The sequence below is a fragment of the Lissotriton helveticus genome, chromosome 5_1 (assembly GCF_964261635.1).
Source record: "Lissotriton helveticus chromosome 5_1, aLisHel1.1, whole genome shotgun sequence".
Lineage (NCBI taxonomy): Eukaryota > Metazoa > Chordata > Amphibia > Caudata > Salamandridae > Lissotriton > Lissotriton helveticus.
The window spans coordinates 147,914,624-148,058,802 of record NC_136065.1 but is presented as its reverse complement, the minus strand read 5'-3'; the positions used below and the strand labels follow the sequence as shown (position 1 = coordinate 148,058,802).

Sequence of the window (144,179 nt, the reverse complement as noted above, 5' to 3'; positions counted from 1 at the left end):
TGCAAAAGGTCCGAAACCTCCTTGTGAATCATTTGTTTTTCGACTTTGGTCTGACGAGAAATTGTTAGGGCCGAAGTAATTCTAGCTGCACAAAAAGAGCAACAAGCTGGGCCACAATGGAGGCATAGGCAACAAGTAAATATGACCCCAAAGGCTCGAGCAAGAATCATAAATATTTTCCAACCTAAAGTAGCTAAAAGACCCCAAAACCATCCCCTGAGGGACCAAGTACCATTGTCGACATGTGCTTCACTAGGTAACCGGTGTAATTTCTAAATTGCAAGATGTATAGTTGGGGCCGAATCAGGAATGAAAACACAGCAAGAGCTGCCGATCACGCGGCAGGCTCCTCCCCTATCTGCGAGGATGACGTCAAGAACCATTCGGTTCTGAAGCGAAACAAGCCTCGTAGCCTGAAGCTCAACAGTAATATTGGCCAGAATCCCAGTGTGGTCTGAACCACGTTTTCCACTATTCTTGACAGGCGTCGTATATTACGGCTATTCAAAATTGGTCCCCAAAAAGGGGTAAGACCCTTGGCAAAATCTTCTAATTGTTGCAAGGAGGTATCAGTCTGATCAGTACTATCAGTATCAAAACTCCTGATACTCCGATTAGATTCTATCTCTCTTTTAACTAGTTGATGTGTCTGATGATAGTCCGATGGGGCAATATAAACTGGGGGGTAAAGGATTGAAAGGTAACACCGCCCTGCCCATCCCCGGGGAAGCCATGTGTATGCGTTTTCACCGCACACAAAATATACATTTGGGGGAGTAATTAATGGAGGGGTGCTGTACGTCTGCAAGGTGTAAGTGTAATTGCATCTACTGCTTCCTACCTTAATGTGACCTTGTCCCTGTATGCAAAAGGGGGAAGTACCATTTATAATGGGAATAGGCAAAGTTTTGTCATTAGTAACATTTCGTTCTTTAAAGTGCTGAAAATACATGGTGGAGTTGAAAAGTTCAAAATCCTGCATTTCCTCCTGCAACCAGGTAGCATTTTCGTATTCAGTATAAACATTCATACAAGCATTTGGGTCCAAGGATCCTTCTCCTCCATTTCCTTTGGCATCAAATCCTTGATGCTGCTCTATATACTTCAGTATGGCCTCATAATCCCTATCGGTATATATCTTGGGTTCAGCTACATAATGAGAATACATTAATGACAATAATTGAAACCAGGCTTCACAGCTCGCTAAATGGGACAAGGGTAAAGAAATGAATAATTCATGCTGATGCATTACTGACGGGAGTAGCCCACAAACCCAACAATTCGTTTTGTTGGTTGTACTATGGGTCTGATGTAACATTTTAATAAAAACATTTTTCGAATAAGTTTCTCTATGTCTAGCCATATGTGGAGGTAAGGAATAAAAGAGGTGTTCCTCCGGAGCGGGGGTAGTTCCTAACAGTTTCTGTACAGGGTGTTGAAATTCTAAATATGCAAATACACACATCAAAATTACTGTGATTATAACAATAAAAGCAACGAATGCCACCTTCACTCTGGTGGGCCATCCGGAAAATAATTGCATGTTATCAATATTTCGTCGAGGGGCAAGTGGTCATTCATCCTCCATGGCATATTGGGCAAAAGGAAACGTACTCTCTATAAGTCCAAAGTCTAACTCGGTTCCTCTCTAAAAGTCCAAATCTAATCTTTGTATCCACAAAGCACACACACCACCAGAGGGTTTCTTCTCTCTGTGTCCGTTAGAGTCTCACAGGTAGACTCCTATCGTTCATCAAACAGAACAAACTTTATATTCCAGGAGTACGACCGCAGCCCTCAACTCAGTCTTTCTTTCTGAACAGAGCTATTTATCACAATGTTCCAAGCTCTCAACGAGTTCAGTCCAGTGTCTCGCTCAGTACCCCAGTAAAACTAACCGATGTTCCTTAGCTCAAGTCTCTGTCTAGCTCCTACCAGTGGAAGCTGGGGTACCGGGCTGTTTTCGGGGCCGCAGGTCATATTTACAACGGCCAGGTTGTTCCTGGTCAGAAAACAATTCCACTGCAAGGGCATCTGATGCATCCGAAGCCTGTGGTGCCCTAGGAAGAACAGCTTATGTTGATTAAACTGTCGCACTTTCAACTGCGGGCAACACCTCACTCGGTTGCCCTATTTCTTGGGCGTCGGAAAAGGGAACAAAACTTTGATTCAGCTCTCCCTCTTGGCTCGGAACTCCTTCTTGGTTCTGCAGGTCAAAGGGCAGAGGCAGTGTCAGCCGCTTCAGATGGGTGACGTGGATCCAGTGCTTCCTTCCATGCACTTTCACCGCCGTCCTTGTCACCAAGAGGATCTGGTAGGGATCGGTCCACCTCGGCTCCAAACTCGATTTCCGCTGGAAATTCTTCACCAACACCTTCTGGCCAGGTTGCAACCGATGTCCAGGACCCTCCGGTAGTGGCTGCAGTGTGTCCGATACCTGTTCATGAATAGAACGCAAATCTTTACTTAACGCGTACAGGTAGTCTGTCATTAAAGGGTAATCAATATCCCTGAAGGATCGGGGTCTAGGGACTCCCCACACATTAGCGGGGCGGCCAAAGATCACTTCCTAGGGTGACAATCCAGTTCTAGTGTGAGGGGTTGTTCTTAGGGACAGCAATGCCAATGGAAGCGCGTCGGGCCATTTTAGTCCAGTACTTTCACAAATTTCTGCCATCTTTAATTTCAAAGTGCCATTATACTTTTCAACCAAACCAGCTGACTGGGGATGTCTGGCGGCATGGAACTTTTGTTTTATCTGCAGTCCTTCACAAACACTCTGTACTAACTGGGCATTAAAATGGGGCCCATTGTCGGACCAGATGACCCGGGGCAAACAATAGCGGGGCAAATACTCCTTAACCAGGGCTTTGGCAGTTGCAACTGCAGTAGCTTCTTTAGTAGGGTAGGCTTCAACCCATTTACTGAACGCGCATACCACTACCAGTACATACTTTAGATTGTTTACTCTCTCCATCTGAATGTAATCAATTTGTATTACCTCAAAAGGCAAAGTCGGTGGGGCAAAATTTCCACTCAACACAGATTCTCTACCTCCAGGATTATGACGTAAACACACAGGGCAATATTTCACTATGTGTGCTGCAGTTTTGGGAATGTTTGGGTTGTTCCATACTGGGTCTAACACTGCACAAATACCTTTTGCACCTATATGGGCCGGACCATGAGCCATGGTCACTACAGCATACACCAATGCATTAGGTAGTAACCATCGCTGCTTCTCGGATAAATCTATCCAACAATCATTCTTATCTAGATTCCCTACTTCCTGTTCCCATCTCTGCACTTCATCTATTGTTGCTTCCTTCTGCAATTCTCTCACACTTTCAATGGTGTTGTCGAACAGGGTTGTTTCTGTTACCCACCGGGCCGATGTGCTAGGGAACGTGGGGCTCATTCTAGTCTGGGCTGTCTCCTTCGCTACTGAATCAGCAAAGGCATTTCCCTTTCCAGTGGAGTCAATGACTTTCTTGTGGGCGCTACACTTAATGATAGCCACATTCTCTGGTAATGTCAAAGCAAATAACAATCGGTCAATTAAAGGGCCATGTTGAATTTTCTGGCCATGTGTGGTAAAGAAACCCCTCTCCCGCCACAGCCTCCCAAAGCTATGGGCCTCGCCAAAGGCGTACTGGCTGTCCGTGAAAATGTTCACCCTCAGCCCTTCACTCAATTCGCATGCTCTTAACAAGGCTATTAGTTCAGCTGCCTGGGCTGAGTGATGAGAAATCCTTGCGGTCTCCACCACCGTCTTTAATGTGGTAACAGCATATGCAGCTGTTGCAGTGCCATCTGGTAACTTAAAACACGAGCCAACTACATACAACTCCCCTTGGGGTTCAGATAAAGGGGTGTCAGTGAGATCTACACGTCCCTTCGTTTCCTCTTCTGTTATAAATATACAATCATGGACATCGTCCTTTTCATCATTCGAAGGGAGGGGTAGTAATGTGGCTGGATTCAAAGTGGCACATGTCTTAATTGTAAAATGGGGTGCAAACAAAGTTAGCTCATACCCTGTCAATCGAGCACTCGTAAGGTGCTCGGTCTTAGTTCTATTCAAAAGGATATCCACAGCATGCGGTACCATGACTGTGAGATCTGTATTCAGTATTATTCCTTCCGATTGCCGGATGGCCACCGCTACTGCAGCAGTGGCCCTCAGGCAACTCGGGGGGGCTCGTGCGACAATATCCAGGACTGATTAAAAGAATGAGCAGGGTCTTTGCTTTCCGCCAAAACCCTGTGTTAACACTGAAAGTGAGCAACCGTCCACCTCATGCACATAAAGTGAAAAAGGCTTCCGGTAATCTGGCGTACCCAAGACAGGTGCAGAACAAAGAGCAGATTTTAAAGAATCAAAGGCTTCTTGACATTCATCGGTCCAGGTTAGGGGTTCATGCACATCTTTGGTTGTCAGATACAACAAGGGTTTAGAGAGGAGTGAATAGTTAGGAATCCACTGGCGACAGTAAGAGGTTATGCCAAGAAAAGCACGAACATCACGTTGAGTACGAGGTACAGACATGTTAGTTATCACAGATATTCGTTCTGGAGTCAATCGTCTCCCCGCTTTCGACAGTAAGTGGCCAAGGTAGGTCACTTCCTGTCGACAATATTGGAATTTAGAAAGGGACACTTTAATACCCTTGTTAGCCAAATGTTTCAACAATTTAACCGTGGCCTCCTTACAGCCTTCCTCAGTATCGGAGGCCACCAAGATGTCATCCACATACTGGATGATCGTATTCCCCACAGGCAAAATGTATTCATCGAGAACTGCTTTCAAAGCTTGGCTATAAATGCTGGGACTCTCTGTATAGCCTTGTGGTGCACGCGTAAATCTAAAGCTTCGGCCAGCTAATGAGAATCCGAAGATATGTCTGCTATCAGGATGAATAGGGATACTAAAGAAAGCAGTTTTGAGATCGATTATTGAGAAATACTGAGCCGTTGGGTGAATCATTGTCAGAATTGCAGTGATATCGGGTACCACTGGGTACTGTGGGACCACAATTTTGTTGACCTCTCGGAGGTCAATCACAAAACGATATGTATTTTTATAATCTGGGGCACCATCAATTGGGATTTTCTTTAAAATCGGTAAGATCGGACCGTTACAAACATTAGCAGCTGTCTCCTCTACCACTCCTCTCTGAATGAGGTCACGGATAATGTGCAACAAGGCCTGTTCACCTTCTGGTGAAATTTTATACTGAGGAATGCGGGGCAGCTGCGCATTAGGTTTCAAGGTTATTGACACGGGGGCTATTTGTAGCAGACCTACATCGGTGTCTCCAGTGGCCCACAGTGTCCGAGGAATCGTAGAAAATTCGGGGGGAAGGATTTCATTTTTAGAAAAATACTGGACTGCATTCGAGGGTGGTTTCTGCATTGTTAAATAGACACCATCAGGGGAACAAAATATTCGTGCATTTAACTTTTTCAAAAAGTCCAAACCCAAAAGATTTTCTCCACAATTTGAAGTTAAAAGAAACGGTGAATGTATGGAGATGGGACCTATGGTGAGAAGCAGAGGTTTAGAAACAGGGCTAACCACAGGTATCCCAGAGAATCCCACTGATACGTTATTTTGGCCAGACAGAGCAGTTCCTGGGACCAGTGTATGGGCAACTGAACTATTCATTGCCCTGTGGTTCTGTGAATTCTGAACCCGTGGGTTTCATTTTGTGTATGGCAGCCATTTTGTGGTTGCCCTCACATAGGCCATGATTGTGGCTGAAACCAGTCTTTTAAGGACATGTAGACCTTAGCTCGAGTTCATGCTGACTCCTGTTTGACCTGAGTGAACTGACCCTGTTGCCTGAAGCTGACCTTGTTAAACCAGTTCCTGCCCTTTAGCTGATCAAGATTGAGGATCAAAGCACCAGACATTGTAGAGTTTGGTATGCACACACACACCCCTTATCTGTTTTCTGTTCCTTCTTTTATGATCTGTTTATGATATGGGTTGTGGTCCTTTTATTATGGGTTTATCCGGCTTGTGTAAGAAGGAATGTTAGGCATTTTGCATGCTTGCAAAAGCTAGGACTGCCCCTTACTTGTATGCTGAAGTTTGTAACCCTAGCATATAAAAGGCCTCTGTTCTCTGTATTCCTCAGACTACCTCATTCAGTTGCTACGGCTTCTGTGTGACGTGGCCTCACTTATTAAATTTAATAAAGATGTCTTTTCATATTTTCAGCTTCTGTGCCAAGTTCTTTTTATTAGTAAGTATTCCCTGAGAATGAAGATTACAGTTCTTCAAATGGCACGGCCAATGTGGGCTTCATCAAAGAAGTGACTTTCTGTGGGAGTGATCTGGTCAGAGGACTGAAATCTACTGAGGAGGACAGAACAGGATTCTACTAAGGATGTACTCTGTGCACAGGGATTCTGGAGATTCTTTGATTCTGCAGCCCAGTATATTTCTGATCTTCCTGATTTTGATCCTCCACATGATGTCACTCCTGACTGAGAACCTTTTTGGCGTGAGTATTCTAAAAAAGACCATTAGGTCATGTAGAACTTGACAGTTAGAATTTGGATAACCTTTTGATTAGTAAGAATAAGAAGTACAAGTGGGTCGCTCCCACGACTTTGTTTGGTTTCTTGGTTTTGATTTGGTTGTTGCAATTACCAAAGCCGAGTAGGTTTGGTTTCTTGGTTTTTGATTTGGTTATTGCAAATTACCAAAGCCGAGGGGCTTGTATATTTGCGAGTGTATTGGTAGAGATAACCCCTTGAAGTTTGAAGCTAGATTAGTGAGCTAAAAGATGCCTAATCTTAGCAAATTTGGGACTGTAGCTTTGGAACTTTGGAATTTGTGTTTGCCAACTTTGGATTTGTATAGGTTTGGATATGCAAATTGCAATTTGTGTAGGCAGGTAATGAGGAGATATTTCTCCATTTGGTTTAGTTGAACGGTGCACGTACGAAAAGTACCTTAAGCACCACTTTGATTATAATACTTGCGTATTCCGCAGTATTTTTGGTATGCCTGTTTGTAAGCTCACATGGAAAAATTTGTTGCTTTTTTGGAAGGTACCATAGTGTGATGTGAAGTAAATTAGCCGGCCTCCCTAAAGGGAATATCTAAATAGGTTTAGATTTACAAACATATTTCTTCTTTGGTGATTTTGTATCCCCAGGGAATTAAAATATGGCATAATACATATAAGGATCCTTTGTTCTGCGCAGTTTTATGAATGAAGATATGCAGAACGATTTTATTTGGTGTTCTGCTAGCCAAAGCTAGTGAATTGAGTGTATTTTCGCTTCTTGGACATACATCAGTCTGTTGGGCTGTTTTTGCAGTCTTTTTGAAACACAATTGAGAAGCATTTCTTGTAAATATGACTTACAACTAGTATTTGCAAATGGTTTGGTTTAAGAACAGTCGGTGGGCTGTCCTTGGTTTCTGTCCTGAGTATTGATTTGTGGGTTAAATGTGTGTTTAAATGTCTATGTGGGTTTCCCATTAGTGCAACTTCTGTAAGTACATAGCGATGGCGCTATTCACGAGATGCATGGCTAAAGCGTGCTGTATTGTGTGTCCTGAGTGTTTTGACCCCTTTCTGTTTATGTCTGAAATGAGCTCAATGTCTGTTCGTGGTTTTTCTTGATGTTTTCAGTCTATTAAGCAACATTTTGTAAGCATATTCTTGGGTCTGTTGCTAAATAAAATTGCCCTTTTTAGAAAGAAAAAAATGGCGCAAACATTTTGTCATGTTTCAAGTTAGGCGTCTGTGCTTGGGTTTATAAATGAATGCGTCTAAAAATGATAGGCAAAGGATGCAGCTTGCTCTTATATGTGGAATCATCAAAAATAATTGGGTTTATTAAAAAAATGTATTAATTATGAAAAATAATTATTAAAAATAAGTGCTACAAAATTTGTTTTTTACTATTCATGAAGCTTAATGCTCATACTATGACATCCTAGCATTAAAATTTAATTTAAGTTGTGCTATACCGCATAATGAGAACATTAGCATATGGAATTTCACTTAGCGCAGGCGTACAAAACTCATTTTTCTAAAGATTTACATGGGATATGTCTGATTAAAAATCGCTGTAATTTGTAAAGAACATTCTAAGGATGATTAATATGTATCACAAGTATAGGATATTTATTTTTAAGTGCCCCAAACATCAAAGTCGAATTTGGGTAAAATAGACCATTTAAAACAGCATTCTTGCCATTTATGATAGCTTTAAAGTGCTTTAGGCTTCAGTAAATGCATACATTTAGGTGTAATACAAATTTGCAGACTGTCCCCATTTGGGGTTTGCTTTTAAATGGCCCAGTGAGTTTCATTTAATGTTGCTGGAATGAGTACCATTGCATGGGGTAATAGCAAACATCTGTTCTAAAGATGGTATGTTATGTTATTATGTTTTGCGAATTAGTCACAGTAACTGTTTTAATAATCTAAGTATAGAAATAAATTGTAGCCCCTAACAGGAGTAATATATATATCATGTGTATAGGGTTGGTTATTGCAGGTTAGAAAGAGTTGGGAAGGTTTTTTGTCTTTTTTCAGCCTTAAGAGTGAGGAAGAGATAGAGGGCTGAGGAGCCCGCAAGGCAGATTTTGACCTTAAGGTCAGTAAGGTGGGAGTTAGGAGTAAGTGTAAACAGATGGAGAAATGATTGCTTGGAAAAGCAGGGCCTCAAAGGGTGTTGGCGCACGGGACACGCAGAGTGTCAGTGAAAGAATTTTACTTTTGGAAAGTTAAAAGGGATTCATGTTGCAAGCTGACTGACAAGATGGTAACAGTTAAGTAATGGAATTTTTTTGAGTCTGTTAATGTGTATTATGTTTTGTCTTCTGATTAAAAGTTATAATTGATGTCTGTTTGTCATGAGAAATGTCTCTCTTTTGTGTGTTGTGCATTTTTTTCTTTTTGCTTCTGCTCACAGATCATTCATGGATTGTTCTGGGTGATTTTAAGGCTGACAAGACACGTGAGTTTGGTTGGTTGAAAAGAGATGTGTTTTTGCGTAATTTCTTTGAAATGTTTGTGCATTTTACATATTCTTGCATTTTATCCTTTTATGAATTGTTCCTGCTGTTCCTGTGTGTCAGAAGTGACACACAGTGAAGTTGCATTTGACAGCCAAATCTCCACTACCTGGTGATTTGCTGTCAAAAGGAGGGTGAGGATTTTAAACCTGACAAATTAAGCAGGCCCGAATATTGTTAGTACATGACCTGGTGTTGTGCGTCACCGCTCATTTATATATGCTATTGTTTTGTCTATGCTTTTTGTGCTTGATATACAGCGAGTATATCTGATGGCTTGACATGTCCATTTTGTGCGGTTTTTTGCATGTTTTTGTTTTATGTTGTTGCTTTTGATACTATTACAAGTTTACCTGTGTTGTGAAAGGATATACATGACGATGTGTATCCTGCACAACAGTTGGGTAGATTTGCTCTGACACTAAATTTCACAGAAAGACAGACAACACTTCATCAGTGTATGTCAAATTTGGCTTTAATGGTATTTGAAGGAAAATAAAAAAGAGATATACAGAATCAAAGTGTGTCACATGCTGTTAGTCACGTACTGCCCCTCCCCTTAAGGAACAGGCAGCCCTAAAATTAGGTATCCTGAATTGGACGTAAGGATAAATTATAGATCTGTGACTTTTGTGCATGGTGATCTAATTTTTATATTACATTAGTCAGTTTTGTTCTGCTTCCTAAGTAGTGTATGGCCTTGTACCATAAAGGAAACCAGGTTTCATTTTTCCCTGAAGAAGGAACTGGAACATTAGCTGAGATTACCGTATGTGGTGTAGTGGCCAGTGGTAGAGTTTAAATTTGTGTATTATTTTGACCTTTTGTGTATCACCCATACTCTTGGTATTGTGTCACATGCCTGACTATCACCCAAGCGCATGGTGCTTAGTTATTGGGATTTTAGCTGTGTCCTAGTTCCATTTCCCTTTTCCATATTCTTTTCACCAGTTAGCCCATTTCTTTATTGTTGGTGAATTATTCAGGTTCACATTTTCAGATTGCAGTAATGTACCATGGACCCACATCTTATGTATAATTCCCTTTTGTATAACCAGACTGTTTTCCCTGATAATCTGTATTATGCGATTTTTCTTTTGAGATGTTCTAGATAAGGAATTTAGGAACACCTATATGTAATCATTGAGATAAAATGTGTTTACCCCATTAGATGATGCCACTATGTGTGAGGACATCCATTTAGATAAAATTCTCATATAGTTATCTACCCTTAGATGGTAGAGGATATGCTCTCACACAGAAACCCAATTGAAGAGCCTAGAGGCACTGTTTTGCCTACTGCCTTTGTTTTTGTATTGCCTTTAAGAATGACAGTGTATTTCAACGCAGAATTGTCCCATAGCGTATGGCCACTCCTTTGAAGATTGCAGGCCACCTGTTTTCAGTCCCCTTGTTATACAATGAACTGTTTAAAGCATCGCACTTGCTCCATCAGACGGCATTGGACATCACAGAACCAGAATTTCAGTGCAAAAGAGCACCTGTCATGTACTGGTAACCTCTGACAGTGTGCAGTCCCTTGAGTCCCTTGGCCTGAGTTTTGGCCACACCCCCTCCCTTTTCTTTGCTCCAACGGAAAGGCAGTTCACCAGAGGATCCAAGAATGGCAAAAGGCACTCCATTCTGGTGCCCATGAAAGAGCAGCCTGAGCGTCCTCTGACACTGAATGATGAGTGTTGGAGTCTGAGAATGGTCCCGGGTCTGCACGAGATGATTTGTGCTCATGATCAATGAAGATCATGCTATCTGTAGTGTCTGCCGCAGAGGAGAGATACTGGTGCACTGCCTTGAGACATTCGAATGAGCTATGAGTGTTTGCCAGGTGGGCACTCCAACAGATACTGAGAAGCACCATTTACATGAAAGGCCTGAATGAAGAAGCCCATGCGGAAGAAAACAACAAATGAAGATTTGATGGACAATAGAAGCCTGCCAGAGAGGCTTTTGAACGGACTCTGGGCATAGTTGGTTTCACAAGTGGTTTCCGTGCGATTGCATATAATGGGTGTTAGGAGACTAATTTTTGCTGTTTTGCTGGCATTGTTTTAAAGTAGTATTCTGTTTAGTAAAAGCAGAATAAAGTCCATTCTCTGTGGAAGAGTATTCCCTTTTCACCTCTCGCCACTGTTTCACCTGAACACATAATAAGTTACTGAAATGCATAGGAGCCAAAGAGCCATAAAAATGTTACTAGATAATTTTAGGATTTGCTTTCTGCTTAGGGTTGTGGAAAACAATAAATGTTGTTTGTAATAGTGGTCCTAACTTTCTCCTGTTGTCTATATGTTCTTAAAAACGTGTTTTCCAGTGTTTTTAAGCATGATGTTGTCTCTGATGGGTGGGATTGTTTTCACTACCCAATTGACTTCTGCACCCACCTCCCAACCTATGTCTTTTCCTACTACTACTTCTTTGCATTCTTTTCATATCTTACCTGAACACGAGCAGATTAGAAGGTCGGAATTTGTGAATAATTCCTTTGTACAGCGTCTACATCAACACCAGTTAGTAATGAACACCACTAATTGTTGGGTGTGTGGTCTTATGCCGCATACTACAGATAGAGGTATTCCCTATTTTGGTTCTGCCATTTAGTTACAATGGGTCTGTATGGGCATATCAGACGATGTTTATTTATGCCAACGAAGTCTATCCCTTGTGTTCCATGAAAGATAACTCAAGTAATAGTGCCTTAGTGAAGGAGTGAAGGGAATAACGGATAATATTGACATCGATTCAGACACAGACTGAGTGATTGCCTATGTAAGGGCAAAAGGAGGGTCTGAGGTTCTGTGAATTTTGAACCCGTGGGTTCCATTTTGTGTATGGCAGCCATTTTGTGGTTGCCCTCACATAGGCCATGATTGTGGCTGAAACCAGTCTTTTAAGGACATGTAGACCTTAGCTCGAGTTCATGCTGACTCCTGTTTGACCTGAGTGAACTGAACCTGTTGCCTGAAGCTGACCTTGTTAAACCAGTTCCTGCCCTTTAGCTGATCAAGATTGAGGATCAAAGCACAGGACATTGTAGAGTTTGGTATGCACACACACACCCCTTATCTGTTTTCTGTTCCTTCTTTTATGGTCTGTTTATGATATGGGTTGTGGTCCTTTTATTATGGGTTTGTCCGGCTTGTGTAAGAAGGAATGTTAGGCATTTTGCATGCTTGCAAAAGCTAGGGCTGCCCTTTACTTGTATGCTGAAGTTTGTAACCCTAGCATATAAAAGGCCTCTGTTCTCTGTATTCCTCAGACTACCTCATTCAGTTGCTACGGCTTCTGTGTGACGTGGCCTCACTTATTAAATTTAATAAAGATGTCTTTTCATATTTTCAGCTTCTGTGCCAAGTTCTTTTTATTAGTAAGTATTCCCTGAGAATGAAGATTACAGTTCTTCAGCCCCAGTATCCACTAGAAATTTTCCCGACGTTCCCAACAGTTCCCCTTTTACATAAGGTCCCTCTTGGTCAACTGGTACTGTAAAGTGGCCCCCGCTCTGTCCTTGGCTGTCTCATGCATAGTCTTGTCCGTCATACCCATCATCCCCATAATTCTCGTTGTAGTACTGTCTGGTTTGAGGATTGTTAAAGTAATTCTTTCGGGAGTCCTCATGCTGCATCTCATCTCGTCTCATGCTATTTCGGTCTATATTTCCTCGACCCCTTCCTCGTCGTCTATCAGGACCGTTCCTTACCTGCAACATAGGGCAATCTACCTTCCAATATCCTTCCTGTTTGCAATAGGAACATTGATTTATACCAATGTTCGGTGGACCTCCTCTACCTCTTCCCATCATTGCACCCCTTTGGAAAGAGCCACGCCCTCCCCGTCCTGTATTATGTCCTCTGAAACTTGCTGCAACAGAACTCTAGTCTTTAAGTCCTTTGTCTTCTTTTCTGTTTTTTCCTTACTTTCATTCTCTCGATGTTCATAATATTGAGCCATACTAAGAATAACCGACGGAGCAGCCGTAGACCACGTGCTCTCGGCTGCTTGGAGACGGGACATAACTTCAGGGAGCAAATTTGTAACAAATCTATTCACAAACAACCGTACCCCACCTTCCGTGGATAGGTCCTGTCCACTGAAATCTATGAAAATGTTCTCAAATCTGGTAAAGAAATCTGACACGCTCTCATCCTTCTTCTGCTAACAGGCTGTTAACTTGTCCCAATCAACTTTTCTAAGAGGGAGGAGAGTCTACATATAAGTGATAATTTTGTCTGGTACTGCTAGTACTTCGTCTCTAGGTTGCTCTCCAGGCTTTCGTTCCTTGTCCCAATTTTTTAGTTGATCCCATGTTCCTCCCAACTCGGGGACATGATCCGTGTCATGTATTTGTCTCCATATATCTACCGGAATCAGTAGGCCAAAGAACAGTTCAATATCGGGTATCGTCATGATAGCAGAATTGGCAGCCTCTGCTAACTCCTTATAGTAAGCAGTGGGATTTTTACGAGGGTCGGGGAGCTGAGCTTTTAAAGTGAGGAACTCGCTTCGTTTCCAAGGGGTGTAAACCCATTGTTCCCGAAGCCTAGCGTCCACGCGAGCCCTAGTTACCACATTATTGGCATCCTTTAATTCAGGAAGTTCTGGATAAAAGAGGGGGTGCACCTCTCTCATGGGGTGCTGTGCTCCCCAATCGGTGCATTTTCGATGCATCCGTTCATGATAATGTACAAGAGTAGCTACATTCTGAAATACTTCATCAGCTTGTAGTTGAAATTTAAAAGCTCGGTCTCTTATATCGCACAGTATTCGAGGAGGCAATCCTTCTTCAAAACACTGCTCCCATAATGCTATTAATCTGATCGCTATATTTTCTAAAGCCAGTTGCTGTGCAACTGGTTCAAAATCTTTCATAGTGCTCCAAATGTCCTCCAATGTATAAATGGCGTTCCACATCCACTGGGATGCTTGAATCACTATGGCCTTTCATTCTTCCGTGCCCAATAATGACCTAGTATAGACTCGTTGATCATTCAAGTCAGGTCTAGGGCGCTTGGGCGTAGTATCTAGACAAGCCGTAAATCGGGGATCTATGGCAGTCTGAATCAGAGGGGAAAGAAATACTGGATGCAAAGGGGAGGGAACAGCCGTGTCTGGCTGTAGGGATATCAAGGGTGAGGTAGTTGGTCGTAGAGTGGGAGGGGGAAGCAACGCACTCCGCACTGATCCGTCAACAGGGGCCGTGGCGACCGTTCCCATCGGTACACCAGTGGCCGATGCTGCTCCAAGTCGGTCTGCTCGTATCAGGGGCACAGCTGGGTATAATCCCTGCGGGGCATAAGGAGGGGGTGGTCGGGCTTCTAATAAGTCCTCTATTTCATCTCCCGTATCGGGTCGGGCCACATAACTTTTGTCCGTCTCTAAACGGAACTGCCTATCCATTTGTACAATATTTTCTTCGACCTTCCCCTTATCATAGGCTATAGCTTTCTGGGTGACTGTCTGTCCTGATTTAAGCTTTCCCAATTTCTCTTCTCTTATCCGTCGTCGTTTTGCCTCCTTCAACCATAAGTTCAAGAATCAAACATTGACTGGCGGCTTTTCTTCATAAATAATTTGTTTTGGATATAATTAATCTTTTTCTCATCAAAGGACCCAGTGAGAGGCCATTGCAAATCGGAATTGTCTTTCGTATACTTATGCCAAATTGTATTAAACAAAATCGGTGTAAGACCGTGTTTTACATACTTGTCAAAGCTGGGGCTGCCCTCGGGAGGGGCAGGCTGTCTTTCTTCCAGCCGTCCATGTTGCCTAGAGCAGCACCCAAAACACATTTTACTAACGCAGGGCATTTTTTATAATAATCACACAATTTTATTCAAATATGTTGAAACCATTCACATTTGGACTCGTCCTTCTCACCACTCACACTCTCATTCTTTCCTATTTTCTCACCATAAAGTGCTGTAAAGCCTTTGTAAGGCAATAGCTTCTGCTGTACTCGTACTATGCAAGAGACATGTCTTCAAAACGAATGGAGCCCGTCGACTCCTGTTCGGGAAATCTATTCCAAAGAATACCGGACTAACAAAATTCAACCACAAAAGGAAACAGTCATCAGACTGTTCTGAGATCACCTGATAGGTGAACCACAAACCCTCTTACAGGCTATCCCATGGTCCTGTTCTGGTTGGGCCGGGCGTCTGGGCACACGGCTCCAGAACCCTAGCTTACCCAGTTGCTCCCAGGGCTTTCCTGATGAGGATTCGGCCGAGCGAGTACCTCCTTACACCGCTAAGGCACCAGGTGTTGTCTCAACTTTTCACCAAATAAGTCCGTGGGGCATCTACCCGTGCAGCCACTTTGCCACAACGTCAAACCCCCAGATTTCCTCGTGGTCCGGCTTCCCCGGTCACCAACAAAAAGCAGTTAACCGCTCCCAAAGAGACACTTCCTCCAAGTGCTCCTCTTCCAATACAATCAAAATTCCCTCACCTGGTGCACTCAGGTCGATTGCGAATTCTCCACTGCCGACTCCTAAACAGACCGACACAGTCTGTTTTCTCTCTCGGGTTAAGCCCGTAGGACTCCGGCGTAGGGTCTTCAGCAGCTGGGAGGGATACTGGGCTCGGAGTGGAATTTCTTGTTTTTCGTACCACAAGCGAGTGTTTCAAATCAGGATCTACTTTCTGTCCACCCACTTGGCCAGAACTCCTCCCTGTCCCTTCTACTCCTATTTACAGGAGGGGACGACCCTATCGCGGAGTCCCGGCGGAGTCGCCAACTGAAGGAACCAAAATGTCACACTAATGGACTATACTCACCAATAGCCCATATACCTTACTTACAATAATAAATCAGTCGGCAATGGAGAAGGTTCAATCGTTTATTCTGCAAAGTACAAACCCTGACAGGGGAGCCTCAGTCTACACATCCCTCAGAGGTGCGCAGAGGAGACTGACTACATGCAAGAGATACAAAGCATATATACGTTTCACACATAGCACGATGACACCTTACTAGGAAAGATACAGCTTGTCAGTGAGCCAGCAGGAAGACCCATATAAGGCACAATTGATTGCTAGTAGCTAGGCCCAAGCAATTCCGGGGGCAGGTCAGGAAGGTGCCTCCCTTTCTATCTGTAGCTCGAGGAGTGCAAGAACGGGATCCGCTAGAATATGCGCATCCCACAAGAGGGGCAGGTGTGACCTTGGGCTTCCCTGAGCTACAAACTAGCAAGTCTAACAGACAACTAAGCCTCCATTGTGGTTTCGTACAGACAGCCTAATCACGTGATTTCAGGGAAACGATGCATGGAACAGAGAAACGAAACGTAAGGGGCCTAGTCACACCAATAGGTTAAAGCGGACAGAAAGTGAATCATTCATTACTATAATAATAATGTGAATAATGCAATGCTAATGTGTGGTTATAAGGTTATATTGTATATATTAGGCCAATAACATGTATTTATCGAATTTATATCCCATCACTACCCCACCACATAAATCGGATGAGCCCAGCGGAAATGGCGGCTCGAGGGGGGGGGTGTACGGAGGTTCCAGAACCCTTCCCCCGGTCAGCAAGATGCGGGTGCTGATCTGCGGGCCTAACGGCGGGGCTCAGCAGACCTGCGACCGCCTGCAGGCCTCAAAGACGCCGGCGGCACCCCACCCAATAACGGGTGATGCATTGTTTCTCTAGGGACCTCAGCTACCCCTCTGCGACCCGCACCAAAGCAGGCCGCCCGTCTGCCCAGCGTCACTCTCTATAGGGGGGGAGTGGGCAGGGAGCGGTTTCTACATGGGGAGGGGGGGAGAGCCACCACGCTTACCCTAGCTGGGGCCCTCCCCGCCACCCCCTTCGCTGGTATCACCGGACCCCTGCCCCCTCATCGGCCCGCAGCTAAGCAGGCCGCCAAGCCCGGTTTGACCTCCCGAGTGGAGGGAGTAGGCAGGGGGGGGGGAAGGGGCGGGGCGGCCCGGGTAATCCCCACTCACCGCGAGGTTGAGGATGGGGGCCTGAAAATGTGTGTCCCCAACAGTCCGAGGCCACCACGACGCATCCGGTGCAGCAAAGAGGCAGGGAAAATGGCGAGGGGGACTTAAGTACCCCTCTCCCTGCCTGCTGCACCGGACGTGACATCACAGCCAGCCCCCTCCCACACTCCCTTCGGGACTCCTCCTGCCCGAGGGAGGAGTGGGTGACCAAGAGGGGGGTGGGGGGGAAGCCCTCTGTTACTAGAGGGCTGCCCTCCTGAGTGGCCACCGGGTGGCCTTGGGCAGCCGTATAGTAACATCATGGCAACAGACCCCCCCACCCCACAACACAAGCATGCATCCCGCAAATAACACACTAGACACCAGTGTTAGTTTGGGAAAAGCTGCTGCAGGTTTATTTACATACAACGTTATGTAATCATAGTGGGTTAACTTACGGACGATCCAATGGCAGGCCGCATTCTCGCCACCTGCCCGCCTGATGAGCCAGACAGCACCGTAGCGAACCACCTATTTGCTGCCCCTTATGGTAATGATTATACTCGCGCCCCTTGGGGGGCGGAGCGTAGCTAGGCAAGCCCCCGGTTGCACAGGCCCACAACCGCCCGAAGGACTACTGGGCACCGACACAGGTTCCAGGAACCTCCTCTGGGGCCCCTGGTATTTGGCTCTGGCACCCCTATGCCATTAGGAAAATGTTGAAAACCCACCTCTTCCCCACCTCTGGTTAGATCTCGCCAACTCTGCTCCCCCCTCATCTATTCTGTCTATCAGCGCCAGGAAGCTTCGGTGTCAGCGCGCTTTACAAAACGCACTTAACATAACATGTGCCCGCTGAGGTACAGTGCTGCACCTCTCTGCTTCGTGATCGTCCTGTAACTCCACCACAGCCCAGGCAGCGGTAACCGTCGCTGCCCGGGCCCCCCACTACCTAGCTTCCTGTCTTTACCTGCAACCTTTCAACTCCACCGGGTGGCCTCGGGCAGCCGTAATGTCTGAGGGTGCAGCCTACGCAGATACAACTACTAAGTGCCTGTAATTGACCAATTGGTTGGAAAATGGTAATGGGAGAGAGTTACTCATGTGCCTATTTGAGAATCGGCTAATGTTGAGAAGGAGGAGCAGGGGTTTGCCGCAGAGCATGTGTTGCCCCAGTTGGCCTGCGGTTCTCACGTGAGCCAAATGTCCATGTGTGAATAGAACAAAAACGTATTATTACAAGAAGGTATGGGGTGTGTCGGGATGGGGAAGGGAAACAAAGTATAATAAATAATCAAAAGTATCTGAAGATAGAACTTTACGCTAGGAGGAATGGATTGTTCTGATGTTTCGGAAGAGCGCAGAGTTAAAAAATTTACAAGTGGACATTCAGCGCCTCATCGTCATTCATCCCTTGTGGGATTTTGGAGTTGAGGAGAATAATGTATCTCGATTCCAATCTCCTTAATGCCAGTTGCCTATTGCCTCCCCTCGGGTTTTTAGGGACATTGTCTATGACAAAGTAAGAGAGGTCCTGGGTATTCCCTGCATGGCAAGTGTTAATGTGGCGTGCCACAGGGTATGTTTGGTCATCGTTCGTGAACGCCCTCAGGTGCTGCAGGATGCGGACGTTGACCGGATAGATAGTGCTGCCTACATAGATTTTAGTGCATGTGCATTGTAGGACATATACAGCGAAATCTGTCTTGCAGTTATAGCTGCCATGTCTGATGTCTGTCTGAAGGGCATAGTTACGGATTTCATGTTTGTGCTGTGTCTACAGGCTTTACACCTACTGCACTTAGTGAAACCTTTGGGTCATTGTAGCCAGTTTTGGGTTTTCACTATAGTTGGCGCATTGCGCACCAACTCCTGGCGCATAGATTTGGCCCTTCTGAAACTGATTGACGGAACTTTGGGGCACGTGGGGTCCAGTGCTGGATCACTGCAGATGGTGTTCCAGTGTCTGTAGAGTATCTTCCTCAGTGTCGTGTGGTAAGCATTAAACCCCGTGATTAGTCTTGGTGTACCTGCTACATCTTTCTTTTTCTGTTTTTTGTTGTTAAACAGTAGGTCTTCTCTCGTGACTTGCTCGCTTCTGGCTTTAGCTTTGGCTAGAGTTTCTCGTTTGTATCCCCTCCTCTCTAGTCTGTTGAAGAGCTCATTTGTTGATTTTTGTAGGCCTTCCCCTGTGCTTCAGTTTCGTCTCATTCTTAGGCATTCAGCATAGGGGATACTTTCTTTGACGCTATTGTGTTGGAAACTATTTGCCTGCGGTATTGCATTTCCTGCTGTGGTCTTTCTGTATGTTCTGGTCTGTAAATAGTTATTTTCTATATACATTTCTATGTCAAAAAACTGTATGCAGGTTTTGCTAGTGTGACTGGTGAATGACAAATTTAAATTGTTGTTATTGAGTTATTGGGCAAACAATTCTGCCCTCTCTATTGTCCCATGCCAGAGAATGAATATGTCATCAATATAACAGGTCATGAGTACTTGCTCCTCCCACCTGCCCATATGCAAATTAGCGTAGCTGGGGACGGCTCAAGTACCAATTGCTGTGCCCTGTAGCTGTTAGTAGTACAATTTATCAAAGATAAAAACATTGTTCTCAAGGCAACACTCAGCCATTTGTAGTAACATTAGAGAGTGTCCATGTTGGTGCAATGGTCTCTTATTAACGTAATGTTTTAAGGCATTGAGACCATTCTTGGGCCTTATACTCTTATATAACGTAATAACATCAAGTGTCATTAATACACAATCATCATGCCACTGCACATCATATAGCTTAGTCAAAAAGTCACCTGTGGCCTTTATGTGTGATGGAAGTTCACATGCTAGTGGGTGTAAGAAAAAGTCAATAAAGCGAGAGGTATTTTCAAATAGACCTCCAATAGCTGCAAAGATTGGCCTCTCTGGTGGATTTGTGGAATTCTTGTGGATTTTTGGGATTAAGTACAATTGAGGGGTCACAGGGTTGTTTTTTTCAGATATTCAAACTCAGATTTGGTGATTAGACTGGCGCTTCTCCGTTCTTAGAGTGCTTTGTGGTATTTCTCTTTTATGTCCACGATGTATGTTGGGGCTATGTGGCTGTAACATTCTCTGTCGCTAAGTTGTTGCATTGCCTCCAAATTGTATTTCTCCAGAGGCCAGAGGACCACATTGCCCCCCTTGTCCGACCATCTGACAACAATATCTAGGCGCTCTTTGATTTTACTCATTATATTGTTATACATTGTCCTTTGGAATTGTGTGTCTTATTGAATTCCTTATTACTGGTGATATATATGTATATAAATGCCGCTTTATTCGCCTGGTAACGCTGCTGTACCAAATAACTGACGAACGCACACCCAGATTAGGTGCAATTTCTGGTTTATTTAGTGAACGCCCTGCACCACCGCCATGACGCGTTTCGGGCAACCCAATGCCCTTGATCACATGCCACGCATGTGAAGTGCTTCCCAATATTTAAAGTGACTGCATGTACATGGTTTCTTACATCACAAGGCATAGACATACAAGAAATCTGCAATCAGTTTGCTAAGAAACAACTTTGCAATCCTTTAAATAATGCTAATAAAAACAGCAATAAATAAATGTTATCAGCCACTTTATAGCATTAAAAACAGCACTTATTATAAAAACATTTAAAACAATTATTATATGTCTCAAACAAAAAAAACAAATTTATGATATCAAATAAAGCTTTTTCTAAAATTTAAGGAAGAGCCTTGATCCAAGCAGTCTCGGCGCATTATTTGATTTGAATAAATTCATAACCACCATACAATAAGCAATCATTGTGCAATTGTAAATGTTACGCTGATATCAAAGAAGATATGTATATATATATTTTTCGCAAACCAAATATATGAATTTCATATCAGGTCTGACCATATCAGTGTGCAAAATAGCAAAAGGGAGATGTAAACAAAATTGTCTCAAAATAATTCTGCCTAAATGGGCATTGATTGCAAACATTTCCATGGGTAAATTTGCCTAAAGTGCATGTGCAAAACAGTGCTAATATTCCCTTATAGTAGTCACAACCATGACTTACTAAAGTGCAAATGTGCAAAACGTGGAAAGCTATAAAAACAATAATCATGAAGGCAGCAGCTAAATGTATCCCAGATCTTAATTAAAATCTAATTTAAAAGGAATTTAAATTAATCACAGACATGTATAAAAATCCTCACTCGAATTCAAACCATGGGGTATCTTGCTATCCAATTCTAAAATGTACCGTGTCCCAGGTTTTCGGAGCATAGCTTCCCGGTTGCTGCCTCGCTTCTGGGGAAAGATTGTGTCTATGACAAGGTATTTCAAATTGTCTAACTTACTCTCATGAAACTCCTTAAAGTGCCGGGCAACCGAGTGAGTAACATCAACATTTGTTATTGCTCTCAAGTGCTGGAGTACTCGTTTATGCACCTGCAATTTTGTACTCCCTACACATTGCAGGTTGCACGAGCACTCCAGCACATAAACTGCGTATTTAGTTTTACAATTGAGACTTTTGCTAATCGGTACTGCATTAAGTTTGAAAGGTGTGGTATAGCTCATTCTATTTGCCCCATACTTACATGCTTTACATGTATTACAGCATGTGAAGCCATTTCTGGGACTCAACCATGTTTTGGCAACTATTACCTCAGGACTACTTTTTACTAAAGAATTGCTCATCGACTGAGCTTTCCTGAAGGTTATACAAGGCGATCTAGTGGTTTGTTTGCTCAAAACCGAGTCACTCCTTACCAATGCCCAGTTTTTATTAATGATCTTACGTATGCTTTGTGTTGTAGGCTGTAAGTTAGAATCAATCTTGTGGCTGGTTCATTATGTTTGTTTGGTGGTTTGTTGCATATTATAAGTGCTTGGGTTTGATCAAGGTTTGCAGTTTTATTCATAGCAATCTCTAACTTTTTTCTGGAAGCCCCTGGCCAGGAACCTATCTTTGCTCTGCAATTGTGCTATCCTGCATTCACTCCGTAACCAAGGAAGGGACAGTGGGCTTTTGTACAGGTCCAGCATAAAGGCCCAAGTACAATAGTTTCAACAAGAAGAATATGCTGTTCCTAAAATGTTAGAGACAAGAACACCGGGATTATCGAACCGACCTGACCACTGGGGTTCAAGGTTGGGAGTCCAATATATTGGAATATAATGCCCTCACACACCCTGTCGGGTGGCATGCTCCTTCATTGGGCTGCTCCTCGTCCTGTCGGCGGTGCAATACCCGACGGGCTCCACATAGTAGGGGCTCTTTAGCGGAGGTCTTTTTTCCAACAGCCGTTTGGTGAAGTGCGGGTGGGGGGCCTTGTGTCTGTAGATGTATGAAGATGTAGAAAGTGAATGTAAAATAGGGCTGGGAGTTCCTACGAAAGCAATTGCAATCAAGAGGTCTCCTGTCCTAAGTAAAAGCAGAACTATAAGGCGCAAGTCTGAGGTAATGTCTCAGGTTGTGGCGCTCTTATGAGTGGTTGGTCAACAAGTTTCTCGCCACAAATGAACAATCTTCAGGCGATTCCTCAGGACCAGAGGGTGAAAAAACTATCTACAAGTGAAGTTGGAAACAGGTGATGTGGCTGCACACTCACATCAACCATAGGAACAATTAGTCACACACCTGATAAAACCGGAACTACCTGTTGATAAAGAATACAATTATATCACTTAGGTCAGGGTAGTACAGTTGCAATGGGGTTCATTTTCTCTGTGAGTAGCTGTCTCTCAGCAGTTGTGTTGTGAGCATCAGGAAGTTACAAACCATTAAAACCAGGGTGCCACATAGTGGAAACATCAGGTGAGCAAACATATTTATTCCACCTACTGTGGCACACATGAAGGTAGCTGTGAGAAGGAACTTACTCAGTGTAGTTTACTAACAAGGCTTCACAGTACCCAGTAAGTCTAAACACACGAGGGGTTCCTCATGTACTAGGGAACAAAAGAGGGAGAAGACGTACAGCATATGGATACATTGTTGAAGCATATACAATGTCTCTCACATTTTAGGAACAGCATATTCTTCTTGTTGAAACAAATCCTGCATTCACTTTCACTGCTCCATACTCTACGAATGCGGAGCATCTCCCCATAGGGAATGCTGTTAATCAAATGGGCAGGATGATGACTCGAAGCATGTAAAATCGTATTGCCCGAAGTTACTTTCCTATGCAATCTGGTTTTCACCTTGTGTTCAACGATATATACTTCCACATCTAAAAAACACATGGTCTTTCTGCTCATTTGTGCTGTAAAATTAAGATTTAAATTATTACAATTGATACACTCCACAAATTTCTGAGCACTTTCGTCCGTTCCCCTCCAGATTTTTAAACTTACTGTTTATATATGTGTATATATATATATATATATATATATATATGATATATATATATATATGTATATATATATACACACACACACACACATATATATATGTATACATATATATATAGCTTTTACACACACAAAGCCATAGAAATTGAGAAGTTATAGTTACCTGAGCTGACTATAACTTATGCCCCCGCAATACTCTGCTTATGACCTAAGATAGAAGAGAATGGAGAGAGCAGGGCGAAGAAGAAGAAGACTTACCACCTCTAAAAAATTCCTCTGACTATGGAACTATTTCTCTATCGAGAAAGGCATACGGTAACAAGGACATAATCATCAAGTATACTTAATAGCCATGTAACTCTCCAGATAAAATCAAGCACAGTGACCCAAAAGGTGTGCACACATGCTCAGGTGACTAGTGGCACACATGAAGAAGTACGCACGTTTGTTACTGACAACCAAACAAACTTTATGATGCTCTCCTCTAGGACACTGCACCTAGTGGTGTCACATCCCCACCGGACACTGTTGAGGCCTGGCTAATAGAGCTTGATGGTGAGTCTGATTGTCCTCAAATGTAGCTATTGCGATTTATATACAATAGAAAAAAAAGATTTAATGAGTACTTCTTCATGTGGGCCACTAGTCACCTGATCACGTGTACACACCTTTTGGGTCACTGTGCTTGATTTCATCTGGAGAGAGTCACATGGCTATTAAGTATACTTGATGATTATGTTCTTGTTAACGTATGCCTTTATCTAATATTTTTCTTTTAGATCCTTGATACTGCTTAGGTACTATAGCTTTGCACGTGGTAGGTAGGTTGGTACACAACTACCACAGGGTGTAGATAGTTTACACATGGTCCTGATGAATTGCCGTCTGATCTGTAGGACGATGAAGGCAAGAAACATGTTGACCCCATTAGAGTAGAGCGCTAGGATCTTAAAATATTACATTCAGATAAGTCGCCACTCTTTTTTCTTTTTAACCAGGTGGGAGCTATCGTATTAAAATTAGTTTTGGACTACCCAACTTGTTTTAGGTCATATATCCTTTCACTACACCAAATCCACACTTTTCAGGCCCCTCACTCGCACCACACCAAATGGCAGGAACAAAAGATCTCCGCTAAAGAGCCCCTTATTGGGTGCCTGTTGGGTATTGCAGCGCCGACGAGGAGCAGACCCAATGATGAAGCATGAAACCTAGCTGGCTGGGTGTGTGATGGCCCTAGTTCCGAAGGGAGTATTCTCCTCCCCTTCATTATAGAGGACTATGGTATCCTATGTGTAGCTCTCTCCAACACTATCATCCTTCGATCCACTCATGAACTGCATACCACTTCTTGTTTGAAGTTCAACTACTTGCCAGGGCCAAACCTTCCCTTTTATTACATGAAAGACACACCTAAGGTAGGCCCTAGGTAGCCGCATGGGCAGGGTAGCATGTATTTAAATAGTTGGACATGTGTTTGTAGGTTTCACATATCCTGGTAGCGAAAAACTGCTAAATTCTTTTTTCAATACAGCAAGGCTTATCTCTCCCATAGGTTAGCTTTGGAGCTGCGTTGTAACATCTTCCAAATGTATCTTCACATTGGGAGCAGATAGTAAAGTGGAGTTTGGTATCTCTGGACTGAAAATTCCACTGTGGGTATTTTCTTACTTAACCATTCAGAGCCTCTTCATGTTCCTAGAATGCACGTCTTTGTTGGATGACAGTTGGACTTTGTGAATTCACTCTGGACAGTCACACACAAAGAGAGTTAAGGTATGCCCTACATATCACTTGTACAATAAAAAAGGCTGTGCCTGTCCCCACACAAAGAGCTGCATACCCCCTTGTAGTGTGTCTGGAGTCAGGACCAGGAGGCAGGGCCTTGTGAACTACAAGAGCTTTCTTTGAAGTCTCCCTACTTCAAAGGCAAAATGGGTATAAGTTCTGGACCTCTGACACCATATACTCAGAACACTTCTGAACTGAGGACAATCTTGCAGGATAAAGAGCTGTTTTGCTGCCAGGAGCGACTGCCACTTTGCTGCTTGACCTACTGCCTACTGCTTCAGTCCTGGGAGCGAGAGGACTGTACTTTGTTCTCCACATCCTGCTTTCTAAAGTTTGACTCAGGTCTCAAATTGGGCTGGCCTCCTGTTGAAAGTATCAGGGCCTTGAAACCTCGCCTGCAGCACCTCAGCTCCTGTGCTGAGAGCCATACTCTGCCAAGTGGTGCCAAATCTAGTTCCTGTGCCCTTAAAGGGGAGCTTGGTGCTACAAAGAAAAAAACCAATGCCTTGATGCTGAGCTCTACTTCGGAACTGGCCCTCTCTGTAAGCTTTGATGCCGAGCTGATGCCTGTACAAAAGCCGTGGTCCCTGCTTGATGCAATAAACATAACTTAGAACGCAGGCTCCGGCGATGATGCAACGCCTTTGAATAACTGCCACTGCAGGAGTCCCAAGCACCACACCACCAAAGTCTGTGATGCATCCCTCCGACTTCGATGCCACACGTACGATGTCGACGCCACGGGATCGAAGCGCAATGTTTTAATGCTGCTCAGCAGTAAGGAGCTGAGGTATTACACCTGCAACCGCAGCATCAACTCAACTGTGTGTCACAATGTCCTTGGGCATCAGTGACTCAACGACTTTGCACTGCTTCCAAGAACCTACACCTCACTTGCTTCAGTGACGCCTCACCTCCTTTATGCAATGCACTGTTCCCGAACACCAATGTTCCAAGGACCTGCACAGCAGTAAGGAACATACACCACATCTGCCTCCGCAACACCTCTCCTTTCCTGCATTCCACATTGTCTTTGATTTCCAACACCTACAAGGTACTGTATCGGAGTCTGTGTGACTCATTAGCCGGCCCTCGCTCTACTGAGGTCGAACTAAACTTAAGGATTTGTCCCAGTCAAGCTCTACCTGATAGCCCCAGTTGCAGCTTTTTTAAGAGCTATAACTTTATTTAATATTGAAAAATGTATATCTTGACTTGTGTATATTGGATTTTGTTGTATTTGTTGTATTTGCCTTGTTTTACTCAGATAAATATTGGTTATCTTTCTAAACTGGTGTGGAGTAGTTTGTGGTGTGTTACTGGGTGTATGTGTGTGTGTGTACAAATACGTTACACATTGTCTCTGAGGATAGGTCTGACTGCTCTTGCCAAGCTAACACAAGGAGATGATGATCGAAGCGCTGAAACTTTTCAGACACTCACCTCCAGTCTCAGATCTGGGTTGAATCCATCATCATTCTTTAGCTCACTTTGCCACCTCAGATAAGACCCAACTATATGCAAATCAGTCTTGACCCTGTGCCTCATGGGAACAATCCAGCCTGAACTGCCAAGCCAGGTCTTCCCTTAACCGGAAACAAGCATCCTGGGACCGGTTTCTGGGTGACACCCTTCACCAGCCAGGCTAGCTTGAATCCAGGGGCAAAGTAAGCAAGGGACTCACGTCCGGGTGTACCCTGCCAACTAAGGGCGAACAAAGCAAACATAAGTAGATGATGGACGGAGTGCTGAATTTTTTCAGACACTCGCCCCCAGTCACAGATCTGGGTTCAATCCATCATCGTTCTTTAGCACACTTCGCCACCCCAGTTCACACACAGCTATATGCAAATCAGTCTTGACCGGTTTTGGCAGTTGGCAGGGTATGCCCAGACGTGGGTCCCTGGCTCACTTTGCCACTGGCCTTAAACTCCCCTTTCATTACATATAATTCTCCCTAAGGTAGTCCTTAGGTAGTCCACAGTGCAGGGTGCTGTGTAATTTAAAGTTATGATATGTACTTTTAGGTTTTATATGTCCTGGTAATGAAAAACTCAATTATGTTTTCACTACTGTGATGCCTACCACTCTTATAGGTTAACATTGGGGATGTTTTATTACATTGAATAAGGTTTCTTTTGGGTACGTGGAAGTTGATTCTGTCATTGAGGTATTTGGGTCCGTTGCTGGGGGGGCATTTGTAGGTGTGAGTGAGGATTTTGAAGGTGACTCTTTTCTCCACAGGGAGTCAGTGGTGTTTTCGTAGGTGTTGGCTGATGTGTTAGTGCCGGGGGATGCCGAGGACGAGTCTGGCGGCGGTGTTCTGTATAGTCTGGAGTTTACAGAGTAGGGGCTTGTTGATGCCGGCGTATAGTGCGTTTCCATAGTCAAGTCTGCTGGTGATGAGTGCATGGATGACTGTCTTCCTTGACTCAGGGGGGATCCATTTGAAGGTCTTGCATAGGGTGTTGAAGCAACTGGATGTGACGGCGTTGACCTGTCAGCTCATGGTGAGTGATGAGTTGAGTACAGTGCTGTGGTTCTTGGCAGGCTTCTGAGGGCGGTCGGCCACCAGGTGTTGTCCCAAGCTGAATGGGTGGTTCCAAGGGTAAGGACTTCTGTTTTCTTGGCGTTGAGTTTAAGGCAGCTGTTGGTCATCCAGACTGCGATGTCTTGCATTCCTTTCTGGAAGTTGAGCTTGGTGGTGGTGGAGTTGACGTAGGATACGATGTTGAGGTTGTGTTTTCATACGATGGCTGCGAGGGGGGCCATGGAGATGTTGAAGAGGGTCTGGCTCAGTGATGACCCCTGTGGGACTCCGCAGGTGATTTCCTTGGGGTCGGAGAGGAAGGGTGGTAGTCTGATTATCTGGCTTCTTCCGGTGAGGAACGACCGGATCCAGTCCAGGGCTTTGTGTAGTCTGGCCACTAGTGTGCGTGAGAGACGATTTTGAAAGCCGCTGACAGTTCGAGTAGGATGAGGGCTGTGGAGTGGCTTTGGTCAAGGAGGGTTCGGACGTTGTCTGTGGCGGCGAGTAGGGCGGTCTCGGTGCTGTGGTTGCTTCGGAATCCATTTGGGACGGGTCGAGGATGGCGTTCTCTTCGGTGAACCGTGTCGGTTCCCTCTTTACCATTTTCTCTGCAACATTGCCGGTGAAGGGGAGGAGCAAGATGGGCCGGTAGTTCTTGAGGTCGGTGGGGTCAGCTTTGGGCTTCTTGAGCAAGAACTTCTGCTTGCTTCCAGTTGTCTGGGAAGGTGCCTGTTTTGAAGGTGATGTTGATGGTGCATTGCAGTTCAGGTGCGATGGAGGCTGTGGTTCTGTGGTAGATGTGAGGAGGGCAGGGGTGGTGGGGGTTGGTGGGGGTCCCCGAGAGGATGCCTTTCATGGTCGAGGCAGTATCTTTGGTCGTGATCGGTGTCCAGTTGAAGATGGTGGTTTGGCTGGTGCCCTTAGGGGTCCGGGGGCCGGCTGTCGGCTGTGGCGTCTGGAGGATGGTCGGCAAAGTTGTCATAGAGGGTTGTGATCTTGAGGTGGAAGTAGGTTCCAAGATCGTCACCGTGATTTTAGGACAGGGTGATGTTTGTGGCTTTGCTGCATGGGTTGATGAATTCCTGGATGACACTTAAGAGTTCCCTGGAATTGGTGGAGGTGGCGAGGATTTTGTTGTAGATGAAGTTCCTCTTGGTGGTTCTGATTTGGTTGTGGTAGTCTGTCATGGCGTCTTTGCAGGTGGAGTAGATTTCAGTTGGTGTTTCTCCAGTTCTTCTCCAGGCGTCTACATGTGTGCCTGGCTTCTTGGAGAGCTGTGGTGTACCAGGCGGCTTCCCTGGGGCACTGTTTCTAGGGGTTGCGTAGCGGGCGAGCTCATCTGTGCAGTTGGAGATCCACATGTGGAGTTCTCTGGGTGCGATGTTTGCATCGGGTGTCCATGTTGGGTTGTCTCGTGTGAGGGTGGAGTTAAGTTGCTCGTCTGAGACCTTGCTCCAGTTCCTCTGTGGTGTGCGTGGGGCTGGTTTGGGTGCCTTGGGTTTGTTGACTGTGAAGTGTACGCAGTGGTGGTCGGTCCATGGTGGTTGCATTGTGTGGCTGAAGTGGATGCTGTTTCCTGCCACGAAGATGGGGTCGAGGGTGTGTCCTGCTCTGTGGGTCGTGTGTTGACGTGTTGTTTAAGTGCAATGCTGACGAGGTTGCCTCGAAGGGTGTTGGTGTTGGGGTCACTAGGGTTGTAGAGGTGGAAGTTCAGGTCTCTAATGAGTATGTAGTTTGTTGATGCCATGGCGTGGGGTGCGATGAAGTCAGTGATGGTAGTGGCGAAGGGTGTCCGGGGGGTCTGTAGACGAGGGTTCCTCGGAGTGTGGTCTGGATCTGGAAGTGAAGGTGTTCGGCAGAGGGGAGGGTTTCGCTGGAGGTGGTGAGGCGGAGGGTGCTCTTGTGGGTGATGGAAAGGCCCCCTCCCGGGAGATTGGGGTGGTCCTTCCTCTGGATATTGTATCCGTCCGGGAGTGCAATGTTGATGTCGGGGGTGGAGGAGGTGTTGGTCCACGTCTCTGTGAGGAAGGCGATGTTGGGCGAGAGGGAGTCGAGTAGGTTCCAGATTTCCATGGCGTGCTTGTGTACGGAGCGTACGTTGAGGAAGATGCATCTTCGGGTGTCACCGGTGCTGGCGTCCGCGGTGTTGGTAGCCGGGGTTGTGGTGAGGGTCTGGTGACAGTGGAGGCAGGAGAAGTGGCCATTGGTCTTGTTTGGCGAGGCATGTTGGCAGTCTCTGAGTCTTCCGGTGTTGAGTACGAGGAAAGTGGTGGTGTCGTAGCGATGGATGGTCAGAGATCCAGGTTTCCTGGTGCTGGCCGCGGTCAGGTCACGGACAGGCGCAGACGGGATGCCAGCGGCCTCCATTAAGTAGGGGAGGAGGGAGGGATGTGCAGCTGGGGGGCGGGGTCAACAGGGGCAGAGGCGGCGGCGGGAAACGGCAGGAAAAAAGAGCAAGGAAGCAAGAACAGAGGGGCACAATTACAATGAAAAATTATTGAGAACAATGACACAATAAGGAAAAAAGAAAACGAATAACAGTAAATGGCACATGCTACAATGTTAACACGGATAATAGAAATAAGGACACAAGATCATACAAGAGGCACAATAGCGAGTATTAAACACTGCGATGGGCACGAGGCACAGCAACCCTACCTGGAGGAGATTGGGGATCTGCGGCAGAGCAAAGCACAGCGGAGCTGTTGGGGAGAGAGTAGGCCTCAGACTGAGGGTCAGAGGTCTTGCTCTCCTTGCCTGGGTGAGAAGGATTGGACCTGCCTCACTTGAACCTAGAGTTGCTGTAAGGGCTTGTCTGCTTGCCTCCTGTTGGAAGTTTCATGGACATCAAAGACTTCACCCCACTCACCAACAGCACCTGGACTCTGCCATCTGAGAGAATCTTGCCCTGCCAAGTGGTGCCAATCCAGTCCTGGGCCCTTGAAAATGGGTATAAAGTGCTGCAACTACCAAAATACCTGCATCAATGAAATCACAGCAGTCGGAACCACTGTATCACCCTGCACGCAGACCCATTGGCACCACCGCAAGGACTGAGGACATCACATTGCTGTCTGCACAGCTCTTCACCTCCAGTTCTCTACAGATCCCCGAAAGTCTGCGACTCGACTATGACATATCCCCAATTTGCGCAGCTCAACAACAATACATCACATATAAATCCTTTACTTTGGCGCCAACACCTCATCTCCTGCTTCACGCATCTCACCTTCATCAACAGCGCTAATAAGGTACTTTGCAGTGGGACAAGGTCGGTCCCTGTATTCGACGCACACTCCGTCGCGGTCCACCTGAACTTTTGGATTTGACCCAGTCAAATGCGACTAGATTGCTCCGGCTGGCGCTTTAAGCTTTTAAGCACTATATTTCAAGATTTTCTTAAAAAATTCATAACTCCGGTTCTACTTCTTGAGTTTTGTTGCTTTGGTCTTGTTTTGTTCATAAAAATATACTCTATTTTTCTAACTTGGTGTGGAGTCTCTTTGTGGTGATTTCACTGTGTTACCATTTGAAATGTTGCACAAATACTTACCCATTTCCACTTAAATTAAGCCTGACTGCTCTGCGCCAAGCTACCAGAGACTGAGAACAGGTTAATTTAGGGTGTGTATTTGACTTACCTTGATTAGGGTTGTAGTTCCTGTTTAGACAGGGTGCATACCTCTGCCAACCATAAATCTAATTTCTAACATAAGGCTTTCCTAAATGTTAGGGAGTGCAATTTTGGAATTAGATATACACGGTTGGTGGTGGGCAATAGGCAAAAGGCGCTGTACGGTCTATCACAAGTGTATATTTGTTATAGCAAGTAATCTGGCACGGTGCATAAGGTAGGGAAAATACACCAAATCCCCAAGTTCGTGATCAGCAGGCCACTTGACTGTATATACAAATCCTCTCCACATGTTTGGAAATTAATACATAAAGTTGCATAGATATATCACACTGATGCTTGTCTTGCATTTTTGATTGTCTTTAATTCAAAATCTCAAGCCTTCTTAGCCAACACGTGTTTAGTCGCTGTTACAAGGGAATACGCCGCAACTTCTTCAGGGTTGTGGTGGGTTTCAAGTAGTCTCTTGTTCCTGGTGATACTTACAACCTGGAAAGGGGTTCCTTATATTATTGATCCTGGAGATATCGTCTAAGTAGTCTGGTAACTACAAGTCTATTTCATGTATCCAAGAATAATGGAGTTAGAATCACTGCCCAGTCCGGCAGTGATGTTGATCCGGAGCAATCTCCAGGACGTCTGTTGCGCCACGTCCTGGAGATCGCTCCGGATCAACATCACTGTTGGATACATTGAACAGACTAGTAGTTACCATACTATTTAGACGATATATCCAGGATCAATAATATAAGGAACCCCTTTCTGGGTTGGAAGTATCTATGCAACTGTATGTATTTATTTCCAAACGTGTGCAGAGGATTTGTATATACACTTTTGGAATTAGCATGACAATTCTGAATTGTGACACCCAGGGCCACTGTATACTTGGGTGCCCTGCTAAGGCACTAGATTAATTGAGCACCTAAATTACCTTAAGACAATCAAATATTATGGCTCATATTCTTTGTTAGGATGTCCTCCTTCAGCAGCACTGTTGGCTATTTATTTATATGGTATTAATTGTGAGGACCAAGTGTGTCCTAATTTGCTTTGCAGGTGTCCTACCCAGATGCTAGTCAATTTTGCATATCTACCAACCTCAAGCGAACCTGAGAGAACAGGCGAGGCAGACTTCAGACTTTCATTACATGGTTGGGTGACAGTCCCTATTCCAAAATCCCCAGTGGAAGACCTTTGTATACACTGAGAAGAATATGGATCTTGTATCTCTTCCAAATCAACAATTGTGGCCGTTTTCGCTCTTGACACCAACCAAAGTCAAGTGCGCTACCTATGGAGCAAAACCCTTTAAATTGGAGATCTTGGTAAAAAACTTACTGCAACATGAGGCTGGATGGAATTAGACTGCATGAAATTAATTGACTAATAACTGAATTCCTACACTATCATGGTCCAAAGCACTTTTGGAATCGGAGTGCTCTATACAGAATTATTTACTGTTGTCAATGTAGTCTGGTCTTATTGTGTTTGGTTGTGTTTCTTATTATATCATACTGGAAAGTGGCAGGCAAAGTTTAGGAGGCTAATGCATTGTTTAGTGATGGATTCCAATGGATTGGGGCCAGCTAAGTCCTGTTGTGAATCTGTGTGGACCCCTATGCATATGGGATGCCGAACAACGTTGCCATTTCTTTAGTTCTACTGGAGTGTTTAGAACGTCAAACAAGCTGTATCTAGTTTCACATTCCCAACAACATGGACTATTAACTTACCTAATGATTATCAAAATTTCTTAAACAGCACTAACCACAAACAATCTACAACCCGTATTTACAGACTGTGGAAAAGTATAGGGAAAAGCAAAAAAAAAGTTTTTATAACTTGAAACAAATTACTAAAAAAATGCTTATGTTAAATATTTGTTTATGTTATATTTATTTTAAATGTAGAACAAAATATAAAAAAGCTACAGCATGCTTAGCTTAATTTTTAATTAAATGTTCGAATAGTTTAATTATATTAAATGAAAAATATTTTTTGAACTTGAAATTAAAAAATATAGTCCAACCTGAAACAAATATGCAATAATTATTATTAAAAGCAATGTACAGAATTAATTAAAAGTAATATAATAACAATTAATGTTACATAATTTATTAATTCAACAGTGTTTTAAAAATATTTTATAATTTAATGATAAATGCTTTTTTAAATATTCTTATTGCATTCATTTTTTAAACTATTTTACGTTTACATTTACTTTAATTTAACAGTATTTCCAGTGAGGTTTTATTTTAACTCCCTACCGCTATTATTTTCTATGTAAGGATGTTGTAGTACCAGTGTTTGGCCATGTGTGGTGCTGGACTTACCATAGCTCTGAGCTGGAGTAATGTACTACTGTTTAGGTCCCTTTTTGGCTGCAGTAACTTCAGAAGTGCAGTTTGTGCATAACAATGAGCTTACTCTTTTTTGGGTGGGTGTATGTCACTCTCTAAAGACAAATTTAAGCCTTCCTAAACCCCTCTTTACTCCTCCTTAAAAAACTTCTGTTAGACTTAGGCCTTTCTGCAGGGTCATCCCCAAAGTTTTGCCTTTCACCCTCCTTTTTTCTTACTTTGTTTTTGCTGGCTTAGGGACTCTATACAGTTTATCACTGCTGACCAGAAACTGCTGCGGAATTCCTGCAGAGTAACATAAAAACTCAGGTAGATTCTGTGGAGTTCCACAAGTGGACAGAATTCGGCACGCCGCTCTGCGCACGCTGAGTTTTAGTACTGGGAGCTTTCTCCACGCTGTAAAATCAGTGCAAATGGCACCACACAGCGTTGCTTCTTTCTGCCGCTTAAGTAGATTTTCTACTCGAGCTGCTGCTTTTTTACTTAGAATAGTCGCCACCTGCCACGATTGCCCGTGTTGAGAAATCTCACCGGGAGGCGTCCTAGCATCCAAAAATCATGCTGGGGACGCAAATTCTCATCGGCACTTGAGCCAAACGCGAGAAGAAATTGCACCGCGCAGTGGTTGGCGGAGTTTTGTCAGGACTCCGCATCCCAAGCGGAATACGGAGTGGGCAAATCTCCACCGGGGGTGTGTCATTTTTCACCCACCCCTAGTTATGAGTCCCTACCCCCGACCTCCCCACCATCTCTGTAACACTACCTCCCTGAAACGCTTACGGACATAGGGGTGCACTTAGCTCAGTTTGCAGCATCTTAGACAGACGGACTCCAGGACACCAGTGGTAAATGGCCCCAACCACCCAGATTAAAGCCCAATAGCTCCTGCTTGCCCTGGGCACCCTGAAGAGGCAATGACAATGTTGAACAACATCCTGACTAATCCAATGTGGTTTTCATGTTTGGAGCAATCGTTTAATCGTCAAGAGCAGTACTTTCCTTGGCCTTGCGCGACAGCGGGCGAGGATACTTGAGAACAGCTAATGATTGGTCTAGTGCCCAAGGAAAGATGGTGCAAATGAACCAGAAGGGGATGCATAGTGTTGCAAAGAATATATCCATCAATGCTCTACACGCAAAGCTGTTATTTCACTGTAGAGTCTTGCACTGGCTCTGAAGGGAGGGGGGTTCGTCTCGCGCCTACACTGATGCACTGGGGAGGCCCACGCCTCAGAACTACAGGGCGTAGTGTGCACTTTCAGCTAGTCCCAGAAGCAAGCGCCAGGTGACGTCACTGACGACTCGTGTTCCTTGGCAAGTTCTTTACATCCCAGTGCAGGGAGAGCATCGCAGGACAGGATGGGCGGTTTTAAAAGCGACGCCACTCACAATACCAGAGGCCTGTAAGCATGCAAGATATTTAAAACTGCATAACATGTAAAAATGTGTGTGGTGTGTTCCAATCCTACGCGTGAGAATTAAAAGAACGTATTACCGCGACATAATGGGTCCGATGGGACCCTGTGAACTTTTCTTTCTTCTTCCCATGGTCGGCACATTTACCACTAATACACTGTGTCATGTTATCAACTGTTATTTGCAGTGCTTGCAAACTAAAAAGAAGGGCTATGTGAAAATTCAAGTTTATTATTATGGGTTTGTTGTTTACTGCAAGGATACAGTAGATCCACTGTGTGTTTTTTCAGTACAGCACATTGACACTTGTGCTGCTAGAAATGTGCTACCTAAATACATTAAAATCTGCAGGTCACGACTTTGCCTACTGGCAAGGCCAATACACCCTTCCATCCTTCTGAGGTTGGTAAGTTACGTAACATTAGTTTGATCAGCAGTATCCCTTGTGATGTACAGCACTTGGAATTTGTAAAGTCTAGCATGAAGCACTATTAGAAGTATGCTATTTAATATAAGCGAAACATACAGTAATGTCACGTTTCTTCAAATATTGCATGCCTAAACTGTTGATTCTCGGTTTTTAAAGAAACAGTAAAATGGTGCTGCCCAATAACTGCCAATTTTCACCTATGCGACCCCATTAGTTTCACTCCTACTACTAATTCGACTGTCATTAGCTAGGCGTAAAGGTTTATGCAAACTACGACTAACAAGGTAAATAACAATTATTTACATTTTAATTTAAAAGCAAAACCAAATTCTAAGGCTCTGGAATTCTTAATTAGTTCATCTTAAATATGCAAAATGTAGTGCTTGCTCTCAATTTAACTTCCATGTAAAATTATGGTGACGTGACCGGTTCCTCTGTTTAGTCCTATTTCTTTAATTTCTTTATTGTATTTGTATAGATTACAGCAGGATTACAAGTAATCCCCCTAAAAATGGGAAACAGTGAACCCACGCAGATTTCCCATGGATTTGTTCTCCTTTTTGGGGCTTTTTCACATATATAGTTTGGCAGATGTAACCTGCGGAAATTTACTCAGGGAAAGAAAAATGGCAGTGCCAATTACAATGATACCTACCTACAAACAGTATTTTTGAAAATAATTACAAAACAACGTTCAACATTTCCTACTATTCAGTTAAAAGTTGCAAGAATAAAGTGAGAACCAGTCGGATTCTGATTCTGGCAGCTATTCTTAAGCCGGAACCAGGATCCTGGCTGGCCCTAGTAAATGTTCCCGACTGTGTGGAGACTTCAGGAATCAGGACACGTTGTTCGAGGTCTCGCTCAATTGGTTCTCCTTCCAATTCAGCACAGCGCCAACCCGGCAGTAAATACCCCTCTTTGCGGACAATCACTGATTCTTTTGTGTATCAGTTGGGTGTCATATTGTTTCATTCACTGTAGAATTGTTTTCCTTTAACCTGCTTCTTCCCCGTGCATTCCAGCTATCGATCTAGAATGTAGGTTGGCTGGCAGGACAGTTGCTGGGGAAAGAAGTCCTGTGTAGGCTGCGTCCTATTTTGCTCCTGTGTTCTTTTCTAATAAACCACTTAAATTAATTTACCTGCGTGGTTTGGACTTTACAATTTGGCGACGAGGATGGGATTGGTGGCCAGGTGTTGACTTATGTGCTGAGAGGATTGTGCGGGAGTGTGTTGTTTGTTCCAATTCTGATAAAGTACTTAACACTTTGAGACCTGATATGTGTGAACCCATTATTCCTGATGGTCCATGGCATACTGTTGCTATTGACATTATGGGTCCTATAGGTGACAATAGCAACAGTATGCCATGGAACTTTAGGAATAATGGGTTCACACATATCAGGTCTCAAAGTGTTAAGTACTTTATCAGAATTGGAACAAACAACACACTCCCGCACAATCCTGCGTCCTACCTTGCTCCTGTGTTCTTTTCTAATAAACCAGTTAAATTCATTTACCTGCGTGGTTTGGGCTTTACATTGGGTTTCCTACTGGAGTTGGGATTTAGATCCTGCACAGCTGAAACATTTCTCCAGATTCAACAAAATACAAAGGTACGCTTAGGTGTGACTTCACAAGTTCCCAAGAGACAAAATGAGATGTTTGTTGTAACGTGCAACATAGATCCTGGATGTGACCTTAAATGTCTATTTGTGGTAAATTTGACCCCAAAAAAATGAATAACACTGCTCTATTATTTCGTGTTGCCAGTGTCTTTGGATGTAAAGGTAATAAAAATAATACATATGTAATTGAAATACTCGTGCCCCCTTGTTTGCCACCCCGTGTCCCAAAATTGCGAGTTCCCGTGGTAGATATCATTGTCTCATTGACTCATTGTCAGTGAAATTGCTCTCCCACCCTCGCAGCTCCACCATTAAGTGAGGTGCCCCTGCCCCTGCACTCTTGAGTGTTGGTGATCGAGGCCCTCCTCCACCCACAGGTTTCCCTGCGCCTCATCCCTGGTGGTCCAGTGGACCTCTGTCTCCTTTCTCTCACTCTGCTCCTTCACTCGGTTTTCTACTCTTTCTATCTTTCACCTTTCTGCACCTTTCTGCATCTCTGCTCTTTTGTGCCTTATTTCTGCCTATTTTCCCTTTCTCTCCCTCTGCTCCTTCACTCGTTTTCTCTCGTTTTTCTACCCTTTCTATCTTTCACCTTTCTGCACCTCTGCTCTTTTGTGCCTTATTTCTGCCCATTTTCCCTTTCTCTCCCTCTGCTCCTTCACTCGTTTTTCTACCCTTTCTATCTTTCACCTTTCTGCTCTTTTCTGCATCTCTGCTCTTTTGTGCCTTATTTCTGCTTATTTTCCCTTTTTCTTTATCCCTTCTTTCCTCCCTTTACCTTTCCCCGCCGCTGCTGCCCCCGCGGCCCCTCCCCCCCAGCGCGACCGGCCCAATCCAGCTCCCCTCCCCGCTCCCGCCTCCCAGCTGTCCAGCCCTCCCCAACCCCTACTTAATGGTGGCCACTGTGCGGCCGCGCAGCGGGCGCGGGCTGCAGGCGCGCCGCTGGTGCACCGAAGGTGCGTCAAAGGCAAGCACGTCTGCGCCCGTCTGCGACCCGTCCGCGACCAGCACCAGGAACCCTGGACCTCCGCCCCGCCAACGCTATGACCCAGCAGCACTCCACGCACTCAACCCAGGCTGCAACAACAACTGCAAGCTAGCATCACCAGCCGACACCCATGGACCCTTCAGCTGTCACCGCTGCCGGCACACCTGCAGCACCGCCAAGAATACGGATGCAGCACAACCCGCCCACAAGAACACAACCGAACCGAAGACCCTGCAATGCATCCTCCTCAACATCCGATCCCTCCACAAACACGCCACAGAAATCTGGGACCTACTTGACAGCACCACCCCGGATGTAGCATTCTTCACCGAAACCTGGACCAACACCACCTCGGGACCGGACATCGCCATCGCCATCCCCCAAGGATACAAGATCTCCAGGAAGGACCACCCCACCCACCCAGGAGGAGGAATCCCCATCGTCCACAAATCCAGCCTCCGCCTGAGCACACTCCCTGACGAGCCCACAGAACTGATGGAACACCTTCACTTCAAGATACTGGCCAGCCCCACCGCCGCCCTCCGAGGAACCCTCATCTACCGACCCCCTGGACCCAGCGGACCCTTCGCCAACTCCATCACGGACATTATCTCCCCGCAGGCCATCGCATCCACCAACTACACCCTGCTGGGAGACCTCAACTTCCACCTCGACAATCAACTGGACCCCAACACCACATGCCTCCTGGACAACCTCCACAACATTGGACTCCGCCAGATCGTGACCGAGCCCACGCACTCAGCAGGACACACCCTCGACCCCCTCTTCACTACAGGAAACTCCATCACCTTCAGCCACACCACCAAACTCCCATGGACCGACCATTGTTGCGTCCACTTCACCTTCAGAACACCCACCATCCACAGACACCAGCACCTGCTTCCACAAAGAAACTGGACCAAAATCACCGACGACCAGCTCACCTCCTCACTCAACAACTCCACCCCAACCATCGCAGAAAACGACGACCCCAACACCGCAGCCCGAACCCTGCATAGATGGATCTCGGACAGCACCAACACCATAGCCCCCCTCAAGAAAAACAACAATACCCGTGCCAAGAAAGCCAGATGGTTTACCACCGAACTTCGAGAATCCAGGCGCACATGCCGCCGCCTCGAAAAGGCCTGGAGAAACACCAAATCCACAGAAGCCCACAACTTCAGAGCCGCCACCAACGCCCACCATCAACTCATCAGAGAAACGAGGAAAAAAGTGATTGAAGACAGAATCTCCACCCACGTACACAACAGTAAGGAACTCTTCAGCATCATCAAGGAGTTCGCCCAACCCACCAGCGAGTCTACCGACATCCCTCCCTCACAAGACCTCTGCGACAAACTCAGCACCTTTTTCCACCACAAAATCAAGAGCATCTACGACAACTTCGACGAAGACAACCAACACACTGAACCCTCACCAACCACCCCCGACACCCGGAAACCACCTATTGATGACTGGACAGCCCTCACCACCGAAGACACACTGAAGACAATGAAGTCAATCCACTCAGGGGCCCCCACGGACCCCTGCCCCCACCACATCTTCAACAGAGCCGCCGACACCATCGCACCCATGCTCTGCCACACCATCAACCGCTCCCTGGCGACTGCCTCGTTCCCTGACGACTGGAAACACGCCGAGGTGAACCCCATCCTAGAGAAACCCTCAGCGGACCCCACCGACCTCAAAAACTACAGACCCATCTCCCTGCTCCCGTTCCCAGCGAAAGTCATCGAGAAAGCCATCAACAGCCAACTCGCCACATTCATTGAAGAACACAACATCCTCGACTCCTCCCAATCCGGCTACAGAAAAATACACAGTACGGAAACCGCCCTCCTCGCCGCAACAGACGACATCCGCACCCTACTGGACAAAGGAGAAACAGTAGCCCTCATCCTCCTCGACCTATCAGCGGCGTTCGACACAGTCTCCCACCGCACCCTAATACGCAGACTCTATGACGCAGGAATCCAGGACAAGGCCCTCGACTGGATCTGCTCCTTCCTCTCCGGCAGGACGCAGCGGGTCAGACTCCCCCCTTTCCTCTCGGACCCCACACCTACCACCTGCGGAGTCCCCCAGGGCTCCTCCCTCAGCCCGACGCTCTTCAACGTCTACATGGCTCCACTTGCCCCCATCGTCAGAACCTACGGACTCAACATCGTGTCATACGCAGACGACACCCAGCTCATCCTCTCCTTATCCAACGAGCCCAACACCGCCAGACGCAACTTTCAAGAAGGCATGGAAGCCGTCGCCAAATGGATGAAAAACAGCTGCCTACAACTAAACACCAACAAAACAGAAGTACTCATCATGGGCCCAAACCCCGACGCCTGGAGCGACACCTGGTGGCCCACCGCCCTCGGAAACCCGCCAACCCCCACAGACCATGCACGCAACCTGGGAATCATCCTGGACTCCGAGCTCAAAATGGACCGCCAGATCAACTCTGTCTCATCTTCCTGCTTCCACACCCTCCGCCTCCTTCGTAAGACCTTCAAATGGATCCCCCTCGAACACCGAAAGATAGTCACTCACGCCCTGGTCACCAGCAGACTCGACTACGGCAACGCACTCTACGCCGGAATAAACAAAAACCTAATCCGCAAGCTACAGAACATCCAGAACGCCGCCGCAAGACTGGTCCTCAACCTGCCAAAACACTGCCACATCTCCCAGCACCTGCGCACACTCCACTGGCTCCCCGTCGAGGCGAGAATCACCTTTAAGATGCTCACCCACGCACACAAGGCCCTCCACGGCACCGGACCAGCATACCTGAACAGGCGACTCAAATTCCACGCACCCCAAAGGACCCTACGATCAGCCCAGCTCTCCTACGCCGTGGTCCCCCGCACCAGAAAGACCAGATCGGGAGGCCGCTCCTTCTCCTTCCTCGCTGCCAAAGCATGGAACACCCTTCCGCTCCACCTCAGACAGACAACATCGCTCCCCATCTTCGCAAGAAACCTCAAAACCTGGCTCTTCGACAGACCCCCTCCTTGAGACCCTTACGGGTGAGTAGTCGCGCTTTAACAAACCCCTGATTGATTGATATTTGCCATAATTTCCACTAATGACTAAAATATTTAACACCACAAGTAATTCATTCTAGTTTGAGTGTCTAACGTGCCCTTCTTGAACTAAGTAGCATTTCCAAACTTGAGCTGTCTGTCGAAATATAACTATATATCTCATTTAAAACAAATCGTGGTCTTAGAAGCCCCACGATGTCGATGATGCAAGCTTGTTTTGTGGCTGCTCCGGTCACCGCGCTGTGGAGTCTAATGGCTGGACCTCAGCACGTGACTGTGAAAAACAAAGATTAAGAACGCTCCGCGGTGAAGTTTACCTAGGCGGAAGTGACATTGTTGCAGGATGTGGTTGCTTAGTAACCGTTGCCTGGCTTCCGCGGGCCCAACACACAGGGCTCCTGCTAGCTGCACATGGGCACTCCCTGACCCTCTTAAAGGCGGTTTAACTTTGGGCACGTTCCTGTCTCTCCATACCGGGCACAATGTGTGACGCCGAGGAGCGGGACAAGTGCAGCAGCCCGGGGCCCGAGGCAGACCTGCTGAAAACAAGCGACTGCTACCGCGTCAGCGAGGACCTGCCGGAAAGGTTCAACTACCCCAGCAGCTTCAAGGGTTACAGGTGAGGACAGGGCGAGTCGGCGTCCAGGATCTGCTGGGCCACAGCGGGGTTTTCACTAAATGTACATTATGTCTTGACTTTCAGAGAGGGTCGCCTGAGCTGAGGAGGAAGGCACGTTTTCTTGTGGTCCGATGCATAATTAGTTAGCAGTCTGTAGAACAAAACGATTAGTTAACAAGGATGATATTGCGTACACAATGTGCATTTAATTTGCTTTAGCGCCAGTGCTAAGTCATTCTACGACCTTCTGTTCATGGGAAAAAAATAGTTTTCTTTTCGAGGTTGTGGAATGTCTTGTATTTTTGGGGTTTCAAAATCTGCTCGCCCTTGTTGAGGACAATGTAGGGGAAAGAGATGGGACAATTCCCACGGAGAATATTTGTATGAAGTAGTGACATGTTTGCGTTGTTAACACACGCTGTGATCTTGTGCCATCACAGGGCCTCATTTATTGGAAATTAAGGTTTATAATGCGAGGTGATTGCTACAGGGTGGCTCAGTGATTTGGGTATTTTCTTCTGGCATCTCGTCTGACCTGATCACTATGAGTTTGAATCCGGGCGGAACCAACTCCGCTTTTCATCCTTCTTAGGGTGATACGTTGGATAACTGAGACACTTGTAATCTGAAGAGTATCGAAATGGCAACACATGCCATATTTACACTATATAAAAATGTGTTATTATGTAGAATTTCTCCTACGTGTTGTATTTTCCACATTTCAGTGACACTTCGTCCTAACTGGCAGAGCACCAATCCAAACTGCAGCTCTTTATGTGCCAAGTCTTGTTGCTATCAAAAGTGTTCCAGTTCTTAAAGTGCTTGCCTCATGAGTTCATTGGCAGTTTCGACACTTTAAGGGTAAAACTGGCTAGGTTGCAGGATGGTCAGGGATTGCTCCAGGAAGGGCGGATGTTAAACACAGTGCTTTAAATGGAAATATAGTCGTGCAGGTACTCACTCCGTAGAGTACCTGTTTGCTCCTGAGAAGTGCCAGCACTCTCCTATTGAATGTAATGCCAGGTGCTCTCCCATCCACATTATCGAAGTGCAGGTACTCGGTACCGGACAGTACCTGCCCATTTAAAGCGCCGTTTATGCATATTTATTTGTTACAGCACATTCACCACACAATCCTGCCGAGCTCTCACGTTTCCGATCTCTATGCATGAGTAGCTCTTCCCTTGTAGGATTGTTTCTTAGATTTTTTTAGTGAGATAAACATGACTACAAGCCCCAGAATGCAAAGCAAAAACATCTGGACGAGCCCCTGTCAAGAGGAATCAAGGGCGCGGTACCCCATGAAAGAACTGAAATACTAATTTTCATTAAGAGTATACCATGGGTTAAAACTTCTCTCGTAATGTGGACTTTACTGTCTACGAATTGTATAAATTGAGTGGTATCGAGTACTGTCTTCAGTTGAAGTTCAAAGTCTGTTAGTCTTAACTATGTGGTCCAGGTTACCTGACAGTGACATTCAGTCTCTTTCTGTCTGAACGTGAATGCCAAGTTCTGTTCACAGCTATACTTTCCCGTAAATGAATTGAGCCTTTCCATGTGTACCTACGGTCCTCCCAATGGTAAACAACCTTTACAACGCAACTTTTACCACGCAGTGCCTTTATAACGCAACTTTTACAACGCAAACCATTACAACGCATTGGGCTGGGGGCGCTCTAGGATAGGGAATAGGTTTAATGTACTATCCAACACCTTCCCTACTATCCACGGGGACTGGAGTTGGAATAGTAAATTAAACAATTCACTACCCAGCGCCTAAAAGCACTATGCGTTGTAATGGTATGCGTTGTAAAAACCGCGTTGTAAAAGCATGCGATGTAAAAGCATGCGTTGTAATGTCATACATCCTACACTAACACATCAGGTTGGCTTGATGGCAGGAATTTATTAACAGAGGAGACAGGTGTAGAGGGGGGCGGGGGGAGTAGTCAAAGGAGGTCAGATTCAGCATGATAGAGCTGAAAAGTGCAACCACCAAACCAGCTGTTGTATTGTTCTCAGATTTTTGTTAGACAATCTTTGATGTTGAAGTTTCTGAGAAGGTTTGATGGTATACCCACATTTATTTTACGGTCTGAACATGTGCCATGAAGACTGACCATTTGAGGAAAGGCTGAATAAGGTAACTCTTCCAGCACAATCACCGAATAATAAAACCCAACTTTCCATGGGGCCCGAAGGTTCCTCAGATAAGGAAAGGTTTAGTGCAGGTCCCAAAAGCCCAATTCGAAGAAAACAAGAACTTTGGGCAGGTTTTGTGGGAGGCTTACAAGACAGTCATAAAAGGGGAAGGACTTTCCCTCATGGTAGGATATAAAAGGGACAAGAGGGTGGCCATGGAGGAGTTTGAGCTAGACATATTGAACCTAAAGAATCAACTGACCGGAAACCACACTGTAGAGCTGCTTTGCGCACTACAGCTCAAGAGACAGGAATGTAGAGAATTAGCCTTGAAGGGCGCCAGAGCCAAACTGTCGGCAATAAGAGTTAGAATTTTTGAGTACGGTGGCAAAGCCAGGAAATTGCTGGCCTGGCTCGAATGGTGTGAAAGGGAAAATGGGTGCATACAACCACCCCAGATTCGGGAGTTGCACTTAGTGACCCACAGGGATAGCTAAGTCATTCGTGCACTATTATGCCACCGCATATAAGGAAATCCCTACCGCCACAGCGGAAGCCTCAAAAGCCATCTTGGCAGACCTGTCCCTACCGGTACTCACCCACGAAGACTCCTCCGGCATGGAGAGAGATATCACGGTTGAGGAAGTCACCTCAGCCAATTGCAGATTGCAGTTTGCAGTCCAGAATGGCTATGGTACCAAACGGATCCTGATCAAACTATACAAAGCAGTGCCCCCCCCACCCCATGTGGTGCCATATTTGCTTCAAATGTATTCAGAGTGTAAGGGTTGGTAGCTGCCTGAGGTTCAACGTTTGGCCTCAACAGTAGTTATCCATAAACTAGGTAAACCGGTGGATCATTGCACCTCATAATGCCCTATCTCACTCCTTATTGATTAAATCGAAATATTGGCCAAGCTTCTTGCCACCAGACTTGTACATCACGCCTCTTACTTGAGACACACGGATCAACCGGGTTTCATGCTGGAGGGAGAAATACAAAACTCAATCTGCGCCGCCTCCATGCGGTAATGGGCAGGAAAGATACCATACGAGAAGACGGAGTAGGGATGTTGCTGGACACCCGCATGGCATTCGCTATCGTGGAATAGACATATTTGTTCGCAGTCCTGGAGTGAATGGGTTTTGGCCCCAAGTTACAGGCATGGATTAGGCTTCTCTACACAGGGCCCATGGTGCAGGTTGTAGTGAATGGGCGGGTCTCTGTCGCCTTTCAGTTGCGCAGAGCGACTCGTCAGAGTTGTCCCTTGTCACCACTCTTATTTGCATTGCTTCTCAAACCACTGGCAGTGTGGATCAGGGGAGACCAGCTGATCAGAGGTCTTCGTGCTGGACAGAAGAATAGGAAGATCGTTTTTCACTTTATGCCCTTGAGTTCCTGCTATGTCTGGCCTCGCCACTCAATAGCCAGAATCATGATTATCCTAGCAAACCTGAGAGAGCAATCAAATACTCCATCAACTGGTCAAAATCCACAATTTATGTATTAAGTGGCCCAACCCCGGTCCTACCGACGGGCTGTGAGGCGACGGTGGTAGCAGAGGGCTTTCGATATCTCGTATATTTGTGACAGCTGACCCAGATTTGTTTTATACCCAAAACATACGGGCCCCATTGACTTGTCTCCGCAGTGATATCCAGCTGTGGACGAAACTGCTGTTATCATTATTCGGGATGTGCAGCCCTCTACAAAATGATTACATTACCTCGTTTTTTATACCTTCTACGAAATACCCCGTTCGTAATCCCCCCAATGTTTTTTCGGGCTGTTGAGAGTTGAGGTATGTGATCTATTATGGGATCGGAAGGCCCGAGAATAGCCTTGCAGAAGTTAATACGGGGGTGGTTTGATGGGGGCATTGCACTGCCACATACTGAATGATATTACTGGGTGGCCCAGCTGGCAGTGATTAATCAATGGGTGCATCGTCCTAATGACGAACCGGCATACAGAATGGAAAGGTTTCTGATGGGCAAGGGAGGGTACATGAGAGCCTTGTACACCAAAACGAGAGGGAAAGTACTAACGGGACACACTACACATACGATCACCCTCTGGCACAAGATAACCCAAAGGTTAAGGTGGCATGGCATTTTTACTCCAAGCACTCCACTCTGGGACAGTGAGATGCTAGGCAGGCTTCACACATGTAAAGGATTCAACAAATGGGACCTTATTGGTATCTCGACAGTGGGAGATTTATGGAGAAGGGGAGGTGAATCCCTTTGCGCATTTACAGTAGAAGTTTACACTGGCCCCTACTGAAACCTCCAGATACTTACAAGTCAGACACACCTTATTGGCAGTCTTCATCTGGGAAGTAGTCTCTCTGAAGCCTCAACACTAGAGGACATGCTTCTTACAGACTTTATGAATTGTAAGGTAATCTCCCTGACTTATCAAAAGCTAATACATAACTCCTCTAATCGCTTTAAAAACTCAGGGGCCACCTGCATTGTGATTTAGGTAAGCTGGAGGACGAGGACTGGCAGGAGGCCCTCGGTTCACCTAGGGAAGTAGCCATATCCATCACTATATGGCTCATTCAACTTAAAATCCTACACAGAGCCTACCTCCCCAGAGCTACAGTGGTCAAAATGGGTAACAAGACCACAGTATATTGCCAGCGACAAGAAGGTACGTTTTATCATCTATTAGGGAATGCCCAGCAATCAGGCAATATTGGATAGATGTGGTAAAAACAATGGCCATTGTCTGCGGGGGAGATTTAGACCTAGAACCGGTACAGTGCCTCCTTAATGTCTGGGATGGGACAGATCTGAGCCGTAAGGACCAGATATGGGTGACAACGGTAATGGTAATAGCAAAACGTAACATAGCTAGGTACTGGTGGGCCCAAGCAGATTTGGGGAACGTGGAATGCCCACAGAGGGAGAATATGTACCAGCCCCTCAGAAAGGCAGAGTGGGACAGAGACAATATATAAAAATAGTGGAAATGTGATTAAGGAGGAACTTGAGACAAACTAAAAAGATAGGGAAGTGTTTGGCATGGTACTGTGGATTGAATGTGAAATGCACGTTGGCTGTCGTAACTGTTTGTATTCAATTGAATAAGTTACTCAATAATAAAAAGATAATTAAAATAAATAAAAGCCAAATTTGGCTTTTCTTATTTTGTGTGATCGGTGATAGAATTTAATCAGGAAATACTTTCATATTTCTTAGTCGATGCAGGAATAGTGAGTTGTTCTGAAGCATCAAGCCACAAGCTGGCGTTCAAGGGAGACAGAGGAAAGCCAATGTGTAATATGCCCAGTTTTCTCAGAATTAATTTACAACAGTTAGAGAATAGCTGAGCCCACAGACATTGATATCTGAGGTAAAGGCAGTGCTTAATTTGAGCTGGTGGTTTCCAGTGCTCGGCACCGGCCCTTAATTGTCAATATCGGCGCTTGAGTCAGTCTGCAGCAGGTGGCGCTGTCTGGCTAATTTAGAGATGACCACAACGGCGGCCAGGAGGAGGGCTGCAGCAGAACTAGCGGAGTCATTGTTGGACTTAGAGGGGAATAAGAGGAAGAAGCAAGGCTCCCCTTCGGGCAAAAAAACGGCACAGCAGGGTACTAGTAAAGGGAATCCTGATATTTCGGGCACCACCCCAATTTCAGACATTTTTCAAAAAATGAGTAAAAATAAGGACTCTAAAGACCTGAAGGTAGATAATTTACAGGCTACTTCAGAGACTGATGAGGCAATCCCCGACCGCACAAAAGAGGGTCCTGCGGAGCTGTTGAATACTATAGCAATTGCAGAGGGTGAAGAGCAGCAAACTGAGAATTCAGTGGTGGATCAGGTGATCAATATAAAGGAAGCCTCAACTGAGGCATTCTTCTCTGTATCTGAAGGGGGGGAATGGTCGGAGGAGGAAGGAGAGGATAGTTTGGATCAAGATATCAGCGATCTAGACACTGGCAGTGATGTGGAACCTAAGGAGAACAGTCCTCCGAGCACAGCAGTAAAAATGGTGGTGAGAACAAAAGTACATAGCCAGAAAAAAGAGCAACAAACTAATGCTACCCTAGACAGCCCGGATGGGGGGTCAGCACAGATGTCCCTCCTGGAGGTAATCCACCAGGAGATACTGGCGCACAGGGAGGAAGCGAGACAGGAGAGCCGTAAATCTCAGGCGGCCGTTAGAAAAATCCAAGGTGCGGTCAGAAAGCTGACTAAGGCCTGTGTGAGCCTGGGAGAGCGAGTTACCAATTTGGAAGACAGAGTGGTTTCTACAGAAGCTGAATCAGCAGCCACGACCAGTAAAGTTGACACGCAAACAAAACAGCTCACCGATATTCAGTGGAAACTTGAATCATTAGAAAATAGATCGCGTCAGAACAATCTACGCATCCTTGGAATTCCCGAAGGGGCAGAGGGCACAGATATGAAACCTTTTGTTGTTAAGCTTTTTGAGTCTGCCTTCACGGATCTGAAAGACTGGGATTTTGGTAGGGAGATCCAGAGGGCACATCGTACCCCAGCCACAGTTTACAAAAATGCGAAAGAGGGAGACAGGCCCAGAGCTATTTTAATTTTTCTGGGCAACTTCATTCTGAGACAAGCAATCTCCGAGAGGGCAAGACCCGATAAAAAGAAATCAGTTGATGGTTATACCTTTTTTGTTCGCCCTGACTTCTGTCATTTCACGGTGGAGAGACGCTGGAGATTACGGCAGATGATCAAACCATTTCAGGACAAGGGCATGCAGGCTTACCTGATTAACCCCGCTCAACTCAAGATAATTAAAGAGGGAAAAACATTTTACTTCTCCTCGGAGATTAAAGCTAAAGAATTCTTGATGTTGTAGATAGAGTAGAGTAGAGTAGCAGGTTTGTTAATCCATTAACTCTAGTTGGGAATAGGGGCCTCGAAGATATGATGGTATCTATATTCGAACGGGGTACAAGGTTGGCACGGGTAAATATTATTCTGCTGGGTCCCAGTGAATGGATAACGATTGATATAGAATGCGTTTGAATGTAGATAGTTAGTAAGGTGGAGGGCAATTGAAATGGAAGGGGGTCACAGTGTGTAAATTCTGGTGATAAAAGAAGGAAAAGGGAAAACAATATTTTTCTAGTGTAATTGGGGAATGGGTTAAGTTTTAAGGGTTATATCTCCTTACACCAAGTTGCAACCATCACGTGCACAGACCAGTGGTCTGAGCGCCTCCAGACAAGGGGGGCGGATGAGGGGGTGCTCCACTCTGGAGCATGACAGGGGGAGGGTGAGAGGGCAAAGGGAGGAGAGGGTGGGGGAGGGGAGGGAAAGGGGGTTGAAAATTTTGGAAAATAACGAGATGGAATGGAATAGGCTTTGGGCTGATATCAGCTGTTTGGTTAATAGTCAATGTAGGAAAGGTCAATACTCTAAATATGTCAGACATTAGGATATGCACTATCAATGCAGGTGGCCTAAACGATTGGAAGAAGCGGCAGAGATTGAGCCATCTGGTTAGAATGAATAATATAGATATAGCCTGTATTCAGGAAACCCATATTCCCTGGAATAAAAGGAAAGTTCTGGAAATGTATGGGTATACCCTGATTGGATGTTCCACTCAATCATCAATGATCAGAGGAGTGGCCATATTAGCTAAAAGTCATCTGGGCGGAGTGAAATGCATTAGAACAGATGGGTCAGGAAGATGGATATTAGCGGAAATGAATATGGGGTTCACTCTGTGTGTGATATATGGTCCTAATGAGGATGACCCAATGATCTACGATAAATTAGAAGAAGAACTGGCTAACTGGACCACCCCAATAATAGTCTGTGGCGATATGAATATTTCTGCAGACTGGCAACAGGGAAACAACTATACAGGTCGTAAACGTAAGGTTAATGCAGCAATATGCTCCCTGATTCAATCACATGGCCTGGTAGAGGTATGGGGAGAAAAGATGCCCGGTGATCGAGGCTATACATATTTCTCCCATCCAGCACAAAAGTATTCTAGGTTGGATTATTTTTTTGTTACAAAAGGGGAAATTGGTAAAGTCGATATTCGTAAATTACCAAGAACAATTTCCGATCATAATCCTCTGATACTATCATATAAGGTTCCCAATGTTCAAAGGAAAATATCTAGATGGACATTTGATAGGAAATTATTACATGATGAAAGATTTTTAAAACACATTAAAAGTTGGACAAGGGAATTTTTCGAATGTAACAGATACAGTGCCTCCAGAAATGGAGTTTGGGAGTCTTTTAAAGCCGCATTGAGGGGAGAGACGATTAGCTGTGCAGCAAGATTCAGGAAAGAGGATAAAGGCAAGATTGATAAGCTTATGGTAGATCTGGCAGAAATAGAGAGACGCCATATTGATGAAATAACATCTGGTAAAGATAGTGGGGAGACCATTAGAAATATGGCCCGGGTTAAAGGTGATGTCTTAAAAATAATCACTCAGAAAGAGATATATGAATATCAGTCACAAAGAGCAAGGAGATATGAGACTGGGGAGCAGGCGGGGAGAGCATTAGCACTCCGCATCAGGCAAGAATCGAATCGAAATAAAATAAGCAAGATTAAATATAATGGGAGAGAATATACTGACCCGAAAGATATAATACTTGTGTTCCAGGAATTTTATCAAAAACTTTATGATCAGGAGCCAGGTGTGGTACCATTCATACGAGACCAGTTTCCTATAATACCAAGCGTGGAGGAGGGAGATAGAGCTCGATTGGAACTGGATATAACAACTGAGGAGATAAAGATTGCTCTGGATGAATTGGCACTGGGTAAGGCGGCGGGTCCAGACGGAATCCCAATTGAGGTGTACAGGGCTTTGAGTGATGAGATTCTTCCTAAGTTTGAAGATCTTTTTAATGGCGTTATCTGCTCAGGTATCATTCCCGATACGTGGAAGCAGACCAATATTGTGATATTTCACAAAAAGGGAAAGCCAGAGGAGAACCCGGGCTCATATCGGCCGATATCCTTAATAAACACAGATGCTAAACTTTACTCTAAAATATGGGCGAAGAGACTAGGAGGGATTATAGGTCAACTTGTTTCACCCTGGCAGCATGGGTTTGTACCAGGGCGAGGTACTACTGAACATACAGCTAGGGCTATATGTAAATGTAAATGTAAATGTAAATGTAGTTGAGCTTATATAGCGCACAGCTACCCGCAGTGGGTGTCCCGGCGCTTGCTTAGGGAACCCGTCCTGGTATTCCCCTGTGAGATAGCAGGGTATCCACAAGGTGAAAGTCAGGCATCCCGCCGCGAGGGGCTGTTGTGGAGATTAAGCAAGCTATTGCCCAGAGTCGCAGAGTGTGAACCCGTGAGTCGAGGAGGCACCGGGGCGAGAATTATCGAGTCCGTGGAATTTTTTTAGCCCAAGACCCGCCGAGGCGGGGAATTGAACCCTGGTCCAGGACCGATCTCAGCTTCCGGGTCTGCTGCCTCTAACCCCTGAGCCACACTTCTCCACTATATCACTATATCACTATTCGATGCTGTCACTGCTACAGGAGGAGACATGGCTATGATTTTATTGGATGCCGAGAAGGCGTTTGACCGTGTGGTCTGGGACTTCATGTGGGAGGTGTTGGACAAAAGGGGTTTCGGTGAAAAATGTATGAAAGGTATCAAGGCAATGTATATGGACCCAGTAGCCAGAATCACTACAATGGGGCTTCAATCGGAGGAGGTAGTGATTAGAAGAGGTACACGCCAGGGTTGTCCGTGTTCCCCTATACTTTTTTCATTATATATTGATCCGTTAATTCGGAAGATTCTAGCTTCAGATAGAATATCCCCTGTTATTTCTCACGGGCATACCACTAAGCTTTTGGCATATGCGGACGATCTGGCAATTGTTACAGATAGTCCGAATATGGCACTACAGGAATTAAATAATTTGGCACGGCAGTTTGGGACCTATTCAGGATATAAGCTTAATACTGAAAAAACTATAATAATCTGTACAAAGAATATTCAGAAAAGGGATCAAAGATATGTTGACTCTGCAGTCTATTTAGGAGTAAAAATCAATGCCGATGTGGGTAAAATCATTCAGGAAAATTACTTGCCGTTACTTGCATCAATGGATAAGGATTTGAGAAGAATTGATGTATTACATCTATCTTTGATCGGCCGAGTGAATGTTCTTAAAATGACAATGTTCCCAAAACTGTTATATCTATTCCGTGCTATTCCTTTATTAATTAATGAAGGGCTGATGAAGAAAATGGAAGCAGTGTTTTCACAGTTCCTATGGCAATATGGCAAAGTGAGAAGATCGCTAGCTAGACTCTCAATATCATTAGAGGGAGGAGGGTTATCTGCTCCTAACATAAGACTGTATCATTGGGTCTGTTTATTGTTGCATATGAAACATTTATTGTGTTATGATACCCCCGTACTGTTGCCTGGTATTCTTAGAATGCCCACAATATATGAATTAATAATTGGCGAAAGAGCTATGGGGATTCTAACTCGTGAAATTAACGTGCGGTATTATAAGAGGAGTAAAAGCAAAGTGATGTTAAGTGTTTGGGGTGTATGGAAGTTGATGCTGAAATTTCTCAAGATTCCTAAGATCAATGGCACTATAGATCTTTGGAACTCAAGCCCATTCCTACATCTTGGACAGAACAGGAACAGCGCCCTTTGGAAGAGTCTGGGTATCCGATGTTTGGGTGACGTTATGTGTAAGGACGACTTGCTAGGGTTTGAGGTCCTGCAACAAAGATATGGGGTTCCTATGAATCACTGGATGTTGTATAAACAGTTAGAACAAACAGTTAATTCTTTAAGACCTAGGATCTCTATCCAGGAGTTAAACCCGATTCTCCTATATATAAGGAATGGAGGCAGAAAGATCAAAATTGGATATGCTCATCTCTTACAGGGCATAGAGGAGGATGTTGTGCAAACAGAAAATGCTTGGGCTCTTAGAATAGGTGATCCAAATGTAGACGTGGACTATGCCCTGGCACTAAATAAGAAAGTATTAAGAGCATCCAACCTAAAAGCACAACACTACAAGACGATCTTTAATCTCTATTATACCCCCGCGAAGTTGTTTCAATGGGGTAAAAGGGATACTGATAGATGTCCAAGATGTAACCAAGGTCCGGCAGATCTATCTCATATGTTCTATTCTTGTCAAAATCTTAAACCTGTTTTAATTGAAATGGAGAAATTCTTATCGGGGCTGCTAGAGTGCCAAATCGCTCTATCCCCAACCACTATTCTAATTGGCAGGGATGAAAATCTTAAAGTCACACATGAAGCCGAAGCTTTTATCTTTTTGTGTGTTGCGGTGTTAAGAATTCTTATAGCGGCGGCTTGGAAAGATCCGGTAGCCCCCTCATTTCAGATGTGGTTATCGAGACTGCTTGGCATTCATAACATTGAGGAGTGTCTATATAATCTTAAGGGCAAAAAGAAGAAAGAGTATGGTAAAAAAATTTGGGCACCACTCAGTAACTGGAGGAAAATAAGATGTTGAAAGTGAAATGTCTTCGCCCTGCATGTAATGCATGTAATGCACGTAATAATCCCAAATGCTTTTTCCCTTAAGCTGATCAATTTAAGCCGGATAAGAAGTATTTATCTCTGTACAGGTGTTTATTTTTTTTAATTTTTTTATTTTCCCTTTAAATTCATATGTCTGCATATTGTTATGATATTCTTATTCAGCTGATTTCTTAATTGTATTTATGATTTTGGTCTGTTTTGTGGTATTCTGATCCATCTCAATAAAAAAAAAAAAAAAAAAATAGAGATGACCACAACAACGGTTAATTATTAATTCAATATACATTAAAAATAACTATTACCTGCCGGCTAAGACATTATTATAGCTTTGGGGGCCTAAAATAGTTCCACGTGTCACACTTGTAGGAGTGTGATGTTTAATAGTTGTGTTGGTAGTATAACTGGCAGCATAGCAGGGACAATGTGTGGTTCAAGGTGCAGTGGTCTCCTTACGAGAGCCCTGGCAATTTTCTTTTTGTTTCTTCATAATTAAGCACTGGGTAAAGGAAAGCTTGATAATTTAGTGGTGTATGATCAGCATAAATCAAGAGCCTCTGATAAAATTGGCTGTGAGAAACAAATATACATTAGACACTGAGAGAACCCATCAACCTACACTAGTAGATCTATAGAAGAGCATTGAAATGGTGGAATGGTGATGACAAAAGACCAGCGACATTCTGAGAATGTCCATTCCCTGACATTTGCCCATTTTCAAGAAAGTTGTTTTGTGAATTTTGAAGTGCAGACACTGAAATGGAATCGCCAGCAGTTATTCATCTAAATTCAGGCACATAATGAGTCTTGTTCATAAAAAAGTAATTGGAAAAGTTTGTAATTACATAAAATGCCCTGGAGTACAATACTCTTACACCTCTTCTTAATACAGCATTCACAGTAAACCTGTATCCTGCTGATAGTGTGAATGAGCTTGCTGAGCTATAGAAAAATTCTCTTATCTATAAGAAGTAACTCAGTCTCAAGAGGAGACTTTAACATTGTTCCAGATTACTAACTAAGCAGAAACTGTGTCTCCCATAATATCTTTAAAACAATGCAAATCTGATTTGTTTTAACCTAATTCTACAGTGTTTTATATTGTGTGTTTTTAGGCAGCTGACAAAATCAAGATAATTGGTGTTGTTGAGAATATTTAATGAGGCAGTTAGCCCTTAAACCATCTTATAGACGATCTGGATTTATAGACATCTGGATAATGGAGGATTAGTCTACAAGGGGTACAGCTATCTTTTACCTACACACAAAACTCTCTAGGATTGACTTCTTCAGTCATTATCCCCCAAAATTATTACAATCTGCAGTAACTCTTGGCACATCTCAGTTTCAACTTTCAAAGATATATGCTTCTCATTCGAGACAATAAATGGATATTACTCAAAGACAAGGTAAGAAGTGATATAACTACTTTTGTAGCAAACAACCCAGGCAACATGATTCACATCAGCATCATTTGGCTCAAAAACTTACAGACACAATAATTGCATACATCGCCTAGGTGAACATAACTATTCAGATGACAAAGGATCAGCAAGCAAACCCGCACACGCCTTGCAACGTAATGTGTCTAGCACCTGGAAGCATGCCCAAGAAGCATGGCAAAATACGACATGGACCAAATACAATATAAATGATATCCAAACAAAGAAGTTGGAATTCGCTGTTTGCACAAATTTGCTGTGACTGCTTGAGAAATGGTTCTTGGGGGAGTACATTGTTTACGTACTAATGGAGGAAGCTTAGCAGTAGTAGAGTGAGAAAGAAATGGTCTGGATGGGTTCCAAGTCAAAGACATAGGCAAAAAAAAACTTCTCTATTCAGTGAATGAACCATACGTTTTGCTAATTAATTTGTATTCCCTGCCAAGATAAACTTCTGAAGTTATTACAAGCACATCAGGAGGTGGGAAGTAAACAAATCACAGTCACCCCAATTACAGATTCCATCGCGTCCATGAATTTGTCTAGGGCCTCTGGTGTAGATAGGCATGAAAGAAGTGTATAACACTTACAGCCTAATTTAGAGGTGAGCGTTAATGTGACACACCATGGTGGTCTCTTTGATGGCAGAGCCACTGCCGGCTCAGTAGGTTCCAGTTGAAATAGCGTTGAAACCTTGTCTGTTTCTTCCTATCCAAACCAGTCAGGTGAACAATGACGGTCCCGAAAGGAAAAGTACACAATTATTTCCTTTGCCCTAGGAGAAAAGTCAAACCATTTTGGGGACATGAGTCTTACTTTTTCAAAAGGAAGACCACCTAGTTTGGGGGTCTGTCTCAGGGGATTATCTTTCTGCATGTTCTCCTTGCTGCCATGGTAAGGCTGCAGTCGCTATTCTTGTGCCCACAGGTGGCTCCTGCATCATTTTAGTGGTGAGTGGTAAAGAAAAAGCCATTTCTTGAATTCACCACCCAGGGGTGGTTTTGCTGACATCAGACCCTCTGCCAGCTCTGCTGTCGACTACCTGGAACAGCTTCAGTTAGAAATAGCTTTGGAAGCCATGTCCACTCCTTTTCTTTTATCAGAGCTTGCCACGTGAAACATGGACACTTGTATTACTAAATATCAGTACCACTAATATTGCGGTACAAGAATATCGAGGACAGAATATGGAGCGATAAAAAGTCAAAAGGTAAGTGCATATAGGGAAGTATAGATTTACTATATCTAACTCCACATCGACATACCTTGAACATATAAATGTATCGCATAGGTACATATAGGAATGTCTGACAAAATATCGATTACAAAAATATCTACCTACAAAAATATCGCAACAAAAATGTTAATTACAAAGATATCGACATGCTATCTCTAACAAGGTAAGTACAAAAATATCGGAAAAAAATATAGATGTCAGAAATATTGTTATTAAAAAATATCGCTTCTTTAATTAAAAAAATATGTAATATAAATAAAATAATACTTATAAATGTAATAAACATAGTTAAAAATATGTTATAATATTTAAAATTAATACATAATACATAATTTAATTACAACATTAATTAATAATATACATATATACATAGTATATACTTCCTTATTAACATCTTTCAAAATAATTTTAATACCTTGTAAATAAATACCAATATTATAAATTACAAATAAATGTATACACATAAAATATTAATATAAATAAAAATTTATAAAAATGTAAAACAAATTAAAAAAAGTATGTAAATGTTGGATAGCGTAGGGGTAAAAATTACTATTCCCACTCCAGAGAGTGCAACAGTAGGGAAAGTGTTGGATAGTGTATGGGTAAAAATTACTATTCCAACTCCAGAGAGTGCAACAGTACGGAAAGTGTTGGATAGCGTAGGGGTAAAAATTACTATTCCCACTCGAAAGAGTGCAATAGTAGGGAAAGTGTTGGATGGCGTAGGGGTAAAAATTACTAATTCCCACTCTAGAGAGTGCAACAGTAGGGAAAGTGTTGGATAGCGTAGGAGTAAAAATGACTATTCCCACTCCAGAGAGTGCAACAGTAGGGAAAGTGTTGGATAGCGTAGGGGCAAAAATTACTATTCCCACTCCAGAGAGTGCAACAGTAGGGAAAGTTTTGGATAGCGTAGGACTAAAAATTACTATTCCCACTCCACAGAGTGCAATAGTAGGGAAAGTGTTGGATAGCGTAGGCGTAAAAATTACTATTCCCACTCCAGAGAGTGCAACAGTAGGGAAAATATTGGATAGCGTAGGAGTAAAAATTACTATTCCCACTCCAGAGAGTGCAACAGTAGGGAAAGTGTGGTAGCAAGCCTCAGCCAGGTCTACTAGTGCAAGGGATTCACCCTTCTCTGCTTGGAGTCCTTAGACCAATAATAAGAAGTTGGCACAGAAACTGGAATAGAAAAGACAGAATTTATTAAACCTCATGAGGTGGAACTACATTCACACAACACCCTTCAGTATAGTATGAGGTGGCACACTGACTAGAAGGAGCTTGGTCCTTTTATACCCACACAGGGGCTGAACTGAAGGCGGTACAAGGCACAGAGTGTTGGTTTCAAATACATATAAGGTCATACAGAGAGTGTGCTAGCAACAATTGGGAAGGGCTGACAGTTAGCTAATTCTGGTGGACACATCTTGACAGTTAAAAATTGGAGACACCTGCATGCTCAACTGAGCATGTGCAAAGCAGAAGAGGATAAATATATCTTGTATCTAGGCAGATTTCAAGAGCAGTTAACAGGAAGGTAGGACAGAGCACATGGCAAACAAAAATGGCCGACAGAAATACAAAATGGATTCCGTAAACGGACAAGATAGTTTCTAAATACAAGATGTCTTCTGCTAATGCTTAACCTAATCACATTGCTAAATTACAACAGGGTTGGATCGCGTAGGGGTAAAAATTACTATTCCCACTCCAGAGAGTGCAACAGTAGGGAAAGTGTTGGATAGCGTCGGGGTAAAAACTACTATTCCAAATCCAGAGAGTGCAACAAGTGGGAAAGTGTTGGATAGCGTAGGGGTAAAAATTACTATTCCAACTCCAGAGAGTGCAAAAGTAGGGAAAGTATTGGATAGCGTAGAAGTTAAAAATAACATTCTTATAAATAAATTAATATTTTAAAATAATTAAAAAATAAATTATTAAATAAATTTAAACTATTTACAAATACCAATACATAATTATTAAAAACATGATTAGCAATAAATAATTAAGTAAAAATAACTTAATAATAAATACCAATCAATTAATTACCAATAATGTAATTAACATAACAATTAATTAAAATACATGATTACTTAATTACATTTAAATTACTTCCCACCCTATTCCTCTATGGACCCATAACCCGCTAAACAACATAATTATCAATTAATCAATTAATTAAAATTATTTACTAATTAATAAAAATTAAGTTAAAATCCCTAAAAATTAATAATTAATTTAGTATAATTAAATACTTCCCACCCTATTCCCCTATAAACCTATAACCCACTACAGAACATAATTATCAATTAATCGATTAATTAAAATGAATTACCAATTAATAAAAATTAATTACCAATTAATAAAAAGTAATTTATAATTCCTAATAATTAATTTAGTATAATTAAATTACTTCCCACCCTATTCCCCTATAAACCCACAACCCGCTACAGTACTAAAATACAACATTCACTTAAATTACATAAATAAAACTTAAACACATAATAAATACATAATAATATACATAAAAATCATATAAAAATCGATATTACTAACATCGATATTACTAACATCGATATTAGTAACATCTATATTACTAACATCGATATTAAATATATCGATATAACTTACCTTCTATATTATGTTCCTTTGATATTTAAACATCGACATTATTGTATGTCGATATTTAAAAATCGATATTTTGTCTGCCTACCACATATAGGTATAGAAAATTTACCTGTCAACATTTTATTTTCGATATTCTGTCTTCGATATTGTGTCCCATCGTTAATGTGGATTTGGTATTCAAGGGCACACCACCATGGACAGGAAATGTACTTTAATGTCTCCCATGCTCTGGGAGAAAATGGCCAGCGTAAGTGGATACATTAATTTTAATTTTACCTTTTTAAGAGTCCCTCCTGGGGAAAAAGAAGTGCCAACAAGAGGTTTGGCTGAGGAAAAGAAGTGATACCAGGTGCCCTGTGACATCTTCCCCTTCCCCTCCTTCAGCCCTATGCCTTCCTCCTTCACCAGGTGACTCCCACCTTGGAGACAGGAGCCTTTCTGGAGGGGAAATGCCACCAGATGTCTGGCTAATTCTAAATGTGGTGGGCTGGCTGTGGTAGTAATGGCAGAGGTGGTGCCTCATCCACTCATGTGTACAGTGATCTTCCTCCTAAACTTAACATGAGTCCTTGGGTCTTTTGCCTAAATAGTAGACTTTCTCTATAATAAAGAAAGATGTTAAGATTCTCACAATAATGTGGGCAACATGTCTAGAGGAAATTATACAATAATAGTATTCAGAGAGGTAAGACCACTTTGATAACTTAGGCTATGGTCACATTTGTGTTTTCTGGCTCATTAAAATTACAAGAATCTGTAAATCAAGAGACGTACAAAAAAAAGTTCTGATGTGGAAAAATTCTCTGATTATGTTATTTGGGACTCATTATTCAATTCCTTTACTAGAAAAACAGTTTTTGAATGATTTTGCCATATTATAAAAACACTCTCCTCAAATTCCAAAGCTTTTTTTAGACATTTATTAGGATATCTTTTAATTATCTGATAATCAAGATAGATATTTCTAGAGCACAAAGGAATGGAGTGCTAGGCAAAGGTGGGGGCCGTAATCGGAGCGGATTGAGTTGGGAAGGTATATAAGAAGCAGCAGGATAGAGGTAAGATCAGGAGCGTTCGGGTGAAAAATTATAAGTGCGGACCTCTCTTTATAGGTGTTCCTGCATCCAGGGAGGGATATATAGTTTCAAGCACAGCTTGAAGAGAAGGGTCTTCAGATCCTTCCATAAGCGAAAGGAGGAAACTTGTGAGATCTGGGGGGGAGTGGAGGTCCAGATCCGTGGTGCCTAGCAGGTGTCTAGCCATCCTGCAATTTTTAGTTTTGGGCCTGTCTGCCTTTTGACTAGGTTACTGCTATAAAGATACCACCAAAATACAGTGCTTCTGTTGTGAATGCTACGTTACCCACCGTAATTATTCTTTTGCTTGAGAGGTGTGGGGTGTGTTTGAGTTTACATTTTGAAGCTGCTGGCAGGCTACTATAATTGTTTAACTATGTCTTTTCAACTTTTGATGTTGTTTTCCTAGTGGAAGTTAAAATACCACGCATCAAATCAATAAGATTTTGACAGCCATGCAGCCCAATTCAATGCACCTTTCTAAAGTCAGACTCAGATATTCACAGTAACTCTCCCAGTACCATTGTCCATCCTCAAATCAAAATGTATCTAAATTAAACATTTTGAATCCCATATTGCATTGCTTTTTACCTAAAAATGGATCCAAAAAGTAGCCCCCATCAAACTACAAAATTTTGTGGTAAATAATAATTTATCTTCATGAATCTCCCAGGCTGGCTTCAGATTGCAGAGAGGTACTGAGTCAGTGATCACCTCAGTTATAGATGACCTAAGAATCATGGTTACAAAAGGTGCTGTAGGTATTCTAATATTATTGGACCTCACCACGACCTCTGACACTATTGACCACACCATGGTACTTAAGTGGCTTGCCTCTTTTTCAATAGGGTGCCCAGTCCTTGCTTGGATGCCCTCTTTTCTTTCTGGCCATTCACAAATCATCTAGCTAGATTTATAATTATTTGAACCCAAACCCCTTTGTTGGAGTTTGCCACAGGTGGCTTTAGTATCTCATCTACTGTTCAACAGGTACTTAGCCTTATTCTCATTTTTATTATACAAACACAGTGTCAAAGCTTATTTTACACAGATGCCACACAGCTGGCTTGTCACCTCCCGTGTTCAGCTAGCTATTTGACCTATCTATTTTTTAACAACTCAAGTGTAGATGCAAACAAAGGTCTTAAAGTTGAATGAATGAATGAATGAATGAATGAAAAAGAAATTTATAGAGCGCACGATCACCAACGGCTTCTTGGCGCTTAGGGACGGATTAGCAGAGGGCAGTGCAGAGAAAAGTTTAATCAAACGCTTGTACGAACAACCATGTCTTCAGGCCCTTTCTGAATGCCGGGTAAGAAGGAATGTGACGGAGTTCAGGAGGGAGAGAGTTCCAGAGGAGGGGGGCTTGTGAGGCAAATCTCAAACCCCGATCCTTTTTCGCTTAAACGAACAGGTGGCAAGGAGGTTGAGGCCAGCTGACCGAAGCGAACGCAAGGGAGTATAGCGGCGAAGAAGGACACCAATGAAGGAGGGACCTTGGTTGGCTAGGGCTAGATGATTAAGACAGGCGACTTTGAAGAGGCTGCGCTGGATTATTGGAAGCCAGTGCAGGCTCTTCAAGAGAGGTTTCACAGAGCAGTGTTTAGGCTGTCGGAAGATCAATCTTGCTGCCTGGTTTTGAACAAGCTGGAGTTGGTGGGCCTGATAGAGAGGAATCCCGATGTAGAGGGAGTTCGCATAATCAATGCGAGACATCACCAAGCCCAGCACGATGTGAACCAAGGCCTCACAAGTAAGGAACCTGCTGATTTTCCTGATGCGGCGCAGATGGAAAAAGCAGGCTGACACCACAGTTTTAATTTGGGGCTTCAGGGACAGATCCTTACTAATGGTAACTCCAAGACTTTTGACTGAGTTCGCTGGGCAGGGAGGTTCGCCCAGCGAGGATGGCCAGAAGCTGGGGATCCAAGGGTTGTTCAGTGGTCCAGTAAGCACCAGCTCAGTCTTGTCTGGATTGAGCTTGAGCTGGTTCGCACGCATCCAGCTTCTGATGAACATCATGGTACTTTGGAAGTTCTCTATTGAGGAAGGGGAAGTGTCCACATTGAAAATGAGCTGCATGTCATCCGCATAGTTAAATATGACCACAGGTTTCTCTCTCAGTTGGGCAATCAGCGGGAGGATGTAAAGATTTAACAATAGGGGCGACAGAGCGGAACCCTGGGGGACCCCGCAAGTGAGGTCCTTGGTTTCGGACTTGAAGGGACCCAGGCGAACTGCCTGCTTGCGATCTTTTAGAAAGGATGCGAGCCACCTAAGTGCGGTGCCCCTGATGCCGGCGTTCTCGACCCGTTGAATAAGGATGGAGTGATCAAAGGTGTCGAAAGCCGCCGACAAATCAAGGAGCACCAGGGCCTGTGAGACATTCCGGTCCGCTCCCTGTCTAAGTTCATCATGAACAGCCACCATGACAGATTCTGTAGAGTGCTGGGGTCTGAATCCTGCCTGGTGCTGATTTAGGAACTTAGAGCTCTCGATGAACGAGCCGAGACAGCAGGAGACATGGGCCTCCAGTAGTTTACCCAGGAATGAAAGCAGGGAAATGGGCCGAAAATTGCAGAGAGATGCAGGGTCTGTCCCAGGTTTTTTCAGGATAGGTGTAACAATGGCTGATTTGCAGGGGCTGGGGACCAAACCCAGGTTGAGGGAGTTATTGAGTAATGAGCGGGGGGTCTCAGGGAGGTCGAGAAATACCTTCCGTGCGACATGAGCTGGGGAGCAGTCAGAAGGAGAGCCGGAGCGAACTTTACGGAGAAGCAGGGGAAAAGTCTCACTGGTAATTGGGGGAAGATTCAGCAGAAGGGCGGGGTTGGTTGGAGGGTCGCTGAAGTCGGGTCCCGGACCTGAACTGGGGATGCTAGCTTTGATGAGCTCTATCTTCTCAACAAAGTAGTTATTTAGCGAGTCACAAAGAGTTTGAGACAGAGGGGGGGACATTGTGACCCGGTCAGGCTTAGCAAGCTCGTTGACTATTTGAAAGATTTTCCTAGATTTATTTGAGGAATTGAGAATTTTCTGAGAGAAGTACTCAGTTTTTGCCGCAAGAATGGCGGCTTTGTACTCTTTCAAGGCCGTGATAAAGGCCAGCTTTTTGTCGGGGCAGTATAGGGTCCTCCATTTGCGCTCCGCTTGTCGAAGGGCGAGTTTCAAATTAGCAAGGTCAGAAGTGAACCACCGCTGAGCGTCATGAGGGCGTTTGGTCCTGAGTTTTTTTAGGGGGGCAAACGTGTCTCGGGCAGCAGCCAACCAGTTGTGAATGTTCTCAGCCTGTGCATCCACAGGCAGGGGAAAGCCAGCCTCTCCAGTAAGTGGGGGGATCGTGGTTGCAAGGGCAAGACAGAGCGATGGAAGGTCAACTCTGCCCCAATTACGGCTAAGTAAGGGACTGCAAGGACAGGATGTTTTGTCTGGGGAAATCTGTACATCAAAAATGTCCTGATTGAGCGACCAAACCTGGTCTAAGATGTGGCCTTTTACGTGGGTGGGTGCTTGGATGAACTCAGAGAAGTTGAGTCCAGCTAGCAGGTAAGTGAATTCTTTGGAAAGGGTACTTTTATGTGGGTCATTGGGCCAGAAATTAAAATCACCAACCACCAGGGTGCTGGCTTGATTAATTGTTAGTTCAGCTATCATGCTACCAAAGCTGTGCAGAAAGCTAGGAGCCAGGCCGGGGGGACGGTAGAATAGGGCAAAGGTAAGGGAGAGGGCTTCCAACTCGAGTTTGAAAAGGAGGAAATCAGCGAAGGGTATAGGAGGCATAATCAGCACTTTAGACTTATAGGAGTGGGAGATGATTGCTGCCATCCCCGCTCCAATTTTACCTTGGGGGCGGTAGGCTTGAAGGACATAGTAGCCGTTAGGGACGCTGCCAAGATGTCAGGAGAGGATTCTATGGTAAGCCAGGTCTCAGACAGGAGGAGGATGTCAGGTCTGACTGTGTCGAGTAGATAGAATATCTCGACCTGGTGTTAACATACCAGTTCGACAGCCTATCGCATCCGCCGTCCGACCTGTCTGGGGTCGGGATGGTAAATGAGAGGCTCGAACCCAAGTCCTCGAGGGGCAGTGAAGCAGTAGCAGGGAGGCCTGTGGGAGGTAGCGTTTGCCTAGGGCATTTAAGGTTGTGAATAACCGGCATAGGCATTGTAAGGGGCCCTGTGCCACGCAATGTGCGCAGTTCTTCAACTGAATACCTCCAAGTAGAGGCCCGACGAACAGGATGACTGGCCCCTGGTCCCGGCCGGGCGCCGACCGGCGCAGACGGGCTTGCCTTAAGCGCGCCATCGGCACGCTCGCTGCGCGTGTCCGGTTTTGCATCGGGCTATAAGGAGGGGGAGGAGGTCTGAGCGCTAGACCGCTCACCTCCTTCAACCGGAAGTGAGTGAATAGCCCCTAGCAAGTGTCGCGGCCAATGGGCTCCCTCCACATCAATCGAGCTTGTAATCAGCTCGCGGTGGAACGGGGAGTCCAGCGGCACAGCGACGACAGAGAGGTAAGAGGGCAGGTGCGAGGAGAAAAAAAAGTGGCAGCGCAGCTCTAGATCAGCTGAGGAGGAATAAAAATACAGGTACAGTACACAAGTTAAAAAGACACTTCACCACACACACCGGAGCAGCAGCACGTTAAACCCAGAAAAACAAAAAACCTCTCCATCTACAATAAATCAACAAACTGAACTAATCTTTATGGCCCATATCACTAGGATCCCCTCCCAATCAAGTTAACACAGCTTGTAACCGGGGAGTTATCCTAGATTCAAATTTTGCTTTAGATTTCTAGACCTCATTGGTTGTTAAATCCTGCCATATCCAGTTAAAAACCCCAAAGAAGACTTTTCGATTCCTTTCATTCCCACATAAAATGTGGCCAAACCTTCTATTTAATGTTGGCTCGATCTCGGCAACTGTGCCTATCTGGGCCTACCTCAAACCAGTCTTAAAAGACTGCAATATCTTCTAAATACTACCATATTTTCAACATTAGAAAATTTGAACAAGTCACTGCTCAAAGGAAGTCTCGCCACTGGTTTCCGGCTCATGCGTAAAGCATACTATGGCCCCCTCCCCACCTTTCTAGCAAATAAATTCAAGATATACCACTCGGCCCAGAAAGTAAGATCTGCTAACTCCCACTCATCAGAATCCCAAGAAACACTCTACATACTTGGGGATGTAACGTTTTCCTTATATAGGGCCCACATCTGTCGAACTCCTTACCTTTCACCATAAGAAAGGAACATTACCTACTCAAATTCATTAAAGCCCATAAAACATGGCTTTTCACTCAATAGGCTGTCTTTATATGTCACAAAACCGGGTGGGTTAGAGGGTCTGAGGGAGATTTTCAGACCAGCCCAGACAAGTCCCCCTAATATAGCCACAATAACAAAAGAGTCCGCGGGTCTCTTATAGAAATATGTGAAGACTGGCTGGTAACTCAACAGGATGTGAAACTTTAAAGGGAGTCCTCAGAAAGAGGACATGATCCCATCACCCACCGAGGTGGCATGCTTCTTTATATGGGATCTCCTCTGAACTGCAACCTAGTGCAATTTAGGACCTGCAACTCCTTGCAAATGTCAAAGGAGGAGCTCGCGGATGTTTTTCGGATGGAAACAGAGGACTAGATCTCCTAAATATCGATGAAGCTTCACAAAGTGTGGTGAAAAGTATGAGATGCAGTGTCAATAAAGTGTGTGTTAAAATTGGCTACCAAGAGAAAAATATATTTATTGAATATCTCAAGGTGTCAAGGATTAAAAGCAGTATAGGCGCGGTCTGAACAAATATACGAACGTGCTGGTGAAGAATGAGGTCTACATGTTTCAGCCAAACTAGATCAAGAATATGATCATGGTTTTCTACAGGACCAAGGTCTGTTACTACTGCAACAATTACAAGGCGAGTGAAAATGATCACAATGGGAATATTAAGAAACGATACAACCAACCGTATGCCTGTGTGCTTATTTGTAGAGAAAACTACAGGGATGCTTGGAAATCACCCGTATCAAATCAGGGATAATAATCATAATAACATTAATATTAAGCAAATAATTAAAATACTGCTCGCAGGCATTGTGCGCATATCTCTCGTGGTCATGAGTCACCTCAATTGCAGCTCGCCTGTCTGTGGTGTAATTTTTGTCTTTTTTTGTGCTGGATATAATATTATTGGGTACAACTGCAAACTCTTCTGCTTAACTAGAGCTGCTTTCTTAAGACGTTTAATAATCGAAATTTGTGTTTCCTGCAGAGAAGCTCAAGTATTTGTCACTATAGGGGGGCGTGGCCGAACCGCGGACCAAGATGGCCACGTAGATTCGGAGCTCCGCTAACTTTCCCGGTACCATCGACCATTACGGCAGCCACAAGCCTTGTAGCGGGGCAACGACGACACCAACGAGCTCCTGTTACACCCTGGAGCCCAGCGAACCCTCAAAATCAAGTCCCTGACCTCAGGGGCGCTGCAGCATCAAAGTGCGGAGCGTGGGACGGAGCCGGGGGCTCGGGTCGCGCCCGGACGACTTCAGATCGTGGACTGCACCTCGGTATGCGGTGAAGTTTGGCGAACCCTGGGGGGCGTGGTTTAGCCGGCCACACCTTAAGTGGGCTCTGCTGGCCAAGCCAAAATCCGTCACAATCCTGCAGACTACTACCTCCAACCTGCTCAAAACTCTGCCCTCCTGTCGCATCTTACCCGGGGGCGTTCTCCTGTGCCACCCTCGGCCTCCGGCGACACGGAGGAGCCGAGACTATCGCCCAATTCACGTGCCTATCTGCCTTGTTGCTGCGGCAGCCCCTCGTACCTGTGGGGCCGATCTGAGGACTACAGGGGACTTCGGACTGTTGGGACTAGTGAGTGCCACTGCTGTTGGGCTCTGCATGGGGGATTGGGGCCGCGTGTGCTGAACCGCCCGGCCTGGGCCTCCACGCGGCACGGGTGCCATTTTCCTGCTCGCTGGCACCCGCTACGGCGGCTCTCTGAGCCTGGGCTGGTCGACCGAGGCGGCATGCTCCCCGCCGCACTCGGCTGCGTGCTAGTACGCTCTCCTGGCTCCCCTGAAGTGCTGCCGCGATCACCTGGTGATGTCCGGCCCCATGCGGCCTCCTCCTGCCTGACCTCCGCTGCGCCGTCCCAGCCCCTGCGCGGCCGCGCCGGCCTACACTTCATTGGGCTCTCTGATTCCGGGCCTCACTAACCCGCTCATCAACAAGAGGATCCACCCCACGTGACGTGTCCTGTGATCGCTCCGGCCTCCCGGCTTTCCACGTACCAGCTGCTACGTCCTCCTGCATGGGCCCCTCGGCCCCTGGACTGTTATCTCCGGCCTCAATGCTCTGCTGCCCACCTCATCTCCGCAATGGCCCCTGGTGTCTCAGCCTTCCAACCCTGCTCTCCCAGGGTGGGTGCGGTTTCTGCGTGGGGGTTGCGGCGGGGCTGGGGTTGTGCGTGCCGCACTGCGGGGCCTACTCACTCATCACTGCTGCAGGGTCTCCCTGATACTTCCCCGTCGGCTGGCCCACGACGTTGACCCCGTGCTGGGGCTGCCTGCCCCCGCGACTCCCTGCTGCATTGCCCCCACGGTCGTACCATCCTGCTATGCTGGCCGCACCCTGAAGGCTTTACCAGTGGCTCTATCATGCTTGGCGCTGACTTGCTTCTTCACCTCCTGCCCGCCTCTTCAGGCCTCGTGCTACCATTGAGCCACCTCTCCTGCTGTTATCGGCTGGCCCCCTGGACGATTTGGACACCTGCTACCCCTCTGAGCTGGGAGCAACGTGACCTCCCTGGACTCTGCTGCAGCTGCTGCGGCCTATGTTACTCCACCAGCCTAAGAGAGCACACCCTGCACAAGGTCCTGCTTACTCCTCGCTTCACCTCCGGGCACAGTGAATGCCTGCCTCTGTCCACCTGCATTTGGGGTATTGTTTGCGCCTTCTTACTCACCATCTGGGGTATAGCCTGTCACCTTCTCCCTTTGCTATTGCCTCCACTTTGTTTTCTGGCCCTGCCCTCCACCTGCTCCTGCCGGCCATGGGGAGAACAGATCCCAAGCAGCCCAAGATCGCCTTCGACCAGCGCCGCCCGCCGCGACAGGATGGTGCTAGCTCTGATGGGGGAGGGCTGCCATCATGGAGGCAGCCCCCGCACACGAAGATGACCTAAAGGCGATTATGCTAGATGTTAAATCCAGGGTCACAGGTATCGCGGCCCAACTCGTTTAGCTGTCCGCCCGGCTGGAGTCAATCAAGGCCCAAGTTGACTCACATGACGCTCGTCTTCTGCAAGTCGAAACCAGGGTCTCTGACGCCGAGGATGCCGCCACTCGGGATCACCAAAAATTGCTACAGATGGATAGTTCTTGACCTGATTCGGAATTAAAATGAAGACTTGGAGGTGCGCTCCCGCAGGAGCAACCCCCGCAATCCGGGAGTGCCTGAATCTACAGATATCTCCCGCACGGAGGACTTTGTAGAACAGCTCATTAAATAAATCTTCGGCGGCATCCTCTCCTCTGTCTTCATTGTCGAGCTGGCCCACTGCTCCTTCGGCCCTCGTCCTGGTCCTGGTTTGCCGACTCACCCCGTCATCGCCAAAATCCTTAACTTTAGAGACTGTGATGCCGTTCTCCGAAGAGAGGGCAAAATTTGTGACTAGGGCAACTCTCTTTCGTTCCATCCTGACTACACCATCGCGGTCCAGGCGGCTCGCCGCGAATTCCTCCCGGCGAAGCGGATCCTTAAAAAACACAAGGTTTCCTATTCATTGGCATATCCTGCGAAACTGCGTGTCCGACAGGGTGCAAAAACGCTCATATTCCCGGATCCTAAGGAGGCTTTGGCCTTTGCCAAGAAACTGGACAGGTCGCACCGCTCTTCACCTACTGACTCTCAAGCCACCGCGGCCAACCACCTAAGTGACAATGATTGACTCGCTGTGTACTCATGTCTAATTGCTGAATGCGTTCCATGTGGTTTCAATGTTTATTCCACGTTGTCTCTCTCTGTTGCTCTGGCCCCCCGAGGCATGCGGTTCCTGGTCCATACATTGGGGCTTATGATTATTTGACATTTGATCTTTTTTTGATTTGTTGTCTGCTGTGCAATAGGGTTTGGTCACCCTGCCTTCACGGCACAGGTGTATGCTGAGCGACGCCATGCCTCCACAGGATAATTCCCTTGCTCGATATTGACTCTCCCTTTGCCAGTTGTGTGTTCCCCAGGTGGGTGTGGGTGGTATCTCAGCCTGTTTGGGGGGGTTGGTGTGGGGGTGGTGACCCTTCTTGGGTTATTTCATGAGGGGCACGTGTTTTTTTTTTGGGTGTTTGCGGCCTCCTTCTGAGGCACTCTTGACTTTGTTTGCATGCACTCTGTTGTTCTTTTGCATGTCCTACGATATTGTCCCATACTTGCTCCGCTGTGTTATGTTGCATCGCTCCCCGCACTAACTCGAGGTTCTTTCCTCAACATATACCACCTTTTGGGACCTTCTGAAGCGATATTTGTTCACCTAAATAATTATCAAGATTTTGAATATACCTCATTTCTTGGCAACTTTGTGCCCATGAAGACCCTACTGGTCTAGTTACTTTTCATTATTTCTGGGAGGTCGACTATACAGGAGGGATACCCTCATCTTCTCTAGGTCTTCATTTAGATCGGTCCAGGGGCATTGTGCAATTTAGGACATTGCTCATTTTACCACATTATTTTTCTACGCTGACTGGTGCATTTACTTAAGAGATTTTCATCAATAGTTGCCTATGCACATTGTGCTATCCAGGACATCGCTTACCGTTTTGTTATACTATCTTTCTGCGCCTATTAGCCAATTATCTAAGAGCCCTGACGAAGTTCCCTTTTGGCACTACTGGGAACGAAACGCGTTGGCTGTGTGCCGGTTTTTAAAGATTGACTGATTAAAAAGAAGCACTTTTTGGACTTACTGTTTGCGTGTCTACTTTCTACGATTGCACCTTCCATCTTTTCTTGACAAGTATGTAATCTGTCTATACAATCTTGTCAATAAAGGTTTTTAAAAAATTTTAAAAAAGTTTGGCGAACCCCTGGATGGAGCACAAGTTATTGCGACTTTCCTTGCGGAAACACAAGGGAGCCCACTTTCAGGAGGACGGGCGAGTGGACGGGAGCCCAGATGGCGGCCGAATTACCCACAGGTAGGCCCGCCGGATACCCCCGGAGGCCCCGTAGAGACAGGGTCCATGGTAGAGCCTGGGGACCGGCCCCCCGGCCAGATCGTAGCGGTGCCCCATCATAATTGGGCCTGCTCCCCGGCCATCATGCCTGGCTGCGCATGCACTGGGGCACTTGAGACAGCACAATTGGAGGCCGCTGGATATACGATGAGGCCTGATTTGACCCAGCTCCCCGCGCGCTTATTGGGCGGGTGTAGCGAAGGGACTGCAGGAGTAAGCGCAGGCCTAGAGTACAGCAGCAACAACGAGAGAAGCGCACCACCGGTGTATACAGCGCATCTTTGCTGGTTGAGGCCCTCACAAAGTCGGACAGATGGGTGCTCGACCCCACCCTGCTAATAAAAGGCTGGTTAGACACTGCAGGCAGTGAGCATTACATTTAGCACAGGTCTGGGTCCATTCTGCCATCAGTGGGCATGAGTAAAGGGGATCCCAAGCAGAGGAAGTTGCCTTTTGAGAAGGTAGTTTGTGGGACAGGCCCCACAAGCAGCACCATGGCGGAGGGTGGATATGCTGCTGCCCCACCCCAGCTCCCCATACAAGGTAATAAGGCGCTCCTGGCAGATGTAAAGCACTGGATACGCGTTTTGACGCGCAAGATAAAAGGCTGGATACGATGGGGGGCACGATAGAACAACACGACAAGAGGCTGGACACGGTTGAGGGCAGAACTTCAGATCTAGAGGACGGCTCTGCGCAAGGAGCCAAACGACTGGAAAGAATGAAAAAAGTACTCAAAACCATTGCAATAAAGAATGAGTATTTGGAGGCCAGAGGGAGGTGCAATTACATACACATTGTGGGTGTTCCAGAATCACGAACACAGGGCGGCTTGATGGGTTCTTAGAGGGCCTCTTGATCGATCTATTTGGTCGGGACTCGTTCACTCCCACTTTTGTTGTTGAGAGGGCGCATCGGACCCTTGGCCCCCAGCCGAACCCTGGATGTCCCCCCGCCCAATCATGGCACAGCTTCTGAACTTTAAAGATAGGGACATCGTCCTATGGATGGCCCGGTAGCAGGGGGCTCTGGACTGGCAAGGTTCCTCCATCTCACTGTATCCTGACTTTACTCCTATGGTACAAGAGGCCCGTCGGAAATTTGTGACGATCAAAGCTGCACTGCGTAAGGCTGGTCTGAAATACGGGATGTTATATCCAGCACGTTTGAAAGTAGATGTAGATGGTAGGTCTTGGGTCTTTGACACACCAGCGGATGTGCAGGAGTTTCTTAAACATTGTGCGAACACTGGTCAGTTACAAAAATCGCCCACACCAGACCAATCTCCTCGTATGCCGGACTCTGGCGCCAGTGCTGAACTGTTCCCCACTGGTTGACAAGCTGGCAGCATTGTAACAAGTTGATAAGTATTGAATATGTTTTGAGCCGCTCCTTAAAAGCTACTAGTTGGTCCTTTAGGATTATGGTCAATCTGATTTGTTTACATTACACACCGTAAGTAACCGGAGTTTAGACGTAGCATTGCCTCCCCCGTGCTTAGGCACCTTTCTGAGGTTTGTTTGTGTTGAAAATTGCAATGATTGTTTAAGCTTCTATTTGGGATTCAGTATTTCCCCTATGTTCAGGATAAGGGGATGGGTGGGGGACATTTAGGTGGATATCCCTTTTTTCCTTTTACAGATTAGTAGCTAAGACTTACAGTTTTTTGATTGGTCCACAAAGCAGAATAGTCAGGATTTTTTTTATGACCCGTAGAACTAGCCTCCATGAGAATATCACCCTGATGTCCGGAAATGTTTGAGGGCTCAATGACATGCGTAAACGCAAGCAGGTGCTGCATTATTTGCGGTACAAAAGGGGGTGGTGATGGACGGAGCATCTGAAACAATCAAACACTCACACCCAGTCAAAAGATCGGGGTTTGATCCATCACCGTTCTTTAGCCCACTCTGCCACCCCAGTTCAGACATGGCCATATGCAAATCAGTCTGACCCTGTGCCTCATGGGAACAGTCCAGCCCGAACTGCCAAGCCATGACTTCCCTGGACCGGAAACAAGCTTCCGAGGACCGGTTTCTGGCATTACAGCCGTCTTCAGCCCAGCTTGCTTGAATCCAGTGGCAAAGTGAGCAAGGGACTCACGGCTGAGCATACCCTGCCACACTTATGGTGGCCTAAAGCGGTACAAAAGGGGGTGGTGATGGACGGAGCATCTGAAACAATCAAACACTCACACCCAGTCAAAAGATCTGGGTTTAATCCATCACCGTTCTTTAGCCCACTCTGCCACCCCAGTTCAGACATGGCCATATGCAAATCAGTCTGACCCTGTGCCTCATGGGAACAGTCCAGCCCGAACTGCCAAGCCATGCCTTCCCTGGACCGGAAACAAGCTTCCGAGGACCGGATTCTGGCATTACAGCCGTCTTCAGCCCGGCTTGCTTGAATCCAGTGGCAAAGTGAGCAAGGGACTCACGTCTGAGCATACCCTGCCACACTTATGGCGGCCAAAAGCGGTACAAAAGGGGGTGGTGATGGACGGAGCATCTGAAACAATCAAACACTCGCACCCAGTCAAAAGATCTGGGTTTGATCCATCACCGTTCTTTAGCCCACTCTGCCACCCCAGTTCAGACATGGCCATATGCAAATCAGTCTGACCCTGTGCCTCATGGGAATAGTCCAGCCCGAACTGCCAAGCCATGCCTTCCCTGGACCGGAAACAAGCTTCCGAGGACCGGTTTCTGGCATTACAGCCGTCTTCAGCCCGGCTTGCTTGAATCCAGTTGCAAAGTGAGCAAGGCGCTCACGTCTGAGCATACCCTGCCACACTTATGGCGGCCAAAAGCGGTACTAAAGGGGGTGGTGATGGACGGAGCATCTGAAACAACCAAACACTCACACCCAGTCAAAAGATCTGGGTTTGATCCATCACCGTTCTTTAGCCCACTCTGCCACCCCAGTTCAGACATGGCCATATGCAAATCAGTCTGACCCTGTGCCTCATGGGAACAGTCCAGCCCGAACTGCCAAGCCATGCCTTCCCTGGACCGGAAACAAGCTTCCGAGGACCGGTTTCTGGCATTACAGCCGTCTTCAGCCCGGCTTGCTTGAATCCAGTGGCAAAGTGAGCAAGGGACTCACGTCTGAGCATACCCTGCCACACTTATGGCGGCCAAAAGCGGTACAAAAGGGGGTGGTGATGGACGGAGCATCTGAAACAATCAAACACTCACACCCAGTTAAAAGATCTGGGTTTGATCCATCAGCGTTCTTTAGCCCACTCTGCCACCCCAGTTCAGACATGGCCATATGCAAATCAATCTGACCCTGTGCCTCATGGGAACAGTCCAGCCCGAACTGCCAAGCCATGCCTTCCCTGGACCGGAAACAAGCTTCCGAGGACCGGTTTCTGGCATTACAGCCGTCTTCAGCCCGGCTTGCTTGAATCCAGTGGCAAAGTGAGCAAGGGACTCACGTCTGAGCATACCCTGCCACACTTATGGCGGCCAAAAGCGGTACAAAAGGGGTGGTGATGGAGGGAGCATCTGAAACAATCAAACACTCACACCCAGTCAAAAGATCTGGGTTTGATCCATCACCGTTCTTTAGCCAACTCTGCCACCCCAGTTCAGACATGTCCATATGCAAATCAGTCTGACCCTGTGCCTCATGGGAACAGTCCAGCCCGAACTGCCAAGCCATGCCTTCCCTGGACCGGAAACAAGCTTCCGAGGACCGGTTTCTGGCTTTACAGCCGTCTTCAGCCCGGCTTGCTTGAATACAGTGGCAAAGTGTGCAAAGGGACTCACGTCTGAGCATACCCTGCCACACTTATGGCGGCCAAAAGCGGTACAAAAGGGGGTGGTGATGGACGGAGCATCTGAAACAATAAAACACTCACACCCAGTCAAAAGATCTGGGTTTGATCCATCACCGTTCTTTAGCCCACTCTGCCACCCCAGTTCAGACATGGCCATATGCAAATCAGTCTGACCCTGTGCCTCATGGGAACAGTCCAGCCCGAACTGCCAAGCCATGCCTTTCCTGGACTGGAAACAAGCTTCCGAGGACCGGTTTCTGGCATTACAGCCATCTTCAGCCCGGCTTGCTTGAATCCAGTGGCAAAGTGAGCAAGGGACTCACGTCTGAGCATACCCTGCCACACTTATGGCGGCCAAAAGCGGTACAAAAGGGGGTGGTGATGTACGGAGCATCTGAAACAATCAAACACTCACACCCAGTCAAAAGATCTGGGTTTGATCCATCACCGTTCTTTAGCCCACTCTGCCACCCCAGTTCAGACATGGCCATATGCAAATCAGTCTGACCCTGTGCCTCATGGGAACAGTCCAGCCCGAACTGCCAAGCCATGCCTTCCCTGGACCGGAAACAAGCTTCCGAGGACCGGTTTCTGGCATTTGAGTGAGTGTTTGATTTGCTCAAGCGCTCCGTCCATCATCCCCTTTTGTATCGCTTTGTTCGCCCTAAGTGTGGCAGGGTCTGCTCAGACGTGAGGCCCTTGCTCACTTGGCCACTGGATTCAAGATAGCCTGGCTGATGAGGATTATGAATCCGAAACCGGTCCCAGGATGCTTGTTTCCGGTCCAGGGAAGACATGGCTTGGCAGTTCGGGCTGGACTGTTCCCATGAGGCACAGGGTCAGACTGATTTGCATATGGCCATGTCTGAACTGGAGTGGCTGAGTGGGCTAAAGAATGGTGATGTATTAAACCCAGATCAGTTGACTGGGGGTGAGTGTTTGATTTGCTCAAGCGCTCCGTCCATCATCCCCTTTTGTGTCGCTTTGTTCGCCCTAAGTGTGGCAGGGTCTGCTCAGACGTGAGTCCCTTGCTCACTTGGCCACTGGATTCAAGATAGCCTGGCTGATGAGGATTATGAATCCGAAACCGGTCCCAGGATGCTTGTTTCTGGTCCAGGGAAGACATGGCCTGGCAGTTCGGGCTGGACTGTTCCCATGAGGCACAGGGTCAGACTGAATATATGGCCATGTTTGAACTGGGGTGGCTGAGTGGGCTAAAGAATGGCGATGGATTAAACCCAGATCAGTTGACTGGGGGTGAATGTTTGATTTGCTCAAGCGCTCCGTCCATCATCCTCTTTTGTGTCGCTTTGTTCGCCCTAAGTGTGGCAGGGTCTGCTCAGACGTGAGTCCCTTGCTCACTTGGCCACTGGATTCAAGATAGCCTGGCTGATGAGGATTATGAATCCGAAACCGGTCCCAGGATGCTTGTTTCCGGTCCAGGGAAGACATGGTTTGGCAGTTCGGGCTGGACTGTTCCCATGAGGCACAGGGTCAGACTGATTTGCATATGGCCATGTCTGAACTGGGGTGGCTGAGTGGGCTAAAGAATGGTGATGGATTAAACCCAGATCAGTTGACTGGGGGTGAGTGTTTGATTTGCTCAAGCGCTCCGTCCATCATCCCCATTTGGGTTGCTTTGTTCGCCCTAAGTGTGGCAGGGTCTGCTCAGACGTGAGTCCCTTGCTCACTTGGCCACTGGATTCAAGATAGCCTGGATGATGAGGATTATGAATCCGAAACCGGTCCCAGGATGCTTGTTTCCGGTCCAGGGAAGACATGGCTTGGCAGTTCGGGCTGGACTGTTCCCATGAGGCACAGGGTCAGACTGATTTGCATATGGCCATGTCTGAACTGGGGTGGCTGAGTGGGCTAAAGAATGGTGATGGATTAAACCCAGATCAGTTGACTGGGGGTGAGTGTTTGATTTGCTCAAGCGCTCTGTCCATCATCCCCTTTTGTGTCGCTTTGTTCGCCCTAAGTGTGGCAGGGTCTGCTCAGACGTGAGTCCCTTGCTCACTTGGCCACTGGATTCAAGATAGCCTGGCTGATGAGGATTATGAATCCGAAACCGGTCCCAGGATGCTTGTTTCCGGTCCAGGGAAGACATGGCTTGGCAGTTCGGGCTGGACTGTTCCCATGAGGCACAGGGTCAGACTGATTTGCATATGGCCATGTCTGAACTGGGGTGGCTGAGTGGGCTAAAGAATGGTGATGGATTAAACCCATTTCAGTTGACTGGGGTTGAGTGTTTGATTTGCTCAAGCGCTCCGTCCATCATCCCCTTTTGTGTCGCTTTGTTCGCCCTAAGTGTGGCAGGGTCTGCTCAGACGTGAGTCCCTTGCTCAGTTGGCCACTGGATTCAAGCTAGCCTGGCTGATGAGGATTATGAATCCGAAACCGGTCCCAGGATGCTTGTTTCCGTTCCAGGGAAGACATGGCTTGGCAGTTCGGGCTGGACTGTTCCCATGAGGCACAGGGTCAGACTGATTTGCATATGGCCATGTCTGAACTGGGGTGGCTGAGTGGGCTAAAGAATGGTGATGGATTAAACCCAGATCAGTTGACTGGGGGTGAGTGTTTGATTTGCTCAAGCACTCCGTCCATCATCCCCTTTTGTGTCACTTTGTTCGCCCTAAGTGTGGCAGGGTCTGCTCAGACGTGAGTCCCTTGTTCACTTGGCCACTGGATTCAAGATAGCCTGGCTGATGAGGATTATGAATCCGAAACCGGTCCCAGGATGCTTGTTTCCGGTCCAGGGAAGACATGGCTTGGCAGTTCGGGCTAGACTGTTCCCATGAGGCACAGGGTCAGACTGATTTGCATATGGCCATGTCTGAACTGGGGTGGCTGAGTGGGCTAAAGAATGGTGATGGATTAAACCCAGATCAGTTGACGGGGGGTGAGTGTTTGATTTGCTCAAGCGCTCCGTCCATCATCCCCTTTTGTGTCGCATTATTTGCAGCGCCACCAGGCAGATATTGCATTCCTCCAGGAAATGCATTTACCCCCACACACATCCCCGGGATTTGCCGCCAGCTGGGGCCCCAACTCACATATTGCGGGTTATAGTACCTATGCCAGAGGGGTATTAATACTTATATACAAGCAACTACCATTTAAGACAGTTGCAGTGGATCTGGCAGGCAGGTACTTATTGATGAACGGCTGGCTCCATGGTCACACGATCCTCCTGGTCAATGTCTATGCGCCCAATACAGACAACCCAGATTTCTTTGTGGAGCTCCATTCCGGCATAGACGGCATGGGGGTGGATCACATTTGTATGGGGCGACTTCAACATTCTACTAAATCCTAAGTTAGACATTACTGCCGCAACACCAGATCCCAATCCCAGTACCAGGAGAACATCAACCACACTGATAGAAACTTTTCAGCTAGCGTGTGCCTGGTGAATTGCGAATCTAGACAAACCCGCTTACACACATTTCTCTGCCCCACATAACACAAGGACATGCCTGGATTACAGGTTTCTCACCCCAAACGTTACAGCTTGGTTGAGCTCAATCACCCACCTTCCGCATAATCTCTCAGACCATGCCCCAGTGGTGCTCGTGCTATGGCTCACAGGGGCCGGGGACAGTACGGGACAGTGGAGCTTCCCAGAGATGGCCCTCCGAGACTTGGTCTTTGAGAAGGAGTTACATACAGCAGTGGCGGAATACTTTGAAATTTATTTAAATACAGTAGAGTCGAAAGCCACTCAATGGGAGGCATTCAAAGCCTATATTAGAGGGATCTGTATTTCTAAGAGTGCCGGCATATTAAAGGATTTGTGTCACACTCTGGCTGGGATCGAGGCAAAATTGGCGACAATAGACGCGACCCACGAGGCGTCCCGAACGAATACCGGCCTTAGGCAGAGAGCGGTATTATTAACTGAGTTTCAAGAGACAGCAGAACGAGAGGCTCATTTTTTAGGGAAATACGCTACTGCCAGATGATATGGGGAGGGCGAGCGTCCTAGGCACACACTAACAAGACTTATACACCCTAACCGGAGGCTTACGTATATCACAAGCCTACAGGGTATGGATGGTGCGCAGATAACAGACTGACTGTGAGGGTATCAATAACAGGATTCTATCATATTACCAGGACCTTTATAAAACCAAGGTCAACCCTGGCCCCACGGCCTGTAATGCCTACTTAGATGAGGTGGCCATGGTCTGGTTGGAGGATATGCACAGGGACTTCCTTGCGGAGCCCTTCACGGTTGAAGAAGTGACTCAAGCAATAGAAGCCATGGACGACTCGAAAACACCAGGCTTTGATGGGTTCCTGGGCTGTTTTAGAAGGTTTTTTAAAAAACACTGGCCCCACGTCTCATTGACATATATCAGGAAGCTATAGAGGTTGGCGAACTTCCACCGACCTTGCGTGAGGGAGTTATCACGCTCCTTCCTAGATCCGACAAGGACCCACAGCACTGTGAGTCCTACAGGCCCCTCTCACTGCTGAACTTTGACATAAACGTTTTGCGAAAATCCTGGCTAACAGGTTATCCTTGATAACTGACCAGATGATATCTCCCGCCCAGGCGGGTTTCATTCCACATGGGTCTACCGCATTGAACCTGGGAACCCCGTTTACTACTCTCTACCGAATCAACCCCTCTCTCCCAGCGATCCTTTTGGACGCCGAAAAAGCCTTTGACTCGCTGGAGTAGTCCTTTCTCAATGCCACACTGGTGAGATTGGGTATACCATCTAGATTCATATCAGTGATCATGCTATTGTATACCCGCCCATCGGCCTGAATACGGCTGAACCGTCCCTATCAGCTTCTTTCACGTTGTTGAGAGTAACCAGGCAGGGATGCCCAATCTCCCTGCTACTGTTCATAATAGAGATGGATCCGCTTGTGTGTCACCTCCTAGGAAACTCTCACTGGGGTATACAATTTAAAACGGGGCCTTTATTGCTCATGCTGTACGCGAATGACATCATCCTCTATGTGAGAAATCCAGACGAGAAGAGTCCAAGAGTCACTCGTTACAGTGCCCTGTCGGGCCTGTACATAACATGGGGTAAGTCCAAGGTTTTCCCCCTGACTGCTGCCCGCTGAAACCAAAGCACCAACTTCCCACTTAAATGGTGTTACAACTCTGTTAAGTATTTCGGCATTCATATTCACAAAGACCCATTGCAAATCCTCCAACTTAACTATGGCCCGGCCATGGAGAAATTAAATGATAATATTGAGCGCTGGTTGAAGCTACCCTTGTCGATGGCTGGAAGAATTGCGTTAATTAAAATGGTCATTCTCCCACAGTTCTTATACCTCTTACAGAACATTCCAATACCTTTATATAAGATTTTCTTTGCAGCACTTCGCTCCCAGCTATTTCGTCTGGTAAGGGGGGGGTGGACAACCCAGGGTTAGCTGGGACGCCTTGACACTTCTGTTCAAGCTAGTGGGGTTTGGGGTCCCGACCTTCCGTATTTATTATTTATTTGCATAGTGCAGCTTTTCTCGCAACTGGTTCCACGCTAATTGCCGGATTCCCTATCTCAGGCCAGAAGCAGAACTCGCTCACCCTACCCCCCTATCGGCCCTTTTGCTGGTGGGGCTGGCCCGAGAACTGCAGGATCTGCAAACGCTATTTACAACCAGTTGGGCATGGAAACAACTGACCTGGGTAACCAGGGCACCACTACTATACTCTTCGACCCTTCCCCTAGCGGGGAATCTTTGGATCCTCATAACTCAGGAGGCAACAGTACAACGTACCCTAAATAAATATGACCTGAAAACATTTGGGGATCTATTCCCAAACTATCATATTTTCTCTCGCAGTGAGGATACCTGATTTACGGAGGCAACATTTCTGGACCAATTTATTTTATGCCGGCTACAGGGAACACTACAGTCGCAGATTCCCAGCTACCCGATAGAGCCACCAGATTTCCCACCACTGACACTCCTTATCAAAGATAGCAACGGGGAGCACTTAATGTCCAAAATGTATAAAGCTACTATTGCTCTCCTCCCGGCCAGGGATGTGGGGATAAGACAGGTTTTTGCGCAATAGCACTACTCCTAGCCAAAATGGAAGTCACTATACACTGGGGGAGTAGACAACCCCCAACACTGAAGGAATGGATGTTTAACATGTCATATTGCAACACTAATAGTGAGCTATACGCCCAGCTACAGCCCCCAACATCAAGGCCGCTTGATATATGGCAGCCCTTTAGACATTATTTATTAGCCCAAACATCGGTGAGCTCACAAACCTAACAGGAACCCTCATCAGGACACTGAATGAAGCGAACTATAGGTGTGGCCCCTTGCAGTAGATGACAGACTCAGGGAAAACAAAGAAGTAAACTGTTGTTTCTTGGCTAATATGTATAAATGTGGATACAAATTGTATTGATTGTCATTAAGTAAAAAATTATAAATAAAGACTTTTTTTAAGTATTTGCCACTATAAATATGGAGTGCCTGATTTACAAAGAGCATTATGTAGTACTACAACAGTATTACTCACATACTACAAAATGCAATTTAAAAACCTCCATTCCAGAGATCACTACCTCTCCTGCGTTTTCTCTGCTGACATCTCTGCCACAGTGGCATCTTCATGCACGCAGATGTACGTTTAAGTAGAACATTTGGAATGGACCTGGGGAGTGATGTGAAAATAGGGAACATCTATTAATAAATGAGAGAGGGTTAGGGAAATTTAAGGAATAATTTACGGAGGCACAGAATAATACAAACATACGTCCAAAAAAAGAGTAAGACCCTTGCTATTCACAAACCACACTTCTAAAATTACTAAAACCCGAATGATATCTAAATAGGTGTAAATGTACTCTAACCCAGTGTTTGAGTACGTCAGGCATCACACCTGGTCAATCACTGGTAAAGCAACACACTTTCATAGAAAATAATGAAGCAGGGAACTAAAATCACACCCCATAGGAACTAATGTTAAAAAAATAAAATTATTTCAAAACATATACATATATACTTTAAAAAGTAATAATGATCTTAATTTAGGAAATTAAATAAACATTTAACGTTTTTAAATAATACATGAATACATGACTTTCAACAAAATATACTAAATAATAAAACATACATAAATGTTAGTGAAGGTGGGTATTTTTCTTTTTCATTACTGTTTATTTATTATTTATAAAGTAAAATTATATATTTAAATGTATTATTTAATACACATTTAATTTGATTTGTTAATGTGATGCAACGTTTTAGTTTAGTAGTTCTAGGTTAATATTAAATATGTTAAACTAATTTTATTTATTTTATACATCACCATTAAAAAAAAAAATTAAAGTCTCTCAGCCGGATTAGACTTCACCTGCATATTTCGGCCAACAGTAGTGTACATGTAATTGATGCTTTAAGTAACTTCTTTCAGAAAACTCCCTTGGCGCATTTGTTAAGCTCTGCAAATAGTGACTTTGGAACAATTTAATGACATGTCTAAGGCCATTTAAAGATTAAAGGCTTTCATTCTAACAGCAGCTTTTATTATACACGAATCGGAAGCCATTATTTGTTTTAAGGCCAGGAGCTGGCTAACCCTCGGACAACATGAATCGTACACCCAGAAGCTGCTTTTTATCACAGTGGTGCCCGCCCCGGTAACACTGCTCACAAGTTATGTGTGTTAATGCTGACTGGTTGTTATCTGCGATTAATTGATAGTCTTAAATGCACCAGCTCGCTGGAGATGGCTTCCCTTCCATACAAATATGAATTCTGTATAAATTATTGCTTCTCATTTCTTCTGTAACAATGTGTTCTTATTAATCATCTAAGAAAACTGTGAAAAGCAGTACTTGTTACTTGTTTCTCAAGTCAAATTTTAATGGCTGCATATGATAGTTCCAATACTTTCTTGGTTGTATATGTCACAAACTACTTTTTGACTGTTAACCTTTTTTAATTTCTCTAAGTTTTAAAAACATTTTAGCCTACATATTTTGCTCGTTTCAAGGAAGTTCTCCCTCTTCCTTTGATTTTTTTGGAAGCATATTGTGAGGTGACTTCCAAAAATAGATAACCATGCACAATGAACATCATTTCTCACAGTGGAAACTGACCTGACTGCAGACAGTGACAGTCTTTCAATTACATTCTGTTTCTGTTTATCAACTGGTTTTTGTTTGCAACTTGTGTTTTATTTTTTCCCTAAACTGTATTTTTAAATCTCAAATAACAAACTGTAATTGCCTGACAACCTTGAAAAAGCACACTGGAGAACTTGCTCATAAGGTGTGAAACACGTGTTGGATGAAAAGTTTAATGAAGAACTGAAAATGTGCGATGTACGACTGCCTACAATCTTAGGGGTTACCCTGCTTTTTTGTTTCTGTACTATAGCTACTACCTGAAGTTTGTATTTGCCAAGTGGGTATGGCCTTATCGCAAACCACTCGATGAGTCTATTATGTTTTTTGCCTGTCCGTGTTGTGTGGCAGGTTGTTAGTTCCATGCTCTGTTATTGTCCACCATTTGAGATCCACCACGGCCTCTCATAAACCCTTTTTTATTCCCCATGATTTGTTGCATGACTGTAGTTGTATTTTACTTCTCAGATGTTTTCTCATGGTCTCTCCAGGGTTCCAAAAATCTATCACCATGGATCATCTGATCACCTATACATCTCTCACCTGTTGTACTGAAAACACCCTGCATCACATAATTCACCAGCCGGAACTCAGGCATAACTTCTGAGCCCAGCACGAGGCACAGAGCCTGCCACCTTGCTTCCGTCTACCTGCAAGTGCTCACGGGAAGCTTCCTAGTGGCCACTGGGGCAGACAGTAGATCACTGTGGTCCTCATTATGAATGGCACATAAATTCATATGGGTCTGGCCACAGGAGTTACTGGGCACATTTTTGTTTTTTTTAACACTGAGATTTTAACTGTATTCATCATGAAACAAGGGGGGGAAACTTGCCGAAATAAGTGTATAAAGACAGATTCCCACAGGTTAGTCCCTAAAAATAAATAATCCCTGTCATCTCCCCACCCATATAAAAAATTTGAGCTATTACTAATTTAAAAATTATTTGAAAGTATTTATGAGAAATAACTCTATGGAAAATAATGTCAGATTATGTGGTAAGAAGCAGAGGTTATTTAAAGACGTTTGGATCTGTCCAGTTGCAGTACCTCAACCTTAACTAAGCTGGAATTTGGATCACTGAGCTCGTAGATGCATATTATTGTGCAGGCTAAACTGTTTGCCTCTGACTAGTATGACTGATGCTTGGCGGCATGTGAAATGGGAGGACAGATTGTGCACTTTATGTAATTAAGCTGTACAAATGCTGGGGGATGTTTTGGGTGTCCTGCCCCAAAATCCCACCGACATAATGTTTTAAAACCATTTTTTTTTTTAAATGGGGCTAAATCAACAAAAGCAGCAATTCAACTACTGTATTATTCAGTAAATGAATTGATGTGTTGTAAATTCCTTAAATGTTTTAACTGTTTTTTTTTTTTAAACAAGTATTTGTAATGCAATAAGTCTCACATTTGTGAGAGTTTAAGCGATTGGCATTGTAAATGACAATGCTTTTTATTTATCTGTTTTGATAATTAACACACAAATAAAAGGCATTCTCATTTACAATGTCAATAGCTCAAACTCTTGTAAATGCGTGACTTATTGCATTGCAAAGAAGCAGTCGCCACTGTCCTGGGCTGCTTGAAAAGTGAAAGCGCACATGGCGCTCTGAATGTTGCAAGAAAGCATGTCGTGCCTGCAGTAGGCGAAACTCATTAAATTGTTCTTACAGACTAAATACGACATAACGTGTAACAGAAGTAAAAGGGCCAGTCCTCATGGGAGGTTACAAATGAAGACAATGCGGTACTAAGGAGGGACTACCAAGCCTATTAACTAATCAGAAGCCAGCATTTACAAAGGACAACACAAGCCAATGAAAAATATGGGTGGAGCTTCAAGTCCATACTCGAATACAGCATGGCTCACAGAGCAGCCATTGCGCTGCCCAGGCTTGACATAACCATGTATTAAGAGACAAAATTAGTTTTGAAAGTAATTGGGACGCTGGAAAATTGTAAACTTTTCTTACTCTTAAATATATCAAGTGATGAAATGCCTTTATCTTCTCATTGTTGATCTTATTGTAGATCTAAATCTTCAATAAAACTTAAACTTCCCACCCACAAAACTCCCAGTGCCTTCTGTAACACTAATTCTGGGGCAGGGAAATTAGGAAGATTTTAATGGGCTACTCACAATTAAGGCCTGGTTCAGCTGCTCATTCATTGCTCAGGATATTTTTCTTTAAAGTATAGATACAAACTGCACAGTACAAAATGTTTTTGTGTGACTGGTTCAAGTACAGTATGAATACTATATGTTTGCTATCTGCACAGCAGTTGAAATTTACAAAAACAACACTTATTTTTTAAGGCTTTCTTCATTTGTGGTGGCCAGTAAACTTTGAAAGTGGTAAGAATAAATGTGTGCCTCGAAATGTACCTAGCTAGTGAGCACATCATGCCAGCTAGACTTTCTTTAAGCCATTTGAGCAAAATAGTGTATTTTTCAGCATTGTGTTTTTTTTACCAAAAATTGCTTTAGATGCAGTTTCTGAAGCGGTGGTCTTGACATTTTGCAATTCTTTTGTGATGTGCTCAGCAAACCTTGTGCTCCACGGATGAGGGGCTCACTATCACAAGGACTCGTCTAAAAGACACGAAGGGATGGATAAAGATCTAAATGTCATGCAGTTAAATGATCTGATTATAAAATGACATATGACCTCTCCTCTCTCGAAATGAATACAGCATCTTTCATTACTTTATTTCCACCCTGCTCCTTGTAAGCAGATTCTTTATCATGTCATGGCTGATGATCTACATGAAAGGGTCAGAAGGGGAAAAGTTACACATAGCTCCTAATAACAGTTCAAAGACAGCAGAGCTAGGTAAATCCCACAGGCTCGGGCAGCAGTGCTACTGTTACTCAACGTGTTACAGTATCAGGCAGTAAACATATGACATCAATCAGACATGCTCAGTCATAGACAACAGGAACAATAACATCATGGAAGGCAGTAATGTGATAATATTCTTCCAAGCAAGAAAGAAGTAACAGCCATAAAATTGCCATCTGGAACCATAAAAACAAAATCAGCAACAGTCCTGCTGACGGCTCCATGAATTAGCCCTAAAATATAAGCTTCAGTTATTATTTAAAAAACAAAATAAGCAATCATTTAGTCCGGCTGTGTCGGGACCCCATGTGCAGAAATCTAAGGGGGCATCTGTTTTCAACAGTATTGTGCTTTCTATATTTCATACAGTCAGTGCATGTTAGTTCAACATGGGCACAAGGACTCGGTGTGACTAACAGAATCATAATACAACCCCAACTTGCCAGTTTCACTAGTTTTGCCCAAAAGGCCATATTTCCCTTGTTATTACATAAAAAATTTGCTTTTCATTTGTGCCAAGCACCCCTATGTACGTCTGTCACACATGGACACAATATGCCTTTCATGTGCATTTATTACCATCTGTATTTATTTATTTATTTATTTTTAAAGTTTTATATAGCGCGAACAAGATCTTTGCAGATATCAGAGCGCTTTACAGAAACAGTAGGTAGGATAGACAACCTGTTGAAAACAGAATAGAAATCGATAGGGAGTGATTTGCTAATTAGGGTAGAGATCGCACAAGCGTATGCACAATAATAACAATCAATAAGCAATAATATAGGAGCCGTGTAATGTCGACTCGAATAAGATTATAGCACCCCAGAGGGTGAGTAAACACACTATTGAAAGCATAGTAGGCAGTAGTGAGTGGAATTCAAGTTATTAAAGCACTCAAGTCATAGTGTACAGCCTTAATAAACAATCAGGAAACCAATAATATAGCATCCGTGCAGTGAATTTGGACCAGTAGCAGCCATAAAAGAGTCTAACATAGTTAAGCATTCAGGTAGCCGATAATATGGGAGCCATGTACTGTCATTGTTCCAGTAGCAATAGAGGTCAGGTGAACTTAGCCATAAGGATGGCTTTTACCTCTTTCTTGAAGAGTACAGAGGAGGGGATAAGCCTAGTTTCTGGCGGGAGTGCATTCCAGATCCTAGGAGCCATCCCTGAGAAGGAGCGTTTGTATGTTTTTTCCTTTCGGAATCGACGAGGTTTCAGGAGGAGATTCTTTGTGCTTCTGTTGGATCTTGAGCCTCCTGATATAGTCAGCTTGTGAGTGAGGTAGTTGGGTGACTTGTGGTGTAAGGCCGAATGCGTCATACAGGCAATTTTCAGCTGAACTCTGGCTTCAAAAGGCAGCCAGTTCAGGGCTTTTAAGTCGGGGGATATATGCGAGTGTTTTCTTGAACCAGTGATGAGTCTCGCGGCCGCGTTCAAGGAGGCTCGTAGGGGCGCCGTTGTTGTTAGGGGGAGCCCGCTGAGAGCCACAATTCCGTAGTCTATGCGAGGAATGACTAGGGCTTGTACAACAATTCGGAAGTCTTTGGGTGGTAGGAAGGGTTTGAGTTTTCTCAACGTGTTGATTTGGAAGTTGGCTCCCTTAGCTGCTTTGCTGATATGCTGCTGCATGTCGAGATTGGAGTCAAGTGTGATGCCAAGGGATTTCGCCGAGTCCACGATGGTGGGCTGGACATTTAGAGCGGTTAGATGATTAAGCCAGGTTTGGGTGATGGCCTTTTTCGCAGGGGGTGAGATCAGAAGGAACTCAGTTTTCAGAGCATTTAGTTTAAGGTGATTGTCGGCCAGCCATGCCTGGGTGTTTCTTAGTGTGGCATTCAAAAGTTTGATGTCTTCAGGGGATTGAAGCTTGAGGTAGAGTTGAGTGTCATCAGCGTACATATGGAAGTGTACATTTGATGCTTGAAGCAAGGTGGTGAGTGGTTCCATGACGAGGTTGAACAATGTGGGGGACAGGGAGGAGCCTTGCGGGACTCCTAGTGTTACGGGTACAGGCGAGGACAATGCGTTGTGGATCTTGAACTTTTGAGACCTGTTGTGCAGAAAGGAGGTGAACCATTTGAGAACAGTCCCGGATATGCCCATTCTGGTGTTTAACAGCTCCAGTAGATTCTCGTGTTTGACCGTATCAAATGCTGAGGAGAGGTCGAGGAGGATGAGGAGGCAGGACTCATTGTGATCAAGGATTTGGAGGGCGTCATCAATTATGTGAGTCATAGCCGATTCCGTGCTATGTTTTGCTCTGAATCCAGATTGGTGAGGGTTGAGGAGGTCAAACTGCTCAATGTGTTTTGTCAGTTGGAGTTGTACACATTTTTCTAGCAATTTGGCCAGAGTGGGGATATTGGTGATGGGTCGGTAATTGTTTAGGTCGGCCGGGTCAGCTGTGGGTTTCTTGAGTATAGGCGTGACTTGCCCTATCTTGAGGGAGTCTGGGATGAGTCCTTGTTGCAGGGAACAGTTGATGATTTTGGTCCAAAGTGGGAGGACCAGGGGGGTGAGGGCTTTAACAGCGTTGGCAGGTAGGGGGTCTGTGAGGTGATTGGCGGGTTTCAAGGTGCCGAGCAGCTTGTGAATTGATTCTTCAGTATAGGTGTCGAAGGACGACCATGAGGCGTTGTTTTTTGGTTGAGTGTTTGTTATGCATATGGAGCAGGAGTATCGGCTTACATCCTTGAGGAGATCACTTCTTATATTGTCTGTCTTTAGCTTGAAGAAAGCAGAAAAGTCTTCGCAACTTGGAATGGCCTTTGTTGAGCTGTTAGGTTGCAGAGGTTGCGTCTTGGTTTGGGTTTTTACTAACTCGAACAGTTTTCTTGGTCGGTTTTTTGCTTGATCCAGCTGTTGGCTAAAGAAGACTGATTTCGAGCGTTTTATTTTTCTGAAGTAAGCGTTTCTTTTACTCTTAAGAGCTCGAAGGTGCAGTGCTGAGGGGTCAGCTCTCCACATGCGCTCTGCCATGCGCATAGCACGTCTGTCTTCATTGAGTCTACCATCATACCATGGGTTCGAGTTCTTGGTGGTGACTCACTTCATTTGCAGGGGTGCGGCTTCATTGATTATTGCAGACATATTGTCTAGGTAGAAGTCGGTCAGTGAGTGCACATCAGAGACGCCCGTCGGGGGAAGAAGGAGACTGCCTGTGTGGGCAGGCAAGGAGTTTGGGTTAAGATTCCTCAAATCCCTCTTCCAGCTCTTGGATTTGGCAGGTTGAGCCTGGTTACGTTTGACCTTTTCGTTGACGAAGAAGGTGATGATGTGGTGGTCTGACCAGTCACAGGGTTCGATTGCCTCCAGCTGGGTAGCGTCTTCTTTGGCGATGATAAGGTCAAGGATAGAGCCTTTTTCATGTGTTGGACGGTTGCAGATTTGGGTGTGGTCAAGCGCGATAAGGAACGTCTTAAGGCTATTCACCACCGCGTCTTTCTCGTCGTTCCAGTGGAGGTTGAAGTCTCCCAAGTAGATTTGATTGATCTGTCGACCGGCGTTGCTGGATATCGTGTCCATGAGTTGTTGGGAGAAGGTGAGGTTATCTCTGGGAGGGTGGTAGATAGCATGAAGGGAGCACACATGTTTGCCCTTGCTAGTAATATCGAGGCAGATGAGTTCGCAGGAGGAGAGTGAGGGGGAGGGACCTACAGTGATAGCGAGGTTGTTCCTGTAGATGCATGCGATTCCCCCGCCCGTCTTGCCATTTCTGTTGAGTCTAATAATGTGATAGTTGGGGGGGACTAGTATGTCCATTATAGGTGTGGAGGCTTCAGATAGCCACGTTTCAGTCAGAATGGCTAGATCGAGGTCCATTGATAGGATGAGATCTGCGATGCCGGAGGAGTGTCTCGGGACCGATCTGCAGTTGAGCAGGATACACTTTAGTCTAGGGGTGAGGAGAGTGGGAGAGTGTTCGAGGGAGAGGGGGACTTTTCTGAGATTACAGGGGACGGCGCTTCTATTGCTCCGCGGGGGGGGCCTGAGGGGATTTGTGAGAATCGTGGGTATGGGAAGGTGTGTGGTGGGTGGGAGTTTTGTGGGGCCTGGGCCATATGAGCGGAGTAGAGTGTGCAAGTCTCGGTCAGAGAGGGGGTGTAGGGTGCGACGGGGGCGGCCGGTGGCCATGCGGTCGGGGATAGAGGGCCAGCGCGGGGATAGACGAGTGAGGATGTTTGAGGGGCGAGTGGTATACTTGTTGGGCGCAGAATTGGAGGGTAGGGGGTGTCTGGGGTGTGTGAAAAGACGTTCTTTGATGGATTGAAAATCTTCTTTGACCTGTTGGAGGGTGGATATGATCATGTCCAGAGTTGGATTGGGGATGGTAATGGGAGTGGGAGTGAGAACAGTGGGTGAGTGATTGAGTGGGGCAATGGGGTGTGCACGCGATGGTACATGGCTCTGTGGTCGTAGTAGGTGGGGTAAAGGGCTCTGCGGCCGTAGTCGGTGGGGTAGCAATCGATGGATGAGAGAGTTTGTGAGTAAGGGGCATGGGTGGCGTGGATGATGACAGGGGGAGGTTGGTAGCGGATGTGGTGGCGCTGGGGGAGGGAGGGGCAGGTGAGATGAGGGATGAATGTAGGCTGGAGAAGGAAGGAATGACGGTAGGATGGTGGGGGCTGGGGGTGGGGGGGGATAGAGGATAAGGGGTTGTGTTGAGGGAGGTGGTGTGTTCCGTGAATCTGGCCGGTAGGGTGGGGTGGTGGGGAGTGGGAGTGGGGGGGGAGAAAGGGTGAGAGTTGGTCGTGTCGCGGTGCGTGGGAAATATGCTCAGTGCGGTGGAGGAGGGTTCTGCGAAACTCGTGTGAGGTGTGGGATGGGGGTAAGGCGGGTGGGGGTATAGGGGATGTGTGCAGTGGGGTGATATTCGCCAGTGCCTGAGGGGTGTGGGGAGGTGAGATCGGATGGGAGATTGATTGCAGTGGGATCTGCGACGTTCACAGGAGTCGTGAGGTGGGGGGTGAGGAGGGTGGGGGTATGGGGAATGTGCGAGGGGGGGGTGATCTACGCCAGTGCCAGGGGCCATTTGGGAGGTGTGGTCGGGTGGGTGACTGATTACCGCACTGGTCAGAGGGGAGAGGTGTGGAATGCTCCTCTGCTGTGATGGTTTAGGCAAGGAGTACTGACGCTTGGAGTTAGGGGGTGTTGTGTAACCCATGGTGTTAGGCGTGGCGGACCGCCCGTTGGAGATATGATTTAGGAAGGTGGGGAACAGATTGTCGAGTAGGTCAAGGTTTCTATCTGTGGATTGGAATAGGATAATCCCGTTGTTATAGATGGAGATGGTCGCTCTGCCCGGGAAAAGTTGGGATGGTGTAGTGGAGAGTGTTAAGCCATGAGCGGTTTTTCTAGAAGTGGAGATGGTGAGGGTGGCGAGGAGCACTTTCCTCCACTGTGCTCTGCGTGTGGTGTAGAAGATGATATCAGTGCTCGTGGCCCCATTATTTAGCGAGAAGTAGGTGTCCACAAATGGTGTTTCGGGGTGGGCCTTCAGGAAGTTGTGTTTGAAGATTTTGGCCTTTTTTTGGTGAGCTCGGATGGATAGTTAATCTTGTATGTATGATTGCCCATGCGTTCCATGATGGAAGAGGTGTAGGTAGAAAAGGTGGAAAGGGAGGGTGGGGGGGGTGGAGTGTGTGGGTGGGTGGACGCGGTTATAGGGCGGGGGCATGGAGAGAATAGAGGGGAGAAATAAAAGGTAGCTATAGGTTTGGACGCGGTTAAAGGGCGGGAAGCGTGGAGAGATTATAGGGGAGACAAATAGTATAGCTATAGATGTGAGTTAATGAGAACTGACTAGTCTAAGATGGCCACAGCAGTGGTGTACTAGTCTGATCTAAGATGGCCGCCAAAAGGAGCATAGAGAGGCAGGAGTGTAAGTCCTTTGTCTGTTGCTGTTGTTGGGTTAGCGAGCCCAGTTTCCCTTTCTATTAATGGGCAGGTCCGGTTGGTCCATCTTCTATGTTGCTGCATCCATGTTGCTGCTTGGTGAAGATGAGAGAGGAGGAGGGAGCCTTATCTCAGTGCAGGTGACCCCTGACCGTGTTGGTATGCAGCCTCATGGTCGACTGTGGGCAGAGGGGCGATTTATTACTCTAGTTTATAGCCCCCGCCATTTTGGTCAAAAGAGAGACTCTGCCACGTCGATAATAAACCCTTTGTTAGGGGAAATTTTGATTTGAGTCATCCCAGTAGCGAAGGGGGAAACCGGTAGGGAAAAACCGGCATACATATGTAATATGGTGAAGGAGTTAAGAGGTTATGAGGTTATGAACACACACCTTTAGGGCTGTGGCGCCGCTCGAGGCACCCTTGCAAACCACTGCGGCTCCGACTTTGCCACGTCCGGGCGGCGGCAGGGGTGGGGGCGCCAGGAATGGCCGATGCCTCCGTGAGTTGTGCTGCAGCTGTCGAGGGAGAGCGGTCAGAGGACGTCCCTTCAACAGGCTCGCGCCTGCAGTCGATGTAGATGGGAGGGAGGTCACCGGGGGTGCGCTCCAGTCAAGCTCCGCGGAGCCAGCTACCTCGTTGCCTGCGAGGGGGGCGGGAGGGGGCGGCCGCGGTGAAAAGGAGCCGGCTCCGGTGGATCCAATCGCCTGCGCTCCCGGTGCCCTCCAACCGCGCCCGACGGCGCCACCCGCTCCGCCACAGGCGGTGTGCGTATGCAGGCGCGCAGCTCCCGGTCAGATCCGCCACCGCAGGAGCGCTCCGATGTCGGTGGGCAGGAAAGCACACAGCCAGGGGCCCTCCCATGGGCCGCACAGCGCCCGCGATACCAGTCGGGACCAGCAGCGCGAAACTCCCCAGTCCGGAGCAGTCCCGGGAGCCCTCCCGCGGCTCGCGACCCTTAGGATCGCTCCGGTGGTAACGGGCAGGCCCTCAGACCGTCAGGAGCCCTCCCGTGGGTAGCCAGACACTCACTGTTTGGCTGTGGCGGTGCGGAACTCCCAACAGGGCTACCCCAGGACCGGTGTGGCCCCGGGTGCTCTCCGACCTCCAGGCGATCCCAGACTCCGGCTGCATAGATGTCCAAGGCCAGTGTGTAGCGCCCGAGCAGCAGCCCTCCGTCCAGCAGCCGATCACCGGTAGCTCCCACGAAGTCCAGCGGTGCATGGGTCCCCAGTGGAAACCAGCACAGGTCCGGTGCAGACACAGGGGCCCTCCTTCAGTCGCCCGACGATCCCGGCCTCCAACGCCTCCGAAGTCCAGCGCAGGCACAGCAGCCGTCCGCCCAACAGCAGCAGCTGATCTCCAGGCAGCACGCACGATGACCAGCGCCTGGGCAGCAGCCGTCTTCAAAACAGGTACATATAATATCTTGCATCCAGTTACTTGCATCCAGTTACTTGTTATAGTAAGAATAAGAATCCTCGAAGATGCTCAGGTGCTAACAGGGATTTAATCCAGAATTGGAACCCCCAGCACTCGGAGCTCTAACCAGGAGCTCCTACCCGGTGGCCATCTTGGATCCGATCTGGCTTCAAAGGAAACTCCCATGGGGGCAAATATGTTCGGAACCAACACACAACGTTATGTCATCATCAAATACAGGCAGGGCTTTTCCCCAAAATTGTGCAACGGATGTCCAGGATTGTGCAAAGAACCCCGACAATTTATGAAGCCTGGGCCACTGTTATACCATTGATCGCCAACATGTTGAATAGAATGGCTACAATGTGTCACAGATGGGCCAGTAAAATACCAAAGCCACAATGATGGCACAAATATGTCAAGAATGTCCCCCGCTTGTGTAATGGATAGCCAACATGTCGCACAGAATGCCCATTATACGATACAAACGAGACACTGTTATGCAAGAGATAGCCAGAATGATCAAAAGATTGCCTGCAATCTGTTACCATTATACCAAGCCTCTTCAGAATATCATCAAACATTCTAGATGTAGATCAGGAAAGGCACGCTGTCATGCTGGTGAGGGCCAGAATGCCACCAAGAAAGCCCACAATATCTCAGTGTCACAGATGTACCACTATAAAGTCAGGGATAACTGGATGCCATTAATAAAGCACAAAAGGTGTGGTCTGGGCAGTTCCCAGTTCTGCTAAAGCTCTCTCTCCTTTCTCTCCCTTCTCTCCCTCTCCCCCCCCCCTTTCTCTCTGTCCCTCCCACAGTTCTTTTTCACTCATGTTATCCCTCATCTGTTAGATGTTCAACATTTGATTCAATGCCTTTTAGACTCCCCATTTGACTCTTGTTTCGATTGTTGTTTTGGGTACTGGTTATTATTCCTGTTTATGATTATTGTATGTACTCCCTTTATCGCTCTATGCTCCATCGCATAGCCCATTCCTACTCGTGCACTCAGGTTATATTGAGCTGTTATGTTTGTTCTAGTTGATTCAATGCCCATTAGATTCTCCATGCTAGACTAATGTTCTGATTTGTTACCTTTGCCTCAAATTGTAAAGCGCTCTGATAACGTTCGGGATGAAGTTCGCACTTTATAAAACTTTATACATAAATAAAAAATAAATGAGTTGCCTCATACCTTGTCTTAAAGTCCCAGGACCACTGCAGGCAATCCTCCTGTGGCTCAGTTTAGCAGAGGGAACACCATTGCCTTTGAGACCGGTGGAAGCTGTCAGAACTGACAGCCCCCGCTTGCCCCATCCAGGTCCCTGCCTCTTCTGCCAATCCCCAGAGGCGGAAGGGACTGGGGAGACCTTTGCCTGAATAAGGGAAGGCCGTGCTCCAGCCATGTTTGCTCAGGCGTGGATATTGAATGAGGAGGACTGTGACTCAGCCGCCTTCTTCCTACATGGAGTGCAAGGGAATCATTAGCTAAGCTCTGTCTCAAGTTCAAGCCCTGAGCTTAGCTGATTCCTTTTAAGAATGGCTGGAAAGTGATGCTGCTCAAATTACCTTTTAGCCAATAAATGTTTGTGCTGACAAAATATAAAACGCAGCCAAGCACACCAGCCTGGTGCTATCGCTTCTGAGAGGTTGTATTTGCAGAAAGCAAGAGCCAAATAATGCATTAGAAACACTTTAATACATTTTTACGCACGCCCATTTATGTGACCCTTTCAATGAATCATGCAAAGATAAATACTTTTCGCACATGACCCATTCTTTGCTTTTGGGGAAACGCTTGCATTCACAGATGGTAATCCATGCCGGCTCCTCACACTGTGTACCAGTGTCAGCTTTTCACAGCGCCACCCAGTGGGTGAACTATCGAATAACCCCATGGCTAATGCAGGATCGGCTGAATTCTCTGACAGGCTATCCCTGCTGGTTTAGTGCTACTTAACTGCAGGCGATCATATTTCTTAGTAGTGTCACTAAAGGTAAACTTATTTCTTATGCTTAGTTGAGCATTACTTCTTCTGTGGTGCTTCTCCTCACGTCCAGCCTCCATGTAAAACAAGCACTGGCAAAGCCAGTAGGTCTGACCTTGGTTACTGTGCAATTTTTTTTTTTGCAAGCAAATGTACTATGCAAAAAACCTGGCAAAAAATATAAGAATAAAGCAGTTGCTCAGCAGCCCAGAGGCGCCAGCCCTGGATCTGAAGTGCGCTCCTTTTTAGGCAGCTGTGCGCGAACACGACCAGACAAGAATGATGTCATTGGTGAACGTGCAAGACAGACAATGACGGAGGTGGGCTGACCCATTGCCCAATGCTGTGGTGGGCGACAGGGAAATGTGAGGGGCATTTGAAAAGATAAATGGAAGCGGCCTAACTGAAAGTGCCCATGTGTAAAGATATATGTATTTATATATGATTTCTTTTGGAAAACGTTTGGGTGGTGAGACCACTCAAGATGCCCCAAGGTGGGATCTACAAATGATGGCAATAAACCCCAAGTCTACCCAGTCCATGGCACAGTGTGAAGGTTAGTGCCAGCTCCTCGCACTATGCACTCAGGGCATCTCCTTACACCGATCACTTGGGCCAGCTTCTAATACTGTCCGCCTGCTAGTTCCTGACGCATGCCATGGGTCCCTGTATTAATTACTAGCGTCCGCTCCTCACTTTGCCCATCAGGAACTGTACCTCACACTATCCACTCAAGCCATCTCCTTACACTGCCTGGCAGTGTCAGTCATTAACTGTGCCCACCAGTGGCAGCCGTACGTAGCCCCCCAGAGCTAGCTTTTCATATTGCCCACCAGTGCTCTGCTCACGACTCCTTCCATTCACTCACACTTGCCCGTCAGGGCCCTCATGTGTGCATCATCCGGATCAGAGGCTTGCGGAAGAGTTTTTGCTCAAGGACTAGTCAGTACTTGGTGTCTCTGCAGAAGTGTCTGTCCCTGTTTAGATTTTCACCGGCTCTTCTTCATGTCTCCTTTCTATAACATTATCTGCCTCGCTCCCTTTATTCTGTATCCCTGTCCCTCTTTCTGTCATTATCCACCACACACACCTGCTCATCCTTTACATTTATCACCAGTTTTATTCTCACATTCTTGTAGTTCTAAAGCCTTCCTTCTCGTTCGCACTCCCTTCCACCCCCTCTTCTTCCTGTCTTTGTCTTTTGCGATTTTCCATCTCCCTCTCTCTGCTCCTCTACTCGATGTAGTACATGCACCTCTTTAGAGGAGACTTCTCTAGGGGTGAGCCTGGTAGCCCTGGTATTCGTTTTTAGCTCCTGGGGCTCCCTCATTAGAGTCCAACTTCATTTTACCCACAATCCTCCTGTGAAGATGGTCATTTCCTTGCCAAATGTAAATCCAGTCACATCAGTGGAAACATTGAGTTTAAATCATGATCAGTTCTTACTTATCATTTATTTAAAGAGTTGTATATAGCGCTGGCTAGACCCGGAGGTATCAGGGCGCTTTACATGAGAATCAACAATGTAACAGAAAAAGTTCAACAATTACACAATAAATCCAAAAAATAGGCAATACAATTAGGAGAGAAAGGAGAGAGAAAAGTAGTGGAGGGGGCAGGGGAGGTGAGAAAGGGAGGATAAGGGAAGAGACAATAAGGAGAGACCGAAAAGAAGTCTGTCTGAAGACCGACTGGGTAGGTGATGACCAAGGAGGGAATCCACAGGGAGCTCGTTGTTACATTTATTAAAACAACACATCTACAACCAGCCATGTTTTACTTTAATTCTGAGGAATTGGGACATTTAAGCCAATATCATGGCTGCCACGGTACATAATTTTCAGAAAAAATGCTATAGAAAAACCTCGGATCTTTATTGAAAATAAAATGTCTCCCTCACCTGTCAATTAGGAGTCCAAGTCAAGGAATCCACACCACTGGGTAAATGTGTGGAATGACCATGATCTCCTGGAAAATGCAGGCGATCAGTCTCTGGTTATGGTTAGTGGAACTACTTCTTTTAAGTTTTGTGTTTTTCTGCGCATTCAGGTAGCAAAGAAAAAAGTGCATACACCTCGTATACAGAGATTAACTTTTGACGGAAGGCGAGGTGCAGCAAGTCAATGGGAGGGATCTGTAGTTTGCTTTGTGCAAGTGAGGCCCTGGCCCATGTGTCTGCCGTCTGGAGCAAGGGTGTGTAGAAAGACAGCGAAGCAAACTCTTCTTATACAGCGATTCGTTTTTAGCAATAATGAGGTTTTAAAAGGCTGTAGGTTAAAGGGAGAGTCTTTACTTCACTTAGTGCAAGTGAGTCCGTGTCTGTAGAGCATTCATCATTTGGAGCAAGTGTAGGAAGATGTCTATGGGCCTTAGTTCTGGATGGTAGTTTGCTGCTCTGTATGTTTGCGCCGGAGCACCATATTGAGAGAGTGTGTAGTCATTCCGTTAAGGGATACTAGTGGGAATTTTTATTGACTGCATCACTATGAAATTCTTACTTTATTTTCTATTCTGTCTGAGTTCCACTAGTGAGTTTCTCTGTTGGTCGCTTGCAACCAGGGGCCGTATTACATAAGGTGCCCTGGGGGCGCAACGGGCGTTTGTGCCCGCTTTGTGAGCTCCCAGTGCACTTTGGTATTATACAAGGGGCGGCATATTCTTGTGCGTCCCCTTCTATAATACCGATAGCGTTCGCCACCTGAAAGCATCCCTCTGCAGGGGGTAAAGGGGGTCCCATGGTCCCCTCCCCCAAGACATCTCCTTGCAGGCGGGTGCAGTCACCTACTGAACCTGCCTGCAAGGGGATCTCTAATCCCCTTTGAAAGTGCAGGCAGATGCCCCCTGCACTGTGAAAACACGGAGCAGCTGCTCTGTATTTTGCGACTGCCCCCAGAACAGTGCATTCACCATAATGGGGCATATTGGCATTGTTTGTGCCCGGCGCACCTTTACAAAGATGCGCTGGGTGCAAACAAGGCCAATACATAATACGGCCCCTGGTTATCAAGTGGTTTGGTGAACTTCTTGTTTGTGCTTCTCATCCACTTCTGAAACAGAGACTCATGGGATGCTCTGGAATTGCAGCCAGAGATTCTGAGCAGACTATGCAATGGTATGGTTTCCAACTTTTTAAGAGTATAGTCAACAGATGGTCAATATGGGGGATCTGGACTCTTTAGCTGTATTGATCTTTTAGGATTTCCCATTATTACTACCCCATGAGCACCTCATCCTTTTTTGCGCCTACCCAGATGATAAACAGATCTGTGTGAGTGTCTTTGATCAGGTTCGGTAAATGGCTACCATGTCAAAAGGGGCCCAGGGTTCTGGAGGATTGGATACATCCCAGAAGCCTCCAACATAATGGAGGTTAGATGCTAGTGGTTGGCTTCAAACTCACACTGAAGCACATGCTGACAATTTTGGAGCAACTCATTTCCTTTGGGTCACAAGTTACTACAAAAAATATGGTTAAAAGACTTAACATCTTTTCAATAAGGAATTGAGTATAGAATTATTGGTTAGAACTACAGTAAAATATTTTTTTTCAGTTGAACACCATAAACAAGTTCTGCTTTTTCTGGTTCTGTTAATCCACCCAGTCATGGTTAGATTCTTAGCAAACCGAGTTAGCTGTAGGAAATTGGGTAACTGGTTGACGGGGGTGGAACCCTACTCAGGCAGAAATCATAATACCTGTCAAGGTGAAGTCACAAGCACCCCAAATTAACCTGTGCTCAACCCTCAGGTAACTTGGCACAAAAGCAGCATTCTCTTAACTTAGAGGCAATGTGTAAAGTATTTGTGCAGCACTTCAAACAGCAATAAAGTGAAAACACAACACACCAATTTAGAAAAGTAGAGTAAAAGTTAATAATTAATTTGAGACCAAAACAACAAAATTACAATCAGTAAAACTGGAGATAAGAAATTTAAAAGATTTAAGTGAAAATAGTGCCTAAAAACACAAAGGCGGCAATTGTGGTTATTTGAGCAGGCCAGACTGGAATAAAGTCACAAGTTCAGACCGAACGCGTTGGAGCGTGGGTCAGGTATAGGGACCTAGTTAGGCCTGCAGGACAAAGTACCCTAAATCCTGTTTGCAGTTTGTTGCGAGATCCTGCATTGAGAATGAGTCAAACAGCAGCTGTGCTGTTTCGAGGTCCTGCTTCTAGAATGCGTAGCACAGGGGCAGTTCTAATGGAGCCATTGGCGAGACTTGCGATGCAAGGTCTTGCTTTGTTTAAAAAAATGCCATAGAGGGAGGCATGTGATGCGAATTCCTGTGTTGAAGCTACATTGCGCAGCGGAGCTTCCGATAGGCTGCCGGCTTTGATGGGAGGTTCTGTTTCGGGGATGCATCGTGCAGCATTGGTTCTGCCCAACAGACCACAGCTGGACTGGCAGAGCACATGCAGGCCCACTTCCAGGGGTCCAGTACTGAGTAGGACCACTTGGGGGAAAGACTCATAACAGGCTGAGTCCAGGTACTGGGTTCAAGGTGGTTGGAGCCTTTTCTGTCCCTAGGGCTCTGATCAGGAGGCCAGCCAGTTGGCCGTTGGATTGACTCTGGTGGTCCTGGGTTCAAGATGCAAGTCCAGTCTTTTTCACTCCAGCAGCAGGGCAGCAGAGTGCTAGGTTCAAGGTGGTTGGCACCTTTTTTGTCCCTGAGGATTTGAGCAGGAGGCCAGCCAATTAGCCCTTGGAGTCTCTCTGGTAGTCCTGTATTCAAGATGCAGGTCCAGTCCTTTTCACTCAGGCAGCAGGGCAGCAGAGTAGCAGTCTGTCTTGCAGCAGAGCAGCACAGCAGTGGTTCTGAGTCTTTCACAGGTCCAGAAGTGTATTGCAAGTGGGTCTGAGGTGCCAGCTTTGAATTAGGAGAAGGTTCGGAAGACATCTCCCTCCAGAGGTGTTTGGAATTTCCTGCCTCCATGTCCAGGCCCCAGCTTGTCTAGAGGCACCATAGACTGGCTATAAAACCCTTTGTGAGTGTGCTGAGGCAGAGCCTTTCTGATGTGCAAATGTGGCAAGGAACAGCTCTTCCCTCTTATCAAGTCAGAGGTAGCCCATCCTGCAACACCTATTCCCCCTTTGTCTCACTGTCTGGGAGCAATACACAAAAATAAACTGCCAGCTACACCTAGTTGTGACCCAGGTTACAGGCTTAGTACAAGAAAATTCAAACTTTCTAAAAGTTATATTTCCAGAATTGTGACTTAAAACCTGATTTTACCATTAAAGAGGGTTTTAAATGACAATCATTTAGACACCAAACCCAACATTCCTACCAGCTCCCAATTGAAAGTTAGCATTTACTTAATGTAATAAGGAAACCCAATGTTATCCTATAGGAGATGTAGGTCTTGCAGTAGTAAAAAACGAATTAAAGAGCTTTTCACTACCAGCACTTGTAGAAGTTTAAAGTACAAGTTCAACTTTTTAAATACTCTGCACAGTGCACTATGGGCGGTTTAGGGTCTACATTACGTGAACGTATATGTATTAAAAGGATGGTTTAGGCCTGGCAAAGGATTTAGCTTGTCTGGTCGAATGGCATTTTAAACCTGCACATACACGTTGCAATGGCTGGCCTGCGATATGTTTACAAAATTGCTACTTAAGTGGGTGGCACAATCAGTGCTGCAGGCCCATGAGTAGCATTTAATTTACAGGCCCTGGGTTCATGCACTACCACTTTATTATGGACCTATAAGTAATTTAAATGTGCCAGCTGGATTTAAGTCAATGTTACCAAGTTTTAAGGATCGAGCACACTCACTTTAGCACTGGTTAGCAGTGTTAAAGTGCACAATTTCCTAAGGCCACCAAAAACAAGCTATGCAAAAATGGAGGCGTAAGGTAAAATGTTTGGTGAAACACCACCATAAGGCCGAAAGGTCTAATACTAACTTATGTATTTGATTGTGCACATTTCTTCTAAAATATCAGACTAACAGACTACAAGTACAGAATGCAGTTGTACATTAATCAATATCTTAAAATTATAGAATCCTCACTCGTTCCCTGTTACGAAAGTAGAAGATTTTAAATCATTGCCTGATGTTTGCAAGTACTTACTTGCTTAACAATACATGCTCCCAACACTTTTCTACTTGACATTTGCAAACTTTGGACCAATGTCCGCTCATAGCCCTGGTCTAAATTTGTGTTGTGGGGGATGGAGGGGGGAGGGAGGAATGTAATGGGGGTTGTTGAGGTATAAGCCCTTTTCTGTATTGTGTGCCTAAATTGTGACTTTCCATATTTGAAAGTATTTTGCAAGCAGTTAATCTCTGATTATGTAGTCACTTCCCTATTTTAATTATGATCTGATAGTGTTGACTTGTGGTGATATTGTTGATATTTATTCTACAATCTGCTTCAAATTAAATCAGTCGTTGTTCTCCGAGCTGCTGTATTTTGATTGATGTGTTATATTAATAGTTCTCTTGGTTTTCATTCATATCTTTTTAGGTTATTTCGTTATGTGCTTGTGTGTATTTTTTATAACTGCTAGATGTTTATTTAATGTTGGCATTTCACCTGCAATTAACACCCAGGAGACTTTATTTTGTAGTAATTCTGAATCATAAATGTTCCCAGTTTTCGAAAGATTGACAGTTAATGCATAAACTAGCTTGACACAGATTGTACCCAAACCAATTGACCCAATTTGATCTAAATCGAGCAATTGACCCTAATCAGGCATCAGTAACACAACACTAAAATAGTTTTCACTAAAGACAAAAACTATTGACCTTCAGTGTTTGTTGGCTTTTAAAATGTATTTAAAATGCTCCTGCTTCCTGACACTGGGTCTCAATAAAGGTCTAGGTTTGCGTTTACACAGAAAAAAGAATGTTGCTTTTAATAACCAATAGAATGAAAGCCATTTCTAAGTGTTTAATTGGCCTATTAGTCTCCCATCAGTGATGAAGCCATTCAAACCAAACTGAATATGAGCTGAATTTACATTCAACGCTCATAAATCAAGGACTGTGACATTGCAACTAATATTTCTTGGACACTACCTGGCACCAAACTATATAGTCTAGAATTATAGGAATATCTGTTTTACTGCTTAGTAGCAATCGTATTCCAATCATTAAACTGGTTGGATGCGGTCAAAAGAGTCTCAAACCATATTCGGGATTCACTGGTATGCACCTACATAGGTTGTTGCACTAGCACAATTCCGGCTATAGCTAGCACAAGTCATGTGGAGGTTCTAAGAGCTGCACCCAAACTTCAATGGACAACTGCCTTCAACATAGCTTCACACAGCAAGCAAGACAATCAAGCACAGGGCCAGTGATGGGTATTTGAGATCATTCACATTTGAAGACTCTCCTTCGGGCAAACCCACAATGACAAGACTGGCTGCTTGAGCCCTAAACCACAAGAGGGAGGCCATGGAATTAGAGAATGCTATACTATACAAAAAAAGATGGCACCTAAGAAAACACATTTTTAATCATGATATTGAGTATGTCCAGAGCTGAGATGCAAAGTGTTTTCTGCATTACACTTCACCTACTCTTATGCATTTATTTTGCTCCATAAAACCTGCATGTGTGTTTATGTATGCTCGAGGCTGCCTTATCGTGACCTGGACTGCTGGGTCTATCTTTTCCCTTCGCCTGGAAGCTGAGGTGGGCTGTGTGGACGGCGGCGGCAGGAAGAGTGGGACTGCGAGTCCCAGGAGCGGCAGCGGCTTGCTTGTTTGGCCGCACCTGTGAGACTCTTCCCTCCTTGACCCCGCCCCCCTCCTGGGTACTCCGAAGGAACATTGGCCATAAGAACAAGGCAGCCCAACGCGTCACGCGGGACGCGCGCGGGCTAGCGCCGGGCTAAGCCCGGGCAAAGGGCGGGCCGTTTGAGGCCGCTAGAGACCGGACCGGGCCATCCCTCTTACGCCCTCATCCCGAGGCCATTTTACGCAGACTCATCACTATGGCGAGCAGAGTAACCAGAAGTAAGTCTGCCACTGTGGTTTCTGGAACTATGGACAAATTTTTACGTAAGGCCAACCTAGTGACCACAAAGGGTATCACTTTGGTAGACAAAACCAATGAGGAGGGTGTGGAAAACTTGTGTCTAACATCGCCTGGCCCTTCAATGTCTACCAGCACACCGCTCTTGCCTGATGCTACCCACCTTTCCCTACTGGACAGCATAGACCAAACAATAGAGTCTGTACTCCAACAGTTGAGGACACCGGCATCTCTGCCAAGAGAAAGAGACACATCGCGCATTATTAGCGATGTGGACGCCTCTCCTGCTGCAGAGTCAATATTTCCAGGGGAACAGGGCGTGGTTGACATCTCGCCGGAGAACACGGTCCTAATAGAGGATCGTGTAATGAAAAGGAAAAGACTGAGATATCCCAAAGGTGCTAAAAGGGCCAAGACTGATTCTGTTCCACTGACTATTGGCGAACAATTGGGCACACAAGACACTCTAGGTTTGGGGAGGGAGAGGGCATTGCTATGTGATCCCTCTTCTGTATCCACTGCCGCATTTTCTCAGCCATTTATTTTTGGTGGGGCTAGCCCCAATGCCACAGATCCCATTATTGCTTCACTCACTGCTGCTTTTAGTGCTCTGATGGGTCCTATTTTTATAAAGTTGGACTCAATAGAGTCGAGATTAGCTGCAATTGAGAGTTTCAGTGTGGGTAGTCTAGGCCGGTCTGTGACAGGAGCAAGTACAGAAGGGCTATCCACAGGGGGAGCCGGGAATCTACATCCCCCCCCCGGTCACCACGATTCAGGTTCCCCAATCTTCTACAACTTCTCATGGGGAAATCAGCACTCACAGTACAACTTTGGTGCCGCAAACTGCACCAGTACCATTGCCCAGGCTATTGCCTCCGGTTCCCCCACCTAGGAGGTCGAAACAACCACTTCTTGCTAATCCATCTACACAGGGGATTCCTCCAAACACGCCAACTAGTAGCTCTTCCCACCGGCCTAGTCCCAAAATACAGCGTAGGGCAGTGAACTTGCCCCCTGAGGCAGCGGGCTACACCGTTATACTGATGGGGGTACCTGAACTGGCTAGTGGGGTAGCAGAGTCTTTCGAATCCCTACGAAATAAGGTAATCAGCTGGCTTAATATACAAAGGCCCCTTCCATCCAGCCTAAAAGGAGAAGTCCTTATGGTCAGAAGGGTTACGTGGGTTGGCTATACCACCAAGAAAAGTGTGGGGGACTGTGTAATTGTTAGTTTTAAGAATCCCCAGGTTGTTTCTTACATCTGTAACTGGTTTGGTAACACTGTTGTAAATAAAACAACGGTATTATTAAGCATTAGCTGAAGCCATAATGCATCAGTCCAAATATCTAGTATAGGGATTCCATTTTGTATTTCGAGTCCGCCATTTTTCATGCCCTACATTGCCATGTGCTCAATGTTCTGATTGTCCTACCTCTCTGCCAGTTACACTGTGGATTCTACCTAGCAACAGTTATTATTAGTCCTTCTTGAGAGTGTAGCGCATGCTCAGCAGAAGTAACAGTTGTTCCTTATTAGCATAGCCCTCCCATGTTCTAGAAATACTGTTAGCTCCACCCACTGATATATTTGGAAATGTCCTTACGTGGTTGCAACCTCTGTCTAAGCTGTAAGCTGAACCCCTTCCACTGTTTATAAAAGGGGCCATGTGCTTGTATTCAGTGTGCTACTCTGTACAATACTGTAGAAGTGTTGTGGAGGTTGTATCACCACCTTTAAAGGTTTATTAAACTATGTTTTTGTATTTCCAGTTTCCTTGCCAACTTCATTTGTAAGTCTAAGGACTTTGTACACAGAAGGGCGAACCCTTTCGGTACCTTTGGGCCTTGCTGAGGCCTGAACTCATCAATTGGCGCCCGTCACGTGGGGCTCATCGGCGACTCGGAGGCTCGAAGGATTGGTCGTGACGAAGGAGTGGAACTCTGCCGGGGAAGAGATCACTGCCAGCGGCGTCTTTAGTCCTGGCATCCTGAGGTATTTCTTCCTTCCTTCCGATCTGACCATCTGGGTGGCGCCGGTCTTCGACTGAGACCTCTTCTGTCGGTTTGCTGTGGATAAGCTGTTTGAGCAAATTGTGGAACTTGGCAAGTGGAATCTGGACGCTCGTGCTTGGTAAGGACCAATGTATGGTAATTACTGTGAGTGTTTATGGTAGCCAGTGATTAGCAAGGCAGTTTTAGGATACGCTTGCTGTGGCTTATGGATATGGATATGGATATGGAGATGTTTGGATGATCGATCATATTATGATTATGAATATGGGTATATATGCGTTGCAACACATATAGGTAGGCAATGTGGAGATTTTTCTCCAACATATGGTTGTGAGCGGCGCAACGATTAAGTGCCATTTTTCTGTATAATATTGCGTATTTCGCACTATTTCTAGCATGTCTACTTTTAGCGCACTACGTAAGTGGTGCTGCTGTGGAAACCGGTTAAGTCTTGAAGAATCGCAGCCGGCTCCCCCAGAAGGGACGCCGAATAGGGATATGTACATTAAGTTTGGTCTTTCCCCTATAATGTACAGCACATTGTGGAGGAAGTATACCAAGAAGGATCCTGAGTTGAGATGGCCTTTGTATGGTTCGTTTGATGTGCGCAAAATTGAGTATGTGGAACAGTGCCTGTGTAAGCGCCGAGCGAGACAAGATATGTTTGAGAGTGTGCGAATGTGGGTGAAAGAGGTACGTGAGCGTGAGAAACGTGAACATGCGCTAATTGAGAAAGAGCAGAGGAAGAATGTGCGTGAGAAGGCGCAAGAAATGAGACAACGTGAACAAAAAGACGCGGAAGAAAAACGGGAAAAGGAACGTAGATTGCAGATATCTGGCCAATATCCCATTCGTCGGCCTCTTTATCCTGTCCTTAATAATGCTGATGATGATTTTTCATTACTAGATCGTTCTCCGCCTCCGTATGCTGGCCCGTCTGCTCCGAAAGGGGAAGATGAGGATTCTGGATCATTTAAAGATAAGGTAGACACGCGGTCTAAGCTAACATCTGATCGTATGGCGGAGCTCCGACAAATTTCTTATCGTATTCTTAAGGGTACAATTCCTCTTGCTGAAATATTGTTGTCTCTTGAAAAATGGCCGGACAGGGAAAAAATTTATTTTCTTGAAACCTTTTCTGATGAAGTAGTCGGGGCTTTTCGAAAATATTCTCCTGTTCTTGAACCTGATGACATAATACAAGATAAGAAAGAATTGCGTAAAGGTCTCTTTTCTCCTTCCCAGGCAGCTGATGCAGTTCGACGGTTATTCGTATTACGGGATGAGGCGTCTCGGTTACGAGAAGAAAAGCGACAAAAGACGGTGGACGACAAAGAGACGGGTTTGAGTGGCGACGGGAAACAATCACCTATCTTTTCTTCAGATAAGGTCGATATTGTGCATGTTAAACCTATGCCAGAGGCAGCGCCTTTGTATGTTCCTCCTAAAGGAGCGGGTACTAGTTCAGATAAAGATTCAGCTGATGCCCGAGGGTATTTTATCTATAATTGGGTATATACTCCTTGGAATAGAGCGGATGTTATGGCCTTAAAGAAAGCGTTACCTGACCCACGGAAAAATCCTGCTGCCTTCTATGAGGAAGTTGAGGGGGCTTTGAATTCTTGTACTATGACATTAGCTGACATTGATTTATTCTTTGGTCTTATATTACCCCCTGACATGTGGAGATCAGTACGGAAAATTGATGATTTAGTGACGTTTAAAGCTAAATGGGAAGACATTGAGGAGGAGGACAGAGCTAGGAAACCTGCGCAGAAACCACCCCAGCTCATTCTAGACCTCCCTGCTGCTATTTTGATTAAATTAAAGACGATTATTCCCCCTAAAAAGATTGACTGGACTATGTTAGCATCTTGCAAGCAAAAGACAGATGAATCAGTTTCTGACTTCTTTACGCGATTTGAAGAAACTTTTCATGATTTTAGTGGTCAGTCTCTGACGGATGACACGGGTCGACATCTGTTTGTAGACAAATATGTTTCAAATTTATTACCGGGAGTAGCAGCTCGGTTGAAAGCGAGTGAAAGCTCCTGGACGACTTCGACTCCGGCATCCCTCCTGACTATGGCTCAGTATTACGAGCGTCAGGAATTAGAAGCAAAAAGTAATGAAGATAAGAAATCTAAGGATTTGAAAACAAAAGTTATGTTAGCACAAGTGTATGGACCACCCCAGAGAGGAAATAATAGAGGTGGTCGGGGTTTTTATGATTCTACATATAACCGCACAGACTTGGCTAAAGATCAATGTGCATATTGTAAGCAACGAGGCCACTGGGCCAATGAGTGTCCTTTAGCGCGAGAACACAGGGCTATGGGACGGGGTAGAGGTTTTGGGAGAAATCGTGGGGGTTTTTCTGGCCCACGAGGTAACCTAAATGATAGGGCTAGATTCGAATCTAGGGAGCAACAACAAGGAGGGTCTAATACCTTTGATAGACGAAATCAGTATCAGATGTCTGACTATGTGCACCCCGAAAGTCATGATTCCCAATATGCATAGGATTGCGTAGGATGGGGGGAGGAATCAGTTGAAGTACCAGTAGATCAGAGGGGTCCTTATGTTACAGCACATGTTTTGGGTTCTACTGATCAGTTTTTGGTTGATACAGGGGCTACTCGTAGCGCTTTGTCTAAACAATTGGTTCCGAGGGCTCCCCTGTCTGGCTTAACGATCACATCTGTAGGGTTCGATGGAACACCTTCTCTTAGCCCATTATCCCAACCCCTTGCATTTCATGTCGACAAATTTACAGCACCATGTCCATTCTTGCTTTCCTCAAACACGCCTGACAACATTGTGGGTCTAGACATGCTGAAACATTTTAGAGCCACAATCCGCTGCTCCCCTGAAGGAGTACGCGTGATTTTAAATGACAATTACCCTGCAAAAGAGAGAGTGTGTATGGTCGCTGAAAGTGCTGCATTAGCCTCTTTACCTCACACGTTGTGGGCTACTTCAGACACTGATGTGGGACAGATGGTCATTCCTCCGGTTCACATTAGTGTGAAGGAGGGAGCTGTGTTACCACGCCTGCCTCAATATAGGATTTCACAGGAGGGTGAGGAGGCGCTCATACAGATTGTGCAGGATCTCATCCGAGTGGGGGTGGTGGAAGAAGTCCCATACAATGTTTGTAACAGTCCTATTTTACCAATCTTGAAGAAAGACACTGATACTAGGGTATATCGATTTATTATTGATTTGCGGGAGGTGAACAAGATCGTGGTGCCCCAATACCCTGTTGTTTCTGACATCACGACACTCCTTACCTTGGTTCCACCAACAGCGACAACATTCTCGGTTGTCGACCTGAAGAACGCCTTCTTTTCGATCCCTATTCACCCTGATAGCCGTTACCTTTTCGGCTTCACTTTGAATAATCGATCGTATAGATTTTGTAGAATTCCACAGGGCTATACTGAGAGCCCTAGTATCTACAGTCAGGCGTTGAAAAGACAGTTGGATTCCTTTGTCTTGCTTGAGGGGGTAGTGCTTATTCAATATGTCGACGATATTTTGTTGGCTGCTGACACCCCTGAGCAATGTGAGACTTGTACGTTGTCTTTGCTTTCCTTTTTGGCTTCTCACAATCATAAGGTATCTAAGAAGAAATTGCAATTCTGTAGACCTAAGGTGACCTACCTAGGCCACCTTTTGTCTAAGGAGGGGCGTGCACTTACATCAGATCGTATCCAAGCCATCCTGGACACACCAACACCTTCTACACAGAAAGATGTTCGAGCATTTTTGGGTCTTACGTCCTTTTGTAGGCAGTGGATACTGGGGTTTTCACATATAGTCAAACCACTGTTAGCGCTATTGACAAAAGACACTCCAATTCCCCTTCCTTGGACAGATGAATGTGAAAACGCTTTCCAACAGTTACGTCAGGCCCTTTGTTCAGCACCAGTGTTAGGCACTCCTGATTACACGAAACTTTTCACATTATATGTACATGAGAGAGATGGATGTGCGTCATCTGTGTTAGTACAGATGCACGGGGACAGGCAGCGTCCGTGTGCATATTTCTCGGCATTGCTCGATCCTGTCGCTCGGGCATTGCCGGGGTGTTTTCGTTCGGTCGCAGCGACAGCTGTGTCAATACGTCAGAGTGAGGGAATAGTGTTATCTCACAAGCTGTTAGTGTTGGTTCCCCATGCTGTTGACGCCCTTTTGAATCAAACAAAGACGCAGCATTTAACAAGTGCCCGTCTGACCGGATATGAACTAACGTTGCTGGCTCCCCATATCACATTGAGGAGATGTGCTACGTTAAATCCAGCAACATTGTTACCATTCCTGACGACTCAGCCTGAGGCACAAGAAGCACATGATTGTATTTTTGTGACTGAGGAACAGACAAAGGGTCGTATCGATCTCCAGGATACGCCTTTCTCAGATGTAGATGGAGAATTATGGGTGGATGGCTCCTGCCTGAAGCTACCGGATGGTACGACTTCGGCAGCATATGCCATCACTACTTTGTATACTATCGTGGAAACAGCACGCATTCCACAGAAATCAGCCCAGGCAGCGGAGTTGATAGCATTGACACGAGCATGTGAGCTTAGTGCAGAGTTGTGTGTGAATATTTATACAGATAGCCGCTATGCTTTCGGAGTAGCGCACGACTTTGGCCTGCTCTGGAAGGAAAGAGGTTTTCTGACATCACACGGAACACAAATTATGTATGGAGAACTGGTGCACAATCTTTTGACTGCCCTGACATTTCCTAAGAAGATAGCTATAGTGAAATGCAGTGCACATAAGAAAGTTATTGACAAAGTAGGGCAAGGAAATGCTTTCGCTGACCAAGTAGCACGAGAAACTGCAATGAGACCTGACTCCACTTCAATGTATGTTGTGAAGTCACAAGCAGAACGATGGCATGATGCTAGGAAAGAAGTGAGGGAAATACAGAGAGTTGCTTCTGATAAAGAACGAGAGCAATGGTCTGAAAATGGAGAACTGGATGATGAAGGTTGTTGGCGCAACAAACAAATGGATAGGTGGAAGTTGCCCACAGCTTTTGTCCAACCTATGGTTCAAATGGCACATGGGCTAGCACATGTTGGAGCTTCAGCGATTGTGAAATTGCTTGCGCAAGTTTGGGAGCATCCAGAGATTGCTAGCACGGCCAAGAGAGTGGTACAGACCTGTATGATCTGTCTTAAATACAACCCAGGGAAAGGAACACGGACTCCAGCAGGAGGATTTGAAATACCTACTGCACCTTTTGAAGTCCTGCAAATGGACTATATCCAACTTGAACGCTGTAATAATCTAAAGTACGTCTTGGTAGTGGTGTGTGCTTTCAGTAAATGGATTGAAGCCTACCCTACTAAGGACAATACTGCAATGACTACAGCAAAGGTGCTACTGAAGGAGTTTTTCCCTAGGTATGGTGTTTGTAGACTATTATGGAGTGATAACGGGCCTCATTTTATAGCAGACGTTATCAAGTACGTTCTGAGAGGTCTGGGGATAAAACAGAAGTTTCATGCAGTGTTCCATCCACAGTCGGCTGGCTTGGTGGAACGCTACAATGGAACACTGAAGCTTAAACTAGCAAAGATCCAGGCTTCCACTTCTCTGACTTGGCCCGACGCTTTGCCTTTGGCATTGTTGTCAATAAGATCAGTACCACACTCCCGAACCGGCCTTACACCGTATGAGGTGGTGTTTGGTCGTCCCATGAATATTTGGGGAGTGCCCAAACCAAGTTCCGTATATGATGTACCTTGTGTATTGATGAATGACTATCTGGCACAATTAACTGATAACTTGGTTTCTATTCATCAACAGGTTCGAGAAGCACTCCCTGACCGGTCCACAGGTGAGGGTCATAGTCTCCGACCTGGTGACTTCGTCCTCATCAAGGCGTTCGAGAGGACGAGTGGCCTGGAGCCCCGATGGTGCGGTCCCGAGCAGATTCTGCTCGCAACAAGAACGGCCGTCCGAGTGACCAACCGGAAGAACTGGATTCACTCCCTTCATTGTCGCAGAGTGCAACCCGGATTGGTGGAACCTGCCGTGTTGACTGACCATCGAGAAATCCTGACTACAGAGAAAGGCCCTGCTGTGGTACCTGATGAGCAAGAGGAGTTCTTCCCGGACCCGACGACTTCTGGAGTAAGAAAATACAACCTTCGACCCAGGAAGAAGTTTTCTGCTGTTTAGACTGCTGTCAGAACGGCCTCTTGGTTGGTGCAACGGAGAGCCGATGAGGCAAGGGGGGGGGGATCAGCCTTGCATTAGAGTAGTGACACCCGTCTTGGCCCGTTGGTGAAGAAAACAACAGCCGCCTTGGGGGAAGAGTTCTGACAGCCTTTTTTTTAGTTTCAGGAAGATTTGCGAGACATTTGTTCAACATGGAGAGAAAGAAAGTGATCTGCGCCTTCGGATTTATTGCTAGTGTGGCAGTTGTTGCCATTATCACGTGGTTTGTTGAGGATGTAATTCCTGCCCGTGATCTATATGTGGTTTCTACACTGGTGCCAGAGGAGCATTTCTTTTATACGCTCCCCTATCAGGAATCAAAACACCGCTTGTCCTTTGTAAATAACACCTTCATTCAGATGCTACATCATACCCACACTGCTACAAATGAAACAAATTGCTGGATATGTGGTATGATGCCAGCGCACCAGAAGAAGGGGGGAACACCGTTTATACCTCTCCCTTTCTCTCATAATGGTTCTTGTCGTGCCTGGTATACTCTTCTATTTGCCACAAGAAAGCCTGCTGTTGGAAGATTACTTTTTAGACTAAACAAAGAATGTCACCAGAATAAAGAAGGCTATCCACAAGCCAATGGAACAATATGGGAGTGGGAAGAATATCGACCAGACAATGAGTCTACTCCCTACATTTTTACGAACACTAGAGACACTGTCGAAAGTGAAAAATTTGTGATCTCAGTTGCACAAGCACAAGCGGACTTATGCGTACAAAGTGTTGGGAACATCCCTGTAGGTGTTAGTGATTGTATTAAAGTCTTAAATATAGATGGTCTGAATAATAGCACATTTTTAGCATCCCATAATACATATTTTGTATGCGGTAATAGAGGATATTATCGATTACCAGCTGGCTGGTCAGGAGTATGCTATGTATCGTTTTTATTACCACCAGTGTTTTTAGCACCTGCCACTTATCATAAAGACTTGAAATTGTTGAATAATGCCACTGTGAATAGATACAAACGTACTTTATCTATCGATGATGTGGACCAGACCGACACTAGTTTGCAGCAATATGTAGATTTTAACCTAGGGTTATTCTTTTTTGTTGGAGCTGCCCTAAACAGTAGAAAGATAAGAAGATTAACTAGAGTTGTAGAGGCAGTGACCAACCAAACCGCTGCAGCACTAGGAAACGTAACTGAAGAGTTGCAAATTACTAGAATTGTTGCCCTGCAAAACAGAATGGTGTTAGATGTCATATTAGCAGAAAAAGGAGGAGCTTGTAGACTTATTGGAAGTAGCTGTTGTGTCTTCATCCCAGACAACTCGCCTTCTGTTTATAATGCCATAAATAAACTGCATAAAATAGCTGCTGACATACATGTAGATAATGGTACATGGACCTTCTCTAGTTGGTTTTGGACCTTATTTACTACATGGGGTTGGAAGATCCTCACTGGCCTTTGTATAATAGTAGTAATTCTTTTTACTTGCTGTATGTGTATTCAGTGTGGTCCTATGATATGTTCTCTTTGCATTACCTCTTGTATACCCAATAAGAAAGCTGTTTCCAAAGCTGCTTATCAAAAGAGTCTAACTAAAGAGATTTCTAACATTATGAGCATTGACATTCAAGATGAGTTTGATGACTACCCTATGAAATGGAATGGCTTCAGCTAACGCTGAAAGGGTCGTCTGTTGTAAATAAAACAACGGTATTATTAAGCATTAGCTGAAGCCATAATGCATCAGTCCAAATATCTAGTATAGGGATTCCATTTTGTATTTCGAGTCCGCCATTTTTCATGCCCTACATTGCCATGTGCTCAATGTTCTGATTGTCCTACCTCTCTGCCAGTTACACTGTGGATTCTACCTAGCAACAGTTATTATTAGTCCTTCTTGAGAGTGTAGCGCATGCTCAGCAGAAGTAACAGTTGTTCCTTATTAGCATAGCCCTCCCATGTTCTAGAAATACTGTTAGCTCCACCCACTGATATATTTGGAAATGTCCTTACGTGGTTGCAACCTCTGTCTAAGCTGTAAGCTGAACCCCTTCCACTGTGTATAAAAGGGGCCATGTGCTTGTATTCAATGTGCTACTCTGTACAATACTGTAGAAGTGTTGTGGAGGTTGTATCACCACCTTTAAAGGTTTATTAAACTATGTTTTTGTATTTCCAGTTTCCTTGCCAACTTCATTTGTAAGTCTAAGGACTTTGTACACAGAAGGGCGAACCCTTTCGGTACCTTTGGGCCTTGCTGAGGCCTGAACTCATCAACACCACCAATACATCAATCGAACTCGTCCCTCTCTCATATTTTTATCCTAACACCAGTAAGTCATCTATGAGAAGGGACGAAGGATGGACAAAGGTGGGCTTTGCAGTGGATGGGTCTAGATACAGGCCTAGGTATAACACCCATTTTGCCAACACAAACTATGTACATCCCAACAGGTTTAATTGCCTTGATGAAGTAGATTGACTTCGAGGGGGTCCTCCCTCACAATCTTACCAAGTCAATGACAATGAACCTGTGGGGCAGGAGACGGGAACTGAAGGGTCTGACTTTTCGAATAGACATTCGGAACTACACCAGGGCGGTGGTTTGAAATCCCCCAGCCTTAGGGTCACTGCAGATAGTGTATCCCTGAATCCATTTGAAGCACTTTGCGCCCCTAATGTAACATCTTTGCTAAATCCACCCCGGGAATGCAAGACCGGCCCCCCGCATTTCCACCAACGGGCACTACTCCTAAAATAACTGAAGGGTGTACTCCCAAATTGCCCACCGAAATTCTAAAAGTTCTCTCCTGGAATGTGGCAGGTATTGCAAACAAAATACTCACAGCAGACTGGGAACTTTTAATTAGTACCAGTGATATCTGTCTATTCCAGGAGACATGGGCCAGGGAACCAGTGAGTAGTGCGGGCTTTGCTGTTTTTGAGACTCAGGCTAAATGGAGTGGAAAGGGGAGACCCTCGGGGGGCTTGGCGATTTGGGTAGCGAGTCACACTGGTTGTACTGCGGAGAGCGTTCCAACGTTCTCTGAAGACATCCAGTGTGTACTTCTTGTGTGGCCTAATGCAGCAAAACTGGCAATTATAAATGTATACTCCAGTCCAGTTAGCGCAACCAAGGAATCGCCTACCTTAGAAGATCTTGCGTCCTTTCTGGACTCACTGCCCAACGACCATAAAATCGTGTTGGGCGGAGATTTCAATTGCCACTTCGAACCCCTGGAAGGCCTAAGGGAGGGTGCCCTTACCACCGAAGATGATTTCTGGGGTGTTCCTCCATGTTCATCCCCTCACCCCAAATCTTGGTCCCCACTTGTTGTGCAAATTATGTCCTTAACCCTAAACTATGCATTGAGGGCTTGCAACGGCCGTACTCCGTCAGACTGTCCCTCTTCGTGCACCTTCAATAGGCAGGGTCAAGAATCCAGGTTGGACTATATTTTTGTCGACATTGGCTCATGGTCCAGGGTCCAGGATTTTAGGGTATCCCCTAGAACTGATAGCGATCATAACGCTCTTTTATTAGACCTGAAACACCCAGCACCTTCTGCTGACTCGCTATCTACCAATCATAGGGATGACCCGGGAAATCTGGCCCTTAGTTCCAATAGGCGCAGGGTTAAATGGGGGAAAATAGTCAGTACTGAAGAAAACATAAGGAAAATCTTTGATATTGCACTCCCGAAGTTTGTGGAATTAGATGAATTAATTAATCAGTCTGGGTCCACAGACTTTAACTCCAAACTGGGAAAGATACATGCAAATTTAGTGGGTTCCCTAGCAGAGGTTTTCCATCCTGTGGCAGCCCCACGGCGTAAAAAGACACGCACCTCAGTTTGGTACAACTCATCTTGTCGAAAAGCCAAGGAAGAATTAATTGTTAATATCAAGGCAGGGTCAGATAAGGGTACGATCGCCAAACTCAGCCGGGGGGGTGCATAGGGATGCCATTGCGTTGGCTAAAAGGGAGTGGGATTGGAATCACTGGCAGGATCTCTCCTCTGCATTAGCAACCAGAGACTCAAAAAGATTCTGGTCTTTGGTGAATAATGGCACCGGAGAGGTCAAAGCTGCCGTGGAGCCAAATATTGCACCATCTGTTTGGGAGGCCCACTTCGGCAAACTCTACCAGGACACCGTATTGCCTGCCTGTGAAGTGGCTCCCGATGATACAATCATCCCTGTATCTGGGTTGGAATTCACCCTTGGTGAGGTAGTGGGTGCAGTAGAGAGATTGGCAATGGGGAAGGCCCCGGGTTTGGATAGGTTGCCCGGTGACCTTTTCAGACAATATCCTGAAATTTGGGGCCCCTACCTCCTCATTCTATTTAATGCAATCTTGGGGGGTATGGAAATCCCCTGTACTTGGCTGGGAGCAGAGATCGTGCCAATTTACAAAAAGGGCTCTCCTCTGCTCCCAGCCAACTACAGGCCGATCAGCCTCATAGATGTTCCCCAAAAACTCTTCTCTCGTCTCATCCTGGACCAGCTCCTTGATTGGATGGAGGCCAATGAAATTCTTAGTCCTCTCCAGGCTGACTTCAGAAAAAACACGTCCACCAGATCTTCCGCCTCATCCTCCTATACTGGAAAACGGTGAGGATCGAGGGCGGGAGACTGTACATGGTGTTCGTGGATCTGCGGTCAGCCTTTGACTTGGTCCCACGGAAAAAACTATGGGAGGTCCTAAAGGAGCTGGGCGTACCAACTGAGCTGCTGCATGCCATAATCAGGCTGCACGATGGCAACTATGCGCAGGTCAGGTGTGGGAGGGATGGAGCGCTTTCCTCAAGGTTTCCTGTTCTCAGGGGGGTAAGGCAGGGTTGCGTCCTGGCGCCACCCTGTTCTGCCTCTTCGTGAACAGTGTTATATCTCACCTTGATGAAGTAAAAAATAATGACGCCCCTTCTCTGGCAGGCAGGAGGGTGCCAGCTATCATGTTTGCTGATGACACCCTCCTGCTTTCCAAAAGCCCAATGGGGATCCAGAGGATTCTGGATGGATTTGGTCTTTTCTGTAGACAACATGGTCTAGAGATCAATACAGAGAAGACCAAATTCATGATTTTTAATCCCTCACCAAAGAGAAGACCAAATCCCACTCTGGGTACAGCTAGCTTAGAAAGGGTCACTACCTTTCAATATCTGGGGGTGACTCTGCACGAGAATTTATCTTGGGATCCCCAGATAGTGAAATCTCGGCTAAAGCTGACCCAACTATCTGGTGCAATCCTGAAGGTTGCAAATACTTCGACCTACAAACCTATAAGTCCGGCACAGGAGCTGTACAAAACGCAAGCCAAGGTGGCTGCAATGTACGGCAGCGAGCTTTGGGGGTACAGAGCAGGCCTGGATCTCGCCAGAGTAGAAAACATCTTTCTCAGACGCCTATTGGCTCTCCCCCGTGGCACACCCCTGATTCCCCTGAGATTGGACGTGGGTTTACCCTCTATCGCTGCTGAGCTGGAGTCTAAGCCAGTACGATTCTGGCACAGGCTTTGGTCCACCAGCGAGCTTGAACATTACAGGAGTGATCTCACCCACGTATTGGCCCTGAATCAACGAGATAGAATTCCCTGGCTTGCCTTTGTTAAGAAGGAACTGTACCGTTTAAATCTGTCCGAACTCTGGGAAGCCCCAGCAGTAGGCTGTCCAAGCCTATCCCGGAAACGACTTGTACAAATTTATAAGGAAAAAAGCCTCGATCTACTTTTGACCTCGACCAATAACGGCACCCTAACTGAACGTTTCCTGCAATTCAAAAATTCTTATGAGTTTGAGGATTTTATGGATATTATTTACCCAATCCTGGCCAGGAAGCTGTTTATACAGTGGAGTCTTGGCACTTTACCGATCAAAACTTTTACCTCCAAATGGCTTCAGAGGGAAGATAAATCCTGTCCAGGTTGTAACTCTCACGATGAGGAAGAAACCCATCTTTTTTTCTTTTGTCCTGCATATTATAGACCAAGGAAATACTGGTTGGTCCCTCTTTGCAGGAATTTGGGTTTCAGGAGCTATATAGATGCCTACAGAGTTTTAAGAACCAGTACTCTGCCTCATGTAGTTTTTGCTGTGGCGAAATTCATTATGGCTATGTGGCTCATCAGGAAAAAATTGTTAAATGGACATAACCCTAATCAATGAACTTGTCGTTTTATTCATGGACTGTGCTTTTATCAATTTATGTCTATTTTATTCCTGATCACGAAATGTTCACTTTTTCCCTCATCGTTCCTGGAATGATGCGTTACTCATTTAATGTACATGTGTTTTTATATTTGTAATTCTTTTTCTAATTGTTGTTATATGTATACATTATGTATCTTTTATGGTCTTTTAGACCGAAATAAAGAATTTTTGGATTGGATTGGTTTATGTACTGCTCAATGACATTGGTATGTTAAAACACAAGACAGCATCAATGAAACTTGCTTTCAATATTCGAGTTGCAAATGTGTATCTTCTTCTTTAACTTTTTCAGCACAAAACAAGTTCATCCTCTGTACAAGACAAGCAACCAGACCTATGGAAGCCGACCGCCAACAATCCACGAAATGCCTGTAAGTTAGACTTGTTACTGTTTCGCCTCCCCTCCGATATTCTCTGGCGGAATATCAATCAATAGAGGGTTTGAGGCCTACTGACGAAAATTTTGATTGTGGTACCAGCAATCTCTGTTCCTTAACCAATACAATTTAGTCACCTTTATCTATTTCTACATCTGCTCCCTTTTCTGCAAAAAAAGTAGAAGTTTCAATGAACAAACCAATCCTCAATCGTATGTTATTAAAAATAATGTGACATAAGAATAAACACAAGTTGTTTTTATAATGTATTGGAAGAAAGAATATTCGTGTGCTAACTACATACATGAATCAAGCCAGAAACAATTGAATAAGATAGTTGAAAAAGCTAACATAATATTCAGAAAGATGAACCAGAAACTGCTGACCAGAGGAATCTGATGGAGCACAAACGTTCATGTGGTGTGAGGAACTGGTGTGTGATTTAAGCGCTTTTGCTGAAGTTACCTAAGCCCAAAACATAGTACAGTGAGGGTACTAGACAAAGAGACAGATGATATGAGTGAAGTGTCTTTATTTCTCATCTAGTCCATACTTGTGGCAAGAATGGTGAATTCAATGGCGACTTAAAAAAGAAGCTTCTTTCATCAGCTATAGTTTAGATAAATCATTTTTAAAAAGCGTAAATTCTATAAAGTATAGATTAAGGAAACCGGAAAGAGAAAATTATTGACGTTTTGATATGTAAATTGTGTTTAGAATAAATATCATTAAATTCTGCCCAGAACAAAAGTTATCAATACATTAGAATGTTTGCAGAATTCGAATTGCATTTTCATATGCCAAAAAATCAAATAATGACTACTACATATATTAACAACCCATTCACCAAAACGGTATAAAACATTTATTATTTCTAACATTTGTAGTCTATCTCTGGGAAATCATGGCTTTTAGCACTCTTTAAAGAGATATGTTTTCAATATATTTTTGAAGTGGAGGAGGTAGGAGTTGTTCTGAGGTTGATGGGGACTCTGTTCCACACCCTGAGTGTGTAGATGGAGAACTGCAGCACACAACCAATCGCTCATCTGAAGGGTGGCCAGGGTTTGTTCCAAGGTTACTATCTTAAATACCTCCTATAGGGAATGGCATTTGAAGCTAGTTGTCCTGCTTCTGCATGTGATCTGACTGGGACCCTGTCTCACAAGGCTCCGCACCTAGATGATGGCACCTTACTTTTGATTCTTACAAATTGTCTTGGAGGTGGATTTAATGTGGTCATCTTTTTTCTAGTTGAGGGCTACCCCTCCTGCTCTTTTTTATAAAGTATAGAGTCTGCCAGTTAGCTCTGTTTGAAAGGCAATGTAGGACACTCCTGATCAGGAGTGGAGGAAATTTACAAAGAATTTAAAAAGAAGATAAATGTGCTGTTATTTCTCAACTGCAGATTGGATTCAGCGTTGCTCAGTAGGTGAACAAATAATTCCAAAGCTCCATTAAGTAGCTTTTAGATGCACTCTCGGCAGGGCAATACAGTAGACCTAATAGTAATTGTGTTAAGATGATTAACCTGCCCAGGCACCTGACACTGGTCTTGAAACGAAGCTTCCCAGCAGAGGCCATGTGTGCGGTGCCTGTTTGCAGGGTGCTCCTGGCACTGTAATGCACAGGCCCCCTGCTGAGGAAGATGATTTCAAGGACCAGGCAGTAAAGCTGCCCTAAAGGAATTACTATTAAGGTAATTATGTTTCCCTGCCCATGACGCTGCTCAACCACACAAGTGCGCCTTGTTCCTCGCTGTGAGACATGCACACACGCTTCACATTTCTCGTGGTACAGAAAAGTAATACATGTCTTGCAGACCATTCCACCTGCATTCTGCCGTTAAAATAAAACATATGGGGCAGGTTGAAGCGAAACCAGGCAAAATTGTGTAAGGCTTTGAATCTGCTCACCATGGGTCACAAGGAAAAATTGCAGGGGAATACGTTTCATGCCTGCCTACCTGTGAAAGTGAGTAAGAATCACCCATGAACAGTATCTGACACCAGGGCAGTGCTTAATTTGTAAAAAAAACAAATATTCCAGTGCTCTCGTCAAGGAGGCCACAGCATCTTGCACCAACCATTGTCACAGCCAGCGCTGCCGGCGACAGTCCAAACACACCTACTCACGTCATACTCCTCATATAAGTGAGGCACTAAAGACTATTCCAAGCCCACAAAACTAGAAGAACGTCTTGGGTGTCAAGTATTGGTCATTTTAATGTATATTGAATTAATAAATAACTGTTGTGTGCTCATCTCTAAATAAAACAAAGAGTGCCACCGTGTGGCAGGCTGTTTTAAGTGCTGGTGTTGGCAATTTAGTGCCGGCGCTGAGCCCCGGAAGCCACTGGTACAAATTTAGCACTGCACCAGGTCCATACTGGGGATTAGCAACGGAGTGTAGAAAAGTATGCAACATCGCACTGAACTCATCTGCAATGAAGCCGAAAATATGAAAGGCTGTGATGACGCGTGTAACCAAACATTTCAATGCATGCCCTGACAAATTGTCAGTGAACCAAGGCAGCACCAGCTCACCTATTCAAATTAGTTGTGTAATCACCATCAAAATGTGTGGCACCAATACCTGGGACCTCTGCCAGCTCTTGCTTGGGGAGCCAACCACCTCTTCACCAAGGTGGAAGGCTTTGGCTCTTTTAAGGCAAGACTATTCACAGCAGCAGCTTCCATGTTCGGAAAACCAGCATCTTCTTCAACACCTGCTCATCTTTATAGTGGACCCGGACAAGGATCATTCATGTAAAGGCAGGGAGTGGTCCACCTGAAGGGGCCAGAAGAGATAGACAGGCCTTTATATTCTCTTGTACTCTCACGAGTGTCGCAGAAGGAGCCAGGGTTTCTTTGACAATCCCTCGGGCAATGGTAGGACCTGCAGCTGCAGAGACGTAGATTGTTGGTGTGGCTTCAGCATGTGTAGGGTGGTAGTGAGATGGTGATGCAAGTAGGAATGCCAACAAGGGAAGTGCCATTGTAGATAGTAGATGGTTTTCAGAAGAGCAGATCCATAATATTTACATGCATTAACTTCATGAAAATCCTTCAAAACCATGGAAAAATATACATAAAGCTTGCTGTGAGACAGGGTGGGCTGCAAAACCTGAAGGTTCCAGTGTTTCTTAATCCCATTCCATTCTGGTACTATTCCTTCTTCTTTCTTAAAACCAACACTGTCTCAGACAGGTCCTCACACTGAGGGCAGGATTGGAGTTTGAAGAATTTGTCTTTTCCCTTTATTTTTATCTTGGACCCCTCCTTTTCCAACCGCCTCATCATCGCCCTTGTTCAATGAGTATGTGAACAAGAAGTCCTTAAATCCTCTAAGACAGAGTAAATCTAGAACATTCCACACAGTAAACCGGGACAACAGAAGACTAAAATGCCAGGAGATAACAGAACTCAGTGAGATTCTGTGTTCAAAATATCACCTAAAAAATGCACTGGACAGGACACCATTCATCAACAATCTGTAGTGCTAACTGTATGAGGAGTAGCTGGCAAAGAGATTCCTGGGGCATACGCTCAGTGTTAGAACTGGAGGTCTTTAATTGGCAGAGGTAGGTACCTTTGACCAAGTAGGGACCCCTCCTTCTAGTCAGAGTTAAGGGGGATACACACTTTATATAACCAATGACCTTGGTAGCTTGGCACGAGCAGACAGGCTTATTCCAAAGGCATTCTGTAAAGTATTTGTACTCAAAACACACAATAATACAGTGATAACACCACAAATGAACACCTGTTTACTCAACATGACCAAAACGACAAAAATCCAACATACATGTAGTCAAATATCACTTGAAAACAGGTATTTCCAAAATAAAGCTTGTAGAAAACAAATATCTCCACCAAGGGCTATTACGACGTCGTGATAGCAATACATCCAATGTATGGCACCAACTGCGAGGTGTGCGGCGTCAGGCACGGAGTCGCACGGACCCCCAAACAGTATCTCAGAAAATGAAGTTTATGACCATGCACGGTGTCGTGGAGGTCAAGTGTCGGTGCCAAGGCCGGCTCCCTGGCTGCCATGGGGAGGTGAGGCTTTGTGTCCGTGAGGAGGCGACGTGTCTAATCCAGGAAAGGGAAAGTCGATTACTTCGGCGGTGAGGCGTTGGTTCCAGTGAGGCATTGGTTCCGGTGAGGCGATGCAAAGTCTGTGAGTTCATGGAGTCGGCTTTAGTGCTTATCGGCGCAGCAATAACAGGATGTAGGGCGAGCGCTGGCATCAGGAATGTTAATAACTGCAGGCATCGGTGCTATAGTGCAGGCAGGGCGGTGCGTCGTGGCCTTCACGAGCAGTGCCCCTGACCTCTGTGCAGGTCGCCGCTTCACCCCCGTCGGTGTCAGAGATTGCTTTTCTTTCTTCTCTTAGGTTTCTTCCAGCTCCTAACAGTAGGAACGACCTCCAGAGGCCCAAAACTGGAACAGACACCTCCTAGCAGGTCAGAGCTCTCAGCAATAGAGTTCAAGGGGAGCTGGGGGTGAAGTCTTTGTGTCCCTGACATTTCAGAACAAGAGGCCAGCACACACAAGCCCTTGAAGATTCGTCTTCAAGCAGGTTTCTCAGCAAAGTTTCAGTCCTTATCCTTTCCTTGGCAGAAGCAGCAACTGCAGGCCAACCCCACACCGCAAAGGGGGCAGTACTCCTCCTCACAGCTCTCCAGCTCCTTGGCAAATGTTCCTCTTGAGTCCAAAAGTGATCTAAAGTTCTGGGGTTTATGGTCCACTACTTATGCTCCATTTTGTCTTTGTTCTGCTTTGTGCAAGGGTCTCTGAGCCCAGCCCAAACCAGTTCTGTCCTCACTGGTGCCGTATGACCACTGGGGGTGGAGTCCGCATTATCATGGGAGACGGGGCCTATTCAGGTGCAAGGAAAACTCCTTCTACTAATCTAAATGCAACCAAGGTCTATTCAGCTCAGCTCTGAGTCATCATGGAAGGGCCTGGCACACTTCAATCCCCCCTCAGTACATGTCTACAGTGAATGCACATTCACAGCCACTGTCACTCCAAAACCGGACGGTCAATCCACAACCAGGCAGAGACTCCCAGAATGGGTAAACAAGAAAATGTTTACTTTCTAAAAGTGGTATTTTCAAACACACTATTTAAAAAATATCTTTACGAAAAGATGTGTTATTACATTCTGAGTTCAGAGAGCCTAAACTTTATTCCTATATTTTGTCCCAATGGGAAGTTATACTTGTATGATGTTACAACGTAACTCCCATGCTATCCTGTGAGACACATAGCCTTTCAATAGTGAAAAATGTAATGTGCAGTATTTCACGATCAGGGCCTGTCACATTCACCAGTACACGCCCTACATTTCACACATACTGCACCCTGCCCATTGAGGGGGTGGGGGGGTACCTTGGGCCTACCTAAGGGTTGTCTTACATATAAGAAAAGGGAAGGTTAGGCCCTGGGAAATAAGGGCACTTGCCAGGTCGACATGACAGTTTAAACCTGCACACAGACACTGCAATGGCAGTCTGATATACCTTTTCAGGGCTACTCATGTGGGTGGCACAATCCGTGCTACAGGTCCACTAGTAGCATTTGATTTACAGGCCCTGGCACACTCTCTGCACTTTACTAGGGACTTACGAGTAAATCAAATATGCCAATCAGGGAGAACCAATTGTAATAAAAACTTACACAGAGAGCACTTGCACTTTGACACTAATAAGCAGTGGCAAAGTACCCAAAGTATCTAAACCCGCAAAAACTAAATCCAGCACAGCATCAACAATACAGGAGGTAGAGGCAAAAAGTCAGGGGAACCACGCCAAAGATGCCAAGTTTAAAACTCAGTCTGCATTTATTCCGTGCACTGAATGACTGTGCACTTCACTTGGAGAGTGACCCTGTTCCTTCAGAAGCTTTAAGTACGCAAATAAGAACGAAATGAGGAGTATTCTAACTTTTACCGAACAGCCAGATATTAGAAAAGGCAAATCTTTTGTACAAAAAGAGGCTGTAATTGTCGGATAAATGGATAGCACGCATGACAAAATTAAGAGGTAAAGCATCCTATTGTTACTGCAGATCGGGAAATATGACCTCTCACTCCTATTCTATAGCTCAAAGCTTTTGCCACTATGTCAGAACCCCTGAACTCCTTTCAGAGGGCTACTGGTCACACAGTGGTTAATAGGCCCAACCGTGGTTGTTTAGGCCTTTTACTCCTGATGTCCCAGGGCTTGACCTACTATGGATTCCAAGCAAGTGGGCTAAGTACCGCTTCTGCACTTGACTCTCAGTGGTAGTTGTGGACAAGGAGTCAAAGGCTTCCTCGGGGTAAGGGAAGTGTGAATACAGATTAGTAAACATGACCATAACTCAAATGCGCACAGCAGTATCAATAAATGACCAGTCTAATAAATCAATGACCAGTCTAATACTTATCCTTAAAATAAAAAGAATTATTTTATTTCTAATATTACACATTCAAAGGCAGGTTACGACATTTATATAAACACCACATTATCCCTTTGAGTTCGGGGATCTAGTGTGTTATTGGCAAATCTCTGCCCACCCGCTCCTTGCAATATGGTCAGGGCTATTCCCCATTCACTGGTGGCCCCATCCAGGGAATGATTGCTTGTAGGCCTTAACTCAAGAGTCCATCCGTGGGCACTAGTAAGGTTCTGTTCCTGCTCAGTGAGTCGACTGCATGTGGGAAACGTGGCAGTACAAGGCAAGCGCACAGGGTCTCCATTGAGCCTATTCTGTCATCTCCGTCAGCGATAGGAGATGCCCTGCACTCCACTTGCACAGTAAGTTCTGTGCTCTGCAAAGTGGGGGGAGAGGGAGACGGGAATTTGCTCGAAAGCTTCTGAGCTGAGTCCCATTGATATGGCTATGCAGTTACAGCGTCCTTACTAAGTTCACAGGATTGGGTCCGGTGCAGTCCTCGATGCTCTTTATGAATGACAGGGCATCACGGTTGCATAGTTTTCAGGCTTCGGCCCGAATATCACAGGATTATTTCTGGTAGTCCCTCCTGGCATACAGAGTTCCGCACAACATCATCTTAAGCGCCGGCCGCCCCGGCATGGCAATCTGTACCAATGTGGCACCTCCTGGAACAACAGGTCGTTGCTACGACCCCCCACAGGTTTCTACCTTAGTGATCAGGCAGTAACTTCCACGGTGGCCTCTCCTGGAATATGGGTATGGCCCAACAATGCTGCACCGGTTTGGCTCATGCCACACCTTACATGGCTAACTTCACGGCAGCCTTCTCCAGGCATAGAGGGGTAGCCACATAGGCAATGACTCAATCATTCCAGCAGCCACCTCCTGACGCCTTGCACCAGGAGTTCACTCAACAGTGCTCCACACTGGACCTCGTTCCTTCAAATGCTCTCCTCACCGGGTGCACTGGTCATTGCAAGCAGGCAGGTGCTCCAAGTTCAAGAGCAGGTGGTCTTGTTTTCCTAGGCAAATGCTCTTACCCAACAGGGAGACTAGCAGGCTTTGGCCCCCATTTCTGGTCGCAGGCAGAAGTCTTGCAGAGCTTCTCCTCCTCACACAGGGCCGCAGAGCCAGAGCGTATAGAGGAGCCTTTTCCTCCATTGCTGCTAAGACCTGAAACGAGCTCCCAATCGACATCAGATGCTCCCCCACTTTGCACACCTTCAGGAAGAGCCTCAAGACCTGGGTCTTTGGCTGACTCTGAGCTACACCCCTCCCCCCCCCTCCCCCAAGCACCTTGAGACCCTTATAAGTGAGTAGCGCATTTCATAATTCCCTGATTGATTGATTGACACAGCCTATCTGGCTGGTTGACAGGTGACCATTTTTGCGGTCTCAACCTCCCCTTCTTATATCCTTTCCAGAAATTAAATGTGATTTAGGGTCTAGGTCTTTGAAGTTGTGATCTCTCTCTGAATCAAAGAACACCCTTTTATTATTAAAGTCATTTATACTGCCCACAAATAATTCCCAGGGAGATCTCACGGCACCTGAGAAAGAAAGACCTAATGCAATATAAGATCTTAAAATAGCCAGGTCTTGAGCATTTTTTTTAATTGAGGCAGATTAGGGCATGCACGAATTTGGTCAGGGAGGACATTCCAATGTTTGGGTGCCCGATAAGAAAAGGCGCGACCACCCATTTGAACTTTACTTATTCTTAGGCCCTGAAGTTTGGAATTAGAGCCTGTAATGGGCGTGTTAGATCTGACATACCAAGCAGAACCACATACAACAGAGTGGGAAGAGAATCTCGGCTGGATTATGTCTTGGTACAGGTAGCGAACTGGCCAGCTATCCGGGACTTCAGGGTAAGAGAAAGACTGGATAGTGATCATAATGCCCTTGAATTAGATCTCATCCATCCCGGCAACCAAACATGCATAACGCGTGGGGAGGGGAGCAAACCTGAACTTCTGCTGGAAAACAACCGCAGAAGAATCAGGTGGGAACAACTGATAGCGAGGGATGGGAAACTTCCCAGGCTCTATGCAGGACTGATTCCCTCTTTAGAAATCGTGGGAGATCTAGCCATTGGGGTGGCCAACAAAGATTCACACGCCAAATTATATCAGGCTCACGAGGGTCTTATAAAGGCCGCTGCCCCCATCCTCTTTAATGATGTAAAGAATCCAAGGAGGAGGCAGCCACAAAAATCCTCATGGTATAACATGGCCTGCAGAAGGGCAAAGGGGGAACTCCTTAGATCCATTAAGGAGGGTCTAGGTGGAGAGCAGTTAAAGGAAAGGAGATGGGCATATAAAAAACTAACTGCCCACGCTAAAAAAGAATGGGAGGAGAACCAATGGGAGGAGCTTAACAAGTCCTTAGCCATAAAGGACCATCGGATGTTTTGGAGACTTGTAAACGGGGGGTCGGGGAATCTCCACTCTGCAATCCAGCCAAACATAGCACCAACGGCCTGGCAGGCGCATTTTCAATCCCTTTATAGCGCCGAGCTGGGAGAACCTACCAACGACTTCGCAGCTGCCTGGCCTGATTATGAGGGGGATCTTATAAGACTGGACGAGGTTAAGTCTGCAATTGCAGGACTTACTTCGGGAAAGGCGCCAGGATTAGACGGCCTACCCGGGGATCTGTTCAAGCAGGAGCCCAATATCTGGGCCCCCTACTTGGTCACTCTTTTTAATGGAGTTCTTAGTGGGATGGACATCCCCAGTACTTGGCTGGGGGCGGAGGTGGTTCCTATATTCAAAAAGGGCTCGCCTCTCCTTCCAGCCAACTACAGACCAATTAGTCTGATTGACGTGCCACAGAAGTTGTTTGGGAGGGTACTGCTGAACCGCCTCCAGGATTGGGCAGAAGAGATGGGGGTTCTTAGTCCGTACCAGGCGGGCTTTAGAAAGGGAGTCTCCACAGTGGACCAGGTTTTTAGACTAAACATTATTTACTGGAGGGCGGCGATATTCGAGGGCGGCAGCCTATACACTATTTTTGTGGATCTCCGTGCCGCCTTCGACCTAGTGCCGAGAGGGAAACTATGGAGTGTTTTGGGTGAGATGGGCGTCCCGCCGGACATCCTGATAATCCTACAGAGACTACACCAAAACAACTATGCTCGAGTTAGGTGTGGGAGGTCCGGGGCATTAACGGACAGATTCCCCGTTGACCGAGGGGTGAGGCAGGGTTGTGTGTTGGCACCGACCCTGTTTTGCCTCTTTGTCAACGGGGTAATCGCCCATTTAAATGCCATTGAATACACTGACGCCCCTAAATTGAACGGCAGCAGGGTGCCTGCAATCATGTTTGCGGATGACACCCTGCTGCTGTCCAAAACTCCTATGGGGATACAGAGGGTCCTAGACTCATTTGTGTCCTTCTGTACCGACAGGGGTTTAGAAATCAACGCAACCAAAACGAAGTTTATGGTGTTGAACCCTAGGCAAAAACTGCGGCCGAATCCGTCATTGGGTGCCTCACGGCTTGAGAGAGTTTTCACCTTTGAATATCTTGGTGTAACTCTCAATGAATCTATGACTTGGGGACCACACCAGAATAGGGCTAATCTTAAATTGGTACAGACCACAGGGGGTATTACCAGGATGATGAATGGCTCCACATACCGTCCGCTGGGGCCACTCATCCAGATTTACAAGGCACAGGCGAGGGGTGCTACTATGTATGGTGCGGAATTGTGGGGACACATACCCTGCCGCAGCTTGGCAACAACTGAGAACAATTTTATCAGGCAGATAGTCGCACTTCCGCCTAGCACCCCCCTCCTCCCCCTGAGGCTGGATCTGGGTCTACGACCAATAGCGGACGAATTAGGGTTGAGACCCATAGCCTTTTGGCGAAGGCTATGGAGCAGTGAAGAACTTCACACCTACAGGGCAGAATTGATGGAGCTTTTATCCCACCCGAAAGCACTATTGATCCCCTGGATAAAATATATCCACAAATCCTGTATGACCCTAGGGTTCCCTGACCTCTGGTCTAATCCCGCCGATGCGTCACTAAACATCTCTAAGAGAGCTCTTGCCGCTGCTTATTACGAACAAAAATTAGTCATGGCCTTGGACAGTCAGGGTGAAGGGTCACTTACCTCGGCATTTGTGCAAAGTAAAGACTCATACAGGCTGGAGAGGGTCCTTGATGATATTTCCCCCGTGCTGGCCAGGAAGCTGTTCCTCCAATGGAGATATGGCACACTGCCCCTACGATCTTTTACCAGCTCCTGGTCAGCATCCCCTTCGACAAAACAGTGCCCGGCCTGTGCAGGTGCGGACGAAACCGATTTACACTTGGTCATGTTTTGCCCAGTATATAAGACAGCGAGGAATTATTGGCTCCTACCTTTGATCAGAAATTTGGGTTGCAGGGAGTACCTCCCAATGTACAGAATTTTAAAAACGGACATTTCAACCCTAACTGTGTTTGCTATAACAAAATTTCTCATCAATGTGTGGCACACTCGCACCCGCATTCTGAAGATCCAAGCTCCCTCCTAATGTAAAGGTCCATAGTTTTATGAATGTAATTTTATTAGTACTCAATTTTAAGGTTTTTTATTGAATAAGTATGTATTGACTGATTGTGTATGATGATTTTACAGTGATTAGTGTATGTTTTATTGTATATCTTTGATGGCCAGTGGCCGAAATAAAGATTTGATATATATATTCTTAGGCTGCAGAGCAAGCTGCGTTTACTAGATCTGAGTTGACATCCAGGTTGATACCACCCAATTTTGTTGTTCAGATAGACCGGTCCCGTTCCATTCAGGGACTTTACGACAAAGCATAGCACCTTGAAAATGGCTCGTTTCCTGACCGGAAGCCAATGAAGTTGGCGCAGGAGAGGAAGAGAGGGGGTTCAAGCTGGTTTATTCAGGGCAAGACGAGCTGCCGTATTTTCATGACCTGTAATTTAGATAACCAATCCGCCCTAATTCCTACCAGCAAAGAGTTGCCATAATCAAGGCGGCTGATTAAGAGCGACTGAATACGACTTCCTGGAATTGAGCGGGATTCATGGGAAGATCTTTCTAAGCATCTGCATGATCCCGAAGCAGGTGCCTGCAAGAGTCTTCACCTGTTCCTCTATTGATAGCTTATTGGCTATCCTGACCCCTAGATTCTTCGCCCAACCTCTGGGGTTAGGAGTTTCTCCTAGCTCTCACAGTTTTTCTGTCTAGCCAAACAGGAGTATCTCCGTTTTGGAGGAGTTTAGTTGCAAAAAATTCTTCCTCATCCAGTTTGCTATGCTAGTCATATAATTTATGAACTTAGCTTTGGTTACAGCAGGATCATTCTCTATGTGCACTATCAGCTGTGTATCATCAGCGTAGGAGATGGTTTCAAACCCACAGTTCCTGATGATTGAGGCCAAGGGGCGACATATAGATTGAATAATGTAGGGCTCAATATAGAGCCTTAAGGGACCCCCTTGTCCACTGCCGCTGTATGTGACACATTGGAGACCGGCTGGACACATTGTGTTCTGTTGGAAATATAGCTCTGGATCCATTTAAAGGCCGAACCTCCGACACCAATCTCTTGAAGCCTGTTCAACAGGATACGATGAGAGATGGTGTTGAAGGCGGCCAACAGCTCCAGCAGCACCAGCAGCACTGCAGAATCCTTATTCAGAGACATCCTGAGCTTGTCGGTAACCTCCAATAAGGCAGCCTCAGTGCTGTAGGATGCCTGGAAGCCGGACTGAGATGGGTCCAGTATATTATTTTCTTCTAGGTAACTGGAAAGGTGTTGGTTAATTAGTGTCTCCATGATTTTGGAACAGCAAGGGAGAAGGGAGATAGGTCTGTAATTCTGTAGATCCGTAGGGTCTGCTACAACTCTTTTGAGCAGGGGCTTAATACGTGCATTTTTCCATTTACGTGGAAAGGTGGCCTTTGCTAGTGAGATATTGCAGATATCTGCCAGGGTGTCCACTAAGATCGGGGCTAGCTCAGTCATAATCGTAGGTGGTGCCGGGTCTAAGGCCGAACCTGATTTGGCCTGAGACAATAGAACTGTTCCCCCATGATGATGGGGAACCCTTCTAGGGTCGGGGAGCTGGGGATCACCTCGAGGGGGTTTCTCTCGTGGGCTTCCTCTTCCGGCCCAAAGGAGCGATAAATTATATTGATCTTAGAAAAATGGCTCACTAAATGATCACACAACTCCTGTGTGGCTGGCTGTGGATGGCGGAAGAGGATTATTGGCCCGTAGATTTGTGAACTCTCTCAAGATGGTAGAGAGCTCCTTCGATGAGTCCTTGACTTCCTTAATACGGGAGCCTAGATGGGCTCTCCTGGCTGCATTGCAGCTATCTAAGTAAGTTATATGGGCCTCTCAATAGCATCGTTCATCTGGCCCAGATTTGGATTTTCTCCACTTTCTTTCTTTTATTCTACATAAGGCCTTCTCCTTTCTTAGTGTGGCTGTATACCACTGAGCAGGGGCTTCTCTAACCTGGATGTTTACCATCCTCAACGGTGCAATCACGTCGAGGCCCTCTATTATAGAGGCTTCAAATTGTTCTAAGGCCAGATCACAGTCATTATAGTTCAACAATGCAGGGGTGAATAGATCCTGCTAAAGGCAGAGGCTGTTACCTTTTTCCTTTAAAGTGTAGAAGTGGATTCTCTCTCCATGTTCTCCAGTGTGTCCCACCCAGCTCATAGGAATGGAGCAATACACAAATCTGTCTAGGGGTGTTCCTGCAACTCCTCATGTCTTCACCATGCAGGCCTGGGCCTCCCAAAATGGAACCCAGGGTCCTCCATGCAATGTGCCATTGCAGGCACAATTGCACATAGTGAATGTACAGAATACCCACCCTATCCAGTACTGTTATCTCCATGCATTGTGCCATCACAGACACACATACCCTCAGCACACATCTAAAGTCGGTGTGCAGTTTTCAATACTGTAGTCTTTCTGCATTGTGCCACTTTCAGGTACATGCACAGCCAGCGCACCCACACACACTTACCATACGCACACTGTAACCTTCTGTATTGAACTTTTTGCAAGCACACATACATTCAGCACATACACTAAACATGTACTCACTGTACAGCATTTCACCCTTCATGTACTGCGCCACTGCGCCACTCGGAGACACACACAAACTCAGCAAATGCCATACCTGGAGCCTTCTAATACCTTGTGGTTTCCCGCTTTGCTAGAATAAAAGCTAGGTCCTAAAATATACTTGCGGGCTTGGTCTTAGCAGTGTGTGGAAACCAGTCAATAAGCAATGACCTGGAATGCATGGGACTACTCTCTCAATGATACCTGCAGCCATGCTTGTGACTTCTTCCCAGTAGGCAGCGAGCATCGGGAAATTCCAGACCATATGTTTAAACTCCGCCCCCTCCTCCCCTCACCTCGGGCACGTCGCACTCACTGCATGAAAATATAAATGTATTCTTCCAGGAATGAGGTATGCCCTGTGTAGAACATAGAAATGAATTAGCTAAAAATGGGCGTTCCTCAAGATTTTGGGTACCCTTTCTAATATATTCGCCCAATCGCTCGCCTGTATCGGGTTCCCCAGGTCTTCCCATCGGGTTCGGATAGTTGTCAGAGGCACCATCATGTCCTCAATGACCGTCTTATATGAGCAGGTGGCAGCTTTAAAAGTTTCTGAGGACGTGACTATATAATGACAGCTCTTGTGGTGTGGCTTTTCTGACATGCCTGCACCCCAGTATCTGTGGATTGCAGCTGTCATGGTGATATGGAGCAGAGAGTGGCTTGGGGTAAATAACTCGGAACTCCTCGAACGGGAGGAGTACCTTGGCCCCAAACAAGTGACCCAGTATTGTCGCCCCTGCAGCCACCTACTCCTCCATACCCCGCCACTCTCTCCTATATGGCATGATCTGTGTTTGCCTAGGACAATAAAAATCAGCACTAGGAATCCAAACATCAGTATAGTTGGGCACTAAGGTCAGGGGCACATGTCCATTACCATGCAGAGGACTTTTCTGTTCCAACCCACTACGAAAAGCAACGTGGGAGGACAAGGACATCAGTGGCTTTCCCTATAGGTTTTTAATGTGTGATAAATGCAGAGCCGGGATCAGCTACTACGGGATCACTGACCCCCAGTCAAATCAAGGATCACTGATCCAAACAGTTTTTAAACAGATACACCCATCACTAGTCAAACAAAAGTACAATAAACAACAACATGCCTAGAGATGAAAACTTCTGAATACTACGCAAGACCCATGCTGTGTGTGCACGTTGGTGTTTAAGCTTAGACTCTTCAACACACAATGCAACCATCCTAAGCAGTACTTTCATCCATCTTCTAGCCATACGTCAGCAGAACCAACAATTAAGGAAATGCATGGAGGATCCTCTATGGCATACATGTTGTGTTCTGGGCTAATTTATTGTTAATGATTTTGCACCAATAGATATCTTAAGGAAAATCTCAGACCCAGCCGTTTCCAAGCCGCGACCATTCTTCTGTACGATTTCTGAGAAGCTTCACCTGTGATAGAAGACGCGTTCTATTTCTCGCCCTTCTCTCACCCTGAACACCCCTTTCCCAGCACATGGCTCTCTCTTAGGTGGGATATGATCATTTATCTCTGGGGCACCCATTGTGGGAGATTGCGGGACTAATCTTTGAATCCAATGTCTCCTATTTCCCTCTGGGAACGGGGTTATTCCTAACACTTAATATACAACAGAAGATTCCCACTTCGTGAGTTGAGTAATGCATTTGGCTTTCTACTTGTTAGTTGGTGATGATTCTAAGATCCAGGCTTTAAGGGTGGGGTAAGTGGTAGTCAGGGTTTATCGGAAAGAAAGACATATTTACCTCTGACCCTTCCTCTGGATGGGTGCCATGACAGCAATATTGATGTAGACACCCTTGAGGAGCTGTTAGATGCAAATGAACTGTTGGCCTTGGATCCTGAAGACATTAGTATCATCTCGTTCCCTGCTTACCTCTTGATAAGTGTTTCTAATTTAAACAGAAATCGGTGTGGGGGACAGCGGCATGGAAGCCACTGAAGGTTGGCAATGCTGGAGCCTTTCTGTCATCATATGAGTTGGTGCAGGTGTGAAGGGTGAGGAGTCATTCTGTCAGGAGGGGGTTGGCGGTGCTTGAATCAGCAGTAACCGGACACGATCGTGGCATTGCTGGCCTTCAGTGGCTTCCATGCCGCTTCGCCCATGCCGATTTCCTTCACGGCGCTCCTACCCAGCGGTCCTTGACTCTGACCTTGCGGCTTCGCTCGCCTACGCCCAAGATCCCTCCACCAAGAGCCCTCGTTGTCACCCACTGCCCAGCCCCTCAGATGGGTATATTTCCAGCTCGCTAGTGTGGACATGGGACGGTGTTCCATTCAGCCACCTACCCGCTGAGACCCAAACGGTTTTGCTCCGCCAGCCTTGGTCCGGCGCTCCCACTTCCGCCCACATTCACCAGCCTGACCCCAAGCACTACTAAAAACAGCAGCCCCATCCTGAAGATGATCCTGATTCCATAGGATCGAAATGTTGTTGACTCCAACTTTCGGCGCCCTAATTCCTTGTGGTTCTACTAAATCGATCAATCATTACCCAGGCAATCATTGTAAATTATTTTGTGCTGAACCAGTCTTTTGTATATATTTTTTTCACAAACTTTGTCACCTTGCACCTTCCGCTGTTTTCACTTTGTCACTTGCGTCGCTACTTATATGTGTCACAAGCACATTTGTGCACCAAGTCCAATTCGGGCTGCCTTTGCATTCTTTTGCCTACATTGCTGTTACAACTGTTCCGTTTTCAATTTTGACCCTAAATATATGATGCCTTGAGCACATTTGAAAAATGTGTCCTGAGTCTCCCTCTTTCCTTCCTTGTAATGTATTTTACATACTGGTTGAACTGATTACCCTAATGATACCAGTTGAGATATTGTTGCCTCCTTTTGGACCCCTTATATTCTCATTGTCTGCCATTGTGGCAAGCTGCCTCAGCACAATCATGTGGAAGTAGAGGCCTACATAAGAACAGAGGTCCAACACACCGCTGACCGACTAAAACAGGACTCGAAGAATCTGAAGGGAAGTAATGATACCAGACAATAATAGAAACCATAGAAATACAACTGGCACTGACTCAGCATGCTGGGGGGGTTGGGTCCCATGAGAATTCACATGGACAAAGACAAAAACAAAGGTGCATGTGAATCCAGTGGAATTGTATATGGTCTAGAAAATTAGACTGAGTCAAAACGAAGGCAAGAAATGTTTTGTTTAAATTCGCAAGCCTAAAAAGCAATGACTGCGACAAGGAAGCAGGGTGAGGCGATAGCTTGATGTAGGGACTACAGTAATTTTGAAACAACTGTGCCCACAAACTGCTGATATTGCTGTCAAACAACCTATGAAATTGCCTATCTTTGAACTCCCCAAAAAAATTATGACACAAAAACAGTTTGGTTTAATGTGCATGACCAGCATGATTCTTGCGCTCTTGTGCTACTGATATTAAAGAAATAAAACTGCACGTGGTAAAACACTGAAAAAGTAACGTAAAAAGGCAATGTTTTTGATGTGACTAAAAAAGCCTATTCATGGTTTTAAAAATCTTTGAAAGCAAGATATATAACAAAATATTTAAAAATATTGTTTTTTTCCCCACACTCCAGACATGTTTCAACAGCAAATCCAACGAATTTTCCAACCGCCTCGCCAAAAGTGGAATGTTCCGAAACAATGGCTTAAACACCGGCATGGATACGAGTTACGTGACAGGCCCTGACAACCTCATCACTTTTTACGACAGGCTCAACTTCCACAAAAGCTACAACATGAGTGGCCCTTCCGAGTCTGGATAGCACCCCTGTGGGAAGCAATAAACGGGGCTAGGAAAACCGAGCGAGATCATGAAATACTTCTGATTTTCAAAAGATGCGTAACAATTCAAATCCACTACTGCCTTAAGGAGCTCAACTGTGCCTTATCTTATCCTATCTTATCCATCGTGATAGTCTGCACTCCACTTGAGATGCCAAATATGGCTGATTGAAAAACTCTATATATACATGCATTGAAACCAGAACTAAAGACATGCTCCATAAAGTTTCATCTGACAGTGTTGTATGCATCACCAACATCTGGGGAAGAAGACTCACATTCTGTGCATGTGGTGACGTATAACAAAGACTTCTTGATGATATTGTAGTGGGATGGTGAAATAAAGTCTTTTGGATTTAATTTTCCGCGTGCATGGCTTTTGTGGAGATTTCTATTTGAAACTGTTACTGCATGTGCCAGAACAATAAAATACAAAAAAAGCAGACATCAATGTGCAACAAAAAATACTTCTTAAACCGATAGTGTGCCAGATTGTAGGGAGAAGTAGAGCAAATGCAAATTATTGTATGGACTTGGGGTGATCTAGTGGTAGCAATTCCGTAGCTACTCAAAGGATGGACCACTAAAAGCATATATTAGAAATTTAGAATAAACCTGAAAGACTATTGTCATGCAAGAATACAGTTGAATAAATGCATGGTTGAGAATCTGTTATTACGAGGTCGTTTGATGCATAGGTGCCCCAGGGCCATTTCAAAATGCAAATTTAGTTGTGTCAAAAAAGGGGAACCTTCATGCATCAGTCTAACTATCTGACTGGCATGGAGCTGATTTGATTAGGGGGATCCTTGCCGCATCTCAATGCCAGCATTTATTTTCTTGGTAATTTTTAATACTGCCATGTCTGCATGTTGAACAGTAGTACTGTACTCAGTTGGTGCCAGACCAGTCAGCCGCTACCGAATAGCAGTACTCATTGCTTGCAATTTGACTTGGTGCCCACGGGAGAGGGAATCCAGCTCAGCAGTGCTCAGAGAGAAGGTAAAGGCCAGTCTCAGCCGTTAACACCATGCACACTTACGTGTGCTCTGGTACTGCTACTCTGGTACTGCTACTGGAAGAGCCCAGGATTGAGATCCCATTCAAAAGATGAAGAGTGAGAGAGGTAATGAGCAGGAGAGAGGAACTGAGTGAGAGACAGATGAATGAAGAAAGAGGGTGACAAACAATAAGACAAAATGAGGAGAAATGGCTGATCAGAGATAGAGTTAAATGAGGGTGGGGTAGTTAAATGAGGGTGGAGGATATGTAGAGTTGGCAGTGGCAAAGACAAAGGTAGTCAATTATGGTGTAGCAGAACTGGGAAACCACCATAAATCGTCAATTCTCCATCCCCTTTCCCAAAACTTATGGTTCGCTGCTAATTTAGTACCAATGATGAATCAAAGGTGACAGCATGTACACCACAGGGCTTCCCACGTTCATGGAGTGGGAGTTCACTACTTCTTATTCTCCTTGCCCTGGTCTGCCATGTTCAAAATGTTGGACCTGGGTAAGGAAGACTAGTAATGGCCACAAAACTCACAGAGAAAACTTGCTGCGGCTTCATGGTGATTGTTTTATTATTCCAATTTCTGGTTTTGGTTCTGGAAACCAAATAATAATGATGTGCATGAAGTATCAATACAACACCCACTTGGCATTCACTTGTGCATTCACCGGTACTGGATGCATGTTCGTCAGCGATCCACACAAGAAAGGTGGAATTTTCTTAATAAGGCTGACAGTCTGCCAGCAGGGGGCAGAGGTGAGGGCTTCTGTTGCTCCAGTGGACTGCCAGGCTGCCCACCAAGCAATCAATGATGTGTCAAGAGGCTGTAAAGAGAAAGAGAGGAAGAAAATCAAAGAAAGACAGCAGGGATTGAGTCGAGGAAAGAGAAACTGCTTCACTATAATGGAGTGAGAGAGACTAAAGGTTATAGAGACCCAGATAAATAAATCCTTCAAAAGAGACTCGCACTGAAAGGGTTGCAATGGAACTCGCAGAACGTAAATGGAAAATAGACCCATGGAAACCATAAAAGACAGATTCATATATGAAGAGAGGGTAAGAGAGTCACACATAAGCAAAAGATAAAAATGAAACTCAGAAAGAGCAAACAAGGTAAAGGAGTGATTTTTAGACTGGGTTAAGAAAAGAAGCATACAAAGAGAAAGGCTGAAAAATAGAAGCTAATAGGGAGAATTGCAGGTAGGGTAAAAGAAATACCCACACAATAAAAAGACACTCACTCACTCAAAGGTTCAACTAAAAATCCATAGAAGAAGAAAGAGTACAAGAGACACACAGAAAACGCAATAGACAGATGTCAAAATGGAGGCAAAAGGTGAGACTCAGAAGGAATAAAAGGGCAGCTAAATCAGTAAACAAGCGATCTATGGGAAAAAAAAGAATACAAGATAGAACCTCAAGATGAGCAAATGAGAAGTTGTGAGATAGGGTATATGTGATACCAAAGTGTTACTCGTATGCCCAGATTGGGTCCCATGCACACTGTCACTCGAACCAAGTTATACCTGGCTGATGAGCCCTAACTAGGTCGACACTGTCATGGGTTGCTTGTGTTTTAGTTCAGGGAGGACCTAGCCTGGCAGTTTGGGCTGGACTGTTCCCATTAGAGCAGGGTCAGGACTTATTTGCATATGGCTGGACCCAAACTGACGTGGCATGGTGTGCAAAAGAACGATGGACTGGGATGCAGCCTGAGTAATTTCCAGTGGTTGGGATTAATTCAGGCATTCCATCCATCACTTTTTGTATGCTTTAGTGCTTCCGTTACTGGGACATATGCTAGGGCAATTATTTTTTAATTTCATACGCAAATCCAGTTTTGTGGCGTGTTCAACACTTTGAGCCTGATTTAGAGTTTGGCTGATCGGGTTACTCTGTCACAAACGTGATGAATATCCCATCCGCCGTATTACGAGTACATTATATGCTATGGCACTTGTACTATGGCAGACGGGATATTCGTCACATTTGTGATGGAGTTACCCGTCCGCCAAACTCTGAGTCAGGCCCTTAGTGCTGATTTTTGGAGGTGTATCCATGTACTCTGGTTAAAATCATAGTAAGACCCCGGTATAGCTGTTTTTGGGTGCATTTTGAAAATCGTACTAATCATTGCTTGCTCAAAGTTCATGATCATTTTCAAGTGATTGTATTTGTTAGTTTTGGATTTTACTTGAGTTACTAATTTGTGGTATGTTGCAGTTTGTTTGTTAGTTAAAAGTGCATAGACATGTTTTGTGGTATTGGTATATTGTGTGAATTTGTGTGAATGGTGGATGGCACAATCCAAACATGCTGCCCATCTCCACATGTTGCTTTAGGTTAATCCTAAGAGGTTGATTTCTGCTCCATAAATAATTATTCTCCTTCCATAAATGGCGTTTTCATACATAAGATAGGTTTGTTGCTATGTGTTACATAGGGGATATTTATATCTTGGGTAGTTAGGTGTAGCAGGGATTTCAGTTATTGCTTTTCTAATTCGGGTTATTGAGTCTTTTAAGTTTGGGACCCTGGGAGTTGGCCTGTAGTATAGTCAAGAACATTTGGTATTGCATTTAAAACCGTTCCTGTAGGTTCTTGTCAATTAGTGCAGTTTGAGGTCATATTAACCTCCTAGAGTCTAGACGCTGAACTCTCACTACACCAAGGCCTTTCAACCATAATGTTGCTCAAAAGACACCGAATTCGACCGATAGTCATTGAACTCTAAGCAGCCGCGGTACAAATGGGCTTTCCCCATGGGCTTTCCCCACAGGTCTTCAATTTGATTGGGCTGCTAAAGGTGTTTTGTTCAATGTGCCTGAAGGCAACCCAATCCTGTGGCTCCAGAAAGATGTCGACAGGAACCAATCTATAGAACATTTGAGACCTAGAGAACGAAGCTACAGAAGCCAAAGGTGTCAGAGCCAAGAGAAATTGAAACAAGACTGAAAAATTAGCAGTGAATGTGAACAGGTAAGGTGATAGCTGGACCACTTGAACAGTTAGGCCCTTATTATGAACTGGTTGGAAGAGGCGTGGTATTTCCTGCACCTAGAAAACAAATTAACCCTGGGTAAGGTCATTAACTAATAAATACTTCCTATTCCTAGTTGTGAGCTTGAAAATTAGGTACACAATGCAGAATTTGTATTTAACGCACCAAATTTCACATTTGCCATTTTGAGGCATTTTCTATGATACACTTCAACAAAAGTACCCTGCGATATCTTTCTGGAGAAAATTGCAGAGGTGCATGGTTTACCACAGAACTTGGAATTTTGATCCCTGTGCCAACTCATGTTTCTAGAGGGATCACCATTATCCTACAAATGTAGAGGAGATTCTCTGGTTCATTTATGTTGTGACAAATGGCATCCACTCAGGTTTGCGTCTTGTTGACTCCGACCCTATGTGGAGCACGATGTAGCAGACTGATTCTCAACTGGGGAGAACAATAGTGATAATCACAGCAACGAACACTGATCTCATCACATGAGGAAAGAAATTGGATTCCATATACGGAGACTGAAAGATGGACAAGAACAAAAATTGACAGTAGAAGATCAAATGGATGGCTTAAACATCTGAAGATGATAGCATTCAGGCTAATAATTGTGAATGTAGTATAAGAGATGACTTAACAACTTATCATTGGAATACCATAAAAGATAGAGAAGAAACACTATGTCATGTTTAAGGAAAACGTCACTGCAACCTATAGCAGAGAAGATTTGCAACTTGTCCCAGAAGTTTAAAGAGAAAACAGAGTTGTGCTGCGTAACCCAGTCAGACAAGATTAACCTCCAACATTCATCATGTGCCTTCTGAGGTATGTTCTGTTATATTGATTTGTATATTCCACTAAGCACCCGAGAGGTTATCCAGGCGCTTGGACAGGTGTGTAGGCATTAGGTGCCCAAGGTATGTGCCTAAGGTATATGAAGAGCCTAATCGTTAGCTTCTTGAGGAACTCAAGAAGCAAAGAGGAAGCTCTGATGTGTTGGGGGAGGTTGTTCCATGTCGTGGGTGCGATGCAGAAGAACGAGCAACCGCCAGTTTTGCTTTTGTGGATGCTGGGAATGTGTACAAGTGAGAGTAAGGCAGAGAGTATGTGTCTGGTGGGTTGGTGAAAGTGTATGTGGCTGTTTAGGAATTCTGGTCCTGTGTTCTGTAGGGCACTGTATGTCTGTTTGAGAAGTTTGAACTGACTGCACTTGTGAATGGAGAGCCGGTGTAGCTTCCCGAGGTGAGGTGTGATGTGGTTGCCGCATAACAGGTCGAGTATGAGTCTTGCAGCGGGGTTAAGGATGGTCTGTGTACGAGCTGATTGGAGATTCCAGCTTAGAGTGTTGCCGTAGTCCAGCCTGCTGTGAGGAGTGCTTGTGTGATGGTCCTTCTGGTTTTCTGAGGCAACCATTTGAAGTTCATTCGTAGCATGACGAAGCAGGAGGTGCCACTATGTTGACTTGAGCCGTCATGTTGAGCTTGTCGTCTAGGATGATCCCTAGGTTTCTTGCGTGGTCCGTGTGTGTTTGTCCTAGGTCTGAAGGCCACCAGGTGGAGTCCCATCTGGAGGTCTTGTTGCCAAAGAGCAGTACTTCTGTCTTCTCAGAGTTGAGCTGCAGGCAGTTGGTTCGCATCTAGTCTGCTACCCTAGTGGAATAGGGCCAAATGGTTCTCCAAGTGGACCTGAACGCTGGGTACCACCAACTGGAACTTGAGCCAGAGAGCAGGTACATCACCACGTTCTCTACCCACTTCGGCCTCAGGAGGTACAAGAGACTGAGTTTCGGGGTGTCATCTGCAGCCGAGGTCTTCCAGAATGCCATCAAGGAAGCTCTGCCCGGCCTGCAGGGCGTAATCAATTTGAGCAACGACATCTCTGTGTTCTCAAACACCTTAGAGGAGCACCACACCTACTTCCAGGCCACCTTCGAGCGGCTGGAAGACTGCGGACTGACCCTTCAAAGGGCCAAGTGTTCCTTCTACCAGGAATCAGTCGACTTCTTCGGGTAAATCTTTACCAGAGAAGGGTTAAGGGTGGATCCCAAGAAAGCCATGGCCATCTGGGCGGCAGGCACCCTGAAGACTCCCACCAAAGTCCGCAGTTTTCTCAGCATGGCCACCTACTGTGGCAGGTTCATACCGAACCTGGCCTCTCTGTCGGAGCCACTCTGCGCTCTTACCCGTAGTGACCACCAGTGGGAATGGACCGTAGCCGCCAACACAGCATTCAATACCATCAAAACAGCGCTCATGGACAAGACAGTGATGGCCTACTTTCACCCGGGGCAACGCACAGAGTTGGTCGTAGATGCCAGACCAGTAGGCCTAGGAGCAGTCCTCCTTCAGGAACATGACCAGGAAACATGGAAGCCAGTCGCCTACGCTATCGGACACAGAGACCAGATACGCCCAGTTAGACTTGGCATCATTGGCGTGAGTCTCCCTTCCATTTTTACTCATTGCCTCCTCTGTTGTTGATATGTTTTTGCTGGTTATATGCTTTGGGCACTGTGTCACTGCTATTCAGTGCTACAGTGCAAGTGCTCCCTATGTTAAATTGATGTACTGATTAGTGATTCCATGTTTGGGTTATTTGATTTACTTGTCAGACCCTAGTACAGTGCACCATGTGTGCCCAGGGCTTGTAAATCAAATGATGCTGGTGGGCTTGCAGCACTGGTTGTGCACCCTTGGATGCAGCTTGTAAAGTGTGTCTCAGGCCTGCCATTGCAAGGCCTGTGTGCAGTCTGTGACGGCCATGTCGACTTGGCAAGTGCACCCACTTGCCAGTCCCTAAACCTTCCCTTTGCTTTATATCAGACACCCCTATGGTAGGCCCAAGAGCAGGGTGCATTGTAAGTATAAGGTAGGACATGCACTGGTGTGTGTAGCATGTCCTAATAGTGAATTACAGCCATTTTCGTTTTTCACTATTGCAAGGCTATCTGTTCTCCATAGGCCAGAATGAGCAGTTAGATTATTAAATTTTATAATCCTACCTGACTCTGGGAACATGGTAGAAACTCGAATTTAATATGCCTGAACTCAGAATGATAAAATACATCTTTTAGTAAAGTTGATTTTAACATTCTGTGTTTGAAAATACAGCTGTTAGAAAGTAGGTATTGTCCTGCCTAACTGTCTAGGCCTGCCTCTGCTAGGTTGTGTATTCTTTGCCTGGAGTTTGTCAGTGACAGGGCTGGGGGATTCCTGGAGACAGGGTGGGGCAGTCCAGTGGTGAATAGAGAGATCTGCATCTAGATGGGAGGGAGGAGTTGCACCTTGGACCTGAATAGGGCTGGGCCTTCCCTCTACAATGCTGGCTCCACCCCCTGTGGCTTGTCTGATGTCTCTGCCCTGCACTGTGAAAGGAGAGAAGGAATCGTGTCACCAAAGTGCTCCAGGGCTGTGCTTTCCCTCCACTGTGCTGGCTCCCCCTCCTGTGGGGCGTCTGATGTTTCTGCCCTGCACTGTGAAAGGAAAGAAGGAGTCCTGTAAACAAAGTGCTCAGGAACTGGTTTGGACTAGGCAGAGGCCGCTCTGCCTTCAGAGAACAAAGGATTTGGGGGAATAAATATTGAGACTCAGACCCAAGAACTTTAGATCACTTCTGGGAACAAGAAACCTTTTGCCAAGGAGAAGAACCAAAGGAATCTGCAGGAGTTTGACTGCCCCTCTACCAGTGTGCGGTTTGCTGGGTTGGCCTGCAGTGGAATCGTCACTGCCAAGGAAAGGGGAAGGAACTTTTTTCAGGACTTTCATCAACTACAGAATATTCTCCAAGGGCGTGAGTTCATCGAAGCTGCCTGCTGTCTCATCACCGGAGAAGCGTGACGCCATCGAGAGAGTCGCCATCGCATCACAGGAGGAGCGTGTCGTAGGGCCTACTCCAAAGTACAGAGTCGTCGCAAGGCTGTCAGGGCGTAATCGCAACGTCATCGCATCGTCGCATCAAGGGCGCCATCTTCTCGCATCGCACCCGGATCATCGCATCACATCAAGGCGCCATCTTGCACATCGCAACCGGCCCGCAGGCCGAGAATCTACGCATCACCTCCGCACCGGTAAGGATCACAACGCATTCCCTACTCTGCGCAAGCATTGAGGCACAGCGCATCCTTTCCCCCGGATCACGGAACCGACGCATCTCCTACACTGCGAGTCTTTTCTTTGTTTTGCGTGACGCATCCAGGTACTTTGTTGAGAACTGTGACGCATTTATCATCAACTTGAACTGAGCAACTTTTATCATCTTTAAGTCAACTTTAAGAGTACTTATTTTTATAACGCCTGTGTGGTGTCCATGTAGTGTTTTCACTGAATTGCAGTGTATATTCACAAATGCTTAAAACACTGCCTCTGAGATAAGTCTGTCTGCTCGTGCCAAGCTACCCAAGGGGTGAGCAGGGGCTATCTAGGAGTGTAATCCCCTTGTCCTGACTTAGAAGCAAGGGTCCCTATTTGGTCAAAGGTGTACACCATTGCCAACTAGAGATCCCCAGTTCTAACACTCCCAAATCGAGAGGGAAGCCCTGGCAATAAAATGGGCTTGTCAGCACTTCCATCTTTATCTGTATTGGCAGGAGTTTCAGGTAGTGAAGAACCACAAGCCGATGCTCCCACTCTTTGCAAGGTCGTCAAGACTAGCGCCTCCCAGAAACGAAAGGTGGGCCGTTCAGCTGCAGGCGTACAACTTCAAGGTCGTGTTCCGTCCGGGAGCACACAACCCGGCAGACTACCTCTCACGGCACCCCGAGTCTTCGGCCGTTCGAACTCCACCTCCAGATGTAGCATACTCTGAGGCATTCGTGAAGATGGTCTCATACGAGGCATGCCCCAAAGCCATGACGTTGGAGGAGATTGGCCAACCGATGGCCGACAACGAGACACTAGCCAGGGTGAAAAGCACCCTGCTGAACAACGGGTGGACCCACTTCCTGAATGGGGCCCAGTCGCTCTGGGCGGAAGACAGCCAATCTTGGCAACAGCTCTGGCAGATCCGCCACAAGCTGATCGAAGGAGAGCAGGGAGTTGTCCTGAGAGGGCATGTCATTGTAATCCCAAAGGCACTGCAAGACCGCATCATCCAGCTGGGGCACGTGGGGCATCAAGGGATGGTGAAAACCAAAGCTCGGCTACAAACAAGGTCTGGTTCCCGGCTATGGATACCAGAGTGGAGGACATGGTTCGGCAATGTCACTCATGCACCATCGTGGTTGGAGACCTGGCACCGGCGCCAGTCATCACAGAAGAGCCAAGCGAGCTCCCATGGTTCAAGATCAGCATCGACTTTGGGAGTTTCCCCGATGGCCGCCACACGCTGGTGCTCATCGACTCATTCTCAAAGTTTCCAGTTGTAGAGGTGGTAGCGTCAACGGCGTTCTCACACGTCAGGAAAATCGTGGACAAGACCTTCGCCCTCCTAGGCCTGCCGGATGAAATCCGCTCGGATAACGGACCCTCGTTCCAAGGCCATCAGTTCCAAGGCTATCTGGAGAGCAAAGAGATTCACCACAGGAAGATGACACGTCTGTGGCCTCAAGCCAATGGGGAGGTGGAACGCTTCATGCGAACCCTCAACCGTGTTCTGCGCAGGAGCAGGGGGAAGATGTTGAGTCATTACTCCACCAATTTCGAAATGCATACCGGCAGTCGCCCCACAGCCCCACTCGGTGTGCTCATTCCCATCTGCTCTTCAAAGAGCCCCGCGGGACAGCAGTCCAACCGATTCAGCATTGAAACCTCAGGAGAGAGACAACCTAGCCACCCAAGGAGGACTGTG

General features: G+C 45.7%; 1 protein-coding gene across 1 annotated transcript; it reads left to right on the top strand.

The window, feature by feature from the left end:
• Positions 1-41,558: 41,558 nt before the first annotated feature.
• Positions 41,559-134,733, top strand: PIERCE1 (piercer of microtubule wall 1). Its single transcript, XM_078641932.1, has 3 exons — positions 41,559-41,818; positions 116,937-117,015; positions 134,166-134,733. The coding sequence occupies exons 1-3, from the start codon at positions 41,682-41,684 to the stop codon at positions 134,352-134,354; spliced, it is 405 nt and encodes a 134-aa protein (XP_078498058.1). The 5' UTR covers positions 41,559-41,681; the 3' UTR covers positions 134,355-134,733.
• The last annotated feature ends 9,446 nt before the right edge of the window (positions 134,734-144,179 follow it).

What these genes read in the sequence shown, in the direction of transcription:
- PIERCE1 (XM_078641932.1), top strand. Translation starts at nt 41,682, where the DNA reads ATGTGTGACGCCGAGGAGCGGGACAAGTGCAGCAGCCCGGGGCCCGAG. An exon ending in AGCAGCTTCAAGGGTTACAG is followed by an intron (nt 41,819 to 116,936) that starts GTGAGGACAGGG and finishes TAACTTTTTCAG; the next exon opens with CACAAAACAAGTTCATCCTC. An exon ending in CAACAATCCACGAAATGCCT is followed by an intron (nt 117,016 to 134,165) that starts GTAAGTTAGACT and finishes CCCACACTCCAG; the next exon opens with ACATGTTTCAACAGCAAATC.